Source organism: Ammodytes marinus (assembly GCF_949987685.1).
Source record: "Ammodytes marinus genome assembly, chromosome: 3".
Classification (NCBI taxonomy): Eukaryota; Metazoa; Chordata; class Actinopteri; order Uranoscopiformes; family Ammodytidae; genus Ammodytes; species Ammodytes marinus.
The window spans coordinates 5,482,263-5,626,441 of record NC_137232.1 but is presented as its reverse complement, the minus strand read 5'-3'; the positions used below and the strand labels follow the sequence as shown (position 1 = coordinate 5,626,441).

The window sequence follows — 144,179 nt, the reverse complement described above, 5'->3', positions numbered from 1 at the left end:
ACTCGCTGCCATGGTCTAGCAGGTAATGGCGTTGTCAGTAGTGGTTCTGGTGCATTGTGAACTTCTTTTGCACAGATTACACAGTTTTCCACTTTCTGTTTCATGTGTTTGGTCAGACCTGGCCACCATACAGACTGTTGTGCTCTGGCGATGCATTTTGTCATGCCCTGATGACCTTCATGAATTTTGTCGAGTATCTCCTCTTGCATAGTAACTGGGATGACGAGTCTTTCGCCCCTTCATTAGCAGTCCGTCTGCTACTAGCAGATCCTGGCGATACTGCCAGTACTGTTGAAGTTCTGGTGGGAGAGTCTTTCTGTTTGGCCATCCTGTCTGCACCATGTTTTTGAGTCTTTTGCAGACATCATCTGTGTCCAGTGTGGCTCTGATCTGAACCAGTCTCTCCTCTGATGCAGGTAAGTGTTCAACTATGTTGTTGATGTACAACCTGACATCTGTCTCCAGCTGCTTTTCCTCCTCTGTAGGCGCGGTTTGGATTGGAGCCCTGGAAAGTGCGTCTGCTGTGACAAGATTTTCCCCGGCACGTGTACAATTCTGTATGTGAAGCGGAGTAGTCGCAGTCTGAATCTCAGAACGCGTGGGGGCAAATCATCAAGGCCTCTGCTGCTCAGTAGGGAGATGAGGGGTTTGTGGTCTGTCTGTATGAGAAAGTTCATCCCCAATAGATAAGACTGAAAGCGCTCACACGCCCATGTCAACGCCAGCGCCTCTTTTTCAATCTGGGCATACCTACGCTCTGCCTCTGTCATGCTGCATGAGATGAAGGCAACTGGACGCCAGTCCCCTGACGGTTGCTTCTGAGACAGAACCCCTCCGAGCCCAAATGAGGGAGCATCTGCTGCAACTTTTGTGTCTCTGTTCGGGCAGTACTGTGCCAGGACAGCGGGTGAGCTCAGTTCTCGACGCAGCTCCTCGAATGCCCGCTGCTGCACGCTCCCCCAGGCCCAATCATTGTCTGCTTTCAGCAGGTCTCTTATTGGCTATGTGAGCTCAGCGATACGTGGTGAAAACTTCCCCACATAGTTAACCATGCCCAAAAATCTCCTGACATCAGCAACATCTTTAGGTGTGGGCATTTCTGTGATTGCCTTGATTTTACCTGGGTCTTCTTCTATGCTCTGTGCACTGATGACGTGACCCAGGAAAGTGACCCAATCCACAGCAAACTTGAATTTGTCGTTGTTGAGTGTCAACCCCTCCTTTTGGAGTCGCCTCAACACTTGGTGCAGCCTGCCCTGTGGTCGTGTTGTTCACGAGACGTCCCAAAGACAAGAATGTCATCTGCATGACAGACTGTCCCTTCCAATCCTGCCAGCATCTGTGTCAGCCGCTTTTGGGAGTGCTCCGGTGCCGATGAGATTCCAAATGGCAATCTGTGGAAACAGTACCTTCCAAAAGATGTGATGACTGTGGTCAGCGGAGCTGAGTCTGGGTGCAGGGGCACCTGCCAGAATCCTGCAGTAGCATCAACTTGTGAACACTGTTGCACCTGAAAGCTTCGCCAAGGTTTCATCAACAGCAGGCAGTGAGTCTCTCACGGCAGATATACTCATTTAGGTGGGTTAGATCAACACAGATTACGATTTTTTCGTTGGGCTTTGGTGCCACCACCATCCCTGTGCACCAATCTGTGGGCTCGTCGATGGGTGCAATTACTCCCATTTTCTCCATTCTTTGGAGTTCCTCTTTAACTTTGTCCACCAATTGTAGTGGTACCCGACGTGGCAGTGACAAAGCATAAGGCTTGGCGTCCTCCTTCAGCTTAATTTTGTACTCCCCTTGCAGGCATCCCAAGCCTGTTAAAATGTTGGGGACAGCTCCTGAACGCAGTCAACTGGTCGCAGTAACTGCAGTGCTTTGATTGCTGGAAGGCCAAGCAGAGGTGTGGCCAACCTGTCTATTACATAAACAGGTTGAGTTGTGGTCCGGTCTTTGAATGTTATTGTGCCATTAAACTGACCTCTCACTTTGAGTGGGTTGTTGCTAGGTCCACATAGTGGCATTGCCGCTCTTGTTAGTATGCCATGCTGTTTTTCTGAGTAGACTGTAGGTGAAATGGCTGTCACCTCCGCACCAGTGTCCAGCTTAAAGGTGGTTTGTTGCCCATTTAACATCAGCGTCTTTTTCCATGATTGCTGCTCAACTGCCGACACTGCTCCCAGGAAAACAGCTTCCACATCTGGCTCATGAATTGCATCCACTGTGCCTGATCTGCATAAAACTGCATATTGGCCTTTCTTATGGCATTTTCTGCACTCTGCCTCCCGTGCAGCACAGTTATTGAGGGAATGTGCAGGTGTTTTTCCACACCGGCCACAGCTCTTCTCTCCTTTTTGAAACTCCTTTTGAGTCTTGCTGTATGTGCTTTTTCCTGTCTGACTTTGTCTGTGAAACTTTGATTTGAATTTCACCATGTCAACGTTTGCTTCTCTCTGGTCATTGTTAGTTGTGTCACGTACAGTTGGTTGCTGTTTTTTTATTTCTTCATGTTGTCTGATTTTTAAGACAGTTTTTGCCAATGTTAGTTCACTGTCCATCTGCAGCTTCTCTGAAAGTCCATTGTGTCTCAAGCCTACCACTAATCTGTCCCAAATCATGTCTTCCTGTAGTGTGCCATATTGACAGTGTTCTGCTAGTTTATAAACTGCAGAGATTCAGCCATTTCCCCCGGCTCTTGGCATCGTTTGTTAAACCGAGCCCGTTCGTATATTACATTGTGTTTGCAAATGAGGTATTTTTCAAAAGCATTTCTTACCACAATGTATTTATTCTGGTCTGCTCCACTTAAACCCAGTGTGCACAAAATGTCATCTGCTTTCTCACCCATGGTGTAAACCTGTGAATTAACTTGATATTCTTCGTCCTTTTCATTCAGTTCTGCCGCGAACCGGAACCGTTCAAAACGGCGAATACAGTTGGGCCAATTACCGAAGTCCGAGAAGTCAAAGTTATCCGGTGGGCTTATTGAGAACAAGGACTCCATTTTTCTGTTTGCAGGCTCGCTCGACACTGTCTCTCACCGTCTCACTGGCTCTCTCCTCTCTGCTAGTTTCTAACTGCTAGTTTAGCCTAGCTTATCCCGACGGCATTTACACTGCACAGAAGTCCGTTTTTATTTTCCAAACCATCTTTCAGGAACTCCGACGTCGCTTGTGACGGGATTCAGCACTTCTGGCACCAAGTAACAGGATTAATGATATACTGTGCAGGTTTAATAGAAGGAGACACTTGTGTTGCCGGTGTAGCCTTGGGTACTTTATTACATGCTTGGCTGTGTTCGGAAAGCCATACTAACGTCCTACTCATACTCATTTTTACTTCAATATGAGTATGTGACGGTTGGGTATGCGAGACATTCCTGGATGAGAACTAACTTCCGGGAAGATTTTGTGTATGGATCGATTGGATACTTTTCCTACTCAACCGCCCCACAATGCACTGGGTCAATTCTACCCGCACAGGAAAATGTAATATTTTCGAGCAAGTTTCTAGGCAACAACATTGTTTGGGGTCCGCGATCTGACAACTGTAGGCTACGTGCAGTCATTCAAAGATTAGATAAGATATGAAGATAAATACCTAACAACATTAGAGTTACTAAGTGAAATGACTAAATGAGTGATGCCAGTCTGATAGTGGAGAGAGATCAGAACCATAGATAGTATATAAAATCAGATCAGAACTGAATGCTGTGTTCTACACATTGGGGCTCGTCCAGCTCAACTGACAGACAGCTGAGTGCTGTCGCCATGAAACGTGATTAGTGTTCTTAAAGATAGGCCTACTTAGATTATAAAACACAGATGATGAACACAGGACTGTAAAAATCTAGTTCAATATCTAACCTGTGGAGGGCGGTAATACGCTAAACAGCGTCTAATGGGCCTGAATCTTGTAAGAAGAAGAAGAAATTATTTATTGCTCGAGTATACTTCAAGTGAAAACGTTTCGACGCACCTCGCATACACAATCGATCTTTGAGTAGACATTATGTAGTATATAGATGGTGGTAGGATGTAGGACGCTAGTATGGCTTTCCGTACACAGCCGAGTTTACATTACAGGTGTTCACCCCTAAACCTTCCCCAACCTCCTTACAGGTTGCTACGCACAGTGGCGTCACTAGGCTGTTTTATTCGGGGCTAAAGCCCCGGATCTAATTTGATTAGCTCCGAATCTTTTTTGTTAAAAAAAAATATATATATACTATTATAATTTTCTTTCTTTTTCTTTTTTACTGCATGCAGAGCCTGTGCCATATCCGCACGTCGCACATGCTCCCTTTGTTAGGACTCTTGCGTAGCTTACTGCTGGGAATTTCTGAACTACTGCTCAAGATTTTAAGACATGAATTGATGAACTTGCATTGAAGAAAATATGTCAGTTTTCTGTGGGCTGTAAATAGGCCAATCTGTGAGGCTAAATAGCATTCCAATATTGATGACTGATTGTGTCAAGTGTCTAAGGATGAATACTAACATGATTTGTTTCCAACTTTTGCCTTATGTTACAATTTAGCTAACTAGCTAGCTGCCCACCCTTTTCAATTCCAATGGTGGCTGTCATTTCATTACCAATGTAAAGTGTCATAAATAGTTAACACTGGTGCTGAGTCATGATTCCTAAAAAAAGAAATACCCAAAACATGTGATATGTTTTACATTTTCAGAAAGTTGAGAGCCTTACTGCATTATATTCCATAATAGTTGTTTCTTTAGGCACCTGAATGTTGTCTTTTCCTTCACAGAGAAAAATAATATTTCCACTATAAAATTATGCAGAAAAGGCACAGATAGATGAATAAAAATTCACCAGAATGCAGGAAATTAAGTGTTTGACGCTCAAAAATGTCTGGGGGAGCACCCCCATTCCCCACCTATAATTTGTCCCCCAAAATGTTGAAATGAAACCTAGCCTATATGACCCTGTATGCAGGTTGTATCCTATATGTTCATAGATTTGTTGTTTTAACTTTTTGGATTAAAAAGAAGGCATGTCAGTAAACTCCATTTCGGCCCTTAGTGTGATTATCATTTCATCATAGAGAGTGGCCCTTTGTTAAAATGAGTTTGACACCCCTGATATGGGTAATGTAAGGTCTGTCTCACTTGTATTCATTTTACTCTGAAATAACTTGAATGGAACTTTAGATGTCTGGGGATAAGCAGCAGTCAGGTAGCTATTTAAAGCTATAATTACCTGCCTATTTTGCTTATTTAGGTAAAGCATTATGAAAAAAAATGTGCATGCGCAATAAAGTATACAACAAAAATTTGCCGCACGCTACGCACGCCAACTGTCCTAATTCCCTCTTGGGCTAAGCCCCGGATGTTTCAGAAACCAAAGGCCCCTGCCTACGCATATCACTACAAATAGCACAGCTTCTCTGCTCTGACATTTTTTACTCAAATACATTTTTACCTTACAGCTTCAGTGTTGTTGTGATTGAAATAGCCTAATACCAAGTCACTGTGATGCTTGGAATGCTAAATGTTCATTTCGCACATGTAGGCCTACCTTGTATTTCCTTGCTGACTTCTTGCTCCGCCGGCCAAAGTCATTGATTGTGGTATTTTCCTATGTTAATGTATACAAATATCACCCAGTGTTTTCGTAATATGTTTGCGGTGAGACCTTTTGTTTCTCTAGGTTCAAAAACACACCCAAAAAGTGCCCCCGTCTGTGTCTATTTAACCTGATTACAGTGATAGTTCTCATCACCAAGCACATGTGCTTGTCAACACCCAAACAACACCCAAAATAATATAAAAAAAAATATTCCAACATGAAACCAAAAACACCAAAACTGGCTCCTACATTTATGTTGACATCTAAGTCAAAAACTATGTTAAAAAAACATGGTCATAAATAAAGAGGGCTTTTATGAAGATATTGTATTTATGAGTTAGGGATGTATTACAGCAGGAGCATATCAATACTCATTGTTTACTATTCCTTTGGCTTTTCATTCTCATATTTTTCTTTCACTTTCATAAATCTTCTGTTGTTTTTCTAATAACAATGCTTCAAGGTGGATGAAACCATTTATCTCAGGGTTCTACTCGGATATAGCTCACTGGGAAGAGCAAATAATATCATATTTCTCCCGGAAAGTAAACCCTGGTGATTCACTGTGTTTATGGGCTGTGAATCTTGAAGGTCGGTCACAGGATTGTCTGACTTTAATATATCTTGGGATTAAAAGGGATACACAATTCTTCAATCTGACAGAGGTTGGCTACAGATCGTCTATTGTTTAAACAACAGTCAGGCTTTCCTATGTTCACTCACTGAAACATGCTTTCCTTCTTGATATACTGAACCTTAAGAGAGCTTACACCAATGCAATGTCAATGTCTACACTTGTGATGAAGGTCTTGAGAGCACCAGAAGCTCTGAATAGAAGCCGGATACCAGCAAAGAGCGTGAGTGAGTCAAGTAGGACCAAAATGAAACTAATATTATTGAACCTATCAGTGTCTGGCTGTGGAGAAAATATAATAAAAGAACCACAATGCTTGTCGACACACTTTCCATGTAGCCTTTCTTAGGGATAAAGATTAAATCAATATTCTGCATCCACATGGTTCCCATCTCATCTCTCGTCTTTTCACTGTGAAGAATAGATGGTTATAGCTGTCCACATTAGGGTGGGCATAGAGCAGCGAACTGTAACTCCTTGAACAGTGACAAGACAGTCCCTTTTGTACATCTCACCCCGCATGATACATCTGCCATTAGCTACTTCACGTGACAAGGAAGAAGCCTTCATTTTAAGAAAAATATAATTCAAATGATTAGTCAAGTCAAACTTTATTGTCAAATTCCGTTTATCTCTGACCCTCGAGTGAGTAGATTCTGAATACTACATAGTGCAAGGGTGCAAAATAAAATGGTCTATATAAAATGGAATAGAAAGTAATAAGCAATTCAATTCAATTCAAATATTGACATTACAACATTTGTTTAGCAATAGATGTATACGTATACAAGTGTCTGTGTATGAGTGTAGTGTTGTGTTGATTACAGAACTGTAAAGTTAACTTTGGAAACGGAATAGACATAGGGACAAAGAATCCAAAGGGTATTGTGGAGTCATGGTGTGCAGAAAGTCATACACACAACAACCTCTAGGTGGCAATACAACACCTTCAAATTCATTTACAGCATATACACTGTATATACCGTATATTTATTTATTGAAGAGACTCAATGTCACTATAAAAGACATACAAAAGCAATAGGCCTTTATATATGTGTACGTTGTAAACAGAGACTCAGGTGGAATGTCAATTTAACATCGAGTGACTTTATTTCTCCTCTTTGACAAGCACAAAGCAGCAGCAACGCAGCATACATATTCACTAACATACCTGCACATGTTATATATTACATACGCATATATATATTTCTGATAAAAAAAAGTAACATTAACCCATAAGGACCCACGTTGACATCCAGGTTATACACACTTTGAATGTCCCAAAATGTTCCTCATACAGGTTTATACTAGATTTTTACTCATTAAGTCCCTTAGTGATATATACTCAACATCCTGGTGTGGTTGTCATGTGACAGCCATGTGACTGTGTCAGGAAGTTACTTCCCAAAGATTGGAGTGTGACAGCTGCACACAATTGGAGAAATTAGCAAATTTCAAAAGCTTGGTTGCGTTCCGAATCGCATACTTTCTACTATATAGTATGTAGAAAAAAGATTTAGGATGTCCCGATTCTTATGGCCAGATTTAGGATGGTTAGAAGTACCCGGATGTCCTACTTCATGCGGCCAAGATTGTTAGTGTTGAAAAGTGCATCCTATTTGGGCGATTCTGACCCACAATCCAGTGCGCACGTGAAGTGACGTAACATCGACGAAGCCTCCATATGAAAACAAACGGGGATGCAACGGATATAAAAGCAAGAGGCAAGATCAAGGCGCAATGTTATGATGAAATAAGAGAGTAAAGTATGTCCCAATAGTATGCCTACTGCATCCTAACTAGATTATTTTTATCGTCGGATGTAGTATGTAGAATAGAAAAAAGAAAGAGTATGCGATTCGGAACACAACCCTTGTTTTTTGTTACTAAAGGTGAATTAAAACCCATTTAACACTTCTAATGCTTTAATAGGGTGTCATGTATTACATTTAACCTAGTCTGACCATATTTCATTAACAACTTTATATAGAACAAGTTAGGTAAATTTTGAGCCTCAAAATAGTAAAAAAAATTGGAGTGACATATTTGTTACAATAACAAAAATGGTAATAAGCTAATCAATTAATTTTAGTGTTTCATTTATTTTGAATTAATATATGTTCTTTTGCTAAATTCAAAGTGCATTTGAACAAATTTAATCAAAAATTAATGACAACACATTCTAATATATTAGGGTTCAAAAAAAAAAGTTTGGATAATATTTTGGATTAAATTTTTTTTTTTAATTTCCCAAAAAAAAAAAAAAAATAGAAACATCAGAAATGTGGTCTAGTTAGTCTGTGTTCCATCCCTCATATTTTTCCTATAAGTAGAACTGGGTCCGGGTTCTTATGGGTTAAAACAAGTCTATGCTTTGTAACTTGGCTGATCCTGGATGTATGAAGCAGCACATTGCAAATACGCTAAGGCACATGATATTATAAAGGTAAAGTGCAAAGAGTAAAATGAATGAATGAATGAAAAGGCAATGTTTATGTTGTAGTAGGATGGAGTGAATCTGCTTTTGTATAGCAACGCTGAAGAGAAGACACTTCAATGTAAAGCTCAGAGCTCCAGGGTGTCTTTCTGCACGTTGCAACCCAACAGTGCATTTCCAGCTTCAACACACTCTGTCACACATGCTGCTGAAAATAAAGCACACAAGAGAAAACAAAAATCTTCATCAGAGGAGGAGAGTGAATCTTAGCAAACAGAACACACAGTTAAAAACCATCAAATCAGCACGTGTCATGATAATTATACTACCATTCTGAGCACGGAGCCATGACACAGCCTTCATAGCCAGGAGCTCCCACTCTTCCCGAGCATCCATCTTCAAACCATGGAGCCAGATCAGAGCCAGAATGGTGGCCCACACTTCCTGCTTTGCCTAATTCAGCCAATCAGATCAGACAAAGGAGAATTCAAGGGGGGGGGGGGGGATGTGACTGCAGTGCACCCCCACTGGTCAAGTGAAGCTATTCACAGATAAAGTCTAAGCCTTTCATAAGCAGGTGGTTAAAATCACCACTGGTGGGCATCATTCACAGCTTCTAAGACCGGCGGTGCTTCCTTGAATATTACTACAGCTCATAAAGAATAAAACAGCTAAAAATTCCTACTGATAATTGCCGTTTTACCGTTGCTCCAAATCGTGATCTCCTCAAATTCTGCAGCAGCTTTCCATAGACGTTTGGTATTTTCTCTTGTCTTATGATTATGTAGAGCCCTTTTTGTCCCCTCTCTCTAACGGAGGATTCTATTCTTATTTCTTATGTTTCAAATTGGAGTGTTTCAATTAATAATTTATTTAAAATCATCATCATTCAAATCCATGTCATGGAATCTGTTTTAAAATAAATGACATGTATTGGTGACTTACCGCTGAAGGTTTAGGGTTGTCCACCTCCTCACTGGTCTTTCCCAGTGCAGCAGCCAGACCTGGATCCAGCAGCCAGCAGCCAGACGCCTTCTGGAGGGAGACCAACTCCAGCAGGGGGTCTCTGGGTAACTGTTTGACTTCCTCTCCAACTGAGGAGAAATCAAAGGGAGAGCAAAGATGACATGAACCCAGTAGATCAGGGCTATTAAATTAGTTTTGAATGGGGGCTGGTTGGTGGAAATTATCCACAATAGGTTAACTCTTCAACAGCTTATCAAAATACAGGTAGGCCTAGGTTTACTAAGAGTGCAACAGCTTATCAAAAAAAATAGAAATAAATGTAGGCTACTCAAAGTGCAACAGCTGACAGTGTTTCCCACAGAAAATGTCTTAGTCAAGGGGTCACTGTCCATGGTCATGGGAGGCGCGGCACTCATTCAACATTTTACTATTTGTTGCCCATTTGACACCAATGAGTAGTATAATGTATGGATGGGACCATTTGAGCAGCTAACTAGACTACAGCTAGTGTTATTTCAGGTTTTGAGCATACAGTATGCAGTGGTCTGCCATGGGTAGTCATTTCCCTTTGTTCACTTATTTCCATATGGGATGGGCTTTTTAAAAAGGGATTCCAATTTTCTGTTCTTTAGAAAGCACAATTGCCTACATAAAGAATCAATACATGATGGTGAGTCTATATAGTGTGTGTGACACAATAATAATACAAAATAATACCTTTATACTCATCTTCCAATTCTTCATCCATATCTCCCATGTCACATTCTGTTTAATTCAGGAGAGATGCAATGTTACAGTAGCAAGTATGGTTCTAATAATACAAAAAGAAAATCAACCATTTTCAATATTGCACATTACATTGGTCAATGAATGCACTAAATGCATGCATGATCGTGTTGACGTGAGCTGTTCTTTGTGTGACCCGGGTTAGCTTCACATGGGCAAATTGGGCGTTGCACTAAACTAATGCTAGATCTTTTTGCTGTGAGATCTTTTTGCTCTGTGTCTGAACCAGGTAAGCTTCCCCTTGCCGCCAAGCGGTAGCACTTAAACTGTCCTCCCTCCTATGAGTCTGAATAGACCCAACAGTCAACTCTCTATAACTGTACAGAAATCGGCTGAAATCCAATGAATTCCACAGACAAACATACATCTGTACTGAAACCTTCCGGTGTATAGAAGACATTTGTTTTTGCATAACAAATGTTTTGACATTTAAAGTACATGGGCAAAAAATAAATAATAATAATTACTTTCTGGTGCCATAAGGTTTTTGGTGCGCACAAGAAACTTTTTTTCTTTTTCTCACCATGTCATTTTAAGAAGTGAGGATAAGGATAAGACATGCCATGGAAAAAAAAGATAAGGGCATCCATAAACATGAATTCACCCATCTGATTACCACCTGCAAAGGACCCTCCAGAGCAAGGTGCAATCATTCTCCCCTTAAACGCTGAAGAGAGTACCACAGGTACAGCTCCGGAAGAAATAAAGAGAACAGTCTGGATTTTTCTTAAATCTTCATCTCTACATTACTCATTGAAAATGCTCTTGACAAAAAATGTATTGGAATTTGGTAGAAATGTTGTCAGTAGTTTATATTATAAAACTAAAATGTTCATTCTACTCAAACATATGCCTATAAACAGTCAAACACTGAACATTGAGAGTGGTCTCTTCATTTTTTCCAGAGCTGTATTTATGAAATTATGCACCTTGTAAAAAAAAAGGGTAAGACATGCCATGGGAAAAAAAAATATGGGCATCCATAAACATGAATTAACCATTTACTCACCCATCTGAATACCACCTGCAAAGGCTGAGATGAAAAGAGAGTACCACAGGTCATTAAATGAAGGTCATTAGCCAGGGCAAAAATACAGTATATCAAACATTAGACTGATAATACATGTATCGTTATAATAAGGGCAAAATTAGTTCAAGCACAATGCAGATCCTTCTATAGCTGAATAAATGGTTTGACGTTTCATAAATCTTCTTATTTTCAGCCAAAATAATAGGTAAATATGGAGCTGGTTAGCATAGGTAAGCACAACAACTACAAACAGTGGGGGTAAGCAATACCCAAATGCAGTCCCATTCAGTTTTATACTTACTGGGTGGACTCGAGCAGGCCATCGGACTATACGAAAAATTCGACATCGGCATAGAACAGCACATCATCACTTCAAGACAAAAAATAGTATGGAGGACAAGATGTAAACAAAAAATATCAACTACACAACTACTGTAGTTTCTGAGCACATTACAGTTGTACAAGGATTCACAAAATATTCAGGTCTGTCAAATATATAATATATACGAGGGAAACTTTTTACATACAAACAGACGTGAACATGTTTATTTATTTATTTATTTGTTTATTGAACAGGGAACAGCACATAAGCAGTACCAGATTTAGCTTTTAGCTAATTTGTGAACATGTGAACACACTGATAGCACAGAGGAAATTACAGCTCGTATCTACAAGTGAAAAGTGATATCTAGATAGTGAAAAGTGATAACTAGATTGTATTAATGATAAAGCAGTACGTCACATTGCTTGAGCACCATTGTTCATGGTCAGCTATAAAATCTCTGAAGTAGCAGATGCCTTTTTGATTACTCTTTCTTTCTATGAAACACTTACTTGCTGGTCCTGGAACATTTCTGCGCACCAGAGGTCCTTGAATGGCCTCTCCGTCCCCTTTGTTGACAGCAATGAAGGCAGTGAAGGAACTGCTCACTCCTGATTGGACGCTGAGCTCCACCACCTTCTTCTTCACAACGTCTTCTTGCTCTCCTCCGTCCTCTCTCTGTTCCATCTCCAGGGAGCGAATCACAGTCTGAGCAGCCAACCTGTGGACTGTTAATCTGCAGACAGGGGTATACACAGGTTGTATTACTTTACTCAGAGATAACAAATCATTATTAATGCAACCACAAGGCTAGTACTAGCCAGAGTAGTGTCTTCACCCTAATGGTAACGTCAGTATGCTAATCATGTTTTCTATGACAGGCTAATATGCAGATACTAAGGGTGTATAATGTTTAATTGGCTGATGGTCTTGTTTGCTGTTACGGGTCATTTATATTAATATGAGATTTTTGTTTTTGTTAATATACGTGTTAAATTACTCTATATTCATACACCAATCACTTAAACCGTATGCACAGTTCATAACACAGGTCTCCCAGTCATTCAGATTTGCGGCAATTGCCACATACATCTAATCAGGATACAGAGTGCTATAAAGAGGCGGGTCTTTGTGCCTGTGAACGATGACTCGCTGCTCTCCATCACGGCGCTATCTGACGAAGACGGCTGTGTGTTCATGTGGTGGTGACGTAGGGACGAGGGAGGGGACTGCTAACTGCAGTCACTGACAGGAAGTAAGCTATATTCCTCTAAAGAAGTTTAAGCAATGTTGTGAGAGTATCCACTCATGATGAGGAAGGCTGTCTGCTTTAAGAAAACACCTTTTCTATCGCCCATTTCTCTATTGAAAGTCGAACGTTTTGAAGTGTGAAATGGATAGAGGTGGTTGCAAATGTGTTCATGTGCTGCCAATGAATCCACTTAAAAAATAAATCTTGAGATGTACTACTCCCAAAATGAAGTAAGTATGTTATACAGGGATGCAAAGAGTTGAGGGGTCAACAAAGTGAGTAGATACCGTCGACTCGTTGGGCACACGCGTCGCCGCATGTTTAACGTAACGTCTAGTGTTTTCACCGTAAAGACTAGAGCAGGGTGTCAAACTCATTTTCACAAAGAACCGCTCTACGACATTAGAATCACACTAATGGCCAGACATGTCTACTGACATGCCTTCTTTTTAAAAACAATATATCTAGGTATATAACCTGCGTACATACAGGGCAGGGGCATAGGATAGTTTAGTTTCAAAATTCTGGGGAAGAAATTATAGATTATATTTTTCTGTGAAGGAAAAGACAACATTCGAGTTCCTGGTGCAAACATATCACATGTTACTGGTATTTTTTGTTTTATGCCTCATTTCCACCGAGTAGAGCGGGTCGGATCGGAGCGGCTCAGAGCGGGACAGCTCACTTTTAAGAATCTCGGTGTTGTTTCCACCGCCGACCCTACCCTTACTGGTAGGGCGGGGTTTAGGCTGGACTGCGATAGCCGCCGCCAGATTGTGGGTCAAACTATAGGGTTAGGAACAACTGTGGTCAAGCCAGCGGTCTGTTGTTTTTGCTTGGTCAAACCAGCCGCTTCTTTATTTATTCCCCCCTGTGTTGTGAGCACAGAGACGGCTCGATGCAACTGATAGGAGACGGTGAGCGAACAGCGCTGGCTGCGGCAGCTACGTGACATCGTAGCAGTGGGACACAGTGTAGCCAACTGATTCATTTAATGACGAGGAAAAACACCACACAATAAACAGTGCCGCGCTCACATTGTCGCCAAAACTCTCTTCACTCTAGCCGAGGTGACTACAAACGGCGGAAATTATTCAAACCAGCCGCTTCTTTATTTATTCCCCCCGTGTTGTTGTGAGCGTGTATTTACTACTATCTATGGCGTAAACACACAGAGACGGCTCGGCGCAACTCACAGAGACAGTGAGCGAACAGTACTGGCTGCGGCAGCTACGTGACTATGGGACACAGTGTAACCAACTGATTAATTTATTGACGAGGAAAAACACCACACAATAAACAGAGCTGTGCTCATATTTTCGCCAAAACACAAGACTATCTTCACTCTTGCCGAGATGACTACACATGGCGGAAATGATTCTTTCGACCAATCAAATGACGGCTCCGCCGTTTCGGCACCCTTTCAGGCGGATAGTACCCCTACGGAGGAGTACTGAGATTTGGAGCGGCTCAGAGCGGTTAGGTGCGCTTAAACCGTACCCTACCCAACTTTTGGCAAGTGAAAAGCCAAACTACCCGGACCGAACCACTCCGATCCAACCCGCTCTACTCGGTGGAAATGAGGCATTAGTCTCTGACCCCCCCCCCTCCTCCCCCTTCCAAAAACTAAAACTACTTGGATTTGCACGAATCACACAAGTGACCCATTTGGCCATCAAGAAAGTGAGTCTCACTTAAAAAGTGAGCTGTTTGCATCCCTGGTTATAGTCAGTATCTCATCTAAACTAATGTATGACCAAAATCAGTTTTACCCAGTGTCCTGTGCTGGTTTGAGACTGAAGTGGATCTGGTTCTGAGAGGGATGACCTGCCAGGCTGTACTTCACTGTCACACAGCCGTCTGCTGCCTTTGAACTCTGGAGAAAGCAATACAGTTTGGCAATCATTCAGTTTGTTGAGTAGTGAATCCAGCTTCAGATATAAAATAGGGGATTTTACTCTAAAATGGTGCTGCTCCTACCTGTCCAGTGAGCTGGGCGTAAATCAGTGACCTTTGACCCTGGAAAATTGCCATGAGTGTTGGAGAGAGAGCAGTTACAGACACTCCCTTTGGCAAATCCCATGTGACCGAGATGTCCTCCACAGCTGGCTGCAGAGCAAATCGCAGGGACTGCATCGCCTAATAATAAAACAATTCACACAAAACGTTGGAAGTAATTTAATGACTTGAACCATTATTTCTGTCCAAGTACAAATGTATTTAGATTCAATATATGATTTGACAGCTTTTTTGTGTTTAACATCTCTTACTTTGGGTTGCATCCTGTCAGTGCCTGTGATGAACTGAGCGTGACCTCCTCCTTCCTTGGCCAACCCATTGATGAGAGCAGTGCTGGCCCCTTCCCCAATCCCAAAGGAGAAACACCTGCAATACAGTAGTTTGGTCTTTAACACACAGCACTGGATCATGTGGAATGTTGTGGGAACTATGTGAGTGTTTGTTGTAATGTCTGTTTTTGTGCTTTCACCTGTGGGAACCTGAATTTTTCTTCACCAGATCAATAACTTCTTTGGTGTTCCCCACCTCTCCGTCACTAAAGACAAATAGCTAGGGAAGGGAGTTCACATGTCACAATAGGTTACACAACGTCACACCCAGAAACATACAGTACATCATGTGTAAAAATGCATACAAATCATTCTCTGAGGGCTGTGTTGGACTTCTTTTTTCATAAAACAAGTTATTTTCGACAGTTAAGTCTGCAGAAGGTGTGGTGAGTATGAGCGCTGACTTAACCGGTTCTTGCAAGATTGTATTTTTTAAAAGGTGTGACTACAAGAGTAGGAGATGTTGAGTAGCCCTAGGAGCTTTTGATAAACCCTAGTGGATTCTGGTTGGAGATTGTTGAATTAAAGATTTTTTATTTTAGCACTGATACAAATTTTTTCAACCCTTTAATGTTCACTTGTTGACCCTCAACAAATAACCAAGTAGTTGTGGAAACAGAAACAGGTGTGGATCTGAGACGTGTGTGTATTAGAAAAACTGCCTTCAGCCATAATGCACTATCTATTAAAGGTAGTACATTATGGAACACACTACCCCCAACTATAAGGGAACGTCCCACTCTGGACACCTTTAAGAGCCAAGTAAAGGTATGGCTAAGAACTAACCAAAGGTGCAACCACCTCTAAATGTATGCTGTACCTTATTAGTTGTGTATTAATTGCGTATTTGTTTAACCTACTAATCCTACTAATGAATGATCCTGTTTTACTTTTCTTTCGTTTTGTTTCTCTGTATTTGTATATAGCAAATGTTTCTATTGTATATCTTTGTCATTTGTATTGTAACATCAACCTGCCTAATGGACAACAGATGGAAATAAACCCCTGGGCTACAATGTGGTATTTTTAAGTGTACTTCTACATGTACATGTTCATTAATGTGCTTTTTCCTGAAACAAATAAATAAATAAAATATTACTTGTCTAGGTTGACTCTGAATGCAGGGCTGGCTGTAGATATGTTTGAGCGCCTCGAAAATCTCTGTTCCTCCCAGATCGGCATGCATCTCCTTAACTTTCTTCAGAGCCTCTTCCATGGTCTTCTCACTGTACTCCACACTCTTACTGCAATCACAAACACACACATACAGAAGGTAAGGTGGTGTAGTGCTACCAACGTTTACACCCCAATTTGACATAAATGACACATTTACAAACCCTGAAATCAAAGAATGAAGCACATTTGGTCACAGTCTCACAAGCGAGTGACTTACGGGAAGATATGTTCAAAGGTGGATCCAAAACTGTAGATGTTGAAGAAGCAGCCCATTGGTAAGCTCTTCAACAGGAGCAGCAGAGTATCCTGAAGAGGAGAGCAGAGATGGTGAAGGCCACTGTGTGAGAGCAATGCTATGAATGATTCCATGACAGATATGGCACATTATGAATACCCTGGCACTGCCAATGCGATCCTGAGCATTCTCGCTGTTATCCATACCACAATCCATACTTCCAGATCGATCCAGTAAGAACACAAACTCTCCACATGAGGCGAGTGAAGACATCACAGCCTGGGGGAACTCAGGGTACAGGCTCACCATCACTACTGGATCACCCATCAGAGAGCCTGAAACACACAGCAGAGACAGAAATGTGACTTCTACCATGTATCCAGACATGTGTGAGTCATCAGTGGGAGGATGAAGAACTCTGTATTTTTAAAGTAACAGCTTCCCTGGTTTGCACTCACCATGCTTGGCAGAGGGCTGTCCTGCCTCCACCACAGCAGTGGGCTGGTGGGCGTCTTTGTAGTAAATCAGCAGTTCAACATCTCGGTCAAACTTGTGTCCTGCAGCCAACTTGACCTGCAGTTCACAAAACACACATATATTATATACTGTATACTATATATCACGACGAATTAACATATATATGACAGGCAGCAGACACATTAGCACTCTACATACCGCGGCCTGGGTTTGGTCTGCATTGAGGTACTTGAGAGGATCCAGGGAACATTTGGACTCCACTTTAGTGACTGGACGAGGAGAGGACACTTGGGCAGAGAAAGACAGAGTGTAGGGCACCAGAGAGGCTGGAACAGAGGTCACCTGGACACTGCTTGCGTCACTACCTGTAAATAGGACATGACAGTTTAGGAATACTGTCATCTAAGAGACATTACAGATTGAGAACATTTGGTCCAGCACATCTCCTGGATAAACCTAAGAACGGGACACCCTTTCCCCTAGCTACATCTTTCCTAGGCCAGATGGGCTTTACAATGAACCTGATCTTGCGAGCTTCACATTTGTTTCTCTCCCATAGATCAGCCTGGACTTTCTCCAATCTCCATGAGGGGAAGCCTGGCTCCGTCAGTTTGTGGAAGGCAGCCCCTGAATGGTTCATGTAGTCATCAATCTAGCATCTAGTCAGACATGGTCCCTCCCCACTTTCCATCTGATAGTGGAAGGCAACCCCTGATTGGTTCTTGTGGTAGCTGACGTCAACATAGATAAGCTCATGAGATATGGCTGGTCGTCTCACAAGGCTATTTTGACCATTACATGAACCAATCAGGGGCCGCCTTCCACTATACGAGACAAACATTAGGTCTGATCACAGGTCCTGATGGGGCAGTCATTTTTTTAACCAGGCTCTTCCCCACAGGGACTGGATAAAGTCCAGACTGATCTGAACAAATGTGAAGCCTTCAAAACCAGGCTGGTCTCACCAGGCTAGTATATAATCCCTATTGCAGTGCCTCTCCTCCCAGTTGGGAGAATAGATGTGATTCAATAACAATAATTGTGCAGTGATTTTCAAATGACCTAAATAATGCGTATTGGTGAGAAGCACTGAATCCAAACCTTACTTTGGTTTGTTCCAAAAGAAAGTCCAATCAGCCAGTTCTCTAATAAAATGAAAGATTTCAGAACTTTGTTTGTTGTCTATTTGTCGGCACAATCAAAAAGACAAGATGTGTTTTCCAGCCTGAAGACTTAGTAATGAGATGATGTGTTGTGCCAGCTTGTTGCACAATGGTTTCTCTTTCCAAGCTGAAATATGTTGGCTGCATTCCCTACCCTGAGGTCGGTAGCGAGGGTTGAGCACAGCAGGCAGACAGAACCTCAGCCCGTCATCAGCCTGCACAGCCAGCTCAGTGACGTACTCCAGCCTGATGGAGGCGCTCTCTCCTGGAGGCAGACTGCCCACACTCAGAGAGAAGATGTCCGGACTCTCCTCACTCTCCTCCAATAGGAAGGCCTGCTGGCCGGAGCTCAGAGCATCATCGTACTCCTCACGAGCCTGGAGTACAGAAGACAACATGTGGGTAACTTTCACTGTGTTCATTGTTCACGAGACGATAAGCATCATCTTAAAGCAGCTACGAGTAACATTTAAATATCTTTAAACAGCCTCATGTTTCCTCTGAACAGCAAATGAGACCATCAGTGCAAAGAAATAGGTTTTTATATAGTTTTTATCACTCACACGCCCAGTACGAGCTAGAAAACAGCTTTACGACAGCGGGCGTCGTAAAAATACTACCGCTTTTGTCCAAAGGGGCCGCCAACGGACAAAGTTACTCGTAGTGGCTTTAACTGAAAATGGAAAATAACAGAGCTGAAATACAAGTTGCTGTGTACGGACGGTCTGGTTGCCTTAACATGTCACATTACATTATATTCATAATTCAGGGGACACATTGAGTCAAAACAATTTAATTAAAATCTTGAATTCAATTTTTAAATTCATTCGAGGCAACTGGACGTAGGGCCACATTTAGAGGAGCAGTATCTTAGTGATCTGATGATACAATGCAGATATCACGAAAACAAGTATCCCAATATATTGCTGAATCAATTTGTTTTTGTCAAGTCAGTGTTTACTGTCTGACTCACCTCCTGTTTCTCCTTCACCTCAGCTACAATCTGTTTCTGTCCAATCTTGGCGCTGAAATGACAGACGGCAGCCTCTCCAGGCAGAGGGAAGACAAACACAGCCTCTATAGGTTTGTCCTCTTTGTTCTCATAGTTGAGAGTGGAGACCACTGTGGCTACATGGTCCCTCACCTCCACCTCCACCTCCACACTCTGCAGAGGAACTGGTCCAGGAAACACAAGGAAACACAATGAACATGAAGTCCTACAGTGGAGCTTTACAGGGTTGTGTTTTGTGAGATTTGTTTTTTTCAAATGGTTGAGGGTACAACTTCTTCTGCAGTGAATACTTGCATTTTAGACACACTAGAAGTGAGTATGTGTTAAGTTGTCTAACATGCCTCTCTCTATAGTGTGCAGGATACTATTGTGTTCCAAAAGGTTATAACAGCCATCACAAGCATAACATTTGAAAATATGCAGCAATAAAAGTACAAGTGTAAAGGGTTTTGAAGGAAAGCAGATATATGTTGTGTCTTGTAAAAACTCTTTACCTGGTTCCTTCTCGGTAGTTATCAGACCGCAGCAGTTCTCCATCATACCTGTACAAGTATTAACAAAGAAATCTGAGGACATATTTATGGTCGCTATGATTTTTTCTCATTTGTCATACTCATCATGGTCACACGCTTCTTCTACTGCATTAAAACCTATCTTTTCAATATACAAACAAGACAATAAAAGTCATGGACCGGAAACCCATGAGATGACATCACTGGCATTCTAAAAAAACACAACCTTTTCACCTTTGATAACTTTATTAATTTGAGTAATCTTAAATTGTTTTTCAAGTGTGTAAATAACCATGCGTCTCCACTGTTGTCTGAATTGGCCATCAGACGTCAGAGCTCTCGTCGGGCAAATACACGAGCCTCCATCAATGGTGATTGTCTTGTTCCCATGCACAAGACATCTTTCGCCCAGTCTGTTTTCTCTGTAAAAGGGGCAAAACTATGGAACCTCTTGCCCACTAATCTAAAACTAGAAACTAACAGCAAAACTTTTAACAGAGAACTTAAACAATGGCTCAAATCAAATCAACAGTGCTCACACAAATAATTTACAACTGGTTTATTGTTTGATCATGCTGCCTTTGTTTTACTCTACGTAGCGTATATGACTCATTATATTGCTGCTCTGTACTCTATTGTATACTGCATTTTTACTCTTTTAATTATCAGTTTTTTATCAGTAGCCTATTTGATCTTGTTTCTGTCTTGTTTAGTTTATTTTGTTGTTTTTAAAAAGCCTCCTGTCCTGTGGACAGGTGTGGTAAACTAGCATTTATGCTAATACACTGTAAACAATGCATCTGGTTCGTCCAATGACATTGTCATGTCCATGTCCAAATAAAATCTACTATACTATACTATAAATATTTTTCACCATGTAAACCACACTTTACAATCATCCTCAAAAATATGACTGACAAAATCTCCTTTCTTTAGTGCACACAAATACCTTTGGAAACAAATCTATAGCCATTGCCACACAAACATAGAGTAGCCACAGTTTTAACACAATGTCTTTAAATACGCCAAACATTTGGGAGAGTTTGAATAACAAATACATTTTAATACCATGTCTGCCCTTTCAACCCTCATACTTCAAAGATAGTTAGTTCCCAATTTAGAAATGCAGCAAACCTCTCCCTCAAAGGAGACAACTTTTTTTTAAATCTAAAGGTGCGAACACACCAAACGCGTTGGGTGCGGTGGCGGCGTTGAAAAATCCTATTTTTGCATAGGGAACCATTGGTTTACGCGCGATGATGCGTTGGCTGCGGTAAAGCAGCGCTTTGGGCGCGGTAGCCGCGTTACCAAAGCGTCACCGCACCATCGCACCACCGCGCGAGTTCAAAAAATTTAACTTTTAATGCTCCAACGCGTGACGTTTAGCCGAGTTGGCCAATCAGCGGTGAGCTTGACCCGACGTCACGGACATCGGCACGGTGGGAGCATGGGTGGGAGGACAAGATGCGAGGCTGAGCATACTGTTAATGGACTCACATAATAAGGTTGATTGGTAAGTGAATCTGTTAGACCAGTTAACATGTTTGGTTTCACATATTGGTCTTTATGCAACCCAGTTATGGTTAATATTGTTATTCATTAATGCCCGGAATTCTGAGAATTCTTTCGCATTCCTTGAGATACTTTCATAAGTATCTCAAGGATACTCACCCAACGCGTTTGGTGTGTTCGCACCTTAACACGGAACTAGGGACATGACTCATGTTCCATGGAAGCGACTGAATAATTATTTCCCATAAAATGGACTGAACCTGGGTGGATTTCATTTCTGCATCAGAATGTTGCGCTATTATTCTTTTTCGTGTTCTCTTGAGGTTTCTCTCACATATCCTATTCCACAGTAACATGATGGGATAAGTAAACGACACCTTTAGTAATCCAATACAAATAGTAAATATGTAATTCTACTTCATTCAGGCAAAAATTAAATGTAATCAATATCACTGACAGAACTGCACTGTCACAGATACGAGGACTGCGACATAGTGATCAAGGGAGGACAGTTTATAAGCACGGATATCTCACTCTGATTAACTCACAGATCAAAACACAAACAAGCTGATGTCTGTTGGAAGCAACCGAACCTTTTCTGCTCTGTAGTACTTTTATGACTGTTTCACTATAGTTCGTAGCCTATGCAAATCGAAACCCTATGTGAAAACAACCGTGTCTATTAGTAAACAGAGTTTTGTCAAGCAGACTACGTCAAATAAACACGCAGCAGAATAAGAATGCAGGCTACTGTACCTCTGAGGATAGAAGTGTGTGAGTGTGTGTACGGGCAGATTTACTGCAGCTCTCTCTCTCTCTCTCTCTCTCTCTCTCCCTCTCTTGTAGATACAGTATATGAACACACCCAAAGCAGGAAATGTTCTTCTAGATACAATGTAACGCCACATAACTAGTTTCAAAATAAGAGAATAGTTTCAAAATAAAATAATATGTCTGGTACCAGAAGACAGTAAATAAAAGCAAACACTATCAAAGGAAATGTACGGACGTTATGATATGTACTTTCAAAATAAAAGCCCAACTAATTCACAAATGTAAGCCAAATGTTATGTCAATAGATTGTTTTATTGGAGATTTAAAAGGAAACGCCTTGTTATCACAGACTAATTCCAAATCAGGGTTATAGTACACGACCCCATAGTGTGACCCAGGTCCTTTCAAAATAAAAGCCCAACTAATTCACAAAGCTTAAGTCAATAGATTGTTTTATTGGAGAATTAAAAGGAAACGCCTTGTTATCACAGACTAATTCCAAATCAGGGTTATAGTTGGCTACACGACCCCATAGTGTGACCCAGTACGTTTCAAGACCTTCTGATGTGTAGTTTCAGAATAAAAGCCCACTAGAAATTGAAATATGAGACATTTAGATATGATTTTGGATTCAATTTAAAATTAAATGCCCAGTTATCTCAGACTCATTCCCCTTCAGGGTGATAGTTCACGACCCCATGAGGTCACACAAGAAGTTTCAGGACATTCTGATGTGCAGTTTCAAAATAAAAGCCCACTAGTTGTTGAAAATATGAGACAAATTAGATATGATTTTGGAATCAATTTAAAAGAAAATGCAGTCTGCAAATCTCCAGATGTAATGTTTGGGTTGGCTTTTACCTGAAAAATCCCTTTTCTTGTGGCGCTTGAGGATATTTTTGAAGGAAGTCCACTTCTAAGCAGATGTTAAGTCCCTTTTAAGGCTCTCCATTTGTAGATGATTTGCCTCACGGTGGACCGATGGAGCTCAAACTTTTTTTATATGAATTTATAGCTGTGCCCAGACCCATGTGCAACATCAAAACTCTATTCCTGAGATCTTCTGAGATTTTCTCCCCTTTGAGCATGTCTGACCTGTATGGGTTCAGTTTGGTGGGCCTAAACTGACCTGGTTTTATCTTTGTTTTATCTAGTGTTGTTTTAACAATTGATTTCTGGAAAAGAAAAATGTTGAATTGATAAACAAACATTTGTTATTTCATATAAAAATACTGGTATTGATAAAAATTCATTAATAATGGTTAAAATAAATAAAATTCCAAAAGGCTCAAGGGGTTCACAAACTTTCAAGCAGCACTGTATATGTGACTGATTTTGCTGACCAGACCCTATAATTTTATGTTTATAGCATTCACCCATTGCAGTGACGAGGGTGGCTGCATCCCCTTCCCCACCCGGCTCCCCTCCACAAACCAGATCTCCTTCTCCACCTGGCAGATCTCCACAACCCATCTCTTTCTCCCCGTACACCCTTCCTCCACCCCTTATCCACTCCTCCTCCACCCAGATCACCTCCCCTGCAAGGCATCCACGCCATCTTGAATGCACTCCGGGCCAATGTAACTTTTCAGGAGCTGACACCATACTCCAATTGCTTCAATGTAGTCAGGTGAACGGTACAGAGGAGGGCATTCAATCCAAGATTTAAAATAGATGTGGTCTTCATGGACAGCCCTGAAGGGGACGCAAGAAGGTTCTGTTGACACTGGGGGACCAACAAGGGAGTTCCTTACCCTACTTATGAGGGCAATTCAGGCACAGACATGTACAAGGTTATAACATATCAAAGTAATATTGTTTTTCAACATCGGGTACCAGTACAGTATAAAACTTTGTAACTTTCCTACAAAATTGAAAATGTCGTTTGTGCTTTCAGCACTTAACCGGGGGACATACAAATGCATTGGCCAGTTGATAGCCATTTGTGTTGTCCATGGAGGGGTGGGGCCCTATGTCTTCTCTTTGAGACTGCTCTTCCAGCTCACAGGGGAACCAGCTCCCCCTGTTGACGTGATGGAGGTGGATGACGCTGACCTGAAGACTCAGATTCTGGAGGCAAGTTACAAATGAATGAAAGAAATATTCCTCCTTTTGAAGACTATATAATATTTTGCTTGCACAGTTATGATCATTAATGGATCCACTTTTAAAAATATGTCAAGTAATTTTAACATACTAGTTGTCTAATACATTTTCATTCGCATTGGCAATCACACGGTGAGATTACGTTTTTTCTTATTGATACACCTCAGTTACCCCTCATTCTGGGACACCCATGGCTCAAGGAGCACAACCCTCAAATCAATTGGAGGGTTCAATAATACAATAAGTTTGAAAGGACTTCACTCCGGTGAAAATCAGTGTTCCAATCAGTGTTCAATCATCTTTTAAAAATGCCCCAGTGACCAGTGTTTTGAGAGATTTCAAGGGCGAGAGACAAATAATATCAAATTGGACAGAGGGTAAATCAAAACCACAAAGAAGCTGTCCTGTTTGTATTTGACTACATTTTTCAGCTTTATCTGTTGACCTACCTGGACATGTGGCCGGCTACTCCTACATCTTTCTCTTGCATTATTGTTCCAACTGAGCCTTTAATACTGCATTGCAATTACAATTATTTTAATTGTTAAATGAGCTGAATAAATTCGTATTTGGACATATTAATACCAGGGTGTATTCGGGCCACTGTGAGAAAAAAATAAAGAAGAGTGCTTGACTTTGCTTGTTCAGACTGGGAATCAAACCCCAGTCTCTCGCGTGATGGTCAATAACCTTAACCACAACACTGTCTGGACAATGACCAAAAAAATGAAATAAAAATTATGCCGATGGCGTGCGTATCCTCTCACCACGGCGATGGCGTACATATCTTCTCCACACGTGCATTTCAAACAAACTTATCCTTCTCCTGGTAATCCCTGGCACTATCCACCCACCATATTTCTCTATCAGTCTGAGGTTGTATGTGTGGCCCCTGTTGTGTGCTTACACAGTCGGTGAAAAAAAGTCAGACGCAGACGTGCAGTAGGGGTAGGATGTGTGTTTCAGGGGTTAGAGCAGTGGCGGCTGGTGAATTTTCTTTTAGGTGGGGCTGAAATTTTATAAACCAAAACCATGTAGGGGGGTCTGGGGGGATCCTCCCCCAGAAGATTTTTTGGTGATTTTCACATACAAATTAAGCATTCTGGTGCATTCTGACAAAATAATAAAGACAAAATAGAACATTTCCTTACAAAGACAAATGGGGCAGGGGAACTAGGTTTTAACTTAATTTATTTGCCTTGTAGAATTCAAAAAGATTAAAAGTGCAAATAACAATTGAGAATTATACACAAGTTAACATTCTCTCTCTCTCTCTCTCTGGCGTTAATCGGTATCACACCCAGAAGTACAAGCCTTCAAAGACTGAATAAGAGATAATAAAAGTTGAAATTTAAATCATCAGCAAGTGCTGGGAAACAAGTGATTATGATCACTGATACAATTAATACATAAACACAAATTGTGACCATATGTCTTGTGTGCGTCACACCACCATAGGTTTGCAGAGAATTATATATATACAATATGCACACTAAAAGCATGATGCAAACATAGGTTTGCAGAGAACTATATACAATATGCTGTAGTGCTTTTACATAATTCACCTATGGAACTGAAGTTCCGGGGTTCCGGGGGGACTGTTATGACTGGGGGAATTTCCTGTTTTGTTTTGTTGGCGTTTTGAGACTATCGGGAGTTTACTGTCTGCTCCGTTGTTGTTACTCAACAAGTGTATTAATGTCATTAAAGCAGTTAGCTCCGTCTTTTGACACTCCGCCTCCGACTCCCGTCTTTGCACGCCACATTGGTGACCCCGACGTCAGTACCGCTGAAGATTCCGAGACTGATTTGAATATCGATCGCAACAGCATGGCGCTTTCCATCGTTCTCAAATTGCCGGAGTTCTGGGAGACGTCCGCGGCAACGTGGTTCGCACAGGCAGAGGCTCAGTTCACCCTCCGTGGGATTACAGATGATGCCACACGCTATTACCACGTCGTCTCAGCACTGGGGAGCTCCACTGCAGCCAGGGCAGTAAGCTTTATTACATCTCCTCCTGCCCAAAATAAATATGCAGGGCTCAAGGCTTACCTCCTCAAAATCTTTGAACTGTCGAGATCGGAAAGAGCCCGGCGTCTTCTTGCCATTCAAGGCCTGGGGGACAGCAAACCCTCCGAACATATGGAAATTATGTTAAACCTGCTGGGCTCGGAGGTACCAAATTTCCTTTTCATCGAACTCTTCCTGCGACACATGCCACCACACGTCCAGACAGCGCTCGCGAATACATCCATCACGGAGCCACGGGCTCTGGCAGAGGAGGCAGACAGGTTCTTTCTGGCCACCCAGCATTTCGCCCCGGATGTGCTGGCCCCGACACGCAGTTACACTCGTCCGGGCAGCAGCGCTCCCCTTGGCGGAGGACACGCGTCCACCGACAGCCTTACCGCTGCGGGCCTATGCTGTTTCCATGCACGTTTCGGGGCCAAGGCAAAAAGGTGCCGCTCTCCGTGCACTTTCAACGCGGCGGGAAACGCCAAGGCCTGCGCTCAGTAGTGGCCGTGAGCGCAGGCACAAAGGGCCGGCTGCTGTTCATCGTGGACACCCTCTCCAGGCGTAAATTCCTTTGCGACACCGGTGCACAGAGGAGCGTAGTGCCGGCTACGGTGGACGACGCCGCCGGCGGGTTGCACGGCCCTCCCTTAACATCTGCCAACGACACCCCGATCCGAACGTATGGCACGAAGTCTGTGGATTTATGTTTTGGAGGTCAGCGGTTCACATGGGATTTTGTTACAGCCGACGTCTCCTTCCCCCTCCTCGGCGCAGATTTTCTGTGCGCACACGGGCTGCTGGTTGATGTCAAGAACGAGCGCCTGGAGGACGCATTGACCTTCTCCTCGTTCGCATGTGTCTGCGATGAGGGGACATACGACGGCCTTTCTAACTCGCTCTCTGAGGGTGACAAGTACCAGCGACTGCTCAGAGAGTTCTCTAGCCTGCTGCAACCAACCTTCTCGTCCACGTCGACGAAACACGGTGTGGAGCACCATATTGAGACGAAAGGGCCCCCCGTCCATGCCAGGGCCCGACGGCTCGCTCCGGAGAGACTGGTGGTTGCTAAGGCTGAATTCGCCAACATGGAGCGCCTGGGCATCATTCGCCGTTCCGACAGTCCGTGGTCCTCGCCACTCCACATGGTTCCGAAGCAGGATGGCGGCTGGCGCCCATGTGGAGACTACCGCCGCCTAAATGATGCCACCACGCCCGACCGCTATCCAGTGCCCCATATTCAGGACTTCTCCGTGCATCTGGCGGGGAAGCTCCTGTTTTCCAAAGTCGACCTTGTGCGGGGCTACCACCAGGTTCCGGTGCACCCTGCGGATGTCCCGAAGACAGCTGTGGTCACTCCGTTTGGGTTGTTTGAGTTCCTCAGGATGCCATTCGGCCTGAAAAACGCGGCCCAGTCCTTCCAGCGGCTGATGGACTCGGCACTGAGGGACATGCCTTTCATCTTCGTCTACTTGGACGATGTCCTGGTCGCCAGTTCCTCGGAGGAGGAGCACCTCACACACCTCCGGGCCCTCTTCACAAGGCTCGACCGCCATGGCTTGATCATTAACCCGGCGAAGTGTGTTTTTGGGGTGCCGTCCATCCAGTTCCTCGGGCACCTCATCAACAGGGATGGTGCCGTCCCCCTTCCGTCGAAGGTGGAGGCTGTTTCCAACTTTCCCCACCCACGTTCGGCCCGGGGGCTCCGGGAGTTCCTGGGGATGGTCACCTTCTATCACCGATTCATACACCGGGCGGCCCACACTATGCGCCCGCTGTATGAGGCCCTCAAGGACAAGACGCCCGGCCAAGACGTCGACTGGACTGCAGAGAGGGACAGAGCGTTCGAGGACACTAAGACTGCATTGAGCCGGGCCGCATTGTTGATCCACCCGTTGCCCGGAGCTCAGGTGGCCCTCACAACCGACGCGTCCGACTACGCGGTTGGCGCGGTGTTAGAGCAGTGGGTCGGTGGCGCCTAGCAACCGCTCGCCTTTTTCAGCCGCCAGCTGGTGCCCCGGGAGCGCAAATACAGTACTTTCGACAGGGAGCTGCTCGGCGTCTGGCTGGCAATCCGCCATTTCCGCTTCGCCCTGGAGGGCCATCAGTTTACGGTTTTTGTGGACCACAAACCCCTCACGTTCTCCATGTCCAAGGTAGCCAAGCCGTGGTCCGCCCGCCAACAGCGCCAGCTGTCATTCATCTCTGAGTATACCACGGACATCCGGCACATCGCTGGCAAAACCAACGTGGTCGCGGATTGCCTCTCCAGAGTGATCGTCGGCGCGGTGCAGCTGGGTCTCGACTACTCGCGTATGAGTGCGGAACAGGCCACGGACCACGGATTTCAGTCCCTCAAAGACTCGGACAAGGGGCTGCGCCTGGAAGAAGCGGCGATCGGCGACTCAGGGGTCAGGTTGTGGTGTGACCTCTCCACCGGCCAGCCCAGGCCACTGGTCCCTGCCGGCTGGCAGCGGGCTGTTTTCGAGGCAATACACGGCCTGTCCCATCCCGGCAGGAGGGCGTCCGTGAGGCTGGTCTCTCAGAAGTTCGTCTGGAAAGGGCTGAAGAAGGACGTACGGGCCTGGGTCGACTCGTGTGTGTCCTGTCAGCGTGCAAAAGTGCACCGCCACACCAAGGCCCCGTTGGAGCCATTCGTCGTCCCCGGTAGGAGGTTCGACCATGTCAACATCGACCTGGTGGGGCCACTCCCCCCTTCGCATGGTTTCACCCACCTCCTCACGATGGTGGACAGGACGACGCGTTGGCCTGAAGCTGTGCCACTCACCTCGACATCGTCTTCCGATGTGGCCCGTGCGTTTATCGGCAGGTGGGTCGCGCGCTTTGGGACACCTTCGGACCTCTCCTCCGACCGGGGTGCACAGTTTACCTCAGAGATCTGGAATGTGGTTGCCAGGGATCTGGGGGTTAAACTGCATCGCACCACCGCATACCATCCTCAGGCTAATTGTTTGTGCGAGCGGTTCCATCGCTCCATGAAGGCGGCCTTGCGTGCCAGTTTGACGGACGGCAACTGGTTGGACAAACTTCCCTGGGTGATGCTGGGGCTCCGGACGGCACCTAAGGAGGACCTGCAGTCCTCGTCTGCCGAGTTAGTCTACGGTCAGGTGCTGCGAGTTCCAGGGGATTTCATTCCGAACGCCACAACACCCTGGTCGGCGGCCGGGCAGCGGTCCTCTCTGCTGGAGGTCGCCAAGCAGTTCGCACCCGTCCCCACTTCGCAGCACTGCACCCCCGTTTCCCTGGTGCCACCCAATCTGCACACGGCGGAGTTTGTGTTCATCCGCCACGACGCCCACCGTGGACCGTTGCGCCCCCTCTATGACGGGCCGTTTAGGGTCTTGCGACACGGGGATAAGAGCCTGGTCGTGGACATCGGTGGTAGGCCCGAGACATTTCCAGACCGTTGGAGTTGGCCCAGGCTCCGCGCCGTGGACGCCCCCCGTTGCCACGCCCCGCTGGGCTCCCTGCCGCCTTGTCGGTGCCGTTGCCGCCCAGTCCTGGGCTTAGTCCTGCTGCGCCCACCACGCCCCTCCCCTCTTCGGCCCCTGCCACTCGTTCTAGTCGCGGCCGGGCCATCGTGCCTTTCCGGCGCGGGGACTTTGACTATGGGTGAATTCTGGGGGGGCTTGTGTAGTGCTTTTACATAATTCACCTATGGAACTGAAGTTCCGGGGTTCCGGGGGGACTGTTATGACTGGGGGAATTTCCTGTTTTGTTTTGTTGGCGTTTTGAGACTATCGGGAGTTTACTGTCTGCTCCGTTGTTGTTACTCGACAAGTGTATTAATGTCATTAAAGCAGTTAGCTCCGTCTTTTGACACTCCGCCTCCGACTCCCGTCTTTGCACGCCACAATGCACACTAAAAGCATGATGCAAACATAGGCAATAACGAGGTTCTACTGTGAACGTGACAATCGCATAAACAACGTGATAATGGTAAGTCTAGCAGTAATCATACATGCTCAAAGTTTAAAAAAGCACTGCATAACATTTTGAGTTGCACTACTCATAGACTGTAGAAGAGGGGGGGAAAGCTGCTACTACACCTGCTAATAGTGATGCTAACGGAACACGAGCAGAGAGGTGTGTGTCTCCTGCTCTGACTGGTGCGCAAGGACCGGGCCGGCTATCAGTGCTCTGTGACGGGGAGGGGCCGGGGAGTCTCCCGCTGCTCGTTGAGAACAGTTAAAAGTGATACTTGCCTTGGCGAAAAAGTCACCAATAACACCAGAATAAAAGCTAGATTTGTCGCTTGTCGCTGTTTTGAAAAAAAAGTCGCCTAAAAAGAAAAGTCACTAAATATAGCGACAAAATCGCTGAGTTGGCAACACTGCACGCGACTCCGCGAGCAACCGGTAGTAGATCCGAACGTTGTTGTCTTTGTTGCCAGGTAACCAGTTACTGGGCGCCAATGCCCAGCGCCCCAAACCCTCCGTTAAAACTGAATGGCGAAATTGATAGGGCCACTCTGAGTGAACGAGGATTTGGGGCGCCGTGAACTGGCGCCCGTAGAAGTCAAATTAGTCAGTTTAGAGCTTGAATTTCGCCATGAAATGTAAATACAGTGCCAGAAAATAAATTCAGTGTGCATTCTTAAGTAAAATTAAATAGTTAAGTTGCCTCAAATTAAAGGCACTACGAGTAAGATGGCACGTTGGCGTCCCCTTTGGACAAAAGCGGTAGTATTTTTACGACGCCCGCTGTCGCAAATGCTCGTGCCAGGCGCGTGAGCGTGGACTGAGAAGGGCGCAATATAGTGCATGTTCGTGTGTTGAAAGTGTGAGGACTCTTTTCGGCTCCGTGAGAGTGGTTTTGACACTGCATCAACTAATGCCAGTCAGTACACACACCTGCTTGCAATGAGTTGATTCAGCAGCGTCACCTAACTACTCTCTCTCTCACGGAGCTGTGTCCTCACAGAAAGCGAATGAATGAGAGACAGCAGTTAGTAGACTATGGATCACGATGAGGTAATGTGTTTGTGTTGTTGATGTAAATAATGACTATTTCAGATAATGGTTATCTGATGATGGTGAAGCAAAGCAAACTTTGTGTTAGTACCAACCGCTCATTCATTTAGCAGTCTAGTTTCGCTCTCGTGAAATTGTATACACGTTGCTTGGCAACGTCCTCCCGCCCGCCTATCACTCACTCTCCCTTTTCGCTTTTCTTCATTGCATTCTCTTTTTTTTCTTTGATGGTTCAGCCCCGTTATCAGTCATTTATGACGACAAATAACTGTCTCAAACAAGGCTCCCGCTCCCCTTCCCTCACCTGGAGGGATAGGCTTCTCAAATCGCGTTGCAGCGCCACACTGAAATCTGCAACCAATACGGATATGTGACCATAGAGCCTGCACGAGCGAACCGAAAATCGGACTGGGTGTGCGACCAGACCAAAAGCAGTAATAAAAACTATATAAAAACGTCTTTCTTTGCACTGATGGTCTCGTTTGCTGTTAAAGGTAATTTATGATTATCAGAGGAAACATGAGGTTGTTTAAAAGATATTTAAATGTTACTCGTATCCGCTTTAATAAAAAAATAAAATATTTTAATATTTCTTATTTTTTGGGTTGGAGGAGGGGGGCGGGGGGGCGGCGCCCCAGCGCCCTCTATGGGCCAGCCGCGCCTGGGTTAGAGTTGTGCATATGTATCTCCAATTGTGCCCACTGTGGTTTCGCAATTGAAAAAAAACTGTAAATATGTAGTACGAATTTTCCAGCAAACAAACAGCTGATACAGTACTGAAACTTGCCTTGCCTTTCCTGGGAGAACCATGATGAATGTCAGAAACATAATTCCATGGCAATCCATCCAATGAGTTTGGATTCAACTAGTTGCAAACTAGAGGGCTTATGTTGCCCATGTGCAAATAAAATAGGTTTGCTGAGATGTCAGTGAAAACCTTCTGTAAACACATACAAGCTTCTTTTTTCAATATTCCAAAATCACACTGATAGGGCATCAGACCAATCCGTGCTTCAAGTTAAGCTGCTTTTTACAACTGTGTGTGTGTGTGTGTGTGTGTGTGTGTGTGTGTGTGTGTGTGTGTGTGTGTGTGTGTGTGTGTGTGTGTGTGTGCAGGCCTGCCCAGACGAACGACTGGGCCCCTGAAAAGGTCCAGTCATTGGGCCCCCTTTACTCATACTGAACTTGTATCAATGTGCATGATGCGCTTATTCCTACATGAACACATACCTGTACACAGGGCCGGTTCTAGCCAGTTATATTAGGGTGGGCTAATAGAAATAATAGTGGGCAGAGATACTGACCATGCGAGCGTGCGCAGCGCGCGAGCCGAAATTTTTTGCCCTGCAAAATCTCTGCCCCTACTTTTTGGCACATTTACTGTAACATTTACTGTAATGTAAGCTTTTAAACACACCAATGCTGTAGGAGGGTTTACCATGATAGCACTGCTACCAGAAGCTTTCCTCATCAGTATGACAACCATCTGCCACCTTCGTTTAAAGGCTAAATAGGCTATGTTATTTTCAGATTTTCTTAGAAAATAATAGATGAAATAATATACAGAATAATTTGCAGAACACCCTCACAAAGACACCTCAACTTGATGAAATATCACAGTATCTAATCCACTTCTGCTGGCAGAAATACTGATATTAAAGGAATACTTCACCCATACGGAACCGGCGTTCTATCATTATAAAATCACTATTATAATATAATGAATGAGGTTTTTCTTCCCCCAGTCTTCCCTAAATCTTCCCTTGGCACAGCTGTGCTGTTAATCCTAACCCTTACTGTGATGTCACAAGAAGGAAAATGTAGGGTGAGACAGTGAGACCATAAAACACTCTTTTTGCCTTTTCTCAGGCTAGGATGATCAGATTTATTTTTTTCCCTCTTGTTATCCTTTCTTTTCTGGTACCCAGATATACAGTGTCGTGCGAAAGTTTGTGAACCCCTTGAGCCTTTTGGAATTTTATTTATGTTAACCATTATTAATTCATTTTTTTCAATACCAGTATTTTTTATATGAAATAACAGATGTTTGTTTATCAATTCAACATTTTTCTTTTCCAGAAATCAATTGTTAAAATAGATCAAACAAATTATTTGACAACTGTATGTGCAAAAGTTTGTGAACCCTGAGCTGCATTGCTTAAATCGAGCAAGGTAAACACAATCAGGTGGGCCAAATTGATTGATGAAATAGACCAATGTAATGAGGGATCTTTAGGGAAGAAATTGGGCGCCACTAGATAAAACACGGATAAAACCAGGTCAGTTTAGGCCCACCAAACTGAATCCATACAGGTCAGACATGCTAAAAGGGAAAAAAATCTCAGAAGATCTCAGCAATAGAGTTGTGATGCTGCACATTTGTCTGGGGACAGCTATAAATTAATTCAAAAAAAGTTTGAGCTCCATCGGTCCACCGCGAGGCAAATCATCTACAAATGGAGAGCTTTACGAGTGACTAAACATCTGCCTAGAAGTGGACTTCCTTCAAAAATATCTTCAAGCGCCACAAGAAAAGTATTTTTTTAGTTAAAAGGCAACCCACACATTACATCTAGTGATTTGCAGACCTCTCTTGCAGCATCTGGGACAGATGTGCATGGTTCCACAACAAGAAGAAAACTCAGTCAACATGGCTTTCAAGGGAGGGTTGCTGAAGAAGCCTCTGCTCTCAAAAAAGAACAAAACTGCTTGTCACAGCTTTGCCAGAGAGCACCTGGAGATACCTGAAGTCTTATTCTGTGGACAGATTAGTCCAAAATTGATCTGTTTGGTCATAACCAAAACCGCCATGTTTGGGCAAAAACGCAACTCTGCCTACCACCAACAGAACCTTCTCCCAAGTGAAGAATGGTGATGGCAAATGGTCTGCAAATCTCCAGATGTAATGTGTGGGTTGGCTTTTACCTGAAAAATCCCTTTTCTTGTGGTGCTTGAAGATATTTTTGAAGGAAGTCCACTTCTAGGTAGATGTTAAGTCACTCTTAAAGCTCTCCATTTGTAGATGATTTGCCTCACGGTGGGCCGATGGAGCTCAAACTTTTTTATACAAATGTATAGCTGTCCCCAGACAAATGTGCAACATCAAAACTCTATTCCTGAGATCCTCTGAGATTGTTTCCCCTTTGAGCATGTCGGACCTGTATGGGTTCAGTTTGGTGAGCCTAAACTGACCTGGTTTTATCTTTGTTTTATCTAGTGGTGCCCGATTTCTTCACTAAAGATCTCTCACTACATTGGTCTATTTCATCAATCAGTTTGGCCCATCTGATTGTGTTTACTTGCTCGATTTAAGCAATGCAGCGTAGGGTTCACAAACTTTTGCACATACAACATTTGTCAAATAATTTGTTTTATCTATTTTAACAATTGATTTCTGGAAAAGAAAAATGTTGAATTGATAAACAAACATCTGTTATTTCATATAAAAATACTGGTATTGAAATGTTTTTATTAATAATGGTTAAAATAAATAAAATTCCAAAAGGCTCAAGGGGTTCACAAACTTTCGCACGACACTGTATGTCCAGGTCCTGGCATCACTGAGCTTGCTAGGTTAGCTTGCTCATCATCAATACATAGCTAACGCTTGTTTGGTTGACCTGCTGCATGAAAAAACGACCCATGATACTTTTAGTTTTTCAATATAAAATGTGATATATGTTAAGTAACAATGAATAAAATGTTTTATTTTATAGAAAGTTCTCTTGCGAATATAGCGTTCATAATAGATGTTGGCTAAATTAGGTAATTGCAAAAAAAAAAATAATAATAAAAAATCTCTGGGCCGGGTGGCTGGGCCCTAGAAAGCTTTCCCACTTTCTACCCCTTATGGGCGCCCCTGTGTGTGTGTGTGTGTGTGTGTGTGTGTGTGTGTGTGTGTGTGTGTGTGTGTGTGTGTGTGTGTGTGTGTGTGTGTGTGTGTGTGTGTGTGTGTGTGTGTGTGTGTGTGTGTGTGTGTGTCCACCCTGTATCCAGTGGTCAGCTGACCTTTGAATGTGAACCAGCTCTGCAGGAGGAGGTTGAAGTGTCACAGACCGGAGGCAAAGGGCACTGTGTGTGGACAGTGGATCCTGTGGTTATTCATTTTCCTCTTTGCACATACATAGGAACATATTATTTCATATGAGGCATTAAAGCTATAGTGCGGCACTTTTTTATATAAATGAATGTTGGTTACATTCAAGCCATTGCCACATGAGTTGCCACAAAGTTAATTAAGCCTCAGCTCCACAAAACTCTCTCTGTGTTTCTCAGTATGTCAACATTTTCAAACTGGTTTTGCCCCCCGATACAAGCTCAGAAAGACTCAAGAAGCTCAAGAAAGGTTTTAATTGATTCTACTGGTAAGAAAAAACCTGGGCGTCCCGCATAAGTTATCAAATCCATACGCGATTGACAAAGGCTTACCTCATGTAGATGCGCAAACACTGTTGATGTAATTACTCAGAATTCCTGATGGGGGCAACAGAAGCTAAGCAAAAGAGCTTTCATTATTTCCGGTTTAACATGAGAGTCAGTAGTGGTAAATCTTTTTCTATTTACTTGTAGATAGGCGCTATGTATTACAGTTTTATTTGATCGCTTAAAGAATTACTCCCCCGGTGGAAACATGAAAGTGTATTGAACTCTTTACTCATATTTAGTATAAATGTGCAAATGTAGAAATCAGTTCATCCTAGCTTGAGAAAAGGCAAAAATAGTGTTTTTATGGTCTCTCTGGCTGTCTCTGGCTCTAAAGTCAGAAATCCTCCTACTACCACAATGCACTGCGCTCGCAGTGCTCCAAGGTCCTGCCCACATTTTCCTTGTAGTCTCGTCCATAGGTCTCGTCTGACTGATGAGAGTTGGTAAACAACAACTTCCAAATACAGTTTTGGGCGATACCTACAAGATTCCACAATTAATGATTTAACCCTATATTTCTCTTTCTGTGATGTCACGAGAAGGAGAAATATAGGGTTAAAAAAACACTCTTTCTGCCTTTTCTCAGGCTAGGATGAACCGATTTAATTTTTTTTTGCACATTTTTCCCACTCACATTGGATTAGAGACATTATGTCATGTATGAATCTGGAAAAAATTCGTTGCACTACCCAGGGATCTGAGACTAACTTTCATAAAATATGGTGCCCCTTCCTAGACTATTTTAAGAAACCGACCACATTAATTGAAGAGTAGCTACCCCCTCCCCTTTTTTATTTGATTCAATTTTATTTCTTTGTGTGTTTTTTTTTTTGGTGTTAAGGTGTTTGAACCAAAATAATGTAGACTGTCAGTCTGTGCCACAACTTATTACTTATTTTGTGTTCTTTCTTTTGCAGCTTGAAAAGTGAAATGTGTGGAGTCCGTAGGTCGTCGCTGATTCTGGACGTGTTTTTACAAGAGATAAGAGACAAGAGATCTTCTGTGTTTAACTCTGTCTTTGTTGATGTCTGTTGGTTATCCTGCCACAGTCTATTACAGCTGTCTAACTACTGCATGTCTGATATTCATGCATAATGGACAAATAAAGAAAAGAAAGATCTGACTGAACCGCTGTCTCGTGTTGAATTCTGTCTCTTCTTCTTTCATTTTATTACATCTACAGACTGGACATTGTGCAGGTCTGTTTGATATGGAAATTAAAAATAGGATTTTTAGAAGGCTCCTTTTTTTTAAATATTCTAAAACAGGGGAGACAATGAGATTTTGAAATCACAGAGTAGGGATTAAACAGGACGAGGCAAACAGGAAAGACAGTGAAACATGAAAAGACCAGACATACCAGAAAACGAGCTTATCAGATCCTGCCATCTCCAGAAGAGGGCGCACGCCAATTTCTACGCAAACATTGGGATTTATAAAAACCAAACTTGACGGGAAGATGTGCGGTCCTCCACGCAAACTCTGACACATGCGTACGCACAGAAAGTGGAGAAAGGAGAAACGGTGACTCCGTCGGCACATGTATGAAGTGCGAGAACGAATGTGTTTGTGTAAAATGAATCCAGATATAGGCCTATTATAAGCCATGTAGGTCTATCATATATTGGGAGTTCCTTTGCAAAACGGATGAAGCCATTCTTACAACTAATAAATAAATGCCTCCATTTTTCCATGGAGTGATACCAACAAAAACAAAAAGAATCAGGATCTTAAATAGCCTACAAACGGAGATATATGAGTGCAAAAAAAAACAGCAACGTTCGAATAAGCTCTGCAGTTATTAAAGAATAACCTATCAGCATGTTATTGAATTAATTCTGATAATATTGAGGTGGAATACTGTCTATTACTTTTACACTGACGCTGATCTCGATGCCTCAGGCAGGCAGACAGGAGTGCACAGTTTCATACACTAATGATAAGCCTACTGTACAATACATCACATAGGCTACTGTGATTTTTTTCACGGCTTTTAGTCCGTTTTATCTATGTGTTTTTCTTTGTGTATAAGCACGTCGCAACTGTGTTTTGAAAGGGACTGTGAAGTTTATTATTACCCTCCTCTGCCCGTCACTGCCCCGGGATGCATTCTCCGAATCTGTATCTCATGAGGGGTCTCAGTGCCCCCCGCTCGTTGCACAAACACTTCTGTGTGAGGATATGCACTTGTTTGCGTCCACTTTTATGTCGGATCACTTCTTTTTATTTCGGCCACAGCGTTCACAGAGATCGCCACAGGCTGCACTCTGACGCCTTTACATGTGAAACTCGAAAAATTTGAATATCGTGCAAAAGTTCATTTATTTCAGTAATTCAACCTAAATGGTGAAACTGATATATTATGTAGACTCATTACATTCAAAGTGAGATATTTCAAGCCTTTATTTGTTATAATTGTGATTATTATGGCTTACAGCTTATGAAAACCCCAAATTCAAAATCTCAGAAAATTAGAATATTACATCAAATCAATAAAAAAAAAGATTTTAAATACAGAAATGTCGGCCCTCTAGAAAGTATAGTCATGCATATGTACTAAGTACTTGGTTTGGGCCCCTTTTGCACAAATGTTTGCCTAAATACGGCGTGGCATGGATGCTATCAGTCTGTGGCACTGCTGAGGTGTTATGGAAGCCCATGTTGCTTTGATAGTGGCCTTCAGCTCGTCTGTATTGTTGGGTCTGGTGTGTCATCTTGCTCTTGACATTACTCCATAGTTTCTCTATTGGGTTCAGGTCAGGAGAGTTGGCTGGCCAATCAACACAGTAATACCATGGTCATTCAACCAGTTACTTGTGGTTTTGGCACTATGGACAGGTGTCAAGTCTTGCTGGAAAAAGTAATTCAGAAATCTCCATAAAGCTTGTCAACAGACGGAAGCATGAAGTGCACTAAAATCTTCTGGTAGACAGCTGTGGTGACTTTGGACTTGATAACACAGTGGACCAAAACAATCTGATGACATGGTGCCTCAAATCATCACTGACTGTTGAAACTTGACAGTTGTCTTCAAGCAACTTGGATTTTGTGCCTCTCCACTCTTCCTCTAGACTGTGGGACCTTGATTTCCAAATGAAACGCAACATTTCATTAGGATCAGTGATGATTTGGGGTGCCATGTCATCTGCTGCTGTTAGTCCACTGTGTTATCAAGTCCAAAGTCACCACAGCCATCTACCAGAAGATTTTAGAGCACTTCATGCTTCTGTATGTTGACAAGCTTTATGGTGATGACAATTTCCATTTCCAGCTAGACTTGGCACCTGCCCACAGTATCATAAACCACTGGTAACTGGTTGATTGACCATGGTATTACTGTGCATGAATGGCCAGACAACTCTCCTGACCTGAACTCCATAGAGAAACTATGGACTATTGTCAAGAGGAAGATGATACACACCAGACCCAACAATACAGAGGAGCTTAAGGCCACTATCAAAGCAAACTGGTCTTCCATAACAACTCAGCAGTGCCACAGACTGATAGCATCCATGCCACGCCGCATTGAGGCAAGAATTCATGCAAAAGGGGCCCAAACCAAGTACTTAGTAGATATGCATGATTATACTTTCTAGAGGGCCGACATTTCTGTATTTAAAAACCTTTTTTTTTATTGATTTTATGTAATATTCAAATTTTCTGAGATTTTGAATTTGGGTTTTTTAGAAACTGTAAGCCATATTAATCACAATTATAACAAATAAAGGCTTCACATATCTCACTTTGCATGTAATGAGTCTGTATACGATATTATTTTCACCTTTAAAGTTGAATTACTGAAATAAATGAACTTTTGCACGATATTCAAATTTTTCGAGTTTCACCTGTACGCTCACACTGCCACCAAACTATATTTTCCCTGTTCGCCACTTCTCCAACGGGTACTTCGGCGTGACCGCAGTGATCCACACCGTGTGGAGTCTATTTTTCCATTTCCCTTTCAGTCGGCGATTGCCACTACCGCCTTCATGCACTCAGTAAATTATATTTATTCGGGCGTGTCAATGACTATGAATGGGTAAATATGGGCGGTACGTGAAGCCCGCAAAGGCTGCGCCACATTTAGAGTTGATTGTGATTTATAAAGGGAAACAGGCGTAGGACGTGAGTTCGCACTGTTTTATAAATCCGAATATTTCTTTTTGCACGTACATCCTACATTTCTTCCGTGCGCCAGCTTCCACGTGAATCCCACGCAAAGCTTTATAAATGAAGCCCCTGGTATTTAAGGTGTTAAAAAAACAAGCATAGAGAATAATTTTACAGGTCCATTATTTGCATATAGGTAAAATAAAAAGGAGTCGCAAACAATCCTACACTAAGTAAATATTCCAAAAAAATAAAGACATTCTTTATTTTTTCCCATTTTACATAGTCAGCACATACTGTGTTGCAACCCATGAGCAGTGTTTGATTACTTTATCAGTCCACAGTGGTTTACCTATTTGCTACAAAATAGTTTACTTTGGCCCTAGTAATCAGGTACAGAGCTGTTTGCATGACAAAATCAAACATCCCACGCTGGGTAAAGTGCAGTTTTGCAGAACCTGACTTACTGTCACTGAAGCGCGCAATTGATTTACGTAATCAGTTAACTACAACCCTAACATACTGGTCTTGTCACCATGGAATGAATGCACAGGAAATAATCCTGAGCTGTAATATAAAGTACAACAATGTGAACAGTTTTACAATATAACTGAATAGCTTTAACACACAATGAAAGCTTATGTTCCATTTAGTTTGTTGACACAGAGATGTAACAGCTCCTGTTATTGTGAATTCAACCACTTGTAGTAGTGACATCATTGTTACTTTACAAGATGAGCAAAAGGTTTAATCTATATTATAACTTCTTTGATTTTACCAACATGTTGTGGGTATTTCATACCCTAAATCTGGAGAAAAACTTCATGTTCATATTTAAATGAAATATATCAAACAGTTGGTATGAAAAGCTTTTGAAAAGGCATTGTAGTCAGATTAATACAACACAATACTCAACCTATAACTTTTTAATTAATGTTTTACGGGATGAGATCAAAATAACGGGTTAAATGTGTGTGAGTCTTGACGTGTGTGTTTAGATGGGGAGGAGGGGGAGGGGGGATTTCTTTATCAGAGGCTATTTAACAGTTGCTGGCTCTGTGGCTCATCTCAGTCAGTCATGGGTCGCCCGGGGATTCAGATGTGGACATGGACACTGTGTGTCTTCTTGAGCTGGACGTGTGTGTCTGAAGCAGCTGCAGGACCGTAAGTCTACCTGTACTGTCTAATATAATAATCATAGCTAGGTTTTTCACAGGAATCTTGGATCATTATTTTTTAGCTGAATAATCTTAAGAGATTGTTTGTGTATGTTTCCATGTCTGTAGGCAATACATGGTAGCCATTCCTGCCATTCTTGAAGCTGGAACTGATGCCCAATTCTGTGCGAGTCTCCTGCAGCCAAACGAGCCTCTGGTCATGACGGTCACTTTGAGCTCCCCAGAGAAGAATACAACCCTTCTCACGAAGACATCCAACACAGAGTTTCATACCTGTATTAAGTTCCAGGTCAGTATTTGATTAATTTAAATAGTCTAAGAATGTGTTCATGAAAGTACAACCTTCCTTAGTTTGTATAGCTTTTTTTCATCTAGTATTTTTATTTATGTATATATATTTTTAAAGATCTTTTGGGGTGTTTTCATTATTGGATAGTTTAACCACAAAATTGAAATAGGGGGAGAGACATATGGGGATGATAGGCAGAATGCAGTTTGGATCTTAATTGAGTTTCATAGCAGAAACAGTAAAGACATATAAGTGAAAAGCAAACACCCAATCTAATTTAAGTCACAATTAGGTAAAATATGCAATTGTATCTGTGGCTTTAAAAGATCGGGTCCAAATATTAGTATCTTGTTGAATTTTGAGTTTTTTCAGTATGGGTTTAATGGTTCTCTAAATTGTATCTATGAAATATCTCCATGTCACAGGTTCCTTTAGGGCAGACTAACGTGGTGCAGAAGCTCGAGGTGGAGGTACAAGGCGCCACATTTTACTCAAAGGAAGTCAGGAAAGTCATGGTCAAAGTCTATCAACCAATGACATTCGTGCAAACAGATAAACCAATGTACCTCCCAGGACAAACAGGTAACCCTGAGCTCACTATCTATGTTTATAATATGGTACAGCATATAGACAAGTTCTCTCTTGACAAACAACTACCGATGTGTTTGCAGTGTGGGGTAGACAACTCATTGCAAGTAGGAACATAATGTCATAATATCTTATAGATGGACATTTTTCGGATTTCAAAATTAAGAAAAATTGTGGAATCCAATAAATGTACTGTTATGAGGTAAATTGTCTTTCAGCACTAATCATTGCCTTTGTGAAACTTCACAATAGCACATGTGAAACTCCTGCTATTTTATCAGGCAAAATAACGAAAGCCCCCATGTACGGGGTATCATATTAGTAAATATACAATACAAATACAATATGATTAGCCAGCCTCAAACTTTGGGAGATGTCTTCGCTTATGTTGGCTTAGTCAGTGGGGCCTCAGCATCACAAACATTTTCTTGAAATATGATGTGATATTCAAGCCTTTCAAGATAGAAGAAATCTTGAAATTAGCTGTGAAAACTCATTTTGAGCTATATTTTACTAGTATTAGGAAGTGTATCATAATAAGCCTGTAATGGTTAAAAGCATTATTCCTCCCCCGAAAAAACACGCTGTGACTTGTGGTCCGGTGGGTCTATTACACACTTTGGCGTGATACTGGGTTGCATTTCAAGTTTAATTTTACTTATTTCAAGTAATACATTAGTGGCACTGTTCGGGATTTATGATATTCACATACTTGAAATACAATTATTTAGTGATATTTTAGCATTTTAAGATCTTTTTTTTAAGTTAACTAGAAATACTCAAAGTAAAAGGAAGACCTTTTTGTCATAGTGAGTCAGCATTGTAATCCTCATTTTCAATGAAAGCCCTATATCTCACTGAAATGTTGCTTGTTAAGTGTTTGTGTCTGATATTAATTGTCATGATATATTTTGACTAGAAATTAGACCAATATACTTGGTAAGATTAAGAATCTTTGCATTGTAAGCCACTGAAAGGGCACTTTAGGGGGAACTATATTATGATATTATCATTGAAGGGACGCCAAAGATATAGCTTTAGCTGAGTCAGTGTTGACTTAAGACAAACAACAGTAGGGGTAAGGCAAAAGCCAAAGGTAAAGGACCTATACCTCAACCTCACGGCCCCCACACACATCCTACCTCTACTGTGCGTCTACCTCGCGTCTGCGTCTGACTTTTTGTCACTGACCGTGTAATCAACCTAGAGCGGGCACACATCCAACCTCAGACGCACTGCTGATGCGCGTCGGAGGCACGTCTGCAGCGACGCTCCCCTTTACCTCAGGAGGCTCGCCTATTTTTTTCTGAGAGCCGCGCGTCTCTCTCGGGTCTCTCTGCTTTAACTGATAGAGAAATACTCTGCTGAGAGTCATATTGACTTCATACCGGCAGCTTTCGCTGTAGTTTCACCATTTCCTGGTGTGTCCCTTTCAAAATAAAACTTCCAACAAGCGAAAATGTGGCAAAAAAAAAAAAAAAGGCAATGGGGCGCACGGATTACTGTCCAGACTCAATATTAGACTCAATATAAATCCTATGCATCATAAATAGCACGAAAGACCTTCATTTTTAATGGGAATTATCTATGAAAACTCTATGTAGAAAGATAGGGCTTTTAGAAGCAGCGCTGCAGCAGCAGCAGCAGTTGAGACGTTCCATGTGTGGCCGAGAAAAGTCCGAGAGACGCAGTAAGGTAAGGCGACGCGCTCCAGAGGTAGACGCAGGATGTTTGCAAAGGCCGTAATGTATCTTGTGAGTGTGATAGTTAAAGTGCCAATATTTCCGAGTTGACTGAAGATGTCACTCAGTAGTCTGTCAGGATGTTTAACACTGCAGTAGATGAGCTGTAAGAGTTTAATGTAATAATCTCTATGCATTTCTTTCAGTGCATTTCAGAGTCATCTCATTGGACACCAAGCTGAGACCTGCCAGTCAGATGGTGAGTGTGTTTGAACTGTCTGTCCTTTTTTTTAGATCTCATTTGGAGATGTCCTCCGCTGATCCTAGAGATCTGTATTGAGTTCGATCCAGCCGAAGCTGACACTAGTGAATGTTCATTGAATCAGTCACTTGATGGCTTTTTGATAATGGTGCATGTTTTAATTTGTGCCCTGGCAAGCAGGAATCAGCTTGTGGAGCTAGCATGAGGTATTGAAATATACTGTACATCTCTAATCAATGAGCTCAGGCTCCAGGCCAATAGTACAACAAAGCCCCTTTAGGTAAACTTTCCTGAGCTGATTCTGTGTTAAATCTATGTAACTCCTAACTGTAGATTCTCATTTTGCAGTATATTGTTGCATAAACAAAACATTTAAACAAATGTAACTTTTCATTCAAGGTACAATGTGTAAATTTCATTACCATTTTCCTGAACAGACTTAGTAGAAATTGAATGTAATATTCGTAAGTATGTTTTAATTAGTGTATTACGAGGGCTTGGAGCAAAAGGGGCGTAAGTGACATATTTTGCGAAAATGACTTTTATATATCATTTTAAAGGTCTTGATAAGTTCTATCAAATGGTAAAATAATAACGTCACTAAACATTTTACTTTTTGAAATAAAGGCTGAAAACATAAAGGAGTAAGTGAAAACCTTTGGTTGAGTTTGGAGCAAAAAAGGCATAAGTGCACTGAGCTTGGCGCACAAAAGGTGTAAGTGCATCATAAGTAGGCTAAAGAGCTGACAATATGGAGGAACTGCAGAAAAGACCAACACTTATACTACAGAAAAAGCGTTATTGAATATGTTTGGAGAATTTGATATACCCACATATGATGGAGACAATATTGACACTAAAATAAACACTTTATTATTTTTTATATATAATATATTTTTATTTTAATAAAACATTTACTTTTTATTTTATTTTTTTTCTAAAATATGAATTCCTTTAAGACTATTCTCTATTAAAGTAGAGATTGCTTCCCTATGCTATTTTTTGTTAAATATTTACGATCAATAAAATAAAAATAAAAACAGCAAAAGTAAAATTCTGAAAATGTCACTTACGCCCTTTGTGCGCCAAGCCCTCGATTATCGCTTTTGTGACTTTAGAATTAACCTTTTATATCCACATAGGGATGGGGCGCTGAGGCTTTGCAATCTGGATATTACACACTAAACATAGAAACAAAACTATTAATCATAATGACAGATTATATGTGTTACACAAACCTGAATACTGATTGTAAAACAGAAGTAAAAAGCTAAATATCTAACCAACACTGGACACTGTATGACGAGAACAAGATAAACCAACTTGTCCTTTCTCTCTTTTTTTCAGTACAATATCATAGAGATTGAGGTAAGTAAACATCCACACACTGTTTTTTTCTTGCCTTAATTCAAAGTGTTTAACACATCAAGAGCCTAAGCTCTCAGTGTGGTCAACGTATGAGTGTACGGCCATCTGACTGTTAGCCTATGTAATAACAATACATACCAGAAAGTCTACATTAAAGGTCAATGTAATTCCTTATTGACCTTGGAAACAAAAGATCTTAACTCAGAAATGTTTTAATGTCTGCATTTTCTTTATTTGTCCCTTATTCTTTGTTAAATTAATTTAATGTAGCTTAAAGAGCACCTATTGTTTTTTTCTGACCTATAAATGTTTTTCTAATGTTTTATAGTCATGTTAAACAATACCAAAGTGTCAAATAATGAGGTACATGCATTTAGACATATTATTTGCTTCCTGTCTGGGTTGGCTGTGCACAGCACACAAAACAAAGATGCCTTTCGTGGCACCCTAGTGCCTTATATCCTGGATATTGAACAAACCGGATTTTCCATGTATGGTAATGCTGCTACACCCTCTGGCCTGTCCCTGTCCCTGTCTCACCCTCCCCTGTCTGCTCACATCTGCTGAGCTCGTACTGCAGTCCTCTCAGTGTATCGGTGAAGATAGGAGGTGGTACCTGTTGCTATCCGTTTGCATTGAGGGAACCTGGCCAATCACTGAAGACCCGGTCTGCTGTGATTGGCTAGGTTCCAGTCAGAGGGCAGAAACGGACAGAGGGCAGACGGGGATCTTAAAGAGAGTTTAGTTTAGGCGCTAAACAGAATGTTTACGCAGAGAGGCTAGACTGCAATCTCAGTTCGAACCAGAAAAATAGCATAATAGGTGCTCTTTAACATAAAACAAATCTTGGCACAGATTCTTCACTGCACAAACCGCATTGTAAGACAGTGATATGTATTCCAATTACTAGCTAGTAGTTAGTAAGTGGATCTGTAGTTCAGTTTATTTCATTTTTCTCCATAAACAATTTTTATTGATTTTTTTATTTTATTTTCCAAACAAACATCGAACATGTATAACCCCCACCCACCCCACACCCCAAACAATCCTTGGACAATCCGAAGTGACATTAAAAAATAAAACATGGTAACACTTTACAATAAGGTACACAAAAAAAGAGTAGTTACCCTTTTAAAAAGGGTAGTTTACCTTTTAAAAAGGTAAGTTTACCTTTCAAAAAAGGTTAGTTTACCTTTCAAAAAAGATTAGTTTACCTTTTAAAAAGGTTAGTTTACCTTTTAAAAAGGTAAACTTACGATTTAAAAAGGTAAGTTTACCTTTTAAAAAAGGTTAGTTTACCTTTTAAAAAAGGTTAGTTTACCTTTTAAAAAGGGTAGTTTACCTTTTAAAAAAGGTTAGTTTACCTTTTAAAAAGGGTAGTTTACCTTTTAACCTTTTTAAAAGGTAAACTACTCTTTTTTGAAAGGTAAACTACTCTTTTTTGAAAGGTAAACTTACCTTTTTAAAGGGTAAACTACCCTTTCTAAAAGGTGAACTACTCTTTTTTGAAAGGTAAACTACCCTTTTGAAAAGGTAAACTAACCTTTTGAAAAGGTAAACTACCCTTTTTAAAAGGTAAACTAACCTTTTTAAAAGGTAAACTTACCTTTTTTGAAAGGTAAACTTACCTTTTAAAAAGGTAAACTACCCTTTTGAAAAGGTAAACTACTCTTTTTTGAAAGGTAAAATACCCTTTTGAAAAGGTAAACTAACCTTTTGAAAAGGTTAACTACCCTTTTGAAAAGGTAACCTACTCTTTTTTGAAAGGTAAACTTACCTTTTTAAAAGGTAAACTACCCTTTTAAAAAGGTAACCTACTCTTATTTGAAAGGTAAACTACCCTTTTGAAAAGGTAAACTACCCTTTTTAAAAGGTAAACTAACCTTTTTAAAAGGTAAACTTACCTTTTTAAAAGGTAAACTTACCTTTTTTGAAAGGTAAACTACCCTTTTAAAAAGGTAAACTAACCTTTTTAAAAGGTAAACTACCCTTTTGAAAAGGTAAACTAACCTTTTGAAAAGGTAAACTAACCTTTTTAAAAGGTTAACTAACCTTTTTTGAAAGGTAAACTAACCTTTTTTGAAAGGTAAACTTACCCTTTTAAAAGGTAAACTACCCTTTTGAAAAGGTAAACTAACCTTTTGAAAAGGTAAACTAACCTTTTTAAAAGGTTAACTAACCTTTTTTGAAAGGTAAACTAACCTTTTTTGAAAGGTAAACTTACCCTTTTAAAAGGTAAACTACCATTTTTAAAAGGGTTTTTTGTGTACCTTATTGTAAAGTGTTACCTAAAACATATTTTAAAAAAGTACAAGACAATGCAATAAAGTGTTATTAGTTAACAATTGGGGAGTGAACTTAACTTATTCAAATATGAAATAAAAGTGAGCCATCTACAATCAAATCTGTACAAACCTTTGAAAATCCTTTCAAAGAATATTTAATTTTCTGAAGTTTAACAAAAAACATAACATCGCTCAACCAAGAAGAAAATAGGGGAGGCTTTAAGGACTTCCACTCAAAAAGTATTATTCTCCGAGCCAGAAGAGTCGAAAAAGCAATAACATCTGCCTGCGGTCTAGAGTGGGCAGAAGGCACCAGGGGGACCCCAAAAATGGCTGTTAAAGGACATGGCCGAAGATCCAGCTGCAGGACTTCAGACAGTGTTTTGAAGACAGAACACCAAAAATTATTCAGTCTTGGACAGAGAAAAAACATTTGACTGTGGTCAGCCGGGGCAAAGCCACACCGGTTGCAGCTATCGTCTACGTCAGGGTAAATCTCTGCCAACTTGGCTTTAGAAAAGTGGGTTCTATGGAATACCTTAAACTTTATGAGCCCAAGGCGACCACAGGATGATGTTGAGCTCATTCTATCGAAAGTTAAGCCACCAGTCATCAGTGAAATCCACATTTAATTATTTCTCCCATGCAACCTTAGCTTTGAGCACAGGTTTGTTATTGAGCGACATAAGACCGCTATATACCCGAGATATAAGAGCTTTCTGATTGGGACTTAATTTAATTGATTCCTCCCAGGGCAAAGTGGGGGGTGGTGAGGGAAACAAATGATTCTGTGTGCAAATGAAGTGTTTTATTTGTAAGTAACGAAAGAAATGAGAACGTGGCAAACCAAAGTTCTTAATCAGATCTGTAAAACTGGAAAAAACTCTGTTTTCATATAAATCTAAGAAGCAATTAATGCCTTTTGCTTTCCACAGAGAAAAAGAGGCATCTAAAGCAGGGGGAAATAGGTGGTTACCAACTATGGGAGCAAGTATAGACGAGGATAAGAATTTGAAATGACGCCGGAACTGAAACCAGGGTTGCGTTCCGAATCGCATACTTTCTACTATATAGTATGTAGAAAAAAGATTTAGGATGTCCTGATTCTTATGGCCAGATTTAGGATGGTTAGAAGTACCCGGATGTCCTACTTCATGCGGCCAAGATTGTTAGTGTTGAAAAGTGCATCCTATTTGGGCGATTCTGACCCACAATCCAGTGCGCACGTGAAGTGACGTAACATCGACGAAGCCTCCATATGAAAACAAACGGGGATGCGACGGATATAAAAGCAAGAGGCAAGATCAAGGCGCAATGTTATGATGAAATAAGAGAGTAAAGTATGTCCCAATCTGGTCCCAATAGTATGCCTACTGCATCCTAACTAGATTATTTTTATCGTCGGATGTAGTATGTAGAATAGAAAAAAGAAAGAGTATGCGATTCGGAACGCAACCCAGATCTTAAGGGAAGCCAACACAATTGGATTTTTGGTGTGCTTAGACACGACAGTTGGAAGAGGGGAACACAGCAACGCTGAGAGAGATGTACCCTGACTAGACTTTGATTCAATGGACCCCCAAGAGGTGTTAACTGTATGAAACCAAAACAAAAGCTTTTGAATATTAGCTGACCAGTAGTAGTACATAAAGTTTGGCAGGGCAAGGCCCCCTCCAAATTTACTAATTTCTAGTACGTTCCTACTAATTCTTGGGTGTTTTCCTACTCAGATGAATGATGTAATAAGCTTGTTTGACAATTGAAAGAAGGATTTTGGTAAGAATATTGGAATGGATTGGAATAAGTAAAGAAATCAGGGTAAAATTGTCATCTTCACAGAGTTAATTCTGCCTGTCAGCGTCAGAGGGAGGCTACCCCATCTCTGAAAGTCAGATGTAAGTGATTGCAAGTGGATTACGAAACCTCCATGGGTCAGCGCATCCGTTTTGTAACATAAAGTCTGCAAATGCCCTTGACATGGAAGAGGGATGAGCTAGTCTGGGGGTGGAGCGATCTAATTTGGGGTTAATAACGCAGTTCAAATCACCACCAAAAATGAATCGATGTGTATTTAAAGCTGGGAGACTGCTAAGTAATCTGTTTGCAAAGCCAGCATCATCAAAATTAGGAGCATACACGTTAACCAGTAAAACAGGTGTCTGCTGTATGGTACCTGTTACAATCAAATACCTTCCATTAGGATCTGAGATTGAGCTAGTGGGAATGAATTGTGTTCTCTTATGGATCAATTTAGCCACACCCCTAGCCTTTGAGTTAAAGGTAGAATGGAAGACTTGGTTTACCCAAGATTTGCTCAATCTGACATGATCAGTATTGCGCATATGCGTCTCCTGTATGAAAGCTATATCCATTTTTAAATGTTTAACGTGTGACAAAACTCTGGATCTTTTAATCGGATGTCCCATGCCTTTGACATTCCATTACAGAAACCTAATAGAGTTTACCGAGTTATTAGACATCATTAGGGTAAGTGTGTAGACAGTGTCCTACAAGATAATACAATGATATGAAAAGACCAAGCATAGAGAGATGATAAAAACACACATTGCATACAGATGTAAAGAAAATAGAATAACACCAAGGATAACCCTCCTCCCCACCCCCCAAACCCAATGTCCTCATCCCCAAACGATGAAGACGGCAGGTTGAATGCTGGTTTAAACTTCTGTTGCATCTCGACAGAAAAAGAAAACGCTATCCTCTCTTCATGCAGAGAGGCTCCGAGCGTTCAAACAGAGCACCGTGGGTGCATATAAAACACAAATGAACACCACAATTGAGAAAAGTCACATCTTTAGGCACTGTTAGCCTAGCATATCCAGCCAATAAGAGAGCCCGATGAAAAAGAGAGGAAAAGAAAAAGAAAAAAAAAGAAAGAAAAAGATGAGGATCAGTGTTCGGCCACAGGGTAATGAGCAAAAATATCAGTAGCCTGCAAAAGATATCTTAATCTGGATGCATATTAATTTTAAAATAACTAGGCCTATATAGAAAATACTTTTATTTAAAAAAAATTAAACTCTGGGCGACTGGATGGGGCCGGAAAACAATGATCGACAAAGCGATGTGTAATAAACAAGAAAAAAAACACACGCAACTCAGCTGGGAAACCCTATTAACGTTCAACACTAAAACAGTGTGGTTTATAACAATATCCTAAAGCCCGTGTGGGGATGGAGTAGCCCGTATGGGGCAGCACTGGGCCCCATACGGCGAGGAATTTGCAAGAGTTGCCGGACAGCTCGTATCTCAGCCTCTCAACATGCAAAATGCCCACCAGTTCCCTCAGCCAAGTGTCAAACTGAGGGGCCAAGTCAGATTTCCACAGCTTCAGAATACATCGTTTAGCAATTATCATGCCTTAGATAGACCATGATTGTGCGAGCACTATGGTCCAGCTTTTCCAAGGCTGCGGAATGTCCAAACAGAGCGGTTTCAGGATTAAAGAAACATTTAAAACATTTGAATACCATTGAAATGCAAGACACCAAAAGTTGAAAAGATTTGGACATTCCCATAAGTGGTGAGCAAGTGTACCTGTTACATAGAGGTGAAAGATTTGGGAAAATGTTATGCAGTTTAACCTTAGAATAGTGCAATCTAAGTGTGACTGTGGTGGAACAATGTGTTGTTCCCGTGGCCGAGTGGTATGTAATTTGGACCACATAAGATACTACTAAAGGAGCAGGCATTCTTCAGGCAAAGGTAGACGCGGAGAGCAGGAAGTCAGGTCTAACAGGGATACTTTATTCAAAGGTTGACATCAGGTTACAGCGAGTAGACAGTCTCTCCTATCCAACACCAATGGTATTTACTCATTACAATAATTCAGATCTTTCCTCAATTATCCTATCCTAGCCTATCCTGGACTCGGGTAAAGGGGGAACCCCCACAGCAGCCGTCTCCTCGGGCGCAAAGGCGCCCCCCGCGGGCGCAAAGGCCCCGATCTAGTGAAAGCCCTTCGGCTTTATACTATCTGTGTGTCTGTGTGTGTGTATGTGTGTGTGTGTGTGTCTGTGTGTGGGTCTGTGTGTGTGTGTGTGTCTGTGTGTGGGTCTGTGCGTGTGTGTGTGTGGGTGTGGTGGGAGTGTGTGTGTGTGTGTGTGTGTGTATGCTTGTGGGTGTGTGTGAGTAAGAGTGTGTGTGTGTGTGTGTGTGTGTGTGTGTGTGTGTGTGTGTGTGTGTAAGAGTGTGTGTGTGTGTGTGTGTATGTTTGTGAGGGTTGGATAACATTTCTTAATGTCAAATGGCCTATTCGTAGGACAGATATTATTTATAAGACCGGTATTTCAACATGGGACCGGTGTCTGCTTACTACTCTGCTTGCAACTTTGTGAGCTGTGTTGCAGTTTGTGTGCTGTGTGTGTCAACAAGGTTAAACCTAAAGGTTGCCCTGTTCTGATCAACTCAAACCTTACTAACTTATTTTAATATAACATAAATGTGTTGGAATCCCACATATCCCCTCCTTGCAGCGCAAAATGCGGTGCACAAAAGAATTCCAACATTTAACCCTTGAAGCATGAAAAATGCACAACCTTTAAACTCTACAAAAATCACAAATCAAAAATGATAAACTTTGACAAAATAAAACTACAGTGGCCACTGTTAACTATATAGTATGAAACTTAATAAACCTATTAGACCCTCTTAAAATTCAACAACAATAACAATAATTGAACAGCATATAATGACTTTCACAATTGTCTTTCAGTCTTCGTTCTTCGGACCATTGTCCAGTCCCGCAAAACACCCGCGCCTTTGCGAGAAACGACACGAGCATATTTTTAGAATTGCTTAAACAGGCAATTCTTTCTGTGCGGAAGGCACAACACAACAGCCTCCCCCCATTTCGACTATGGGGAGGCTGTGGGGAAATCCCAGTGCACCCATGCATTGGTGCCTTAGCTGGGTATTGATGACTGGTGCATGACTCGATCATTTTGAAGGGGAGACGAGAGCGAACCCCTCTCGAATCTCCAGATGGCGACATTGACGACTGCATCTCGATTCTCTGTTGTTCGCGACGCTGGCGGTGGAAAGGACTTCTCGTCGACCGGTGTCGAGTTGCTCCTCCAAGCGACAGGTGGCACCCTCCTGCTGGCTGTGGAGTTGTCTGGACAAGCTGGATGGGACGAGTTGGATGGGACGAAAGACCCTCGGTTTCTGGCTGGGATTGGGTTGGGCTGTATAGAGGCGAAAACGACCCCCCTCGGTTTCGGCTGTCAGTTGTCCTGTGACATCACGACTTGGACACGGCAGTGACATCACGCTGATAGCACGAGTTGAGAGCGTAGCTTAGCATCAGATTTCAGCACGATATTTCTCCAATCTCCACAGCAGGATTCTGTACCTAGTTCTTTCATCGAGGCCATCAGAAAAGATAGATATAGACAGAGAAGAGAAAGATAGGGAAGGACCCTACCTGACACAAACTTCTAAATAACCTCCTAGTTATGGGGAGTTTGTGTTTGTCTTACTTAATTCTGTAACTTAGGTTTACTGTATCAATACACGTGTAATCCAATCACACTTGATGTCAACTGTGCAGTAATACTTTTTGGAACAGCTATGGATTATGACATTAACAACAACACTACAAGTATGTTTTGTTCTTACTTTTTTTAATAGAGTGTTGATCCTGAACCCTAAATAAATTACTTATAACTTACTTATTAACTTAAATGGATATTAAGTATTCTGATCATCCTCTCTTTCTAAACTTACTTTGCTTGTGTAGTGTTTTCTCTATGTGGCCTTATCATAATATTGTAATTATTACCTTTCTTTTTTAACCTGTACCTATATTATTTTAATTAACGTGCTTTCTTAAACTCTTTAACATGTACTTCTATTATTTTTAAATTAATGTGCTCTCTCAACCTCTCCCTCCTTCTTCAAATTCCTATTTGAAACACAAAAAGGAAGCATATTAAGTTAAAAATTCAGCTAAAATAAGATTCTCACTTTTTGTGTGAGCAATTGTATTCAAACAGGAACAAACAAACATGTGGCTTTCTCCCAGCCCTCTTATCAACAAAACCCCAAAACGGTTTATAAATTTAGAATGCTAACCCTTGTTTCAAAAAATCCAATTTCTTGAATCGGTAAAATGTACAGAGCAACCCTTAAAAAACTCAGGTATTCCTGAAAGTGTGAGAATGAGATTGGTTCAAAATCCTACTAAATCAACAATTATTTCATCAATATTTTTAATACCTCTTCACTTGGGAATATCTATTCTTTATTAACTTTATTAACTTTGTTATCTTTAAACTTCTTTACTTGGGAATATCTAAAAACACTAAATCTCTGTCTGAAAAATCATTAAAGTGATAATCCTCTGGTCATGCTTTCTTTCTTTTTGGCTGAGAAAGCAACAACACAATCTTTTATTGATTTGAAAACGGTAAACCCTAGTTGTAGTATTTTTTATTTGGAAATAACCCTAAACATGCTTTTCTTCAATGCATAAAAGAGGAAACCTATTAGTTATCAAAATAGTCCTTTAAACTTTTAATCTTACATACTTCTTTTTACAAAATCTTATGTTGTCTTAAAGGCATAACTAGATTAGTTTATGTCCAAAGCAGACCTATTTCATTTGCTTGCTTGCTTGCACAAATCTAAATTTAGGGGAAACACCATTAATCAGAAAATTGTCACAATTTAAGTACTTGCACTTTTTTCTTAAGTGGACAGTTGATTCCACCCTCCTTCTACAGATGGAATGTCCACTTTTTCAGTTCAGAAGCAAGGGAAACCCATCACATCGGCTCCTTCAATGTCTCTTTTTTTTTCCTATAACACAAGGCAGAAGTCAGCATGTCATTATGGCACATATTACTTGCCATCCGTATTTTCTCCCATCCTGTAGTCCCCACACAGGGCATTGAATGTCACTTTCGGCACGGTATTACTTAGCCACGTGCATACACGCCTCCATCTTTGTAGTTCACTCTGGCCATTGGCAGAGCAATCCCTGCCGGTATGCGTTGGCTCCAGTCAGACTGTTGGCTCCAGGACCAAAACTGAAACTGGAAACTGTCGGCCTTGGTAATGCCAGGCAACTTGTTTTTTCGTCTTTATACTTTCTTTCCTTCTTTCTTGATATTAAATACATTTTGTGTTCTTCTCTTCTTTTTTGGGCAGAGAAAAGGTACTGTGACTTCTGACAACCTTCGAATTTTAGTGCCCCAAACCCAATTGCAAGCATAATAATTTCTCTTAGAATAGACTTTAGATCATCTTTAGATAGTGAATATTTTCTAAAAAAGGGGATTTATTTGTTTATCTAACTCTTCAACCCAATGCTAAACCTTTACATTGCAGTGCACTGTAATCGTTTCTTCCAGTGCACTCTCAGTTAAACAGCTTCTGGAAGAGAAAAAAGAAAAATCACACATTTAAAATAGAACCAAGGGATTCTCAAACCTTCAAAACTGTTGCTCACAAAATCTCTTACTCTTAAATTAATCACGATGTTATTCAAAAGATTGTATTACTTACCCCAAAAACCACAAGGTTTACTGTTTTTTACTGCAATTTAGAGCATGCTTTTTAGCCTACTCAGATGTAAACCTTAATTAAAATCACTTAGTAACTTAATTTTCTTTTTAGTTAATTTCAACAGGTCCAACCCTTTTTTAACCATTCAATCTAGCTCTTTATTAGACCTACAAAATCAAAGATTCTGTTTTGGTTTCTTTTGGAAATAAAATATGGCAAATCACACTTCAATGATTCTTACTAGATTTAAGAGATCATTTTTACTTAAACACTGAACATTTTTCACAAACAAAACAGACATTTTCATCCTCTTTCAATCACATGAACGACGTACACTCACGTTTTCACACATGTTTCAGAGAACTATGTTTCAAATAACAGGTGACAATGCAATTTAACGCTTCTAACAGCTTTCAAATCCCAATTGAGAAACAAATGGTTACATATCAGTGGAAAGAACTTCACTGTCTCTATTTTCCGTATATCACTGAAACCCCTGTAAGGTATTTTCACAGTTCCGATAACACTTATGCAAACCTAGTTCACTTAACACCTGTTCTCACAGAGTTTAATAAACCCAAATCTCTTTCTTAGTTTAATTCTTACTAAACACATGTCACCTCTTCTTTTATTTTTTATTATCTCATATGTCTCTTCAGTGTCTTAAGGGCACAGGCAATTTAACTTAGATGTTTCATTTTATCATATCTCCAGTGTCTTAAAACACAGGCAATTTAACTTAGATGCTTTATTTTCAGTACAAACCCAATTCTTATGTTAAGCCAAATCAAAGAATGTACCATTAGATTTTATTTCCTAATCAATTTATTTACTTTAATGCTCTCTTACAGATTTTAAGATGAAAAATCAGAGCATTCAACTGTTCAGTCTCTCCCCCAGCTGCAGGCAGCTATTATTAGCCCAGCCTGCAAATTTGACACTCAGGCTTAGAGCAAAAGGGAGGGAGGGGGGAGCGGGGGGGATTTTTCTTACGAGGAGACTTCTGAGGCGGGCTCGGTCCCCACACAACAGCCTTGACGTAACCAACTTTTTTCACTGCTCTCTCCTTTAATCTGGCAACCATGCCACAGAAATTTTCAGGCCTGCACACAACTTCAGAAAACACTTCTTGCTCAATGATATGGCAACACAAACAGCTGTATCATAATACAAAATCAACGCAACAAACAGCATTACATTAGTTTTTCTTGTTCTCTCTTTTTTTTTTTTTTTTTTTTTTTTTTTTTAACCTTTACTTTCACACATCCCTTTAACCATTTTAAACACACATTTTTTAACAACAAGCAATTTTAATCTATAACCATTCCCTATTACTCTTTATATTTTTTCCCATAATCTTATCTCGTTTTCTATCTTTTTTCCTCAGGTTTTTATCATCTCTTTTTTACGTTTTTTAACCTCTTCTGTCGGGAAACTACGTCTATGACCCTGTGATTCTGTCGTACTTTATTAAGCATAGAAATGATCAGGTAAAATGCTATTTTCAGACAGAGCAGGTTTTCATGCTTATATGAAAAACAAACTCTCCCAGTGGAGCCCTTTTTCATATAACGCCGTCATTTTGAGCAATGAATGTCCGTCTCCGAATATTTTATTATTTCAGCCAGCTGTGAATAACAATTTGACGTATATGAACACCGTGGGAACATAATTGTTACCAGACAAATTTATGTGTGCGCATGTTCATGCCGGCCACATCGACAGGTAAACTCTTTTCTTTTTAACGCTGCAGCGAATTTCTTTACAATATGGAATGTTAAAACAGGAAAAACACCAAGAGGCCAACCAACTAAAACAACACAACCATTTTTTTTTCCCAACAAAACAAGTTTCTTAACAATTTACAGAAAACCAAGTTTCAGTTATGGCAACTGGCAGAAATTTTTTACATGCCAGCCTATGATCCCTGATTTACTTATACGAGGCACGCAAGTTTAACAGGCTTCAAGGAAAAACAACAGAAACAGGTTGACATTGGTTATGGGCAAAATATACATTACCCAGCCGCCGTCTTTCTGTCTGCTGCAACTTCTGAAGTCTTCCGTTACGACAACGCCATTTATGTGGTGGAACAATGTGTTGTTCCCGTGGCCGAGTGGTATGTATTTTGGACCACATAAGATACTACTAAAGGAGCAGGCATTCTTCAGGCAAAGGTAGACGCGGAGAGCAGGAAGTCAGGTCTAACAGGGATACTTTATTCAAAGGTTGACATCAGGTTACAGCGAGTAGACAGTCTCTCCTATCCAACACCAATGGTATTTACTCATTACAATAATTCAGATCTTTCCTCAATTATCCTATCCTAGCCTATCCTGGACTCGGGTAAAGGGGGAACCCCCACAGCAGCCGTCTCCTCGGGCGCAAAGGCGCCCCCCGCGGGCGCAAAGGCCCCGATCTAGTGAAAGCCCTTCGGCTTTATACTATCTGTGTGTCTGTGTGTGTGTATGTGTGTGTGTGTGTGTGTGTCTGTGTGTGGGTCTGTGTGTGTGTGTGTGTCTGTGTGTGGGTCTGTGCGTGTGTGTGTGTGGGTGTGGTGGGAGTGTGTGTGTGTGTGTGTGTGTGTGTGTGTGTGTGTGTGTATGCTTGTGGGTGTGTGTGAGTAAGAGTGTGTGTGTGTGTGTAAGAGTGTGTGTGTGTGTGTGTGTATGTTTGTGAGGGTTGGATAACATTTCTTAATGTCAAATGGCCTATTCGTAGGACAGATATTATTTATAAGACCGGTATTTCAACATGGGACCGGTGTCTGCTTACTACTCTGCTTGCAACTTTGTGAGCTGTGTTGCAGTTTGTGTGCTGTGTGTGTCAACAAGGTTAAACCTAAAGGTTGCCCTGTTCTGATCAACTCAAACCTTACTAACTTATTTTAATATAACATAAATGTGTTGGAATCCCACATGACCTTAAATTGAATTAACTGAAGCCTCGAGTTTATAGAGCAGGATTTTATGCTTTTTAGCGCTCCCTCCCAGACATCGTCAGCTATTCCAATGTTTAAGTATTTTTCCCAGGCTTGCTTTATTTGTAAAGTAGATTTGTCCTGCCGGTCTAAAAATATTCCCACAAAAGATGAAATCAGGTTTTTAGCTTCTGGTGAGCCCAGTAAAGTTTTGGACAATGAATCATCTGCGGGCAGGGATTCAAAGGATGGTATATTCTGTCTGACATAATTCCTCAACTGTAGATACCTGAAGAATTGAGCTTTCGACAGTGAGAACTTTGATACTAGCTGAACAAATGAAGCAAAGTGACCATTTATATAAAGGTCCTCAACTGTTACTATTCCCTTCCGACTCCAATCTCAGACAGGTAGGCCTACTTGTAGGCTACATAACCTTCAATATTTATTGCACATCAACAGACAGCAAGAGGTTTATCCTGCACTAGGCCTAGCCTATTTTGTTCTCAACAAAAGTAGTAGAGGAAACGGCTGAATGTACCGTGCTGATCTGCTATCACTGGATTCACTTCAGGGGTGTCGGCTAAAACACCACTTAAGGCCAAAAACGTCAGACTATGAAGCATGAGACGATGAGAGGAGGAGTAAGGATTTAGCCTATGTTTATTTCCTTCTTTAACATTCACAGCAGCATACAGATCCCTGGAAAATAACAGTAGCAATATTCGGCTCATGATGACACGCTAAACAGCTGTTGCAACCGGCGAATCGCAGCTGTTTAATAACGTGCATAAATTATAATTTATAGAGATCGGGAAACTCCATGCACTTACTCTCAAGGGCGATGCAAACAAACTCGGGGAGAGCACGTTTCAACCGTGGATTGATAGGTGGTTACTGCGGCAACGCGCACGCTCACACAACAGAGAGAGAAAGAAAAAGAAACTTCACTAAACAGGCGCTCCGGCTGACTGACGTGACGGCGCTAACTGACAGTTATAATGTCATCCACATTGAATAAAACACATCTTAAAACAGTATAAGAAATAACAATCCCTTATCTTGTTGTTAACCCACCGTTCTCCTTACTAGCAGTTTGTATAGTATGGCCAGGGGATTGCACAGTTTATTCAATCAATTCATAGTAACGCACCGCATTTAACATTCAGTAACGATAACGGCGTTGTAACGACGGAATAAGTAATTAGTTAGATTACGCCGTTACTGAAAAAAGAACGGCGTTACCTAACGCCGTTATTTTAAACGGCGTTATTCCCAACACTGGTTATACTCATATTTAAGGCTAAGAATATTTTGCAGAGTTTGGGGGTTATTTGTGTTTCTGTATAATGTCTCCAGCGAGGTGAGCTTCAAGTCAATATCCTTTAAACGTCTTTCTCTAGATTTCTTTAAAGACCCTTCATATGAAATGATATAACCTCTCATGACCACTTTAAAAGTTTCCCACAACGTGGAGTCAGAGACATCCGAGGTATCGTTGGTCTCTAAATATTCAGTGATTTTTCCCGACATGTATTTACAAAAATGTCTGTCGTTGAGCAGAGAAGGGGGTAGACGCCAATTAGCTCGCTGTTTGGATCTCCCAAAGTCAAGAATAATGGCCGCTGGGGAATGATCCGAGATCAGGATGCTGTGAGTCTTGAGTCTAATAAAAAATAATCAATACGAGAATACGAATTGTGCATTTTGGAAAAAAAGGAGTAGTCTCTGTCTGTGGGGTGCTGTATTCTCCAGATGTCAACTAAATTAGTAGTTGAAATCAAGTTTTTCAGAACTGTAGATGAGTTAGAAGGGTAGCTTGTTTTTTCTTTGATGACCTGTCCATATGCCAATCAAGGATTACATTGTGGTCCCCTGCAGCAATCACATTTGTGCCCAAAAGGTCGGGTAACATATCAAAGGTTTTACGGAAAAAGGCAGCGTCATCAATATTTGGACCGTAAATTATAAGAAGTGTTACATGAACAGAGCAAAGGTACCCAGTTACTATAAGGAAACGACCATTCGGGTCAGTTACTGTAGAGATATGTTTGAAATCTATGTTTTTCTTAATAATATATTGCCACACCGCGGGCTTTGCTTGAAAATGTGGATTGGAATATCTGGTCTGCCCATCTGCAGCGCAGCCGGTTCCGCTCTGATGGTCTAATGTACGTTCCAGCTCACCATGGTAACCCCCCTGCTTGTATCATCACCCCCGGGTATCATACAGAGTTATACGCCATAATACACACGCAGTGACACAGTAGTTTGCCCCACACAAAAGGACAGTTAGACCACTAGTACAAAAACACATACAGCCCTCGAACATGCCCTCCCACCCTCCCCACTTTCCCAAACAAAGCGAGGGAAAATACCCTAACATACTGTAAACGGGGGTTACTCCAGCCATCTAGCCTGTTCAGCCCAAAGGCCAGCTAAATGCTACGCTGTAAAACCGCTAGCTAACTAAAAGCTTAGCTGCCCCCCTCCGATATACAAATAAGAATATCGAACATATTAACGTTTCCCTTTGAAAAGTGAACAAGAACATATCTCGTATAAACAACCTGCTCCCGGAATATATCAAGGCACATTTAAAACCAAAAAAAAAAAAAGTAAGACGTATAGCCCAGTGCCGAACCTGTAAGCAAATATGTGTCCATGGCTTAGCTTTAGCCGTGCATGGCCTGGCTCACGTTAGCCGAAGCCCGCCGTCGACTCCGTGTCGGCGGGATGAACATAGATAAACATGAAAAAAGTCTGTGCAGCTGGGCAAAAAATACTGTCCTCTGGCTTAAAGCTTACCCCATAATAAAGTGACCATGGCTCCAAGTCGAAGTTGGTTGCGAGGGTTGGTCAGAAGACCCACTAGCCAAAGTTAGCCCGCTAGCCGATATAGTCAGCTAGCGGTCCTTAGCTCACTGGTGACACCGGGCTGCCCGGTATGTTGTCGGCAAATCTCGTGGCCTCCTCCAGGGTAGCGAGCATCAATGTGTCGGAGCCCCGGGTGACTCGCAGCCGAGCGGGATAAATGAATCCGGTACGAAAGCCCATATCTCTTAGCCTTCTCCTCGCGTCCTCGAAGAGCTGGCGACGCCTCATTATCTCCGCCGGGAGGTCTGGGAAGATATGGATCCGTTTCCCATTGTAGCTCAGCGGATATTTTTGTTGTGACAGCCGCATTATCTGTTCTTTCAGCCGGTAGCTGTGGATCTTGGCTATCATGACTCTGGGGCGTGCGGGGTCGTTAGCTGGATGTGATCCAAGTCTGTGAGCTCGGTCCACCTCTATTGGCTCCGGGAAGTTTTCTGCCCCCAGTAGATCCTTAATAAAGCTGGTGAAAAATTCCGTGGGGCGACCACCTTCAACTTTTTCTGGTAGCCCGACCACTTTTATGTTTTGGCGTCTAGAGCGCGCCTCGAGGTCGATTACTTTGTCCTGGAGAAGCTTGTTAGCATTCTCTAGCCTTAGCCCCTGTTGTTCCAGGAGGGTTAGCCGGGTGTCGTGGTCACTGCTAGCTTCTTCCACCGTAGCCATCCACTGACCATGTTCAGACAGAGTAGCCTGCGTGATTTGAAGAGACGCCTCCAGGGCTTGAAATCTATCGTCCATCTTCTTGCTCAAGTCGTCTATGGCTTTGAGAATGAAGGCCAAGCTAGGGGCACCATCCGCCATTGTTAGCTCTGATGCCTCGCCGTTAGCCCCCTCCTCAGCCGGCGGGGGTGATGGGCTTTCACCGTTAGTTTTCAGCTTTTTACGGGTCATTTTGTTTTGTTGCCGGTAGTAAAGTACAAAGCAGCACTCAAAGTGGGAATTGTGCAATAAATTGTCTTTTTAAAAGTAAAACATGTCTATTCCATCGCATGCGCTCTAGCGCCCCCTCAAACGAGTACATTTCTCCTCAAGGGCAGTGATCCGGTCACCCTGGTCAGACAGGGCTGTCTCCATGGCGGTTATCTTCAGGTTGAGCGAGTCGGTGGTCGACTTGATGGCATCTAAAGGCCAGGACACACCGGCCCGATAATCGGCCATCAGACATGGTCGGAGAGTCTGGAGGGGGTAGGGACACGAATCTGTTTGTTGTGTTCGGTGACGTCGGCCGTCGTAGATGTCGTCTGGCTTCTTTTCAGCCGATTTAACATGTTCAATCGGCGTCGGGCAGTCTTTCAGTCGGAGCCATTTGATTGGTGGAGGGCTAGCGAATCAGTGAAGCCCGGAAGTGTGGCGGGTAGCACAAACAGCATGCCTGAATCGGCAGACTCCATTTTCGGGCGACGGTCGGTAGTCGGACCGGTGTGTCTTGGCCTTAAGGCAGCGGAAATGGGCCTCAAGGCTTCACTCACTACCATTTGCATGGTTGTAGTAAGGGTTGTTTTAAGGTCGGAGAGCAGCACAGCGCAAAGCTTGTCGAGGTCCGGTGGCAGGGCATCGTCTCCGCCATGACAGTGCGACATCGTGGGTGCCTCTTTTTCCGGCGAATTCTGCCCTTTCTCTTTCTGCCTGCTGCGACCCATCAACGCCAAACAGTCAGTGGTCGCAATAACCAAGCAAAAAAACGTATTTTAAGTAGTGTGTGGTGCTAAAATATGTCAAATAATAGTGAACGCTTGGGAGCCCCCGTCCTGCACGTCCTTCTCCTTCACATGCTAACCCGTAAATTGTTCAGTTTATTGTTAAATTACATAAACTTAAAATAAAAAGGATGTGCAGCAGATCCCGGACGAGCCCCTAAATATGTTACGTCCCGATGTGGACCAAGGAGTAACAATGAATGTCTTGTAGATTGAAGGAAGGATGGGAGACAATTGTTTAAATAATTAATGTAATTTATTAACGATAGTCAGAATTGAAACCTAAATGAACTGCTAAAACACTAACCCAACCACCACCCCTTCCCTTAAGGACAAAAGGAGAAACCCACGACAACGGCACCACATAAACAAAACCCATACATAACAATATCTATACTAGATTTTAGCTTGTTTGTAACAGACATTCATACACTCATACCACTGATCTGTTTGAAAGTAGTTTCAAATAATTTGCAGTCAAAGTGTAGGCTTCAAGCTTTATTGAATGTAAACATGACGTTTTTAGTAGAAATATACACCAAATGTATGTGTCCTGCTATTGTCATGAATGCATATATACACCTTACCCTTTTTTCCTATTAAACAGGATAGTAACAGCAACAGGATTGGACAGTGGCTGAACCAAACGTCAAATGGTAAAATACTGCAGCTTTCATACTCCTTGAACTCTGAGGCCCGTGAAGGAACCTACCAAGTCATTGTGACGATTGGTGACGACAAACATTATCATCCATTCAAGGTGGAAAAATATGGTAAGCTATGGTTCATTTACATTTCATTGCATTCATGAGGCAAGAATGCTAACAAACATTTATTTCCCCAGTTCTGCCTAAATTTGAGGTAAAAATAGATGCATCTGATGAAATAAGCATTGACCAGGATGAAGTCAGAGTTGAAATATGTGCAAAGTAAGCAAAAGCCATTTCAATAGTTTCACTCTAATGAATTATTATCTCAAATATGGAGTTTGGTGAACATCAACACAATATTTCTCTCCTATGTGCATCCAATTAGGTATACATATGGACAGCCTGTGCCAGGCAGTGTTAAAATTGAGGCGTGCCGACCTCTTGAGCGCTATTTGGTGAGAGACGACCCGGATCGTCCAGACATGATACAGGAGATAACTGCCCCGTGCCACAAAGAGACAAAGCAGGTACAGTTGCCTTAGCGACAATCTCATCTCTCAGTTTAAACAATGTGCACATTGAGGTACACTTTAAATATGCATAGGGTATGTATGTATACTGTACATTTTTAACACTATGTTAGAAAATCTGAGTCATCTGTGTTGTAAAAAGTAATTTGACTGATCCATTTTAAATCAGGCTAACTAGCTATTTTTCGGAGCTTTCAAAGACATTGTTAGTTATTACCTAACCTCTTGCATGCAATTGAACAATTTTATTCCTCTTTCTGCATGAAAACAATTCACTTCATTGGTTTTAAACATACATTTTTCAAGGAGATTTACACCTGAAGTAATATGTGTATACAATGTATTAAATGGTGAAAAGAGGTTTAAAGGTGCTATGAGCAGTTTAAAGTTTAAATACTGAAAAGCTCATTTGTTTAAGAGTAATTTGGTTATGTAATTATATGCACTTTGGTAAGAAAGTTTGATATGCTTTCCATTCACTTTTTCATTGTATTTCATCTTACTGGATTGTACTCTTTAGACGGACAAGAAAGGCTGTGCCACTTTTCACATTAAGTCGTCCACTTTCAAAAAGCTTGACAAAAAGATTCTACAAGATTTCCTGGACATCAAGGCTGATGTACTAGAAGAGGGGACAGGCAAGTCTATATATATACAGGTCCTTCTCATATAATTAGCATATTGTGATAAAGTTATTTTCCATAATGTAATGATAATAATTGAACTTTCATATATTTTAGATTCATTGCACACCAACTGAAATATTTCAGGTCTTTTGTTGTTTTAATACTGATGATTTTGGCATACAGCTCATGAAAACCCCAAATCTCAAAAAATTAGCATATCATGAAAAGGTACTCTAAACGAGCTCTTAACCTAATCATCTGAATCAACTAATTAACTCTAAACACCTGCAAAAAGATGGTTCATCCATCCATTCGTCCAGCCTGGTTCATTACTCAAAACCGCAATCATGGGTAAGACTGCCGACCTGACTGCTGTCCAGAAGGCCATCATTGACACCCTCAAGCAAGAGGGTAAGACACAGAAAGAAATTTCTGAGCGAATAGGCTGTTCCCAGAGTGCTGTATCAAGGCACCTCAGTGGGAAGTCTGTGGGAAGGAAAAAGTGTGGCAGAAAACGCTGCACAACCTGAAGAGGTGACCAGACCCTGAGGAGGATTGTGGAGAAGGGCCGATTCCAGACCTTGGGGGACCTGCGGAAGCAGTGGACTGAGTCTGGAGTAGAAACATCCAGAGCCACCGTGCACAGGCGTGTGCAGGAAATGGGCTACAGGTGCCGCATTCCCCAGGTCAAGCCACTTTTGAACCAGAAACAGCGGCAGAAGCGCCTGACCTGGGCTACAGAGAAGCAGCACTGGACTGTTGCTCAGTGGTCCAAGGTACTTTTTTCGGAAGAAAGCAAATTTTGCATGTCATTCGGTGCCAGAGTCTGGAGGAAGACTGGGGAGAAGGAAATGCCAAAATGCCTGAAGTCCAGTGTCAAGTACCCACAGTCAGTGATGGTCTGGGGTGCCATGTCAGCTGCTGGTGTTGGTCCACTGTGTTTTATCAAAGGCAGGGTCAATGCAGCTAGCTATCAGGAGATTTTGGAGCACTTCATGCTTCCATCTGCTGAAAAGCTTTATGGAGATGAAGATTTAATTTTTCAACAAGACCTGGCACCTGCTCACAGTGCCAAAACCACTGGTAAATGGTTTACTGACCATGGTATTACTGTGCTCAATTGGCCTGCCAACTCTCCTGACCTGAACCCCATAGAGAATCTGTGGGATATTGTGAAGAGGAAGTTGAGACACCAGACCCAACACTGTGGATGAGCTTAAGGCCGCTATCGAAGCATCCTGGGCCTCCATAACACCTCAGCAGTGCCACAGGCTGATTGCCTCCATGCCACGCCGCATTGAAGCAGTCATTTCTGCGAAAGGATTCCCGACCAAGTATTGAGTGCATAACTGAACATAATTATTTGAAGGTTGACTTTGTTGTATTAAAAACACTTTTCTTTTATTGGTCGGATGAAATATGCAAATTTTTTGAGATAGGGATTTTTGGTTTTTCTTTACTTTTTTGCCAAAATCATCAATATTAAAACAATAAAAGGCTTGAACTACTTCAGTTGTGTGTAATGAATCTAAAATATATGAAAGTCTAATGTTTATCAGTACATTACAGAAAATATTGAACTTTATCACAATATGCTAATTATATGAGAAGTACCTGTATCTTTAAGAGAGAGTTATTTATTTAAAAAGTTACAATGACATGAATGCAAACAATATGTCTTACACATGATTGTAAAATGGATGCTTCTTCTACAGGTATTTCACATGCACAAGCGAAGAGAATAGGGATTTCTTATGTGATTGGAAGGCTCTCCTTTTTTGACACACCAAAAGTTTATGAGGAAGGAGCAAATGTGGAGGGAAAAGTAAGTGCACGTGGTCGTCACTTTTCAGTGGGTTTCTCTATACAGTGAAACTGAAGGACTGTTCATTCTCAGTGACTTATCTTTGTGCTTCCAAAAGGTTAAAGCAGTTCATTACAATGATACACCCATTGCTGACATGCCGCTGTTCCTGTTTGAGGGTGAAACGTGGTCCTCACGTCGGCTACAGAATCTCACAACTGACAGCAAAGGCTTTGCCTCTTTTTCAATTAGCACAGCTGACCTGAAAGGGGACATCAACCTGCATGTAAGTAAGAAGAATTATCTGCTATTAAAAGCTATTATCTGCCAAAAAGCTGAAACCTTAAATGGTTTCTCAACATGCTTCCAATGACCAACATGCTACAATAGACACTAGTGGCCATATTGTCTTTAATGCAAAGACTAAACTCACTCTTGCTTCTATCTCAACCACCATTAGCTCATATACAGTGTTTTCCTTCTGCATTCTAGGTTAGCAGCTTGCCAACCTTGACATACAGTGCTTATAGGACTGAGTTCCATGAGGCTGGAAATCACATGTTATCTTTGGTCCAAGTTTCTTCTCCGCACACTAAAACTGCCAGCTCCCTGGTAGTGAAGAGTAGAGAGGAAGCCCTTCCCTGTGACAAACAAGAGGACATCATCATCCAATACACTGTCGTTGGAGAGGCTCAGGGCTCTGTGGATGTCATGTATCTGGTAAGTGTCATTAGTTCTCAGTAAATTTCAACAATTTTAGAATTATATAAAGAGAGAGATTTATATATGCATACATGCGTATATATATATATGTATATATTAGAGGTGGGCATAGATTATTTTTTTTAATCTAGATTAATCTAGATTAATTTTGGAATTAATCTAGATTAATCTAGATTAAAATGGCTCATTTGAATTCATTCATAATATGTGTGTGCTCCTAAATAATGACTCAAAGTAAGTCTTTGAGAACGTGTTTCTCAAGCCAGGTGGCGCATCAGACCAGGGGCTCATCTCCTGTGCAGGTGCACACCTAATGCATCAAGTTAACGCGCGTGCAGAAAGAGGATGTCACGGAACTCATGTCCGTTAGCTTTTCAATATAAGACTGTCAAAATAAAAGTCCCGCAAAACAATCGTTATTTTGGGGATTAACTTCTCCGCGTGAGAAATTTGAGTTGTAGGCTAGCGTGTGAGAGTGTGAGCTGGTTGATATGAGTGTGTCTCACGGCCAAAAGGGTGAGACTTGGCAGCTCTGTCAGTTGTCAAACAAAGCGGACGGACGTGGTCTCTATAGCAACGAGATCAGCTGAGCTATCACTGATAAAAAAAAAATATTGTTTCCATAATGATTTCCATAGCCTTAAGCCATAGGCTAGCCTACATGTTGTGTAATTCAGTGATTTTCAACCTTTAATGAGTCGAGGCTATGCATTGGCTTTGGCGATTTCCCTTGCCTCTTTTTTTTCTCTCCACACAAAGCTCTCCCATTGCACACACGCATGCCCCGGCCGCTTCCGAGAGCACAGACTGTTAGAACTCCTACAGTAAACCAATTCCGCATTGCACAAGGTGCAAACAACCTTGGTCTTGTCGAGGTTTCCATTGGGAAGCTTCTTAAAAATACATTTTCCCTGAAGCAAACCCGGCGGCTTCCTAGCTGCATCCATGTCAGCACGTTACGTTTGATGTGGTACACAGGTGCGAAGTCGGACTCGTTCTGACTCGTGCACTACAGTGCAATTCGGCCAGGTATACATCCGCGCTAAAATAAGAGGAACAAGAGATTAACGGCGATATTTTTTTTATCGCCGATAAGAGTCTGGCGTTAACGCAGCACGTTAACGCCGTTATCGGCCCACCACTAGTATATATATATATATATATATATATATATATATATATATATATATATATATATATATATATATATATATATATATAAATGTTTTCTTTTTCATTTGTTTTTCCATCCTCTATTTTTAATCTAAATATTAGGAGTTTCAATAAATTATTGCAGAAAGAAGTCTTTAGTGGATGTTTAAGTCACATGCTTAGTATCATGAGGGTTAAGGTTATGTGCCCATTGTTTCCATTGTATTTCATACAATACATTTTTTTTTCCACTGAAAAAGGTGCATATAATCAAGGGAATAGAAATAACATTAATCTCTCAAAATATCAGTGACTCCAATATCAGGCCTAGTTTCTTTCTCAGTTTTCAACCCCATCTTCTACGGTGGCCCTGAGAGCTCACGGCACTGCAACATCAGAAAACACATGCAAGAAGACAAAACGCAAGCAAATTAAGAAAACATCTTCATCAATTTGACAACACATGCGCACCATTTAGAAAACACATGCAAGAAGAGAAAACGCAAGCACATTAAGAAAACACGACGGAAGTGCTGTAAGTGTTTCCAGAGGACACTTAAAAGTGATGCACATGTCCTACCGCAGATCACTTCAATAGGCTAATATCTGAATCATGCGATCACAATGTTAAAAAACACTTACTTTTTATGTAAGTTTCCAACACCACTGACTGAAATCCAAAATCCGGTGCTTGCAAAAAGCCTGTCTGGACGTGTGCATCACTTTTAAGTGTCCTCTGGAAACACTTACAGCACTTCCGTCGTGTTTTCTTAATTTGCTTGCGTTTTCTCTTCTTGCATGTGTTTTCTAAATGGTGCGCATGTGTTGTCAAATTGATGAAGATGTTTTCTTAATTTGCTTGCGTTTTGTGTTCTTGCATGTGTTTTCTGATGTTGCAGTGCCGTGAGCTCTCAGGGCCACCGTAATCTTCTTCCACTTTTACAAGATTTTGGTGAAACCAGAGGTGGAGTAAATGTTTTGTCATCCAAAACACTTTTTATCAAAATCTGAAAATATCTGTGTGTGCCGCGATTAGTTCAAATATCAACAAGCAGTCTCTGAAAACTGTTTACTTCACCTGTAACAGTTCCAGCTGGTAGCTGGTAACCAGCTTTGGGAGACTAATTATTCACCAATGTTTGTTTTAGTCAAGGCTCAAAATACCTCAAAGACAGCCGTAGTAAGGTGAACTTGCTTGGTGAGAAAGGCCTGATATATTTTCTTTTTGGCCAAGCAACCACTCATTGATGTCTTACACATTGAACATGTAGGGCAAACCTTTCGTATAAACATATTCATTTAATTGCAAGATAAAATGTGGGGAGAAACCAGAAAAGCAGACAGTGTTCTTATCTGCTGTCAAAGGAAAATAAGTATTGTTACAGTTCTCATTCTTTGTGTCATTTTCTCTCAAATTCCCCAGGTCTTATCCAGAGGAGCCATTGTCAAGCAAGGATCTAAACGGGTTGAAGTCCAAGATAAATCAGGTGGGAAAAGGGTGACGTCTTGAAATTACCCTTGAAGTTAGCAGGGCCAGTTGCTTTTGGAACTACAGTACATTTTGATTGATTCTGGTGGTATTTGAATGATGACTGTTGTACATAACAAGTGTGGTGTTGTCTCAGTGAATGAGGGTGAGGTGTCCTTTAAGTTGAGAGTGACTCCAGACATGGCACCAGACGTCCAGGTTGTGGCTTACGCAGTTCTCCCCAGTGACAACGTGGTCGCACACTCTGCTGATTTCTCCACCGAGAAATGCTTCAGCAACAAGGTCAGTATGACAAGAAGAATGTGACTCCCAAAGTATGAGCAAAAACAACCCTTTAGTATTTTCTCAACCTCCATCTTTCTGAAAACCTATGTTCAAAATCCTTGTTCAGATTTCTCTCCCCTCATGATGTCATAAGGGCCGAGCCACACACCCTCATTATCAACCTAATTTAAGCACTACCTCCAGTGATAATCATATCTATAACTGGCAGTTAGATGCAAACCAGCAGTTAGACTCAGGGCCAATCAGTGCAGACTGAACTTTCTGGAAGGCCGGGTTTAAAGAGAATCTAAAATGTTTCAGACTGAGGCAGGAAAGAGGAGATTCAGTGAAACAGTAAGAAATATACCTGAAAATGGACTGAAAATAGACAAAATGTGTGACCTTTAAATAACAAGATCTTAAAGGTTCAGTAAGCGGAATGGTCAGTTTAGCTAACTTCCTGTCAGTGACTGCGGTTAGCGGTCCCTTCCCTCGTCCCCACGTCACCACATTAATGCACTGCGGTCTTCAAGCAGTGAGTTATCTAGCATCATCTCGGATAAGTAAGTGTGATAAAACATGATAAAAACCATCATCGATCTGTTGCTCTGTGCGTACACCGGCAGTGAGACGGATGCTGGTTCATAGTGTTCTCTCTTCTGATTGGATATCAGTTTCGGGATCCCCAAAAATATTTGCCGATTTCATGCAGAGCGAGTGACTGACAGATCGGCTTTATGAAACGCGCACACTATGGATGTGATTACTGTATGAATAAAGAGCGATTTAACACTTAACCTAAATAAATTGCTTACTTCACCTTTAAGGGTATAATACATATTTGTGTTGAGTTGAAAAGATAATTGTTTGTCATCTTATACCACTGCTCTTCAATTCCAGATAGAACAGTGTGTGTTTTCTGTATGTGTCAGGTGTCTCTGGAGTTTTCTCCATCCTCAGCTGTCCCAGGAGAGCAAACCACCCTGCAGGTGAAGGCCCAGCCAGACTCCCTGTGTGGTGTGAGCGCTGTCGACCAGAGTGTCCTCATCAAGGAGCCAGGGAAGACTCTGGAGGCAGAAAAGGTGAATGCTGGAGTAAACCACCAATAGATGCATAAATCATTGTCATGCCCCTTAAATAATCTGTTGCACTGTTAACATCACCCAGAGGCTACAGGTTAATCTTCTAAACTATTTCCTTATCTTAATCTTTTTAGCTCTCTCTACAAGTTGTACATTGTTACCAACTTAGTTATACTGTTATAAAAACAGTAACAAACAGTTACTTTACTTCATGGCAGAGGGAAACCAGAGTGTTCTCTAATTGTCAGCTCTTCACAAACCAACATAAAAAACATTTTATAACCATACATTTCCTTTTTTAGATATTTGACTTGTTGCCTGTCAGAAAGTCATCCTATATTCCATACGAGGTTGAAGACTTTGTAGAATGCTTGCATGTGAGACCAAGAAGATACGTTTTGCCATACCCCGGTGATGGCAACAAAGACGACGCTCATACAGTGTTCCAGGTATCTCTTTCACAATAATTAATATACAATATAAAGACTTATTTTATTGTATTGTTAAATCCTCAAGGAACTTTTCAGTGATGCCCTTATATTGTTGGATTATCTAGAATGTTGGACTGAAGATGGCAACAAACCTGGCTATTCGAGTTCCGTCGTGCCTCAAGTACAAAGGAAGAGAATATCACCAGGGAGGCTTTGGTGAATATGATATGTTTTCTTTTCTCAAGTCAAGTTACAGGCCCATGTCGCTGCTCAATCCTGATTCTCAAACTATTTTGGGAATACTAGCATGTACGTCAAAAACTATAAGTATTGACATAATTGATACTGATCAGTGTGGATTTATCCCAATTCCCAAGAACAATTGATTTAATAGATTATGTGCAAAGCAAAATGAAGACTTTCTATTGATAACATTGGACGCAGAGATGGCATTTGACCTAAGCTGGTCGTTTGAAAAAATGGATACATTTGGGTTTGGTTATGAATTCAGTTTATGGCTAAAAGCGATTGTAAGTCAAGTCAAATAGCAGTCGGACAAAATGTAGATATAAAAGGAATAAAGTTAGGGAAAGACACACACAACAGACAATATTTTAGTGTATCTAACGCCATCAGAAAACTGTGTGAAAACATTGATTTAAAAATTGTATACCTAGGAATTAATATAAGCATAACTAAAAAATCATGATGAGTTGTATGAAAATGATAATCTCTCTTTATGTGTCTGTTCTGTGTCACTGCCAACCTCAATGTTGATGGAATATAATTACTTATTTATTTATGATTTATTTACAGCTATGGAAAGGCATTCTGTTGTGCATAGCTATGACAGTCCAAGTCTTGCCATGGCAATGCCAATGGGTGTCTCTATCGGTGGTGCTGCACCGATAGCGACAGTTCGCGCTTTCTTCCCTGAGACTTGGATATGGGACCTGGTGGAAGTAGGGTGAGCTTTTGACAGCATTGGTTAGGGGAAAATGTGTTTGAGTGTAATTCAGTGTTTTGTGGATTTTTTAAACTTTTTATTTAACCTGATGGCTAAACTTACACCAACTTATTATTTTTTTTCATTTTAGATTTACATTTGTTTCATGATGATTATGTATTGCAAAAAAAGATGTTTGGGGTTTAATGTGATGTTTTTGTGTATCTGCTGATCCAGAGGTTCTGGAACCAAGGACATGTCCCTCACAGTCCCAGACACCATCACCACCTGGGAGACAGAGGCTTTCTGTCTGTCTCCGCTGGGTTTTGGCTTGGCTCCTCGTAAAAAGATCAACGTCTTCCAGCCATTCTTCCTCGAGCTCAGCCTGCCCTACTCCATCATCCGAGGGGAGCACTTTGAACTGAAGGCAACTGTCTTCAACTACCTGTCCAGCTGTATCATGGTAATGAACGCATGCTAACATACTCAAAATGGTTATGCTAACAAACTGGTACATTTTCATATTGAGAGTGCATTTAACACAAAGTACAGCTGAGGCTCATGTCATTAGTTATGCAGGTACTTTAGTCAAGTACTGGGCAAATTAAATATTTGACCAGATGATGATACGACATTAAAAGTTAACCAAAGTTAATACTATCCATCTTTGATACAAATTAATTTGTGCGCCACATTCCATGAGAATTCATCTGATATACGTGAACTTTATGGATTATAACGACTGTGGGGATCATTTGCGATTAACTAATACTCCACTGGTTGGGAAGTCCTTTGAGTCTGAGATTTAACGTTTTGATCAAATTCCATTCAAGCAACAGGCGGTTTTAGTAGCGCAGTTACCACGTATGAAAGGCGTGTACTAAATATTGCGCAATCTTTCTATACTACCCTATCCGTCTCTCTGTCTCCCTCCCTCTCTCTCATCAGCACTTGTGAGCTTTAAATCATATTGAATTGATATTTAGTCCTATTATAGGGAAAATATACACAAAGTGGGTTGTACTTACAGTATATAGGAAAAACAGTTATGATGGAGCTCAGGTTTATTCAATAAGGGCTGCTTTATTAAAAACAATGTCACCGTATAAACCTTTGATCTATGGATGTGGCCCTATTGCTCTAGTTTTCACACCACCCTATAGCCATCCAGGCTGGCTACTTTTTGAAAGGATAAACATACTAAACATTATATACTCATAAATTGTCCCTATATGCAGATAATATTATTTTATATATTTCTGACCTGGATGAATCCAAACTATTAGATGTACAAATAAACTAAATTTGTTGGGTAATGAGCTGAACTAAAAGACTTGAGTATTATTTTTCTCAATGAAAAGAATGTCGTTAATAATCACTTTACCCAAAAGGTGGCATCAGAATGTTTCAAATGTTTTCAAAACATTGTTGAAACATGATATTGAACAAAACAAGATAATGTACGCCTGTTTACCCATCACCCCTGTTGGCCATGATTCTTGTAAATATTTAGAGAATAACTAAATAATAAATACAATTTCTTACATGATTGTTGGATATCTGTGTTTAGTGGCAACTGTCTTCTGCCGAGTTTTGCATTTGCCAATTAAACAGTAACATCCATTGTTATCTCTATTTTACAGGTTACTGTGACTCCAGCCCCCTCTGAAGATTACACTCTGACCCCCATCTCTGGTAACAAGTACACATCCTGTTTGTGTGGCAGTGAGCGCAAGACTCTCAGCTGGACCATGGCCCCCTCAGCCTTAGGTGAGGCTCAAACTTTTATCCAAACTAATATAACATGTTAAAGGTTGACCATTTAAATGTTAAAAGGGAACCATTTCAATCAATCGGTCAGATCTGGTGGGAATTCACAGGATCAGTAGATATTAAGTTTTAACACTGTGCTTGTTGACCTTTTTTAGGGGTTGTGAATGTGTCTGTGACTGCTGAGGCTGTGGCGTCCCACACTTCATGTGACAATGAGATTGTGAGCGTGCCAGAGAGAGGTCGTATTGATGTGGTCACACGCTCTCTCATAGTAAAGGTTGGTATCTTAAAAAAACGCTCCGACAAAGTCAAAGTTTATTGGTTGCATTAAACACAAGATGGAACCTCTGGAACTCACATTGTTTCCTTCCCTCCCAGGCTGAAGGAACTGAGATGACAAAGACCTACAACTGGCTGCTCTGTCCAAAGGGTTAGTATGGTTTATGATTATGACAATTGTAATTATTTTAACACATCTAATGACATTTAATTACCTAATTTAATTACCTAATGGAAGAATTGATCGTGTCCCAGGAAGCTTTTCTTGTTCATTTCTTATCTTATTTTCAGGTTCAATCAATCAATCAATCAAACTTTATTTATATAGCACTTTTCATACAATCAAATGTAACACAAAGTGCTTAATACAACCCCCCCCCAACCCCCACCCAGAGATATGCATACATGCAAAAACAATCCCCCCTCCCACCCCCGTCCATACCCAAAAATAAGAAATTCATTAAAAACAGGAAGGAAACTGCGCTGATCTGTTCTAAATCATGATCCACGAACCATCCATTACATCTAAATGACATCCATTGTTTTATTACTGATCTTTACTTGAGGTTTCTCTCTGTAACATGTTTGTTCTCCGTCTGTACACAGGGAAAGCTATGACGGATGCAATCGACATAGAGCTGCCTAAAAACATGATTGACGGATCTGCCCGTGCTTTAATATCCGTCCTGGGTAAACTAATGATTTCTTTTTTGAGTGTTGCATTAACAAAATAAATTCTTGGAATTCAACAGGCTTCTCTCCCTGAAGCTTTATTATCAAGGGGAATAATAAAGGAAATAGCTTCCTGTATGTATGGTGTATTTATCATTTAATGAACACTGCTGGAGTACTCTAGAAATAAGACCACTATACTTGGAACCATTTTAAATGTTTGCAGTGTAGTGAGTCAGTGTTCTTGTGCAGGTGATATTCTGGGCCGAGCCCTGAAGAACCTGGATGGGCTGTTGCAGATGCCGTATGGCTGTGGTGAGCAGAACATGGCGCTCCTTGCCCCCAACATCTACATCCTCGAGTACCTGCAAAACACACAGCAGCTAACCCCAGCCATCAAGGAAAAGGCTACCAACTTCCTTAAAAGTGGTGAGTGTCAGCTCACTTTGTATAACAAAGACATAAGCTGTTGAGACCCTTAAATTGCCAAATCTATGATTTGTATTAGTCTGGTGCATAAAATATACGCTTGAAGAAGATCTGTGGTGCATGAATCGCTCACACTGCAGTTTCCACATCTTAACCCCCAGGCCATTACTCTGAGCCAACAATCTCAACTTCTAAGGAATTAAGTTAAACTCAAACTTCCATAATCCTTCTTAGCACTATATTCAGACCTGTGCATAGTATGGTTTGATTTATAAAATGAAATAGAGATTGTAACTCTGGCTTTATCAAACATTTAGATTGTATCAGGTCCGACAATGTGTATCATCAATGCACTAATGATGCTGTTTCTATTGTTATACAGGCTACCAGAGACAGCTGAACTACAAACATTACAGCCATGGTTACAGTACGTTTGGAAGTGGAACGGAGAACACTTGGTGAGAACATTACTGATCAAAGAATAATTATACGAAGCTTTCTTGGCGAGCGACACTGACACATGACATACAGTTTATCTTAAAAGCCTTCATACTTCATCATCTACAGAGGGAAGATGATATAGAACGTGTGATTTAACTCTCTCAAATCCCTTTAGAACTCATACAATCTTACAGTAATAAAACTAAATTTTTCTGATAACAAGGGCATCTTTATAAGTATTTCTCAGTCCGTCAATTAGCTTAGCTTTGAACCTTAAATATGAAGTCTGACATTTCATGCACTTCCTGTTGTCTCATTTTATAAGTCAATTTCTAACTTTGTTTTGACCATATCCTCAGGCTTACAGCGTTTGTGCTGAGATCCTTTGCCAGGGCACAGTCTTTCATCTTCATTGACCCATCGAATATTGAAAACAGTAAGGATTGGCTGGAAAGCAAACAAAAACCAAATGGCTGTTTCCAACAATCAGGAAAACTCTTTAACAACAGAATGAAGGTGAGCTGAAAGTCCCCTTGGAGTTTGTATGAAAACGACTGACGCTAGATCAAACTTCATGTCAGATAGATCAGATCATCCTTTTCACCATCATCAGTTACAACATTAGTTTAATTCAAATGCAACATCAGCAGCCAACCCATACATGGTGACATGTACAAGGGACAATGGCAGCCTGGGTGTTTGTTGAGTCACAGTAATGGTAATGTCTGTTTGGTGCTTCCTCTGTACAGGGCGGTGTGTCTGATGAAGTGACTCTCAGTGCCTACATCACCGCTGCCTTCCTGGAGAGGAATTCATCCATAGCTGTAAGTAGACTCCTATTGAATATCTCCTGCTGTTTTGACCGTGAACTCTTTGTTGGAAAGAAATGTTTCCTGTGTTTGTTTATTTATTTGTGTTTCAAGTGTCTTATAAACTAGTTTAGTACTCCCCCTGGTTGTGTATATTACACGTATAAATATCACTAGCAAAGTACCACATGTAAACAAGTTGTAATATGCTTAGAACAGTTTGATCTCAGTTTGAAATTGGTTAGAGACAACTGTTTAGAATATAAGAGAGGCAGACATATTATTATGTTGTAACTTTTCAGACAGTGTAAAAAAAGATAATAGATAGATAGTAGATAGATAATTAGAACAAACATCTTATTAGTCTGTATGAATTTGAATGAATTGAGTTTGTTGTGTTGGCGGTGGTTTTCTTACCCCTTTATCATTCAGGTTATAGGTAGGTGTAAATACATTCCTAGTTTGTTTCCGGTATATCATAATATAGAATCTCTTCTAGGATCCCGTGGTGAAGAAGAGCCTGTCTTGCCTGAAGGAGTCCATCAGTGTTCTCAGCAACACCTACACTGCAGCTCTGCTGGCGTACGTCTTCACCCTGGCAGGAGACATGGAGACCCGTGCTCACCTTCTGAAGCACCTAGACACAGTCGCAATAAACCAAGGTGAGTCATCCTCTTGAAGGAACTCATTCTGGATTCATTGATGTGAGGGTAGCTTATGAATGAATGAAGGCTTTATTTTTTTTTAAATACAAAAATAGCTAAAAAATAATTACATTACATTTTATTTAGCTGACGGTTTTATCCAAATCGACTTCCATTAAGTGCATTCAACAATCAAGGTACAATGTTAATGGGGAGCTCGTTCCACCATTTAGCTAAGACAGCAGTCGTGATTTAGTCGTGTGACTAGGTGACCCTCGGAGTGAGGGAGCAGCCAGCAGGTTGGCAGATGCAGAGCGCAGTGGACGGGCTGGGGTGTAAAGTTTGACCATGTCCTGGATGTAGGCTGGGCCTGCTCCATTCCCTGCATGGTACGCAAGTACCAGTACCTTGAAGTGGATGCGGGCAGCTACTGGTAGCCAGTGAAGGGAGTGGTGTTCGTGTGAGAGAACCTTGGTAAGTTGAAGACTAGTCGAGCTGCTGCATTCTGGATGAGCTGCAGTGGACGAATAGCACATGCAAGCAGACCAGCCAGAAGGGAGTTGCAGTAGTCAAGGGGTGAGATGACGAGTGCCTGGACTAGAACCTGCACCGTCTTTTGGGTTAGAAGGGGACCGGATCCTTCTGATCCTTCAGGATCGGATAGTTGCAGCAATGTTAGCAGAGAGAGAGAGAGAGAGAGAGAGAGAGAGAGAGAGAGAGAGAGAGAGAGAGAGAGAGAGAGAGAGAGAGAGAGAGAGAGGGTTATCGATTGTCACACCCAGGCTCTTAGCAGTCATGGTAGGGTCTACCACAGAGTTGTCAATGGTGATAGTTAAGCAGAAGGAAAAGCAGTTCAGTCTTGTCAAGGTTGAGTTTCAAGTGGTGTGTGGACATCCACTGAGAGATGTCAGTCAGACAGGCAGAGATTAGTTCTGCTACCTGTGTTTCAGTCTTTGGAAAGGAGAGAGTGAGTTGGGTATCATCTGCATAGCTGTGGTAGGAAAAGCCATGTGAGTGAATAACGGAACCGAGAGAGTTGGTGTAAAGACAAAAGAGGAGGGGTCCCAGGACGGAACCTTGAGGGACCCCAGTTGTGAGTGGACAAGGTTCGGACACAGATCCTCGCCAAGGTACCCGGTAGTTGTGGCCATTGAGGTATGATGTGAGCAGGGAGAGTGCAGAGCCTGAGACGCCCAGGCCGTGAAGTGAGGATTTTATGATTTACCATATCAAAAGCAGCAGAAAGGTCCAGAAGGATGACCACAGTGGAGAGAGAGGACTAACTTCACAGAGTTAACTACAAGTTTAAGCAATGCAACAGTAAAGTCCTTGCTAAATCCAGACAGATAAACAAGGTAGTCAAACAAAGCAGTCAAAATAAATGTAAACCAACACAGCAGCAACAGTCAATACATGTTAACCAAGACAGCAGAAACAGTAACAACCCAGCAGATAAGAGAATTTAAATGTAGTACTCAACAAGTTTCAAGTAGTCTAGAAGTTAGAATCCTTCATAATGTAAATGCACACTAATATTTTCCAGTTGGGGCCTTACTTATAACCCTAACTCAGCTGTGGAGATCACGCCCCTGTTTGATTGGCCAACTATAGAAACCAAACTAACAGCCCAGCAACTAAGGCCAAAACCCTCAGCCAAAACCTGACAACATAACTATACTAACGTAACATAGAGGAATAGCTTATAAGCATAAGATTATTTTATCCTACCACATCACTACTCAGTAATTAATAATCATCAAATTGGCTTCATATTTGGTATATTATCTTAAAACATGCTGTTAACGAAACTTTGTTTCATTATATATTATAACATGTTGATAACTAAAACATTCATGTTTTTGCTGTAAACTTTGTTTGACCTCACAAGAGAGGTACTGTGAATGTCCTTGCAGAAAGGAGTAGAGAGACTCCCACATTCCGTTCTCAGATAAGAACATCTGCCTAATTAAAACTCATCTTGCAAGGAACTCAATGACCCTGGATACACAAACCTAGTTTGGTTCGCATACACCTTTTTCATGCATAAAATCCCTTTACATTGTTCATTTCGTTGTTTCAATCATGATTTCACACTTGTGACGTATGTTGATTCCCTTGTGGCTGTTTGCAAGTAAAAACCTCACCTGCTTTGAAGATGCCTGACTCAGATCTCTTTATTGAAAACACTTGGGTTTTTTGATAAAATAATTCCTTTAACACATGCTTTACAAATTGCTACATATACAGTATTTACTTTATGTAAGCTGTATTTCCACACACCAAAAAAATAAAACAGAAATGTTTACACAAATATACAGTATACCGTACTTTCCGTACTATAAGCCGCAATGGACTATAAGCCGCAGGTGTTATAATGTTTAATTACCATATGTAAGAGTTCGTGCACAGAGGGGATTGTCGGGAAAGAGATGGCTGCTTGAGGAAGCTCCCATATATTAACATTTCAACAAACAAGTTGCATATTTGCATAAAGTACATAAGTGTTACCATTTTGTGCAATAGTAGCTATTAGGGATGGGCACGAGTGTTTTCGCTACTCGTGTGATCGCTTGCATTCCTCGAGGATCAATCGATTCCTCGTTAAACTTTTTTCTATTTTTAGAACGCAACGCATCTGTCTACAGAACAACGGTTGACCGCAATAAAGCGCTCAATGCTTATGTCAAACACTCACAGTTGCCATATGATATTAAGGATTTATTTTCCGCAAGTTTAAAACACATTTTCCTAACTGAAAGTAATTAAATAAGCTGGCCACAATTTAAACCGATCGAGTAGGTCTGCGGTGGAGAGAGAAAAAAGAGAGAGAAAAAAAGCATGTGCTGTAGTTGGCTAACAATCAAAATAGACATTTAAAATAAGAAGGGCAGCAAATACAATAAAATGATTGTCCTACAATTTAAACACATAGATAGGCTAAATAACTCACCAAAGCAGTAGAAGTAATAGTATATCCAACCGCGTAATGCTCACTCCTGTCCGTGACTAATTATTACTGCGACTAATTCCTCGTTAACGGAACGTTACACCGGTCAGCTTTTGAATCTCAATCCTATATTCCATAATAAAGGCTTCTTAAATGTCGTTTGCTCGAATGTGCCCGAAGTCAGCCTGGCTTCTTTACGTGATTTTCCAAGTTTTCCAGCACCGCATTCAGCTCCGCGGTGCTGTGGAGACCACACACTGGTTGCGCTGCACGGAGGTGGCAGTTATTTGCGGTTTCTGTTTGACACAACGCTTAGTTTATTTAACTTGGATCAAAATATTTTATTTTGTTAAACTTTATATCCGTTTTGTGCCGTTTTGTACACGTATATAACATTTTAAAATAGGGGCGGCCGGCCTAAAGGCTACAAACACAAAAAAAAACAAAAAACGATTTTCCTCATCCACCAATCGAGATCATTTGAAACGAGGAGTAGGCCTACTCGAGTAGCCTACTCGATTACTAATGCCCATCCCTAGTAGCTACAGAATATATACTGTGCTGTGTAATAACAGGGTCGAAAAACGGGGAAAAAGTCGCGGCTTATAGGCCGAAAAGTACGGTATTCACAATGGAAAATAAATAATGTAAATAAATGAACTAATAAATAAATAATCTATGAGAACACCTGGTCAAAGCCCTTCTTCCTCTCTGTTACTGGTGAAAACCACATGTGTACCTTTTCTTGTCCCTGTCTGCTTTAGGAGGTTTCCTCCACTGGTCTCAGACAGCAACAGAAACGTCAGCCTCCCTGTCTGTGGAGATCAGTTCCTATGTGCTGCTGGCCAAACTCAGTGCCTCTCCTACTACTGAAGACCTGGGCTACACCAGCGGCATTGTCAGATGGCTGTCCAGTCAGCAGAACTACTATGGAGGCTTCTCCTCCACACAGGTAGAGCCCAAACTATACATACAGTGTTCTACATGAAAACATGTTAAATGTATTACATGATGTAGGATCACTTTCCTCAATCGTTGAAGTAATATTTAAAGGTGGAGTCAGGGGATTTTTGAGAACCCTTGTAGTCTAAATCACTTTTTCACATCGGTGAATAACTCCTCTAGAGCCTGGGCTGTGTATGAACAAGATGTATTGTTCATTATAACCCACACAAGTTACTGATTGTGAGAACATATTTATTGATTTTGACTAAGAAGTGATTTTGACTAAAAGTGACTCACAGCAAGCGTTCTCCAAATCACATAAATTAGACATACCTGTAGATTGTTTTTCAAAGGAAGACTGACATTATTAAATGTCTAAGTTAGGGGTGTCCAAACTTTTTTCAGGGCCACATACAGAAAAATCTACGAATGGCCGGGCCACTTTGCAAAAATAACACATTTATCAGGACATGTAGCTGCTGTGATGCTTAGTTTCGTAATGTCATCGTAAATTGTAATCCTTCTTCACGGCAACACTTTCCTTGCAAAAAAACAGACACATTTCCCCTCAGAGCCGGCCCAAGCCTTTATGTGGCCCTAAACAGAATTTGATTAGGGGGCCCCTCTCCAATGTTAGCGCTCCCCAAATCATTGACTATTGTTAAATGCCTTTCAGACACCCAGTGTTTTCTGCTATTGCTTCCAATGTCCAGCTGGGTGGAATTAGTAGCCAGCCAAGATCCGACCCTCCTAGGGAGATTTTTTTAACTTTTTAAAGTGAAATGCATGAATCTGGTGCACTTTGAGAGGAAAATTAAGAGGCTTAATCTGAAGAATTTTGTATGAAAAAATATTTTGGAGACACTGTGTCAGCTGAATTAGAAGCTATTAAAGAAGGACACATGGATTTAAAAAAAATAATAATAATAATTAAAAGGGCCATATTACATTATATTTTTTTAAATTGGCCGCAGGCCAATAAAAAGCGGGCCGTAGTTTGGACACCCCTGGTCTAAGTTTTTAAACAACACCAAGGAAAGCAGCAGTTTAATAGCCCATTCACTATAGACTCCATACACATTTTATTGTCAATTGATTTTTTTATGAATACTACCCCTTACAAAGCCATGGAATGTATAATAGTGAACTCCTACATAGGAAAACTAGGTGAATGTTTTTGATGCAGTTGCTATCTTGTATGTGTGTATTGTAGGACACAGTGGTGGCTCTTCAGGCACTGGCTCTCTACTCCACTCTAGTGTTCAGTCCAGGGGGTTCCAGCACTGTGTCGGTCCAGTCTCCCAGTGGTCAGCTGACATTTGATGTGAACCAGAACAACAAACTGCTCTACCAGGAGGAGGTGCTGAAGGAGCCCACAGGAAAGCACAGCCTGGAGGTGAAGGGCACTGCGTGTGCTTCAGTGCAGGTCAGTGGCCCACGCAGCTCCTCTTGTTTGCCCTTGATGAACATACACCATCACAAACACAACATCACGCTAACATAACTATGCCCCAATATTGATGTAAGTGCTTTAGAAGTTGAGATTTTCTGTTCAGAGTATTGAAAAAACTAATGTTGAGATAATGGCCGTAATAGGTTTAGTCAAATAACCATCTAAATGTACATTTTGGACCTTTTGACTTACACTTATATAAAAGAAGACAGACTCCACTACAAATAGTCTTGCAATATGGTATATAGAGTATGTTTAAAACTTCATGAAGATCATTATTGCTATGTGTGGTCCAGATGTGTAAGTATCAAAACAAATTGACCAGTCTTAAATTGTTCTAGAATAAAGTCCAGCCAGTTTTGCCAGTAAGGGTGAGATATAAATAACGAAATGTCGTCAGCATAAAAATATGTTCTGAAGTGCGATCACTTCAACACTTCTTTGTTTGCTTTTGATGAATATTTACTCTTCCTTGTTAACTTGTGTCCCAGATTTCTGTTGTCTACAACGTCCCCACTCCCAGTGAGGTCACCACTCTCAGTGTGGGTGTCACACCGGAAGCTGACTGCACCGACAAATCTCACCGACCCAAACTCACTCTGAAGCTAAAGTCCCTGTAAGTATTCATTGACAGCCAGACCCAAGACACAGCTTTGACCAACAATCCTTCGGGGGCGGCTGTGGCTCAGTTGGTAGAGCGGGTCAGCTGATGATCAAAGGGTTGGAGGTTCGATCCCCGCCCTGCCACCTGTGTCATGGTTGTTGTGTCCTTGGGCAAGACACTTCACCCACCTTGCCTCGTGTGAATGTCGATAGTTAGCCTGCTATCGGTGTATGAATGTGTGTGTGAATGGTAACGTGGGAAAGGAAAACAGGTCTCCCTTGTAAAAGAGTCTCCGGTCTCAATGGGATTTACCTGTATAAATAAAGGTTTAAAAAAAATAAAAAATAAAATAAAAAATCATCTGCACCTGCCTGATTTGAAATAAGTAACTATTGGTGGATGGACATGTAGGAAATGTTTACAGCTTGCTTGTTTATTCTCAGTTCAAGCATAAGCAATATTTGCATGGGGAGGGGCGTCCATATCACCAGATTTAAAGTGTCTCTGTTTTACAGATATAACGGAAAGGAGATAAGCACGAACATGGTGATCCTGGATATCAAAATGCTCTCTGGATTCGTCCCAGACCCACAGTCTTTGGAGAATGTGAGTTATGATGGTAACTTTAATATGTTGTTTGGTTTAGTCGTTGATGTCATGGTAACTCAGCTGAATCTTGTCTCCTCACAGCTCAAACATGCCTTGATGGTGGATCGCGTTGAACTAAAGGAAGATCGTGTCCTGGTGTACATAGAGGAGGTGAGAAGACTTCACAGTAGAGAACAATAGATCATGCTCTTCGCATGTTACTGATTGTTGTGTGTTTTTCCTCCCAACAGTTATTAAAAGACATAGCCATCAACCACTCGTTAGACCTCATACAAGCAGTCCCAGTGGAGAACCTGAAGCCTGCTGTGGTCAAGATCTACGACTACTACCAGCCAAGTAAATAAGAATCTCAGTCTTCTCTTAACCTGATATACGGAGACCAAACTCTGCTCCTCAGTAATGCTGTACAACAATCTGAGAAGTGATGAAAATAATAGGATTGTTGAACACATGAAGACACTTAATTGTTTCCAATAAATGATCTACTTCTTTGTTTCCCTCTCAGGTGACCAGGATGAGACAGAATACATCTACCCCTGTGCTGCAGGTAAGGTACAGTATTACTGCCATCTTTATGCAAGTAATGCCATCATGAAAAACAACCAATAATTCAAGAGATCAGGAATTATTACATTATTGTAAATGTTCCAATTCCGCAACTTTAAAGGGGTAGTTCAGTATTCATGAAGTAATGCGGTATGATCTACTTATGCATATTTAGTCTGTTACCTAATGGAGATGGCAGTCAGTGCAATCACGTCGCTGTAGTTGAAGCCATTGTACTGTTGCAGAGGGGGCCAGCTAATTTCTTTCACCATGAATATACTGTATATGTTGCCTGGTGCTACCAGACCATCATACTTCATTTCATTTGTACAGAAGGTCTGGAATCACTCAATTGACAGCTGAACAGTGTTATACTTTTCTCTCCTCAATGAGATGGTGATATTCACCATTCTTCCGTATTCAATTCAAGATTGTATGATGAACATAAAACAGCCTGTTTCTTTTGCTGCTTTGACATGAATCTAATGAGATGAAAGAGCTGGAGCATCGCTGTTCGCCCCGTTCCACCAAACACCAAAGTGAAACCTAGACCTAATCCACAAAGTAGACATTTAAACCAAACCAAACTGAATAACTAATCCACTTATTAACTAAACAAATGTTAACAATATGAGTAAATATTTAACAGCAGCGACACAGGGTTGTAAACAAAAGTTGTTTCCATGGTTACCGCACAGCGTTTCCTCGCGGAGCCTCCTATCTCCGCCGGTCCATGTCGAGTGCATTGAATGTCTCCTCCCGTCTGAAAACGCCTTTAGATGACTTAACTTTGAATGCCCTTAGTTCATTCTAGCTATCATCCAGTCTGCCCTGCGCATATGAGGCTATAACGTGCCCAATAAACCACTCGGCCGAGTACGTGGGTACAAAATAAAGTATTAAAAAGGCACTTCCGGTTTAATGGGAATTCCCGGGATCTCCCGGGAGGAGGCTCTTTTTTCCCGGGATTTGAAAAGGGTCAATTCCGGGAATTTTCAGCAACCTTCTGAACCACTCCCTCTGTTCGCTGATTGGACCGGCAAAAATCTGGCCGGAGAAAACTTAAGAATATACCGCATACCCAGACGGACTACTGAAGGGAAATTAAAATTGAGTGGAAGTATGTAGGAGGGCGGTGCCAGGCTACTGTATGTGCTTACCTAAAAAATAAATATCCATTCAATTGTACGCTAAATGTAGGATATTTTCACTGCTTTAGTGTACAGCCATACTGCTGTATTTACTATGCCAACTCGCGCTTGTACAGTGCAGCATATCAATCTGCTGATCAGCTGTACGACTCCCACAGCTTATTCAAAAGACACCAGAGGCCTGCTCCTTCTCCTCTCTCATCGGGACAAATAAAATACTAAACTGTCTCTTTAGACCAAACTAAGCGAACAACTATTGTAAATTGTTAGTCTGTGCCACAACTTATTAATTATTTTGTGTTCTTTCTTTTGCAGCTTGAAAAGTGAAGTGTGTGGAGTCCGTAGGTTGTCGCTGATTCTGGATCATCTCTGAGTAGCTGTGTTTTTACAAGAGATATATTTGATGTATCTTATGTGTTTAACTCTGTCTCTGTTGATGTGTGTTGGTATCCTGTCACTGTCCATTACAGCTGTCTAACTACTGCATGTGTGATATTCATGCCGAATGGACAAATAAAGAAAACAACGATCTTACTGAAAGGCTTTCTTGTGTTGAATTCTGTTTCTCCTTCTTTTGTTTTATGTATCCCATGCATTTCATCTTAAAACTGGACATTGTTCAGGTATGTTTGATGTGTAGGTTGAAATATGTTTTTTAGAAGACCCTTTTTTTTAAATATTCTAAGAAAGAGAGACAATGAGACATGGGTGAAGTACATAAGGGTGGGGCCAGTAATAACAGGATGTGGGATCAAACAGGACAATGCAAACAGGGAAACAAAAAAAAGACCAGAAATACCAGAAAACAAGGAGCTTATAAGTCCTGACAGCTCAGGTAATTTAGGTCTTAAAAACAAAAGCTTAAATAATCATTTTACAGGTCCATTATTTGCATAAAGGTAAAATAAAAAGGGTTTGCAAACAAATCTATATAACAAGGAAATATTCCAAAAATAAATAAATGTTTAATTTATTCACAATTTTACCTAGTCAGCACATGTTCTACTGTGTTGCAACCCATGAACTGTTTTTGAGGACTTTATCAGTCCACAGATGTTTACCTATTTGCTACAAAATGGTTTACTTTGGCCCTAGTAATCAGGTAAAGGGCTGTTTGGATGACAAAATCAAACATCCCACGCTGGGTAAAGTGCAGTTTTGCCGAAGCTGACTTACTGTCACTCTGACGCGCTCAATTGATTTAAGGAATCAGTTGACAACAACCCTAACATACTGGTCTTGTCACCATGGAAGGAATGCACACAACAAAATGCCTAGAAATTTGAAAATAATCCTGAGATCAAATATAAAGTACAACAATATGAACAGTTTTACAATATAACTGAATAGCTTTATCACACAATGAAAGCTTATGTTCCATTTAGTTTTTTGACACAGAGATGTAACAGCTCCTGTTTTTGTGAATTCAACCACTTGTAGTAGTGACATCATTGTTACTTTACAAGATGAGCAAAAGGTTTTATCTATATTATCACTTGATTTGATTTGTCCAACAGTTTTTTGGTATTTCATTACCTAAATTTGGTGAAAAATGTCATGTTCACATATAAATTATATATATTAAACAGTTGGTGTGATACTCTTTTTTAAACTTAGATCCTTGTCTGAATAAACTGTTTAAAAAAGGTTTTAATTGTAGTCAGATTAATACAACACAATCCACAACCTGGAACCTTTAAATGAATGCTTTACAGGATGAGATCAAATAAAGGGGTTATATGTGTGTGAGTGTGCTTTTAGGCGAGGAGGAGAGGGAGGAGGGATTTCTTTATCAGAGGCTATTTAACAGTTGCTGGCTCTGTGGCTCATTTCAGTCAGTCATGGGTCGCCCGGGGATTCAGATGTGGACATGGACACTGTGTGTCTTCTTGAGCTGGACGTGTGTGTCTGAAGCAGCTGCAGGACCGTAAGTCTACCTGCACTGTCTAATATAATAGTCATAGCTAGGTTTCACAGGAATCTTGGATCATTATTTTTAGCCCCATGATCTTGGAGATTCTGTGTGTATGTTTCCATGTCTGTAGGCAATACATGGTAGCCATTCCTGCCATTCTTGAAGCTGGAACTGATGCCCAATTCTGTGCGAGTCTCCTGCAGCCAAACGAGACTCTGGTCATGACGGTCACTTTGACCTCCCCAGAGAAGAATACAACCCTTCACAAGAAGACATCCAACACAGAGTTTCATACCTGTGTTAAGTTCCAGGTCAGCTTTTGATTCATTAACATTTTCTGAGAATGTGTTCATGAAAGTACAACATTCCTTATACGTTTTTATTCATGTATATTTTTTAAAGATATTTTGGGGTGTGTTTTCACCATTATTGTATAGTTTAAGCACATAATTTAAATGGGGGGAGGGAGAGATGGGGCTGACATGCAGAAAGCTGCTCGGGACATGTCAAGTATTCTACCTGTAAGCCACCTGAAGTTTAATTTTATTGAGTTTCATAACAGGAACAGTAAAGCCATATGAGTGCAAACCAAACACCCAATATAGTTGAAGCCACAATTGGGGAAAATATACAATTGCATTTGTGGTTTTAACAGATCAGGTCAAAATATTAGTATCTTGGTGAATTGTGCGTTTTTTCTGTATGGGTTTAATGGTTCTCTAAATTGTAGGCCTATCTATGAAATATCTCCATGTCACAGGTTCCTTTAGGGCAGACTAACGCGGTGCAGAAGCTCGAGGTGGAGGTACAAGGTGCCACATTTTACTCAAAGGAAGTCAGGAAAGTCATGGTCAAAGTCTATCAACCAATGACATTCGTCCAAACAGATAAACCAATGTACCTCCCAGGACAAACAGGTAACCCTGAGCTCATTATCTACGATGTGTAATATGTATTTCAACAAACAGCTACCAATGTGTATGCAGTGTGGGTTAGAAATCTCATTGCGAACAAGAACTTTCTGTAATAATATCCTATAGATGGACATTTTTCAGATTAATAAAAATAAAGAAAAATTGTGAAATCCAGTTAATTTACTGTTAAGAGGTAAATTGTCATTCAACACTAATCATTGCCTTTGTGAAACTTCAGCTTTAGCACATGTGAAATTCATGCTAATTTATCAGGTAAAATCACAAAAGCCCCCATGTACGGGGTATCATATTAGTAATGTGAAATATTCACAATATGATTAGCCAGCCTCAAACTTTGTGAGCTGTCCAAAGGTAACTGACCTATTCCTCAACATAATGTATCTCGTAAATGTTATAGTTATATTGCCATTTTTGAGTTGACTGAAGATGTCACTCAGTAGTCTGTCAGGATGTTTAACACTGCAGTAGATGAGCTGTAAGAGTTTAATGTAATAATCTCTATGCATTTCTCTCAGTGCATTTCAGAGTCATCTCATTAGACACCAAGCTGAGACCTGCCATTCAGATGGTGAGTGTGTTTGAAATGTCTTTTTTTTTAGATCTCATTTGGAAATGTCCTCCGCTGATCCTAGAGATCTGTATTGAGTTCGATCCAGCCAAAGCTGACACTAATGAATGTTCATTGAATCAGTCCCTTGATGTTTGATGGTGCAGGTTTTACATTGTGCCCTGGTGAACAGGAATCCTCTAGTGGAGCTAGAATGAACAGAATGTAGGTATTGACTTGAAGTATACTATACCTCTCTAATCAATAAGTTCACTCTCCAGGCCAATAGTACAACTAGGCCCCTTAAGGTAAACTTGCCTGAGCTGATGCTGTGTTAAATCTATGTAACCTCTAACTCTTCTCTTAACACTTCATAAGTATTTTTAAGTATTAATAAATAAGTGTATATTTGCTTGAAAATTAAAGCTTATGTTTATTTTGTGACCTCAGAATGAGCCTTTTATATCCAAATAGGAGTGGGGCGCTGAGGCCGCCATGTTGCACCGCCATGTTTCTACAGTAGCACAGAACGGACAAACCTAGCAGCCTTAGGCCTGGGACACACATCCAGCGTCTACTGCGTGTCTGTGTCTGACTTTTTTTTCCGGCGACTGTGTTAACACACTATAGCTGCCATACATCCAACCTCCGACACTAGTCGGAGGCACGTCTGCAGTGACGCTCCACTTCACCTCAGGAGGCTCGCCTATTCTTTTTGGAGAGATGCGCGTCCATCTTGAGTCTCTCTGCTTTAACTGATACAGAAATACTCCGTTGGCAGTCATATTGACTACCTACTAGCAGCTTTCACAGTATCTTCACCATTTCTTGGTTTGTCCCCTTTAAAATAAAACTTACCACAAGCAAAAATTAGGAGAAAAAAACAAGAAAAGAAAAAAGGCAATGAGGCACACGGAAAACTGTAGAAATTCAATATTAATGATATGCATCATAACATGACATGAAACAACTTCATATTAATGGGAATTATCTATGAGCACTCTGTGAAGAAAGACAGGGCTTTTAGAAGCAGCGCTGCAGCAGCAGCAGCAGATACGTCGCATGTGTGGCCGAAAACAGCCAGAGAGAAGCAGCAGTAACAGATGCAGACGCGCTCCAGAGGCACACAGGATGTGTGTCCCAGGCCTTAATTTATATACATTATAGTGGGTGTCCTGGGAAAATGCACCTGTTGGACGACCAAGGCAAGGTACTATAGAAAAAATAACTAAATACATCTTCACCTCATCCCTTGATGTTGTGGAAAGATTTGATGCAGTGCTGGATGAAGCCATCTTTAGAAAATAGCTTCTTTGCCTTGAAGGCACTGTAGCTTCTGTAATTTTTCAAAAAGGGAGGGGTTACCAAAGGAGCGTTTCAATCTGGATACTACACACGATAGGCTACCTCAACACTGATAGTAAAACAGAAGAAAAATGCAAAATGTCTAACCAACACTGGACACTCCGTGACGAGAAAAGGATAAACTAACTTGACCCTTTTCTCTCTTTTTTTCAGTACAATATCATAGAGATTGAGGTAAGTAAACATCCACACACTGTTTTTTCTTGCCTTAATTCAAAGTGTTCAACAAATCAAGAGCCTAAGCTCTCAGTGTGGTCAACGTATGAGTGTACGGCCAAACCACTGTGCCATTTATTACATAAAGTCTGATATAAATTTGATCTGACTGTTATGCCTCGTTTCCACCGAGTAGAGCGGGTCGGGTCGGAGCGGCTCAGAGCGGGACAGCTCACTTTTAAGAATCTCGGTGGTGTTTCCACCGCCGACCCTACCCTTACTGGTGGGGCGGGGTTTGTAGCCGCCGCCAGAATGTGGTTCAAACTATCGGGCTGTGGTCAAGCCAGCGGTGTCTCGTTTTTGCTTGGTCAAACCAACCGCTTCTTTATTTATTCCCTCTGTGTTGTTGTGAGCGTGTATGTAGGCCTACTACTATCTATGGCGTAAACACACAGAGACGGCTCGGTGCAACTCATAGAGACAGTGAGCGAACAGTGCTGGCTGCGGCAGCTATGTGACTAGCAGTGGGGACACAGTGTAACCAACTGATTAATTTATTGACGAGGAAAAACACCACACAATAAACAGTGCTGTGCTCACATTTTCGCCAAAACACAAGACTCTCTTCACTCTTGCCGAGATGACTACACATGGCGGAAATGATTCTTTCGACCAATCAAATGACAGCAGTGTGTAGCTTGGCCTTATCGGCACCCTTTTAGGCGGCTAGTACCCCTACGGAGGAGTACTGAGATTAGGAGCGGTTTAGAGCGGTTAGGTGCGCTTAAACCTTACCCTACCCAACTTTTGGCAAATGAAAAGCCAAACTACCCGGACCGAACCGCTCCGATCCGACCCGCTCTACTCGGTGGAAACGAGGCATTAGTCTATGTAATAACAATACATACCAGAAAGTCAAGATAAGGTAAATATAATTCCTTATTGACCTTGGAAACAAGAGATCTTAACTCAACAATGTTTTAATGGCTACATTTTCTTTATTTTTCCCTTACCCTTGTTAAATTAATTTAATGTAACTTAACATAAAAAAAAATCACTATACTTCATTGCACTAACTCCATTGTAAGAGAATGACATGTAGTCCACCTACTAGCTATTAGTAAGTGGATCTACAGTTCTGTTTATTGTTAAACTACATGCACTTAATTAAAAAGGATGTGGAGCAGATCCTGGACGAGCCCCCAAATATGTTACGTCCCACTGTGGACCAAGGAGTAACAATTAATGTCTTGTTGATTCAAGGAAAGATGTGTGACAATTGTTAATATAATGATTTGAATGTATTAATGATAGTCAGAATTGAAAGCTAAATGAACTGCTAAAACACAAACCCAACCACTACCCTAATTTTAAGGATGAAAGGAGAAACCCACGCACACCTGCTCACTCAGGGCGCATTCACACTAGGCAAATTTGCCTGTTCCGTGCTCCAGCATGATTGCCCCCCCTCCCCACTCCCCTGCTGGCCTGTGCTCACACTGCTCGTGGCCTGGACACGATTGCACCTTGCCTACGTCACCGTGCGCGTTTAGGATTTGGAGCGTAGTCTACTTGTAGGCTATACGACTGTTTGTGAATATTTTCATCCGGCCAAATTTCCATCAAATATTCCACTTCAACATTAGAGCAACGAAAATCCTTAAATGTAGCCTTGACGTAATAGGTTGCGGTGGACAGTCTCATATTTGTGCAGCACGCTGTTTATTATTAATATAACAGCCCGTCATCAGACCATACGTACCGGATGGTTTTATACACATCGATCGCTCCATCAAGTAATCCAAGTCAGAACTTTCTGCATGGGTAGAAAACCCATACATAAAAATATCTATACTTTTAGCAGTAAATTGTGTTTGTTTGTTTGTAACCGACATGCAGTATACACTGATACCACTGATATGTTTAAAAGTACTTTCAAATAACCTTCTGTCCAAAGTGTAACCTTGAATTTGTTTTAAAGTTGTTTAAAAATGACTCAACAAGAAGAAATATACCCCAAATGTATGTTTCCTGTTTTTGTCATGAATGCATATATACACCTCCCCTTTGCTCCTCTTTAAACAGGATAGTAACAGCAACAGGATTGGACAGTGGCTGAACCAAACGTCAAATGGTAAAATTCTGCAGCTTTCATACTCCTTGAACTCTGAGGCCCGTGAAGGAACCTACAGAGTCATTGTGGCGATTGGTGACGACAAACATTATCATCCATTCAAGGTGGAAAAATATGGTAAGCTATGGTTCATTTACCTTCCATTTCATTGCATGAGGCAAGAATGCTAACAAACATGTATTTCCCCAGTTCTGCCTAAATTTGAGGTAAAAATAGATGCATCTGATGAAATAAGCATTGACCAGGATGAAGTCAGAGTTGAAATATGTGCAAAGTAAGAAAAAGCCCATTCAATCATTACACTCCACATAATAATATAAAATAGGTACAGCAAATGAGTCCTTTTTAACAACACAAAAAATGTTTCTCCTATTTGCATCAAATTAGGTATACATATGGACAGCCTGTGCCAGGCAGTGTTCAAATTGAGGTGTGCCGACCTCTTGAGCGCTCCTTGTTGAGGGTCAATCCGGATCATCCAGACATGATCCAGGAGATAACTGCCCCATGCCACAAAGAGACAAAGCAGGTACAGTTGCCATAGCGACAGTCATCTCTCTGCTTAAACAATGTGTACATAGAGGTAAACCTTAATGATTAACTCTGCATATACAGTACGTATGTATACTGTACACCAGGGCTATTCAATTAGTTTTGAATGGGGGCCGGTTGGTGGAAATGATCCAAAATGAGGGGCCAGAAAAAAAGGCCTAAAATTGATGAGCATCACATCAATAGAGCTACATATATTGTAAAACACTACAACGACATAGGAGTGCATATATTGTTTTTATTTTATCAAATAGAGTTCAACAGCTTATTAAAAAAATCCCTATTTGATTAACATAGGCTGCCTGTTGTTTAAGTGTTTAACAATCTTGTCAGATCAGGAAAACACAATAGTTTAACTCTTCAACAGCCTATCAAAATACATAGTTATTGGTTTACTCAAGAGTGCAACAGTTTATCAAAATACATAGAAATAAATGTAGGCTACTCTAAGTGCAACATCTTACAGTGTTTCTCTCAGAAAATGTCTTAGTCAAGGGGTCACTGTCCAAGGTCATGGGAGGGTCATTGCTTGATTTCTTTTTAAATACAGAGGTTATTGGTCGTTTTGGAACATATATTTCCCAATTTAAAACATAACAATAAAGCAGCATTGAAAATTCATAAAATAAATCTTGTCGGCTTACACTAGCATGCTGTTTTAAAAATAACTCAATAGTTGAAATAATAAATACAATATGTTTTCCCCTTAATATGTTAAATGTCGGTTTGCTTCTGCTCGTTTAACTCTCCCGCGTACATGCCGTAGTCGCGCGCAGTGCGGTACAATCGTGCGCGCAAAGCCGCATACACAGAGCAGCTGATAGAGAAACGCTTGGAGACAAATGTGCACATTTATTTACTGCAGATCGCGGCCTTTCGTGCAGTTATGACCATGCACAAGCACACATCGCGCGTGCTAGTACATTAATTGTGCAGCACCGGGTCGGATGGTAGTCAAGGCGGGGACCAGTAAATATTCCTTCGCGGGCCGGATCCGGTCCGGGGCCCGCCTATTGAATAGCCCTGCTGTACACTTTTTATACCATGTTTTAAAATATATAGTCATCTGAGTTGGAAAAAGTACTTTGACAAATGTTAAATCACGCAAACTAGCTATTTTCGGAGCTTTCAAAAACATATTTATAACTTGCATAATTTTGAACAATTGTATTCCTCTTTCTGCATGAAAGAAAATCTGTTTTAAACAAAAACATGTTGTTTAGTTATACAGTGCTGCTTGAAAGTGTGTGAACCCCTTGAGCCGTTTGGAATTTTATTGAGTTTAACTGCAAATCACTAGATTTAATGTTTGGGTTGGCTTTTAACTGAAAAATCACTTTTCTTGCGGCGCTTGTGGATATTTTTGAAGGAAGTCCACTTCTAGGCAGATGTTCAGTCACTCTTAAAGCTCTCCATTTGTAGATGATTTGCCTCACGGTGGACCGATGGAGGTCAAACTTTTTTTTAACTGTATTTTTAGGTGTCCCCAGACAAAACTGCAACATCACAACTCTCTTCCTGAGATCCTCTGATATTTTCTTTTCTATTGAAAATATATAATATCAAATAAATAATATATAAAAGAAAATGTGGAATTGATAAACACACACCTGTTATCTAATATAAAAAATGCTGGTATTGATAAAATTAATTGATCATGGTTGAACTAGGTAAAACTAGGGGCTCACATACTTTCAAACAGAACTGTATGTCTAACAAACCGTTAAATAAAATTATATATCATGTTAAAAGTGAAAATAACAATGAAATGTATGAAAAGGTGAACGAATGTAAGAGGTGAAAAAGTGCTGTCAGCAGTTTAAAGTTTAAATGCATGTGTTGAGGAGTAATTTGGTTATGTCGTTGTATGCAATTTGGTTATAAAGTTTGATATGCTTTCCATTCACTTTTTCATTTTATTTCATCTTACTGGATTGTACTCTTTAGACGGACAAGAAAGGCTGTGCCACTTTTCACATCAAGTCGTCCACTTTCAAAAAGCTTGACAAAAAGATTCTACGAGATTCCCTGGACATCAAGGCTGATGTACTAGAAGAGGGGACAGGCAAGTCTAAATATATGTAGTAGTAGTAGTAGTAGTAGTAGTGGTAAAAATATTTATTTCGGTCCATCAAAGCACATCACATGCGATCAATAAAAAAATAAAAATAAATAAAAAAATTAAAAAATAATGGCCAAAAAGGTCTAGGCTGAAGCCGAGGCTTATTATGCCGACCCTTTTTACAATAATAGTAAGTTCATTATTAACACCTTCATTTACCATTATTAATTATATATATAAAAGAAAAATACATATACTGTATATATACTATATATATATATATATATATTTTTTTTTTAACGTTTACAAATATATAACTCTCTGCAAATACATAATAGAATATAATACAATACAACAAGATACAATATGACATAATTCAATATAACATAATATAATATAATACTATAAATATAATACACTAAAAATATAATATATATATTCATATTTTAACCTCTAAAATATATCATTTTCTACGCTTACACAACATAGCATAACATAACAGAACATAATATAATATAATAAGATACAATATAACATAATACAATCTAACATAAGATGACACAATATTATAAATATACCATAAATATGAATATAATATACTATAAACATTATTTACCATGAATACAACATAAGATAAGATAACATAATATAACACAACACATAATACAATATAATAATTCGAAAAAAAGAAAAACAACAAAAAAAACTAAAACAAAGCAAAAACAAAGTCATAATGACGCTTTATATCTTTCTATTACCTTGGTTTTGAAATTCCTTTTGAATTTTTTAATAGAGTTGCACGTTTTTAGTTCACAGTCCAATTGGATCCATAGGTTGATACCTTTAACGGAAATGCACCTACTCTTAGTGTCCGTTCTTGCCCCTGCACTTCTAAACATATGTGCGCCTCTTAATTGGTAGTGACCATCTCTAGCCCCAAACAGCTCCTGGATGCAGTGCGGAAGTGTTCTGTGATGTGCCTTGTACATTACAACTGCCGTTCTAAGGACAGCTAGATCTTCTAATTTCAAGGCGTGGAGTTTAATGAAAAGAGGATTTGTTGATGCATAATAGTTAGCATGATTTACAATTCTTATGGCTTTTTTTTGCAGTAAAAAAATTTGGTTGATGTTTGTTTTATATGCGTTACCCCATACCTCAACACAGTAAGTGATGTAAGGAAGAATGAGGGAGCAATACAATATATATAGTGAGTTCTGATTTAAAATATTTTTCATTTTATACAATATTGCAATGGTTTTTGATATTTTTGATTTTATATTATTTATCTGTGGTTTCCAGTTAAGTTTATTATCGATTATGGTTCCCAAAAAAATATTTTCATTTACACGCTCAATTTCAACATCATTAATCTTAAGTTTAGCCTGTTCATTAATTTTCTTATTGCCAAAGATGATAAATTTTGTTTTTTTTAGGTTCAAAGACAGCTTATTAATGTCAAACCACTTCTTTAGAATTGTTAATTCGTTTTCCACTGCATCCAGGAGCTGCTCAAGGTCTTTTCCAGAGCAGTGCAAACTGGTGTCATCCGCAAACAAAACACACTTTAGTAATTTCGAGACGTCACATAAATCATTAATGTACATAATAAAAAGTTTAGGACCCAGCACAGAGCCCTGTGGGACCCCATGCGTTACTTTTTGCAAGTCAGAGTCTACATTATACATATGCACATATTGGTCTCTATCATCAAGGTAACTTTTAAGCCAGTTATGAGCAATGCCTCTTACACCATATCTTTCCATTTTTTCCAAGAGTATACCATGGTCAATTGTGTCGAAAGCCTTCTTTAGGTCGATAAAAACCCCAACTGTATATTCCCTGTTGTCTATTGCAGTAGATATCCCTTCAACCCATAACCCCTCTTTAAGAGAGAGTTATTTATTTAAAAAGTTACAATGACATGAGTGTTAACAATATGTCTTACACATGATTGTAAAATGGATGCTTCTTGTACAGGTATTTCACACACACAAGCGAAGAGAATAGGGATTTCTTATGTGATTGGAAGGCTCTCCTTTTTTGACACGCCAAAAGTTTATGAGAAAGGAGCAAATGTGGAAGGAAAAGTAAGTGCACGTAATTGTCACTTTTTCAGTGGGTTTCTGTATACAGTGAAACTGAAGGACTTTGCATTCTCAGTGACTTCTCTTTGTGCTTCCAACAGGTTAAAGCAGTTCATTACAATAATACACCCATTGCTGACATGCCACTGTTCCTGTTTGAGGGTGAAAGATGGTCCTCACGTCGGCTACTGAATCTCACAACTGAAAGCAATGGCTTTGCGTCTTTTTCAATTAGCACAGCTGACCTGAAAGGGGACATCAACCTGCGTGTAAGTAAGAAGAAGCACAAACGCTATTATCTGCCAAAAAGTTTAAATCTTAAATGGTTTCTCAACATGCTTCCAATGACCAACATGCTACAATAGAGACTAGTGGCCATATTGGCTTTGATGCAAAGACTAAATTCACTCTTGTCAACTTTGCTTCTATCACATCCACTGTGAGCTCATATACAGTGTTTTTCTTCTGCATTCTAGGTTAGCAGCTTGCCAACATTGACATACGGTGCTTATAGGACTGAGTTCCTTGAGGTTGGAAATCACATGATATCTTTGGTCCAAGTTTCTTCTCCGCACACAAAAACTGCCAGCTCCCTGGTGGTGAAGAAGAAAGAGGAAGCCCTTCCCTGTGACAAACAAGAGGACATCATCATCCAATACACTGTCGTTGGAGAGGCTCAGGGCTCTGTGGATGTCATGTATCTGGTAAGTGTCATTAGTTGTCAGTAGAAGTTTTGAGGAATTCCATTGAGATTTAGGGGTGCCACCTAACACTAGCCTGGCTCCGCCCGCCTACCTACTTCCGCCCAAATGTAATTTTCCCTTCAGTCTGGGGTTGCGGTGAATTCATGTGTTCGAGCTCAGGAAAATTTCCGGCCGTCCAATCAGCGAACAGAGCGAGTGGCTGAGAACGATGACGTCGAAATCGCGCTCCAGTTTCAGTTGAATGCTGGGTTCCTTTATACTCGGAACTCGGAGATTTCCGACTTGGTAGTTCCTAGTTCCGACCTGTCTGTGTTCCAGTGCATCTGCTCGCAAAAGTATGGACGCCTACAACCTTTCTCATTCAAATAACTAAACGTTAGGCTCTAGCACGTTACCGTTGCCAGGTACCGGTAGATCCATAGACTACAATATGTAGTGAAGTCGGAAATTTCCGAGTTCCCAGTACAACTGGAACGCACCGTCAGAAGCCGGCTCTTGACATACGTCACAACCAAAAGTTATGCGATTGGTTGGCTGATCCAAAGTGGCACTGGGCAGATCCAATAGTTTTAAACTTCAACAGACACCCGCCTCCAAGTGAGAGGAGTGCTAATAGAGCAGTTGCTCATCTGACGGCTGTCAGATGAGCCGGGCAGAGAGCGTCGGAGGGATCCTCTGCCTCAAAATATGTAAACGTTTGGAAAAAATTAATTAATAATCAATTAGAGCTTACCTGAAAATAAGGGTGCTATGTTACCGTTTATTGTATATTGGATTTTAGCTCATTTGGACACTGTTTTGACCGTCTGTTTTCATTGGCGATATTATATCTACTTTCAGTTTCATTGCGAGTCGCCACGGTTTGAGAGGTCAGCTACGGCGGGCGAGTAGAATTTTTAGCATTCGAGAATGTATGTCATCACCTCCTATCGCCGTAGTCAGAGCGGGTCAGAGCCATATTCCGTCCGTTTACAACGGCGGAACTGGGTTCTTTAAATTGTGAGTAGCCTACACCAACTGCAGCAATAGCCACTGAGTTGCAAGGTGAGACCGGAGCCCTCCCTTAGACGTTGCTGTTTAAAGCCCTGTGTCAGTGACTGCTCTTGAGAAACAAGCCCAAAGTCGCTTATAAAAAGCGGACCTGGCAACGCTGACCACTGACCAGTGACCACTATAAGCGGGTGGGTTGTTGTCCAACTGCAGAAAGGATAGTATCACTACTACTGAGCAAGTCCTGGTAACTAAAGCTGAACAAGAACAAATTATGTTACCATAATTATGCAGACGACACACAAATGTACATAACCATATCACCAGGAGACTACAGTCCGATCCAAGCACTAAGTAAGTGCATTGAACAAATCAATGACTGGATGTGCCAAAACTTTCTTCAATTAAACAAAGACAAAACTGAAGTAATTGCCTTTGGTAACAGGGATGAACAATTAAAAGTCAGCGCACAGCTTAAATCTGTTATGTTAGAAAGCACACACCAAGCTAGAAATCTTGGAGTAGTCATAGATTCAGACTTGAATTTCAAAAAACACATTAAATCAATTACTAAGTCAGCCTACTACCACCTTAAAAATATATCAAGAATTAAAGGGCTACTGTCTCAGCAGGACTTAGAAAAACTTGTCCATGCATTTATTTTTAGTAGACTTGACTACTGTAATAGTGTCTTTGCAGGCCTTCCTAAAAAGTCAATCAGACAGCTTCAGCTAATTCAAAACGCTGCTGCTCGAGTCCTCACTAGGACCAAAAAAGTGGATCACATTACCCCAGTTCTTAGGTCTTTACACTGGCTTCCTGTCACTTTAAGAATTGATTTTAAAATATTGATGTTGGTCTATAAAGCCCTAAATGGTTTAGGCCCCAAATACATCGCTGACCTGCTGATCCCATACAAACCAGTCAGAGCTCTCAGATCGTCTGACACTGGGCTACTGACAGTCCCCAGAGTAAGGACTAGACAGGGAGAGTCAGCCTTCAGTTTTAATGCACCAAAGCTCTGGAATAAACTTCCAGGGGACTTGAGGTCCGCTTCAACACTCGGCTCTTTTAAATCAGGTCTGAAGACTTTACTGTTTCCGTTTTAACCTGTAATTTTAAATTTTTATTTATTTTTATTCTTTTAAAATGTTTTAATTATTTTATGTTTTATTTATATTCATGTTTCTCATTCGCTTTTTTATGTATTTTTTTTTAATGTGTGCTCTATTCTTGATGTGTTTTTGTTTTTGCATCTGTAAAGCACCTTGAATGGCCTTGTGTCCGAAATTTGCTTTATAAATAAACTTGCCTTGCCTTGCCTTGCCTTGCCTTGCCTTGCCTTGCCTTGCCTTGCCTTGCCTTGCCTTGCCTTGCCTTGCCTTGCCTTGCCTTGCCTTGCCTTGCCTTGCCTTGCCTAGCCTAGCCTAGCCTAGCCTAGCCTAGCCTAAAGCTGGTTAATTGGTCTCCTACCAGCTTTAGGAGACCAATTATTAACCAATGTTTGTTTTAGTAGAGGCAGGGATCTCAAAGACAGCTAGAGAAAGGTTGAACTTGCTTAGTGAGAAAGCCCTGAGATCTTTTCTTTTTGGCCAAGCAACCACTCATTGATGTCTTACACACTGAACTTGTACGGCAAACCCTTAATATAAACCTGAAGAGCAGACAGTGTTCTTATCTACTTTCAAAGAGAAATAAGTATTGTTACAGTTCTCATTCTTTGTGTCATTTTCTCTCAAATTCCCAAGGTCTTAACCAGAGGAACCATTGTCAAGCAAGGATCTAAACGGGTTGAAGTCCAAGATAAATCAGGTGGGAAAAGGGTGACGTCATAAAATGACCCTTGAAGTTAGCAGGGCCAGTTGCTTTTGGATCTTCAGTACATCTTGATTGATTCTGGTGGTATGTGAATGATGACTGTTGTACATAACAAGTGTGGTGTTGTCTCAGTGAATGAGGGTGAGGTGTCCTTTAAGTTGAGAGTGACTCCAGACATGGCACCAGACGTCCAGGTTGTGGCTTACGCAGTTCTCCCCAGTGACAACGTGGTCGCACACTCTGCTGACTTCTCCACCGAGAAATGCTTCAGCCACAAGGTCAGTATGACAAGAAGAATGTGACTCCCAAAGTATGAGCAAAAACAACCCTTTATTATTTTCTGAAAACCTTTTCTTAAACCTTTTCTGAAAACCTATGTTCAAAATCCTCAGTCAGATTTCTCTCCCCTTATGATGTCATAAGGGATGAGCCACACCTCCACCTGCGATAATCATATCTATAACTGGCAGTTAGATGCAAACAAGCAGTTAGACTTGGGGTCAATCAGTGCAGGCTGACATTTTTGGAAGGCAGGGCTTGAAGAGAATCTAAAATGTTTCAGACTGAGGCTTGTCGTGGAACTGAAATATCAGCTTCTAGTTAGGGTAAGAAGTTGGCAATCAAATACCAGTTGACACAATGGCTGTATCTTGATTCAGGGGTTGCGGTCTACGAAGGCTGCATTTGAAGACCGATTGCGTCATAGCGGCGCGCAAAGGTTGTTCCATTTGCAAGGCTCCTTGCAAGGCTCCTCATATGCAGCCGTGAAATGCAGCCTTCGTTTCACGGTTTTGAAGGCTGCATCAGATGTATCCTTCGCAGCCCAACATATCCCATGATTCGTTGCGTTTTTTTCAGAGATGGCATACAATAAAATAAAAAATAACAAAACAGCAACGTGTTGCTCCATCTTCTTAACTTTTATCTTCCTTTCTTTTTTTCTTGTACTTTTTTTTCTTTTCGTCTGGTAGGCAACTTCTTTTTCTTTTTTCCTCTGTTGACAAGGCTGTTTCCGTTGGCAGCTATCAGGGTTGCTAGGCAGCACAGGAGCGGCGAGTCCTCACGCAAGGTAACGGCTTGTTATGCAAACCGGAAATGCTCGTAAACGGAGACCTGCGGAGACCGTCCCGTTTAAAAACGCTCGTTCGGCCCTGGTTCGGCCTTCGAATCGGCCTTCATAGGCTATAGCCTTCATAGACCGCGAGACCGCCTCCTACCAAGGAGGCGGTCTCTGTAATGGGATACAGCCAAAGCTTGAATACAGATAAATTTGTCTTAAAATGTTTGCAAACATGAGTCGAGAGACAGTCGAGCATTGGTATTGTACAATTGACTGAAGCAAGGCAGTCTTGCTTCAGAAGATAAAGCAAAATCTATTAACGCACAAACCTCATCCTACTTAATATAGATATTATCAGGGTTAACATAGTGAGCCATAACAAACATACTTTGGCGTGATCTTAGTCTCCAGTACATACTATCTCAGATATAAAGAACCTGACTTTATCTATCATAAGACTAAGGTCAAAACATTTTGACAGTTAAATCACTTGTTGGAAGATGATGTACCATTTATAGAAATATATAAGATTCACTATTTATGGCAATATATATACTTACACACAGACCATAACAAGCTAAAAAGAGAACATTCAGCCAAACTGTAAGAAGTATACCTGAAAATGAACTGAAAATGGAGAAGAAAATGTGTGACCTTTAAATAAAAAGACCTTATCAATACTATACATATTTGTGTTGAGTTGAAAAGATCATTGGTTGTCATCTTATACTACTGCTCTTCGATCCAGATAGAACAGTGTGTGTTTTCTGTATGTGTCAGGTGTCTCTGGAGTTTTCTCCATCCTCAGCTGTCCCAGGAGAGCAAACCACCCTGCAGGTGAAGGCCCAGCCAGACTCCCTGTGTGGTGTGAGCGCTGTCGACCAGAGTGTCCTCATCAAGGAGCCAGGGAAGACTCTGGAGGCAGAAAAGGTAAATGCTGGAGTAAACCATAAATAGATGTATAAATCATTGACATGCCCCTTGAATAATATGTTGCACTGTTAACATCACCCAGAGGCTACAGGTTAAATCTTCTAAACTATATCCTAGTGTCATGGTTTATTTTATTTTTTGTTAGCTTTATCTACAAAGTAACCAACTCAGCTATACTGCAGTAAAATGGCCACGTTTTAGGACAAAAGTGTGAACCCCAATAACGATCTATTTGTCAGCTTTTCCCAAACCATTTTTGTTTTGTTGAACCACACATTTTTCTTTTTAGATATTTGACTTGTTGCCTGTCCGAAAGTCATCCAATATTCCACACGAGGTTCAAGACTCTGAAGAATGCTTGCATGTGAGACCAAGAAGATACGTTTTGCCATACCCCAGGGATGGCAACAAAGACGACGCTCATAAAGTGTTCCAGGTATGTCCTGCACAATCATTTGTATTCAATATAAAGAATATATGATCTTTATTTTTATTTTATTTTATATAGTTAAATCCTTTAATGATATAATATGTATAATATATGATACTTCTCAGCCTTTATGTTGTTGAATGATCTAGAATGTAGGACTGAAGATGGCAACAAACCTGGTTATTCGAGTTCCGTCATGCCTCAATTACAAAGGAAGAGAATACCACCATGGTCGCCGCCATGGTGACTATGATATTTTTCTTTGCTCAAGTGTCAAGTGTAGCTGCTGCATATTTACAGTACCAGCATTAAGCAAGCTGTGTATGTACTCTGTCAAGATAAATATTGAATTATGAATATTTTCTTTTCAGGTTTACATTATAGAATGCACAGTGCAAGATTAGGAGGTGTACCTGGTCCTTCTGGTGCTGCTGGTAGTGGTAGTGGAGGTGCTGGAGGGGGTGGTAGGGCTGGACCTGCGCCGATAGAGACAGTTCGCGCTTTCTTCCCTGAGACTTGGATATGGGACCTGGTGGAAGTAGGGTGAGCTTTCGCCGGCATTGGTTTTGATGGTCATGAAATAGGGGAAAATTTGTTATTGAGTGGTTTTTTGACATTTTTGAATTTGAGTGAAACTAAGCCACGTTTCATAAAGATTTTGAATTGCAAAAAAAGATGTTTGGGGCTAATGTGAATCATGTTCAAGGATATGCTATTTATTTTGCATAAGAAATCTCAGGAACATGAAAAATATTAGAGCTTTAAAAAAATCTCAAGATTCAACATTTTATCAAGAAATTTGAAGTTACAGTAACTATACTGCAGTAAATCGTACACTTCAATCACCTGCTCACATTGTTATACTTTGACTAATGTTGAGTTGTTTTAATACATTTTCCAGTCCACTGAATGTGTCTGTGTGTATCTGCTGATTCAGAGGTTCTGGAACCAAGGATGTGTCCCTCACAGTCCCAGACACCATCACCACCTGGGAGACAGAGGCTTTCTGTCTGTCTCCGCTGGGTTTTGGCTTGGCTCCTCGTAAAGAGATCAACGTCTTCCAGCCATTCTTCCTCGAGCTCAGCCTGCCCTACTCCATCATCCGAGGGGAGCACTTTGAACTGAAGGCAACTGTCTTCAACTACCTGTCCAGCTGTATCATGGTAATGAAAGCTTTTTACACAACTTGGATTCTAATGCCAGCATCCTACCATGCTAATAATGGCAATGCTAACAAGCTGATACATGTTCATATTTAGAGTGTATTAAAACAACATATTTTGTTGTCTCTCTTTAATAGGTCACTGTGACTCCAGCCTCCTCTGTAGATTTCACTCTGACCCCCATCTCTGGTAACGAGTACACATCCTGTTTGTGTGGCAGTGAGCGCAAGACTCTCAGCTGGACCATGGCCCCCTCAGCCTTAGGTGAGGCTCAAACTTTTATCTGAACTGATGTATAATGTTAAAGGGTGACAAAGGCTGTTTCCATTTCCACAGCACAACCTTTGTATTCTTTTTCATCCTCTAATTAAGATTTAATACCTGTTGACCTGTTTTAGGGGTTGTGAATGTGTCTGTGACTGCTGAGGCTGTGGCGTCCCACACTTCATGTGACAATGAGATTGTTAGCGTGCCAGAGAGAGGTCGTATTGATGTGGTCACACGCTCTCTCATAGTAAAGGTTGGTATGTTATAAACACAATGTGTGCTTGCATGAAGACATGCATAAGGATATATGTTTATGTGCAATGTACTGATATCGCTCACTTGCATCATCTAATTTAAGGTAGACTTTCCATTTTTATTTTATTTTATAAACACATGCTGATGTTGTGTTTTTATGCTGAGGTTTTTGTTACTTGGTAAACAAAAATGTAAAACTCTGCTGAATGATTTCTGATCGAGGAAACAATAAAAACCATAATTAAAAAAAAAGAATATCAAAAACAAAAACCCAAAGACGGGGGCGCCCTTAGCTCAGTTGGTAGGGCGTCCCCCCCATGGGCCTCGGCCAGCAGCGGACCCGGGTTTCGATTCCAGCCCGCGGTCGTTCTCTGCATGTCACTCCCCTCTCTGCCCCATTTCACCTCTGTCTCTACACTATCAATAAAGCATAAAAATGCCAAAAAAAATACATTAAAAAAATTTAAAAAACGCAAAGAGAAAGTTTATTGGTTGCACAAGTCTGAAACTCTGGAACTCAGATTATTTACTTCCCTCCCAGGCTGAAGGAACTGAGATGACAAAGACCTACAACTGGCTGCTCTGTCCAAAGGGTTAGTATGGTTTATGATTATTGATTGACAATTATTATTATAGAACTGATCATGCCCCAGGAAGCTTTTCTTGTTCATTTCTTATCTTATTTTCAGGTTGACCTGTTCTAATTCATGATCCACAAACCATCCATTAAATCTAAATGACATTGACATCCATTAGTTTTTTTGCTGATAACATGTTTGTTCTCCGTCTGTACACAGGGAATGCTATGACGGATGCAATCGACATAGAGCTGCCTAAAAACATGATTGACGGATCTGCCCGGGCTTCACTATCAGTCCTGGGTAATCTGAACTACAATTTTATTATCTGTGAATTTCAGGTCCATCAGGAAATTAAAGGGTCAGGTTGCATGTTCAGTCTTACACTAGGAACAATGCTTTTTGAAAAATGAGTTAAGAAACTGGGGCGCTTGTGGTGTAGTGGTTAGAGGCTCAGTCCTCGACGCAGCATACCAAGTTCAAATCTGTCTGATAAAAGCCAAAAAAAATAAAAAATTAGATAAGAAACAAACAAGCAATATAAGGTGTAAGAAAATTAACATCTGCCAATGTAACAGGTGAAAATTCAGTGTAATTTAAAGGAGAAGTAAGTGATATTTTACATGTTAAATGTCTCTAAATTCATATAGCAATCACTTAAACAATATGCGCAGTTCATAACACAGGTCTCCCAGTCGTTCAGCTTTGCAGTAATTGCTAGTTAAAATGTTCTTGTTTTTATCCAATCAGGAGACAGAGCGTTATAAAGAGGCGGGTCTCTGTGCACAACTGCACATGAACGATGACTCGCTGCTCTCCATCACGGCACTATCTGGTGAAGACGGCTGCGTATTCATGTGGTTGTGACGTAGGGACGAGGGAGGGGACTGCTAACTGCAGTCACTGAGAGGAAGTTAGCTTAAAGAATTATATCACCTACTTCTCCTTTAACTTGTTTCAAGTTATACATTAGTGGCACCGTTCTAGATTTAAAATACTCACCTTCTTGAAATAAGATTATTAAGTGATATTTTAGCATCTTAAAATGAGATTATCTTGAAGTTAGCTATAAACACTCATATTGAACGTTTGTAACTAGTAGTAGGAAGAACATGTGTGTCATAGTAAGCCAGCCTTGTAATCCTCATTTTTAACTCAAGCGTATTGAATTTACAAGTCCCTATGTCTCACTGAAATGTTCCTTGTTAGGTGATTGTGTCTTATGTTAAGTGTCATGAGATATTTTGACTAGAAATAAGACCACTATACTTGGAACCATTTTTGATGTTTGCAGTGTAGTGAGTCAGTGTTCTTGTGCAGGTGATATTCTGGGCCGAGCCCTGAAGAACCTGGATGGGCTGTTGCAGATGCCGTATGGCTGTGGTGAGCAGAACATGGCGCTCCTTGCCCCCAACATCTACATCCTCGAGTACCTGCAAAACACACAGCAGCTAACCCCAGCCATCAAGGAAAAGGCTACCAACTTCCTTAAAAGTGGTGAGTGTCAGCTCACTTTGTATAACAAAGACATAAGCTGTTGAGACCCTTAAATTGCCAAATCTATGATTTGTATTAGTCTGGTGCATAAAAAATACACTTGAAGAAGATCTGTGGTGCATTAATCGCTCACACTGCAGTTTCCACATCTTAAAGTGCGTATTGGAAGTTAAAAATATTCCTAGATGTATACATAATCTATTATGGATATCCCCATTGAAAAATAATATGCAGGATTTTTTTTGTTTTTCAAAACATAAGAATGTTGATTCCGAGATCAAAGTGGCTGTTTTGAGCTAAGCTCCTACAAAGTTCTTTTTTTTAACCCCCTACGTCAAACGCGTCATATTACGTAGCAAGGGGACGCTGACCTAACGGGAATGCATCTACGTGCAGGCAGTAGTAGGTCGTAGTGAATTGAAGATGTGTCACTTAGTGTGCTCGTATTTTTTCTGTAGTTTTACATTGCATTGTATTTTACATTACAGTAAAGGAGAAGTATAGTGTACTCCAGCCTTAGAATAAATGTAGTCCACGGTTTCTGTGACAGAAAATAAGCAGTGCTAGCTAGCTAGCTTTGAGCCTTGGTATGTTTACACGTGAAGAGACGGAACTACATCTCTGGCGCCGCCGCCTCCCTCACGAAACACACGGTGGTTTCCCGATCATTTTAGACAGGAGGCTTATGTGTGGGTGACACGGTAAAGTTCAGGATAACAACACCAGGGCCTGCGGTGGTTTAATAAACAGCTGAGCTGCTTCATCGTCCGGAGCTGCGGCCGACGCTGGACCGATGGTCACGGACACAGACCTACTAGGACACGGGGCCGTCACATATTTAAACCCACGGAAACTATGAACTGTAAGTCTTGTTAGCGAATGTTTTTAAACTCCCATGTAGTCGGCATAATAATTTCAATGATGAAAAGCAACGTGTGGTCATTTATTGTTAGGCAGCATACTAGCTAACCCACTAGCTAACAGGTCAAAACGGCTAAAGTTGGTTGGCATCCTTTTTTGTAAGATGGGCCATTTTATAAGGCATAATGCAATATTTTACATGATTATAATTAACTGTTAACCTCAAATACGAAGGCTGACCAATGACTCCTTCCGTTAATCAGTTTAAACAATACTGGCGCTAGCCGGGGACATTGAGTCAGCAAAATATATTGATATAGGCTACTCGTGATGCTAAAATAAAAATCAGACACGCTGTGGCTGTATGTCTACTTTGCTGGGACATTAGCACCTTCATATCATACTAGTTTTACATCAGGATGTAATGTTAGCATGTGTTGACCCTATAGAGCATTTGCTGCCTTTGTAGTGGCTAATCAAGATCCAAATAAATAAATGTGAGCACGTATTCCCCCTGCACGCAACATACATGTTGACATGTTTCTGAAGACAGACCCGTAGATAAGCTGCCCATGATGCAGATGAGAAAACTATGTTATAAACATGTGTTAAATTGTGCAGCAGCTCCATCATGTAGGCCTAATAATCATTTATATCTGCTCGTTGAGCCCGAAAAAACATCTACAAAGCGTTTTCAAATGACTAACAAGAGGATAACCCCCATGAAGAGAATTAAATACATGGCTGTTATAATACTGCATTCGTGTTTAACTTTGTGATCTGAATCAACCCAAACCTACATGTATTGTATGTTCATACTCTGGCATTTTATTAGCTAATGTTAATTTTCTTCCACATTATGGCAGCGTTGTCTCAGCACTTCACACAGTAAATTAGGGTTTAAAATGTTTACATGCTGTATGTACTTGTCTGGGATAACTTATATGTTCAACTTCTGATCTACACAATTTGCTTTTCCACAGACTCAACTTGGCTGTCCTGCATTTCAAACATTATGGCAGATGAGAGGAAGCTATAATGTGACAATGCCACCCTGTCAAGCCATCGCAGCTACAGTGAGCAGCTTCAGTCAGTCCCTAAATATTATCCATCATGTTTATACTATAATATCACTAAACGGATTCTTACATAATGTCCGTCCCCTAGCACCTTGGCCCTGGGGGACTCTCTGAGAGGGACAGACTCCACATAACTAAAGACTCTAGGAGAGAGCAGAGCTGGTTCTTCACTGCACCGTGCACCTGCTGCCTTTCCAGAACCTGTGAGAAGATCTCTGAAGATGGAGCAGCCTGGGACTCGCCTGGCAGTCACAGCTTCACACAACTCAAGCACACAATTTGGTTTCCCGTTTTCAGATAGTGATTATTATAAGTCTAGACAAAGTCAGATCAGTACTCAATTCATAATCTTGTTGATTACAGTCAAATAGGTGACGTACTCAGTCATGTTTGTTTGTTAGACATCTCAAAAAGCTAAGATAGATTTTGACTAAATTTGGTAAAGAATTGAGCCACAGACCAAGGATACGGTTACTTGTTTAGTTTTGTGTTTTGTAATAAAGTCTTGTTCTGGAAACACCTGAGGATTGGGGGTAGTTTTATCTAGAGCCAGATACAAAATTTAACATTTTCTCTTAATAAAATATGAGGATTAAACAGCTATACTGGGAGGTATGCTATTATGAGTGCATTCTCATTTTAAATTGGTTAATCTTCCATTTTGACCATATATACGTTAAACCAAACATATATTTTAAAAAGCTGTATACATTTGTGATTTATTGGTAAGCTCTTACTTTACATGTTTACTTATCGTGCTTTGATGTAATAACTGTAATTCATAAATATAAAATACATTAAACATTTGTATAGGTACATGACATTTATTAGTCTTGCTTTTGCAGCATGAAGACCCTTATAATTTATAAAGCATGTGTTCAAAATATATACGTTTTAAACTGCATAAAATGTTATGGTGTGACACTTTGTGGTTGTGATTAATTTATCAATGAAATGATTAATATGAAGCTTATACCCGGTTCTTCTGGACACAATATAAGGTAAGCTGTATAGCAGAAGTGCCTGGGGACAGGCACACAATATCCACTGATAATCTATATATCATTTACAAGTAGTGATCACATGGAAAATGGAAAAACAGAAGTATTCCAATTCAATTGTAATGTATCATTTCTGCTGTTCTGCATCTAGAAATATTGATTTTCAATCATACATATGTTGGTCTACTAAAATACTTGCTCACAAGTTTAAATTGATCAATCCAACCAACATAATATTTAGAAGACTCTTCTAAATGTTAAGTTGGTCGGATTTATCAATACTCTGCATCAAGATGTACTTCATTTACTTTACTTTGGCCCTCAGGCTTATATTCTAATTGTAGAAAAAAATCGGACAATTCCTGTGGACACATTAGCTGCAAGGTGTGGAATAATTAATTGGAGAAAGTAGTTTCTGTTGTGGGTTATACTGATTGAAATACTCGTGTATGCTGGCCTGCAGAGGGCCATGCTCCTGTCTGAAGCTCAGGTATGCTATCTGGAGCACTAAGGGGCTCAAAAGTAAACCTGATACTGAGTCAAGTATGTTATGTCTGGTCTAGGGTTTAGCGTCTCCACCAGAGCCCAGAAGGTATCCACGTCCCTGCAGCACACGCTCTGCTCAGCTGAGCTCATTGGCTTTCCCACACAGGCACCTATCGAACAAAAGGTGTATGAGGTAAATGTCGTAATTTCTGTTTTAGCTCGCTCGCTCTCTCTCGCTCGCTCGTTCCAGTAGTGATGCAAGAGGTAATGTGGAGTTACGTCATGCAGCTTCATAACCTTATACTTGTAAAGTGATTGACTGTTAATTAAGTGTTGAAATATGGACAGCATTCTGTCATAAGCTAACATTAACTCTAGCTAATGCCAGTCACTCTCCAGACCGAAACTCCACTGATTTTCCTCTCACCATAACTCAATCTCCCTCCTATTACCATTGTTTCGCACCAAGCTAGTCTATGGATTAGTATGTTCGTCGACCCCTTGCTACGTCACATTCGAAAACTGTTTTTGAGGTGCGGTAGTAAAATTGTATCACAAAAACGGCTCCAGAGGCCACTTCTAGTATAGATTTATAAAACCAAATATTAAAATAGTATACTAGAATGTTTGTCCTATATGATTCTTCACTGCAGCATCTAACTTCCAATACGCACTTTAACCCCCAGGCCATTAGCCGGGCTCCGCCGGCCTACCTAGTTCCGCCCAAATTTAATTTTCCCTTCAGTAGTCAGTCTGGGGCTGGAGTGTATTAGTGGGATCCTGCTCGAACAGATTTCTGAGTGTCCAATCAGCGAACAGAGCGAGTAGCTGAGAACGATGACGTCGAAGTCACGCTCCAGTTTCAGTTGAATGCTGCGTTCCTTTATACTCGGAATTCTGAAATGACCGATTTGGTAGTTCCGAGTTCCGACCTGTCTGTGTTCCAGTGCATCTGCTCGGGAAAGTATGGACGCCTACAACCTTTCTCATCCAAATAACTAACGTTAGGCTCTAGCAAGTTACCGTTGCCAGGTACCGGTAGATCCATAGACTACAATATGTAGTGAAGTCAGAAGCCGGCTCATGACATACATCAAGACCAAACGTTATGCGATTGGTTGGCTGATCCAGAGTGGGCAGATCGAATTTTTAAACTTCAACAGACACCCGCCTCCAAGTGAGTGAACGTTTGCCAAATAGAGCAGTTCCAGACCTTCTGTACAAATGAAATGAAGTACGATGGTCTGGTAGCTACCAGGCCATTACTCTGAGCCAACAATCTCAACTTCTAAGGAATTAAGTTAGACTCAACTCAAACTTCCATAATCCTTCTTAGCACTATATTCTGAAGAATACAGAAGGATTTGTTCATAGGGTTTTAATTGTCTGATATCTAATACATTTTGTTCTTAAAACATGCAGAAAATGCATTTTTCAGACCTGTGCATAGTATTTTTTGATTTATAAAATGAAATAAAAATATGAACTCCGGCTTTATCAAACACTTCGAAATGCAAATATACCCATCATTTGTTAAATAAAGCATTAATTGAATATGTATCCAAACATTTATTTAAAAAATTTAAATACACAAAATAATTGTTTTAATGTAAGTTATCAACTGGCAGAGTTTCATGGTGATATCTCTTAGTTAAAATGTTTTAACCTATTTACCTTCAGTGTCTTGCCTTAAAGAAAGCCTTGTCAATTCCAAAATGTTGTTTTTCTCTACATCTGGGCAGCAAGGGTAACAGAGCCGGCATCCACAGATTAACCTTATCATTAACCTCTTATAAAGTCCGACAATTTATCATCAATGCACTACTGATGCTGTTTCTATTGTTATACAGGCTACCAGAGACAGCTGAACTACAAACATTACAGCCATGGTTACAGTACGTTTGGGAGCGGAACGGAGAACACTTGGTGAGAACATTACTGATCAAAGAATAATTATACGAAGCTTTCTTGGCGAGCGACACTGACACATGACATACAGTTTATCTTAAAAGCCTTCATACTTCATCATCTACAGAGGGAAGATGATATAGAACGTGTGATTTAACTCTCTCAAATCCCTTTAGAACTCATACAATCTTACAGTAATAACACTACATTTTTCTGATAACAAGGGCATCTTTATAAGTATTTCTCAGTCCGTCAATTAGCTTAGCTTTGAACCTTAAATATGAAGTCTGACATTTCATGCACTTCCTGTTGTCTCATTTTATAAGTCAATTTCTAACTTTGTTTTGACCATATCCTCAGGCTTACAGCGTTTGTGCTGAGATCCTTTGCCAGGGCACAGTCTTTCATCTTCATTGACCCATTGAATATTGAAAACAGTAAGGATTGGCTGGAAAGCAAACAAAAACCAAATGGCTGTTTCCAACAATCAGGAAAACTCTTTAACAACAGAATGAAGGTGAGCTGAAAGTCCCCTTGGAGTTTGTATGAAAACGACTGACGCTAGATCAAACTTCATGTCAGATAGATCAGATCATCCTTTTCACCATCATCAGTTACAACATTAGTTTAATTCAAATGCAACATCAGCAGCCAACCCATTCATGGTGACATGTACAAGGGACAATGGCAGCCTGGGTGTTTGTTGAGTCACAGTAATGGTAATGTCGGTTTGGTGCTTCCTCTGTACAGGGCGGTGTGTCTGATGAAGTGACTCTCAGTGCCTACATCACCGCTGCCTTCCTGGAGAGGAATTCATCAGTAGCTGTAAGTAGACTCCTATTGAATATCTCCTGCTGTTTTGACCGTGAACTCTTTGTTGGAAAGAAATGTTTGTCCTCCCAGTCTGCATGTTATTACATTGTATTTGTGTTTCTTTATTTACTTGTGTTTGAAGTGTCTTATATACTCTTTTAGTACTCCCTGGCTATACAAACAGGTATAACATTTGTAAAATCCTAAAACAGTTTGATCTCTGTTTGAAAGTGGTTTTAGTAGAGAATCCTGTTTGGAAAACAAAAAAAAGAGGCAGAAATAGTATTGTAGCAACGTCTTATTTCCCACAATGCCTTGCGCTGGACTGAATGTTTTGTAATTTTCCTATGTTTCCTGTTTCCAACTGAAGGGCAAACATTAAGAGCAGCCTTTGCCTGTTAAATATTGCCGCTTGTTATAGTATTATGTTGTTTCTTTTTAGTCAGCGTTATTTCTTAAAAAAAAAAGATGAGGAAATTAGAACAAACCTCTTATTAGTCTTAATGAATTTGAATGCAACCAAAACCCAACTGATGTTGCTCCATTTGTTTGTGGTGCCTCTGCCTGTGTTGGCTTATTGGTAGGTGTAAATATTCCTAGTTTGTTTCCAATGTGTCCTCATTTTGTTCTGTTTTTAAGCATCACTGTGGCCATTTCCTGACTGCAGGAATTGTTTTTACACAGCGATCAAAGTTGAATATTATCATAATATAGAATCTCTTCTAGGATCCCGTGGTGAAGAAGAGCCTGTCTTGCCTGAAGGAGTCCATCAGTGTTCTCAGCAACACCTACACTGCAGCTCTGCTGGCGTACGTCTTCACCCTGGCAGGAGACATGGAGACCCGTGCTCACCTTCTGAAGCACCTAGACACAGTCGCAATAAACCAAGGTGAGTCATCCTCTTGAAGGAACTCATTCTGGATTCATTGATGGGAGGGTAGCTTATGAATGAATGAATGAAGGCTTTATTTCTGTATGTAAAAAATAAAGCTTAATAATAATCAGATTGGCTTCATATCAACACATTGTTTACAAATTGTTACATATATTTACTATATGTAAGCTATATTTCCACACACCAAAATAAGAAAATGTACATGTTTACACAAGTATATAGTATATCCAAAATAGAAAATAAATAATGTAAATAAACAAATAAATAGATAATCTATGAGAACACCTGGTCAAAGCCCTTCTTATGGTGAAAACCACATGTGTACCTTTTCTTGTCCCTGTGTGTCTGCTTTAGGAGGTTTCCTCCACTGGTCTCAGACAGCAACAGAAACGTCAGCCTCCCTGTCTGTGGAGATCAGTTCCTATGTGCTGCTGGCCAAACTCAGTGCCTCTCCTACTACTGAAGACCTGGGCTACACCAGCGGCATTGTCAGATGGCTGTCCAGTCAGCAGAACTACTATGGAGGCTTCTCCTCCACACAGGTAGAGCCCAAACTATACATACAGTGTTCTACATGAAAACATGTTAAATGTATTACATGATGTAGGATCACTTTCCTCAATTGTTGAAGTAATAGTTAAAGGTGGAGTCAGGTATTTTTGAGAACTTGTCAAAATCAGTGAATATCTCCTCTCGAGCCCTAACCCTAAAAAGTGATTTTCACAACAAGCGTTCTCCAAATCACATAAGCTAGACATACCTGTAGATGTTGTTTTCAAAAGGAAGACTGACATTATTAAATGTCTCTAAGTTATTTAACAACACCAAGGAAAGCAGCAGTTTGATGGCCCATTCACTACAGACTCCACACGTTTTACAACGTCAATGGATTTCTTTATGAATGAACTACCCCTTAGAAAGACCTGAAAGTTACATCAGTGAACTCCTACGTAGGAAAACGAAGTGAATGTTTACATTCATTTAAATGCAAGTATGTAAAGTGTGTGTGTGTGTGTGTGTGTGTGTGTGTGTGTGTGTGTGTGTGTGTGTGTGTGTGTGTGTGTGTGTGTGTGTGTGTGTGTGTGTGTGTGTGTGTGTGTGTGTGTGTGTGTGTGTGTGTGTGTGTGTGTGTGTGTGTGTGTGTGTGTGTGTGTGTGTGTGTGTGTGTGTGTTTGTTTGTTGTAGGACACAGTGGTGGCTCTTCAGGCTCTGGCTCTCTACTCCACTCTGGTGTTCAGTCCAGGGGGTTCCAGCACTGTGTCGGTCCAGTCTCCCAGTGGTCAGCTGACATTTGATGTGAACCAGAACAACAAACTGCTCTACCAAGAGGAGGTGCTGAAAGAACCCACAGGAAAGCACAGCCTGGAGGTGAAGGGCACTGCGTGTGCTTCAGTGCAGGTCAGTGGCCCACGCAGCTCCTCTTGTTTGCCCTTGATGAACATACACCATCACAAACACAACATCACGCTAGTATAACTATGCCCCAATATTGATGTGAGTGCTTTAGAAGTTGAGATTTTTTGTTCAGAGTATTGGAAAAAACTATTGTTGAGATAATGGCCATTAAAGGTTTAGTCAAATAATCATCTAAATGTACATTTTGGACGTTTGATTTATACTAAAATGCGCCCCTTGTAAACTTGTGTCCCAGATTTCTGTTGTCTACAACGTCCCCACTCCCACTGAGGTCACCACTCTCAGTGTGGGTGTCACACCGGAAGCTGACTGCACCGACAAATCTCAACAAACCAAACTCACTCTGAAGCTAAAGTCCTTGTAAGTAATCATCACAGACACACAAAGCAAAGAGTACGGAATACTGTGATCTTTGACCAACAATTATCTGCTGAAATAAGTGGTTGATGGACATGTAAGAAATGTTTACAGCTTGCTAGTTTATTCTAGGTTCAAGCATAAGCGATCTTTGCATGGGGAGGGGCGTCCAAATCACCAGACTAAAAGTGTCTCTCTTTTACAGATATAACGGAAAGGAGATAAGCACGAACATGGTGATCCTGGATATCAAAATGCTCTCTGGATTCGTCCCAGACCCAGAGTCTTTGAAGAATGTGAGTTATGACGGTAACTTTAATATGGTGTTTGGTTTAGCCGTTGATGTCATGATAACTCAGCTGAATCTTGTCTCCTCACAGCTCAAACGTGCCTTGTTGGTGGATCGCGTTGAACTAAAGGAAGATCGTGTCCTGGTCTACATAGAGGAGGTGAGAAGACTTCACAGTAGAGAACAATAGATCGATAGTTACGTATGTAACTACGGTTCTATGAGTTCCGGATGACCGCCAGAGGCGGTGCTTATAGCACTGGATGTTCCATCGCGCGCATGTGCAGGTCGAGATCTTTATACCAACAAAGTCACCTGTGACACCTGGGTGACCCCGGGAATGTCTATATATTCCGGAAGTCACCAGAGGTTCTGTTCCAACTGGATCTTCTCGCGGTGTCTGAGAAGTCTGAGTGACAGAGAACTCTGGCGGTCATCCGGAACTCATAGAACCGTAGTTACATACGTAACTATCGTTCTATTTCGTTCCTACTGACCGCCAGAGGCAGTGCTTACAGCACTGGATGACTTATACCAAAAAGGTCACGAAGAGTACTCATCAATTAAGGGCTTGCAGCCATCAACAAGACAGCTGTCATCCCACCGGATGAGGTGCAGCAACATTTACTCTGTAGAGCCGCGCAACGTACATGATGAAGACCATGTAGCCGTGGCGCAAATGTCCTGCCGTGAAATCCGCTTCAAGGCAGCCCATGATGTAGCCATACTCCTGGTAGAGTGGCACTCAACGGCCAAGGCATGGGGAGCCCCTGTGCTCTATATGCATTCAAGACCACATCCACAAGTCAGTGGGAGTGTCTCTGTTTGGACAGGGCAGCCCCCTTCCTGCAGCTCCCATAGCAGACAAAGAGGTATTTGTCTTACGCAAGCTGGTTGTTGCCACAACCTATGCCCTAAGCGCCCGCACCGGGCACAGTGGGTCTGACGTTCTTTCTGCACCCCCTGGTGAGCCCAGGGGATTGAAAACAGCCAACTCGATCGATTGGTTTACATGGTGGGGAGACAATCGTTTGGATAGGAAGGATGGATCTGGCGAGAGCACCACTCCTGACCCTTCTGTATGCCAGAGCAAGCACGCCTGGCTCACTGACGAGGCATGGAGTTCACCGACCGATTGCAGTCGCAATGGCAAGGAGGAATGCCGTCTTCATAGACAGCCGCGTCAGGTCTGCCTGACTCAGCGGCCCAAATGGGGGTAGACCTAAGGCCCTCAGGACTACTTGCAAGTCCCATGATGGTGCCCTCAGGGGTCATGGTGGCTGAATGAAGCCTCCGGCCTCCCTTCAGAAACTGCCTGACTAGGTAGTGGGACCCTACCGTCTGGTTATCCACCCCTGCATGTGCGGCCGATATCGCAGCCACATAGACACACAGGGTGGAAGCAGCTCTCCTGCTGCCCAACACAGACTGCAGAAGTGTAGTATCACTATAACTGAGCAAGTCCATGGGACTTCGCCATGTGCCATGCACCACTGTGAAAACAACTTCCACCTGTTTGCATAGCGCCATGTAGTGGAGAGTGCCCCTGAAGTAAAAGGGTATAGACCTCTGACTGGTCGCAATACGTCCCGGTGGGTCCTGGCTACCAGGAGCCCCACGCACAGCTGCAGGCGCCCCGAGTTCGGGTGCCACATGTGTCCGCCTACCTGAGAGAGGTCCTGTCTCCCTGGAAGGCACCAAGGCTCTCCTTGAGGAGTTTAGTAACGCTGGGATCCATGGCCTTCCTGGCCAATGTGGAGCCACCAACGTAGGCTGTAACTGCAATGCTGGACCCCATCCAGTGTTGTCAGTAACAAAAGAATTGTAGGAAATGCATAAAGCAGGCTGACTGGCCAAGCATTAGCCAGAGCATCCTGCCTTAGGGGACCGGTCCTCTCCATCTAGGAGAACCCAGGGGGACAGTGGGTCATCTCTTCGGAAGCAAAGAGATATGCCACTGCCCTGCCATACTTGTCCCAATCATGCCCACCACCTCCGGGGGTGGCCCTTCTCTATCGCTGTGTTCCGGACACCTGGAACTTGGACAGCTTAGATAATGACAATTAGATAATGCTGAGGTCAGCATATTTATCAGTCGAAGGAAGAGGCTGTACTCCAGCAGCCTCCATTGCATGAAGTGCTGTAGTAGCTGCTGAACGGTAGCTACGCGCTACGGAGAAAGGCAGGCTCGCATGGCCGCCGAGTCGAGCACCAGCTGAGCTGTAATGGTGGCAGGGATGCTGCCACACACTGTTTAATATACGCAGAGCCAGGGACGACCCAAACGGAGGAACCCTGAACTGGTACACCTTGCCCAGAAATGCAAAGGGGAGGACCACCTGTGACATTGGGCAGTAGGGACTTGAAAGTAGCATCTTTCAGGGCTATGACACAACCCAGTCCGTCTGAGCGATAGGCTGGAGGACCCCTGCACACGCAGCATGGGGAAAGGAAGAATCGTGAGGCACTGATTCCGCCGTCTTATTCCAGAACGGGGCGACCCCGCCCCACCTCCTGGTACCTGAACTTCGGTTGAGTAGAACCTACCGAACATCGAGTAGCACCCCCAAGGACTCTGGGGGAGGGCGGAGGCTGGACGCCGACCTCCTGACGCCTGAAATGCAGCTGTAGCGCAGTGTTACGGCGCTGTACAGAATGTGCTGAGAAGCACTGGCCCCTTGATTGTCCACCTGAACATGGTTGAAGCTATTGGCACGGGGTACCACAGAGGTTCCCGGCCTGGAATCAGGCAGAGGTGCACGTCGCAGCGTGCAACTACTGACTAGCCTGGTCAACCTGAACACTTCGCACCGGGCCTGAAGAGCAGCTGGCCAAACGTCTGGCCTGGGATCACTGGAAGAGAACGGAGGGTCTGTCGACACACCTCCAACTGGGACGACTGCGCCAGCCAACCTGGCGGCGCGCCACGTCACCGTTGACATCAACCTGCCTAGCTCCCTAAGTCATAATGCAAAGTCTGCAGTGAAGCATCACTGAGGGTCCATGCTGAGTGACCAGCACCTGACCCCTGTATGGTTTGCGACCGAGCCAGGACTGTGTGAGAAAGCAAATTCCCAGATGGCCCACACAGGTAGCAATGTCGTAACTCCTAGTAAGGAGGTTGCCTGAAATCCGGCACTGGGGCCGAGGCCAGCGCACATCAGCTCTCAGAGCCTCGTCTGGGGAGACAACCAGGGATGCTATAGCAGGCTCAATCGGAGCTAACCAGTCCAAGCCCTAACTATCAGCATTGTGCACGGCTGCCAGAGCTCTGCTGTCACTAGTGTGATGGGAGAGAGCCCTTAATCTGGCCAGCATCTACGGAGCTCTGCGAAGTAAGGCTCAGAGGGAGGCCCACAGAAACGGAGGATTGAGGGCCTGCCGAAAAGAAGGCATTCGTGGGTGCAGATGAAACAGAGCCTCATCTAACCCCATACTTGGCGAGTCACGGACGGACACTGACCCTCTAGCCGAGCTGCCCACCTCTAAGAGGTTACAGGACCTTGTAGTAGGAAGGGTGCCCAGCCGCTAGGTTACTCACTGCCACTGGTACCATGAGCTGGTTGGAGGCTAGTAGAGGAGCCTCTACCTAGCAACCTAAGTGCCTGACATGAAACCTACAGTTCATGCATGGGTTATCTGACAGCGCTTCCCTCAGGTGCTCAACCCTGAGACCTGCAGGGCACTTGTCATGGCCATTCCCCACTGTATGGAGGTCATGAAGGCGTAAGCTGGCCACCGTCGAGCCAACTAAATATTCATCTGACTAAGGTATGCAACCGGGCTTCAGGCGAGAGCAACCGAGCCACGGCGCGACACCGCCAGAATAATACAGCGGCGGTGCAAAACTATAGCGCCCACTGGCGAGCAAATCACAGTAGCCTGCACAGACACGACAACCGTCTGACAGCTAAAATAACACAGTGAAGGCGAATCTTGGAAACCCAAGACGCTCCCTGGCGAGCAACCAATGTATGCAACCGGGCTTAGGCGAGAACAACCGAGCCTCAGTGCGACACCCATGGACATATAAGAAGGGCGACACCGCTAGAATAATACAGTGGCGGAGTAAAACTACCCAAGCAAGTTACAATAAAACCTGCTAGAATTTAGCCAAAAGTCGAGCCAGCTAAAATATGCATCCGACTAAGGCATGCAACCGGGCCTCAGGCGAGAGCAACCGAGCCACGGTGCGACACCGCTAGAATAGTACATTGGCAGTGTAACCATGCCGCCCACTGGCGAGCAAGTTACAGTAGGCTAGGCAATCGAGCTTTAGGCGAGCACACCCAAGCAACAATGCGGCCTGCCGAGCCAATTAAAATATGTAATCCGAATAAGGTATGCAACCGGGCTTCAAGCGAGAGCACCCGAACCACGGTGCGACACCACTAGAATAATACAGTGGCGGTGTAAACTATGCTGCCCACTGGCGAGCAAGTTACAGTAGGCTAGGCAATCGAGCTTTAGGCGAGCACACCCAAGCAACAATGCGGCCTGTCGAGCCAATTAAAATATGCTTCACCACTAGAATACACAGTGGCGGTGTAAAGCAAGTTACAGTAGGTTAGGCAATTGAGCTTTAGGCGAGAGTGCACACAAGCAACAATGCAACCCCCTAAATAACACAGTTCAGTTTATTTAAGAAGGGGACAGTGCAATTAACAAAACACATGATCATACATGGGTTAATGCTAGAATTAGCCAAAATGCTATTCTCTATCTGTAGTCCCCTGGCGGTGTCAGCGGCTCCAGGTAACCCCGGCCGCCCACTGGAGAGCAAATCAACGAAGGCTAAGCAATCGAGCCTCAGGCGAGAGCACACCCAGGCAACAATGCGCCTTAAATAACACAGTGACGGCAAAACTTGGATCCCAAGACGTTCACTGGCGAGCAAATAAATTAGCCTATGCATCCAGGCTAAGGCGTGAGCTACCGTGCAATGGTGCGATATGGCTATAATAATACAGAGGTGTGAAACTGAGCTGCCAACACACTACAGCAGCCTGCACACGAGCAACAGTGTGACACGGCTAAAATAACACGGTGAAGGCGACATAGGAAACTAATTCGTCCACCGGCGAGCAATACAGCAGCATACAGTGTATACAACAGCATACTAGTGTGTGGCACAGCTCACCCACTAGCAAGCAATAAAGTAAGCTATGCAACGCAAGGCTTAGGTGAGAGCACACGATTGGTGCGACACAGCTCAAATACAACAGTGAAAGAGACTTCTGACGCGAAGCCGCCCACCTGACGAGCAAATTAAGTAGCCTATGCAGCCGCTCTAGGCTAACTCAGCAGCCGAGCAACAGTGCGACAATGCTACAAAGTAATGTGGCGGCGGCTTGGACCCGACCCCAAGCCGCTCGCTGCTCGATTAAATCAAAGTAAGCAACCGGTCTAGGCGAGTTAGCACCCGAGCAACAGTCGACAATGCTAGAAAACAATACATTCGAGTATACAATTAGCAACCGGGCTTAGCGAAAAACACACAAGCAACGGTGCGAACGAAAGATTAACACGGCGACTGTGAACCCAGCCGCCGCCTGATCTAATCAAAGCAAGGTGGAAAGGTGATATTAGCTTCCGCGGTAGCCGGGCTACGCGTAGCCTTCACACTTTACTCACCCCTTCCCGGCCGCAGCCAAGTCGAACGAATTGCAAGTCGCAGCCCTTGGTGGTCGAAGTCAAATCGAAGCACCAACCCTTAGGTACGAGCTACTTGTGACAAGCTAATGGTATATTAGCACACAACAATGTGTGCGACCTGCTAGTCCGCGAGAAGATAGAAGGAACAGAACCTCTGGTGACTTCCGGAATATATAGACATTCCCGGGGTCACCCAGGTGTCACAGGTGACTTTGTTGGTATAAAGATCTCGACCTGCGCATGCGCGCGATGGAACATCCAGTGCTGTAAGCACCGCCTCTGGCGGTCAGTAGGAACGAAATAGAACATGCTCTTCCCATGTTACTGATTGTGTTGTGTGTTTTTCCTCCCAACAGTTATTAAAAGACATAGCCATCAACCACTCGTTAGACCTCATACAAGCAGTCCCAGTGGAGAACCTGAAGCCTGCTGTGGTCAAGATCTACGACTACTACCAGCCAAGTAAATCAGACAAACTCTAACTCTCTAAAGCCGTACAACAAAGTGAACCGTACTGAAAAGAATATGACATGTTTTTAAAGTGAGTCTGTTAAACATATGACTAAATGTTTACTTTTTCTTTCATTCACTTTTCTTCTTTGTTTCCCTCTCAGGTGACCAGGATGAGACAGAATACATCTACCCCTGTGCTGCAGGTAACGTACAGAATTACAGAATTACTTCAACCTAGGGCTGCTCGATTATGGCAAAAATGATAATCACGATTATTTTGATTGATATTGTAATCACGGTTATTAAAGACGATTATTCATTGTAGGGATGCACCAAAATGAAAATTCTGCCAATTCTTTCAACATTACATAAACAAAACTCCCAATTGTGCTCCTCAAACATAGCCTACAACTAAAAAGCCACACAAAATAAATAATCAGTAAAACCTTCGAATCTAAGAGTAAAATGAATATTTTACTAGGGATGTGATTGTGAACCATTCATTGATTTGTAGTTCGACTTATAAGAGGAGGTAGGCTATAAATCTACAAAAAGATTGACTTATTGCCTTCTTTTTTTTTGCAGTGCAGGTTGAGTTGCTGTAAAAAAAAAACTACACCACAGCTGACACCGTAATGTTCAGACTTCAGAATTTGCATCAGAGCACTGATCATAAAAATTAGACGCTTTATTTAAACGAAGTCCATGCTTAGGTGCTGGTTGTAACTTTTCGTCTGTAGACTGAAACTAACGGAGGGGGTGCGTCTCACTGTATATTTGCTCTTGTCGCGCAGATAGTTTGCCGACATGGCACAATATATTCAGGCTCGAGAAATGCAATCAGAAAGCGGAAGCCTTTCCCCTCAACAACGTTAACGTGCAGGAATCCCCGACTATCATTTTACCCGTAAAGCCACAGAGCTTTTCTGCGCGGCGGCTCACACCGGCAAGTTCTCACAGTGAATGACACCGTTACCCACCGCCATCACAGTGTCTCACTCACACCATGTTTCACCGAGTGAAACGCTGCTTCAATCGCGCAAGGCTTTTTTGTTTCGGTGTAACATCCTGGACGAGCGTTTTAACTTTATGCTGAATAAACAATTGCACTGGAATCGCTGAAAGCGACAGTGTTCGGGCGGGGGCGGGGCGGAGCGCAGGTGGAGACAGAAGGCTGCCCATACTACACATGACCCGGCGTGCCGCACAATAACCGTTTTATTACGATTATCTTGTTTTCATGATCGAGGGAAGACAAAATTGTAACCGAAATCGAAATTCAATTAATCGCCCAGCCCTACTTCAACCTTATTTACAAAAGTAAATGAATGGCTGGAAAAGTAAAATTACTCTCACAAGTATCTGCAACATTATGGAAATAAACCAATAATTCAAGAGATGAGGAATTAATATGTTATTATAAATGTGCCAATTTTGCAACCTCACAACCAAATGGGCAAAACAACTGATGTAGAACAATTATTTTGTGTTTTTTTCCTTTGCAGCTTGAAGAGTGAAGTTTGCAGAGTCCTTAGGTTGTCGTTGATTTTGGATTATTCATAAATAGCTGTCTTTTATTAGAGATGCTTTTGATTATGTACCGTGTGTGTGTGTGTGTGTGTGTGTGTGTGTGTATACAATGCCTGACGCTTGTTAATATCCTGCCACAGCTGTCTAACTACTGCATGTGTTCAAGGTGGTATTCATGCATACTAAAATAAAACGATCTGACTGAACCACTGTGTCATGTTGAACTCTTGTTTCTTCTTCCTGCATCTTACTTATCGTATGTATTTCATCCACAGACTGGACATCATCAGCTTAATGTGGAATGTGGAAATGTGTTTTCTAGCAGACTCTTTTTAAAGTATGATTTTGATTAAAGTTGCTATGAGGGACTTTTAAATGATTATGAAACAGTCTAATTTTTCCACTGATGATCATAAATTACATTTAACAGCAAACAAGACCATCAGTGCAAAGAATGCTTTTTTTATATCGTTTTTCTTAATGCCTTTGTAATGGGTACGCTCACCCAGGAACAACAGCTGGGGTAGTAAAAACACTACCACTTTTGTCCAAAGGGGGTTCAAGAATAGACACAAACTGCAAGTTCTTTGAAGCACCTTTAAATAACTCAGTGGGCCAGTGACCTGTAGGCCTACAGTCTAAAATAGCATTAGTATTTTGTATTAATCTGCACAAAGTAGACATTTACAGTGATAAAAGCACATTTCAAAGAATATCAAACCCTCATTAACACAAGTTTCTCATGTTATTGCACAGAATCCAGTGGAACACCCTTAAAAGCTATAATCTAATCTAAACGTGTACTTAGATATGTTTTTATTTCAATGTTTGTTTAATAATGATGTTTAAATCATAAATATAAGAAAGGAGAGGAAAGATTAGGACAACAGCCTCAAGTGAACCCTATGGCTAGTTTGTGTTCCTACCCAATAAGCAAATATTACTCTTCCCAGAATGCAACACTGAACCGTGATAACCAAGCAAACCTGCATAACAACATCCCCCGAAGAGTGTCCACTTCCCTGTTTACCTGCGGATTCTTCTCCAAATGAGATGTGTAATGAAATGCGACCTTTGGGATTTGTTTAACGATGTTATGGGTGCAATGGCATGAGTGTGCTTCAGAAAGTAGATGGGCTGAAAAATGTGCACCTCATGGTTGGCGACCCTGCAGTATTTATTTACCAGGTGATATAATTTTTAAAAAAACACAGCCATTAGCAAAAAATAAAAAATTATTTTTGGTATTCTTTGTCTTGTTCACTTTGAATGTTAAAACGTGTTTCGCAGATTTGTCTTCTTCACCAACATCCCAACTCCTGATGTTAATCTGTGTGCATGTAATAAACAACTGGTAGTGGATGGGCCAGTTATATGTTGCGTCTTGTCACTACTTATATCACACAGTCAATGAACTTTAAAATCAAAACGGTCAAAGCCTCACACTAAGAAAAAAATAAGTCTCTATACAACTGATAAAGCTGTGAAACACGACCACCAGATGGCTCCAGTGCACAGGGATCAATTACTTTACTTCTAGCTGGGAGCCTGACAGATGTGGAGGCTACTGTACATAACATATTTACAATCAATGTAGTCAGATTTTCTGCAGGTGGCGCCATTGTCTTTTTATGATGTCCTCGCCCAAACAAATTTGTCAGCTCCAGTTTGAGCTGACACATTTCGTGTAAGTGGATGTGGAATTTTCCCATCAAAAGTATTGACTCTACACAATAAAATAACATTATTTTCCATCTAATTATTTTCAAAGCTTTCAGATGTGTGTTTCCTGTAATTGGACTGTTTGCCCAGGTTTCCTTCTTATAAAAGCTGAAAAACATCCATCCAAAATATGTTAGTATACATACAGGGATAAAACAGCCTACAGATTGCTTCTATTAAATAAAGTACAAGAATATTCTATATTAAGTCTGAAATGATCCCTATTGTCGTATTTGCTGGATATATTCAATGTACATTTTTAAAACAAACCTCTTTATTATTAAGTCACAATTTTTCTCCAACTATCCACATTGTCTGTCACTTAAATGTATCCATAAAGTATATAACGTTTGTGGGGGCAAAGTAGGATCTTGTAAGTAATTACTAATGTAGCCTACTTATTATTGTTTGAATAATTAAAAAATGTTGGTGATGTCAATCCCTCCAAGGAATATGCCACTACCAATCAATAGCTAGGACAAGACAAATATCACCATTATGAGCAAGAAAATCAAATCACTACAAACAAAGAGCGTGCCTTCATTTTTTTCGGTGGCTGAAGAGCACACCTGTTCATGGACCTATAAAGAGATATTAAAATAAAATAAAATAAACAAAAATGGCTCCAACAATCACAATGACGTCATAAGACGTTGTTATAAGGGGTAACTCTCATTTTTTTTTTTGTTCATTTAGGCTAGTATTATGAATATACAGTGTCATAGTATCTCATACCCATAGGTTTGGGGGGGATTACATTAAAATGATTTGTTCCCTAAAAAGGAAGTGTTGATAAATTAAAAGAAAAAGAAAAAAATTCAGATAACAAGCTACGTCACTTCCGGGATGTATGGGGGTGATGAGCATCGGGGGGTGGGGGTGAGGAAAATGACAGCTGGTTTGTTTTCATCATGGTTTTTATCCACTAGGAAAATTCAAAGGAGGCATTGAAGGTATGTAGCCTATAACGAAGACATTGTGTTTGGGCGGGTTTTGACACGTTCTCTCAGCATACTGTCAGTAGAGTGTTTGTTGAAAGTCTATTTATATCGTTGTCATTTGTAATGCATCCATCGAGTTACTGCTGGGGGTCAGACTCACTGATGCTGACAGTCTCCACTGCCCCCGGCTGTCAACAACAGAGAATTTAAGCTAGTTATTCATCAGATTAATATTGTTTCCTGTAGCTTGGGACATTGTGTGTAAAATGTGCTGCTATTGTCTGTACAGGGTTGGCTATACGCTTCGTAAACAAATAAATAAACCAAACTCCATTCAATAATCCGTCAATATTTGGTTGTCTGTCCCTTATCGGCCTATGTTAAACGTAATGACATCACTGCAAGACGTTGTATGAACCACAGAGAGTTCAACATTAACTCGGCATAAATCTCCCCTAACAAAAATATCTCAAAACAATACAATATCAAGTTTTATCGTCGGTCTGGATGTTGTTGCCAGGGCTACTTTCCATCAAATTGGTGTCGCAAGTAGAGGGGCTGTCGCTAGTAAAGGACATATAAAAATTGGAATGTTGTGTAAATAGCTATTGCTTTGTCAAAAGGATGTATGCCGAATTAACTATCATTCCGTGCTGAATCGCAGGTCACCCTATTTAATACACTATAAAGTGTGTACATTTACTTATAAGCAAAGAAGAATATCATTCTGTTTTATTATAGAAAATCTTGTGGGCAAATTCCTGTCTGGTTTGTATGCACTGTGAATACTGCTCACAGTAGTAGGCCTATATGTAATATGTTATATAAGACATCTACAGGTGAAACTCGAAAAATTAGAATATCGTGCAAAAGTTCACTTATTTCAGTAATTCAACTTTAAAGGTGAAATAATATATTATACAGACTCATTACATGCAAAGTGAGATATGTGAAGCCTTTATTTGTTATAATTGTGATTATTATTTGATTTTAACCCTGTGAAGCACCTTGAGTGGCCCTGTGCCTGAAATGTGCTCTATAAATAAAATTGCCTTGCCTTGCCTTGCCTATTATGGCTTACAGTTTATAAAAACCCCAAATTCAAAATCTCAGAAAATTAGAATATTACATAAAATCAATAAAAAAAGGTTTTTAAATACAGAAATGTTGGCCCTCTAGAAAGTATAATCATGCATATGTACTAAGTACTTGGTTTGGGCCCCTTTTGCATGAATTCTTGCCTCAATGCGGCGTGGCATGGATGCTATCAGTCTGTGGCACTGCTGAGGTGTTATGGAAGCCCAGGTTGCTTTGATAGTGGCCTTCAGCTCGTCTGTATTATTGGGTCTGGTGTGTATCATCTTCCTCTTGACATTACTCCATAGTTTCTCTATGGAGTTCAGGTCAGGAGAGTTGTCTGGCCATTCATGCACAGTAATACCATGGTCAGTCAACCAGTTACCCAGTGGTTTATGGTACTGTGGGCAGGTGCCAAGTCTAGCTGGAAATGGAAATTGGCATCACCATAAAGCTTGTCAACAGACAGAAGCATGAAGTGCTCTAAAATCTTCTGGTAGATGGCTGTGGTGACTTTGGACTTGATAACACAGTGGACTAACAGCAGCAGATGACATGATACCTCAAATCATCACTGATCCAAATTAAATGTTGCGTTTCATTTGGAAATCAAGGTTCCACAGTAGAGGAAGAGTGGAGGGGCACACAATCCAAGGGGCTTGAAGACCACTGTCAAGTTTCAACAGTCCGTGACGATTTGAGGCACCATGTCATCTGATGATGTTGGTCCACTGTGTTATCAAGTCCAAAGTCACCACAGCTGTCTACCAGGAGATTTTAGAGCACTTGATGCTCCTGTCTGTTGACGAGCTTTATGGAGATGCTGAATTACTTTTTCCAGCAAGACTTGACACCTGTCCACAGTGCCAAAACCACAAGTAACTGGTTGACTGACCATGGTGTTACTGTGTTGATTGGCCAGACAACTCTCTTGACCTGAACCCAATAGAGAAACTATGGAGTAATGTCAAGAGCAAGATGATACACACCAGACCCAACAATACAGACGAGCTGAAGGCCTCTATCAAAGCAACATGGGCTTCCATAACACCTCAGCAGTGCCACAGGCTGATAGCATCCATGCCACACCGCATTTAGGCAATAATTCATGCAAAAGGGGCCCAAACCAAGTACTTAGTACATATGCATGATCATACTTTCTAGAGGGCCGACATTTCTGTATTTAAGATCCTTTTTTTATTGATTTTATGTAATATTCTAATTTTCTGAGATTTTGAAGTTGGGGTTTTCATTAGCTGTAAGCCATAATAATCACAATTATAACGAAATAAAGGCTTGAAATATCTCACTTTGAATGTAATGAGTCTATATAATATATTAGTTTCACCTTTTAGGTTGAATTACTGAAATAAATGAACTTTTGCACGATATTATAATTTTTCGAGTTTCACCTGTAAATGTGCCTCCATATTGTTTTTCACTATATTGTTATTGCCTTGTGAATTACAAGGCAGAAACTGATCTTTGACCTTGTTTGTTTACCAGTGTCATGTGGTGAATATCCTCCACGTCCTCCCTCTTTTTCTGGCCTTGCCTGACAACTAATCAAAGAGGGCCCAGCATTTTCCTCTTGAGCCATGTCAGCCAGACCATCCACTCTGGGGTAAGACAACACTGACACTGCTAATGGGTCTCATCTTTTCTCTGCCAAATAGAGTTGTGTAAAAGTGAATGACTTTTAGCTTCATCTGCAATTAAATTGAATGATGAACACATACTTATCAGCATACTAATTGATTCTGGCTTCTCCTGAATTCTTTGATAGGCCTTCAGTCCGAAGACAGAGGAAGACAGTGAGCAGTGAAGGTGGTCAAACCAAAGGAAGCGTCTCATCAGGTTAGACGCCCTCTGCCATCTCTTTTGAATGATAACTGTATACAGTCGCATATGAGTTAAAAGTGACAAATAGTCTGCTAACTATAGGTGCTAACGTCTCTCAAACAGGACACTGGGTCAAACTCCTAACATGCGTGTAGTTTTGGATCTGTGCTTTATTTGTCTTATGTGTGTAAAAAGAACCATTATTCATGGCAAATAACTGAATTTATGCGCTGGGAGAGTAACACATTGCTTTTGTACTTTACCACAATTTACTGCTGCCCAATTTTTGTCAAATACCATACTGTAACAGGATCCCTTTATGTTTTTTTAATTCAGCTAAAACCGCTACATAATTAATGCTTCCCTGCAGCACATCCCACGGTGAGGCTCTCCTGAGCATTTTCAAACACACACAGAGACACATGTTATTTTAATTATAGAAACTACAGTGATAAGGCAGGTCAAAAGTTCATGTGTTTTATTTTTTTAAAGTTCACTTTTCTTGTTCTTCTCCTCTGGGCAAATTCTGGGAAATTTTAAAGGCTGTATCTCTGTGGTCTGCTGATAATGTAGCTGAGTGAGGACACCTCTTTTTTCTGTCCCTCCCTGCTCCCCCTATCAGTCTTCTCTCTCTTAAAAAGAAACACTGCCAGTTATCAGAACATTGCTATCCCTATGTTTCAGTAGTACAGTATGACTGATATGTACAGGCTGGAATCGAGAAACCTGAGCTGGGTATTTTTTTAACAAAATGTGCTTTTATGGCGAATGTGTTGTTAATGGTTACATGAAGGACTTAAGAGTTGTAGTAAAAAAAGTGAATTAGCGAAATAAATGGTCTGATCATTGTAATGATTTTAGACCAGCTGATAAACTGCAACATGCGACCAAACACTGGGGGCTGCAGTGCCCTGCTGCTCAGGAAATTTCTGTAATGTTTTGGAACTTAGTACGTCAGACAAAATGGAAAAATCAGATTATATCATATGGAGAGTTACACAAACAGTCAATCAATCAAACGTCAATCGGTTGGACTATGCAACTTTATTCACTCATAAGTCATTACAGTCCTTAAAGCAAAACACAATAAAAAACAAGATTCTCTGCCTAAATTAGTTTTTATCTATTTTGTCCTGTATTATATACAGTAATTTGGGGGGGAATTTACTTTTGGTTTGGACAACTACAACAAGCCTGAAGCATGTTACCTTGGTAAATCAATAATTGTGAAAGGTGTTTTTTTTTTACTATTTTCTATTTACTGACCAAATGAATACCTTACTATTCCAGAAAATAATCAGTAGATTTATCAGTAATAAAAATATCATACAAAGTTGCAGTCCGGCACTCACACTCATATGCACATAGTAGCAAATTTGCTTATATGGCACGGTAAGAACAGGGTCCAGGTACAGTCAGAGCCGACAGCTGATCACAGTGGTTGTCTTGTCTCTCTCCCCACACCGCTGTCCAGCTGAGGGGGAGGCTGTTCAGTGGGACGGAGCCATGGAGCCAGCCGAGGACATGGAGGGCCGCAGCTTTGTGGAGGTGATGAGTGAGAAGTACAGCCCAGAGAACTTCCCCTACCGCAGGGGGCCTGGTATGGGCGTGGTGGTGGTGCCCACCGCGTGTCCTCAGGGCTCCCCTATGAAAGGTGAGCTAGAGGTGAAGAATGACTGGCTTTGTTTAACAAACAGGATACGATGTATGGGCACGTCACTTTAGATTACTTAAAAGGAGAAGTAAGGGATATTTTTTTGTTAATATACATCTTTCTATCTTCAGCTTAAACAGTAAGTGCAAACATAACACAGGTCTCCAAGTCATTCAGCTCTGCGGTAGTTGCCGGTTAAAATTACGAGTATCCCGCTCGTTTCATCCAATCGGAAGAGTGCTATAAAGAGGCGGCTCTCTGTGCCCGTGAAACGATGACTCTCTGCTCTCCATCGCGGCACTATCTGATGAAGACGGCTGTGCGTTCATGTGGTGGTGACCTGAGACCATATCACTTACTTCTCCTCTAAAGTTTTACTGGTTTTTTTTCTGTGTGAATGGTCCCCTCTGTTAAAGTTTCCTCAATCCTTTCTCCTTCCATGCTTTCTCCACCTCGCCTCCAGACCGGCTGAACCTGCCCAGTATGATGGTGTTGCATAGCTGTGGGATCAGGAGAGCAGGAGAGCCGTCTGAGATCGCTGCCTTCTGTGCCCACGTCATGGAGCTGGACATATCTCATAACGACCTGCAGGACTGGCATGAGGTCGGTGCTTATGCATTATATGTATTAAAGTCTGATACATCTTCTTCCTCTGTGCTTAAGAGCTCCATTGTTGTCATGAAAAAAACAATTTGCAGGATACTTCATTAAAATGGACTCACATTGTAAAATGGTGCAAGCATTATTCCATAAGGGTTACTAGGTAAATACAGAAGGAAAAGGACCACCTGTGCAGGTTTATTTTGTGATGATGATATAAAAATTGTAATGACAAGTTAGGTCTGTGCTAAAAAATTGATAGAGCATTATACAGGTCTAGTGATTTTTTTTTTCATGTAATCTGTATCGTATCCTCATCTCTTGACATTTACTCCTGCAGATGTCGAATTATGGCTATTTGCTTAAAATTTCTGTGTCGAATTTGAATCAAAGTTTTGAAGGAAATTTTTGCGACTCAATATGTCCGCTAAAATATCAATATAATGTGATGTATTGAGACCCATATCTTACACAGCAACTTGTATTTCAGCTCTGTTTTTACATGTTCTGTGTACTACGAGTGGAATATTATACAATATCGCAATATATGCATCATATTGAAATGTATCGTGATGTATCATATTGTAACCCATGTGTCGTGATGCGTATTGTATCGTGAATTCCTTGCCAATACCCAGCCCTAATGACAAGTAAAGATCTGATTCTGTTTCAATGTTATCAACAAATTAAAAACCCATCATTGTCTTCTTTCCAGATCAGTAAAATAGTTTCCAGCATCCCAAACCTGGAGTTCCTGAACCTGAGCTCCAACCCCCTGGCAGGAGTGACCCTGGAGCCGCGCTGTGCCCAAGCCTTTTCCAGTGTCCGACGTCTGGTCCTCAACAACACACAAGTGTCCTGGGACACCGTGCTGCTGCTTGCTAGAGAGATGCCTGAGTAAGGACAAGAGTGCATTACTCCTCTCCTTCTCCACAGGCTTGCGATGGGATGTTGGGGCAAAGAAGTTGATGCGTGGGACCAGTTTCCAGCTGGTTCTTTTGAGGCTGAAGTAGGGTTGTGCCGATTGCAAAAGGCATTAGTGGTTGGATGACACAAAGGTCTGCCTATTCTTTCATGATACTGACACTTACTTTAGCAGCTTACTTATACCACGAAATGAAACCTACTTGTATCTGTGAAGACACGGAAGATTTCAGCCCTGTGAGGGCATGGAATCTTTCGCCTCCGTGAGAATGGTGACTGATTCCCTCACTGCAATCAGGTGTGTGTGGCACTGATTGGCTAATTGAGCCCAGGTGTGAAGAGATTATATATGCCCTGAGACCCCAGTGCTCTGTGCTGCTCATTGTCTCACTTTTCGAGGTAGTGAGAGGTTGTCTCTGAGTGCTCTCTGTGTTAAGTGTTGCAAAGTAAACTGTTTTTCTTGTGTAGGCTTTCAGCTGCTTGGCAGTGGTGGTTTAGTTTGGTGGTTTTGTTGTTGCTTTAGTTTGTTATATAGCCTGTGTGGCCCTTTACAGCCCTGTGCATTTTTGTTTTCTCTCCTTCCCTGTTATGTTTGTTATTTATGGTGTGTGTGTGTGTGTGTGTGTGTGTGTGTGTGTGTGTGTGTGTGTGTGTGTGTGTGTGTGTGTGTGTGTGTGTGTGTGTGTGTGTGTGTGTGTGTGTGTGTGTGTGTGTGTGTGTGTGTGTGTGTGTGTGTGTGTGTGTGTGTGTGTGTGTGTGTGTGTGTGTGTGTGTGTGTGTGTGTGTGTGTGTGTGTGTGTGTGTCACCGCGCTGAGATAATTCCCCAGAGACACTAAACAGGAAAAACCAATAACCACAACAGCAGAAGTGTTGCCACATGACTGTGGTAATGTAACAAATGTGTGGGCTTGAGGGCTGCTTATTTGTTTGTTTAAAGAGAGGAGGATATATTATATGCACATATGCTCTCTGGTTAAAAAATATAGTTTGGGTTTCAACCAGAAACTGTTTTCATGGTGTAGTGTCCAAAGAAAACCTTTATATTTCTCACAGTGCCATGGCTGAATTTCCTCTTTTCAGCCTCTGTCTGAAACGCTCTATTTTAGCAAAGCCCTTCCTTCCAAAAAGCCCAGTGTGCTATGATTGGCCAGGTCCTTGCATGGGTGCACATGTACCGCCTACCAGCTCAATATGGCAAACTGCCAGTTTGTGTTGGGCTTATCTGGGAATGTGGCTTATTATCACAGACGTAGGTAGTGCTAAGTTAGGGTTGGTAATGAGGGGGCGTGGCCTCCCCCTTTATGACGGCATACAGGGAGGTAAATCACAGGCTTTCACAAAGGTTGAGGTAGGGAAAAAAGAGCATTTTTGCCTAATAGGTGAAACCAGGGTTGAGAAGGGACAGAAGGACTGTCTGGTTTCCACAGCATATGTCTGTCCTCTGACCCTGCTCCCTGTGGTCCTGCAGGCTGAAGGAGCTGTTCCTGTGCCTTAACCAGTACAGCAGTGTGAGTGTGTCCAGTGCAGTCTGCCCCAGCCTGCGTCTGCTCCACATCACCGACAACAGCCTCAAAGACTGGGACGAGGTCCGCAAGATCGGCCCCATGTTCCCCGGCCTGGTCACCCTGGTCATGGCCAACAACAACCTGGCCTCCATTGAGGACAGCAAGGACATCCTGCCACGCCTCTTCCCCAGCCTCCGCAGCATCAACCTGCACAACTCAGGTCAGTGCATCTGAGTGGCGGCTTGTGGTTTAAGACATGCTTAACAATTTAAATGTGGTGTTTTTAGTGTCCAGTTATGGTTAAACACTGGAAATGCTTCTATTTATTGTACTAAGTCTGCCCAGAATGGCAGTATCTGCATCTGTATGCAATGACTTAATAACAGCTGCTAAAAATAGAAGCATGTCACTGTCTTCTTAAAGCATGGTGTTATGTGTTCTTCTCCACGTCAGCTATGATGTCAGGAATTGTATCTATTTTGGGCAGTATTAATGAATCTATTTTTACAGTTCTGTTGATAGGAGAAGGGAGAAAAACTATATCCAGGAATGAGTTGAAATGTGCTACGGTGAATCTCTTAATAATATCTTGCTCGCCAGAAGCAAAGAAAAACATCCTTCTTTCAAACTGTTTTTTTTATCTCAGATAAAGCCCTCAAGGATTATTTTTATTTCTACGCCAATGCATTTGGTTCAGTTACCAGTGCAAATTTTCCCTTTTTTCATGGATTTTTGACTATCATTGTCTTGTTACGTGTTGCATGTCCTCAATGGACTTGACTGGGAAAAACTCTAGGAATAAGTCAGTGGTGTTACCTACTGACTGTCCAGCTGCTTTTCTTGAAACATGTGATTATCATTGAGAATGACAGTCAAATAAAAACAGCATAGAATTAGGTTGTTGTCAAAAAAAGGCAGGTGTGAAGATTGCTGTGAACTAAGAATGCTTTTTTTCATAAATTAACTAAATGCAGTGAATGAACAGAACAAAAATCTAAATCCAGCAGTGCCATCAGCTCATAACTGTCAGAAACCAGTGGGACCCTGGTACATCCATCTACTGCTCTCAGCATTGAGGACACCATTAATCCAAGGTTAATCTTCACTGTTGCCTGCAGACACTCATTATCGTACCGCTCTCCAGCCCTATATTGAACAACCTGCCTTCTGCTACAGTCAAATATTTCAAGTCTTGACTCATCAGTCCAGAGCACCTGCTGCCATGTTTCTGAGCCCCAGTTCCTATGTTTTATAGTTGAGTTGCTTGATCTTGTTTTCATGTCGGAGGTATGGCTATTTGTCTGCAACCCTCCATGAAGACCACTTCTGGCCGGACTTGTCTGGACAGTAGATGGGTGTACCTTGGCCCAACTGGTTTCTGACAATTCTGAGCTGATGGCACTGTTGGACATCTTCCTATTTCAAAGGGAAACACGCTTGATGTGTTTTCCATCTGCTGCACTAAGTTTCCTTGGCCGATCAATGTTGTCCGATTCTTGTGCTTTGTCAAAAGAGCAGCACATCTTGAAACCCCAGCCTGCCTTGAAATCTTTGTCTGGGAGAGACATTGCTTACCCAGTATAACTACCTTGTTCGCTCACTTAGCATTTTTTTTTAAATTGATAAAAAATAAACAATTATTATTTATATTTTTTTAAAGCATCCTTAGTTTATAGCATTTTCTCACACCCGCGTAAAACTTTTGCACAGTACTGTATAGGCTTTAAATGAAATGTTCCCCTTTCTGCATAATGCTGTCCTGCTATGAATGAACACTGTACAGTAAAGAGGACAGCGTGGACAGAGGTGTCTACAGGAGACACCGTAAATCTCCATAAGATACTTGTCTACGCTCGCTGTTTCTTTGTCCTCATCATTTGAAAGGTGAATTGTTTGCGTGTGTTGCCAGGTCTTACCCAATGGGACGACATAGAGAAGCTGAACTTCTTCCCCAAGCTGGAGGAGGTGCGTCTGCAGGGCATTCCCTTACTGCAGAGCCACACCAACGCAGAGCGTCGCAGCCTCATGATAGCACAGTGAGTCCCATCTATGACACAGCTGGATAGAAAGCGTGTTTTGGTTTGCCTCTGAAGGGGTTCCTTCCCACACATTTTTACAGATGGATTTGCAAAACTTTCTTACTCACTTTCTGACACACATCAAGTTTTTGTATCACTAACTCCAGTTTTGGTGTGTAGACCACATTTATAAAGTTAATATTATATAAAAAAAAAAAGCCTGCACCATCACATAAACATAGCCTATTTAACCCTCATCCATGCAACAGGATTGGGCTCATTTTGACTTCAGTGAATTCTGCCTATGTAGTTTTTATTTAAAGCATCACACACCAACAGGGATAGTAGTATGTGAGCTCTCTGTCAGCTGAAGTTGACAGACAGCACAGTAACTCTAAAACACTGATAGTTCCCTAAAAGACAATAATAATATGTTGTTTCTATCTCAGATGACATTATTTACACAAATAATAACGTTTAAGGAAGACAAAAATGTATTGCATAAATGGGTCATTTTTGACCCATTTTAATTTTAATTTTTAATATAATGATATGTGGTGATCGAAAACAAGACGTCTAATGAATATATAGAATATTAAATGATAAAATACTTAAGTAATGTATAAAATACCACAGGAACCGAATATGCATGTTATGCATTAGAGGGGTAGTTAGACAAAAAAAAACAATAATTGAAAAAGTAAAAATATGATTTGTGATGATCAAAAACAAGGTAATTGAGGACTGAGGGAACCCTGGAATAGAAAACAATAATCTGGTGTCACACAGTGTCACAGATCACCTGCTAACACACCTGCATACTACAGTATGTATGTATGTGCCTCCCCTCAGGCTCCCTTCAATATCACAGCTCAATGGCAGTGTTGTGACCGAGAGTGAGAGAGAAGACGCAGAGAGGTTCTTCATCCGTTACCACTTTGACTGCCCCGAGGAGGAGCTGCCTTACAGGTACTCACCATCTATAGTCCAACCACAAGGAATGTTTGTGTTGTGCTGCATTCACATGGAATCCAGCAAACCAGATGTCATTAAAGTGGAGGAGATCAAGACGGTTACATTTTATTTGGCCAGCAGAGAATACTGTCATCATCAATTTAAGACGGCTCTGCCGTAGAAAACTGAAAATTGCCGGTCTCCGCAAAGGAATGTACAACCTGATGTTTTGCGTGGCTCCTCAAATGCATCATGGAATTCAACGGAGAGACACAATAGAGACAGTGCATGAAATAGGCCACGCCCATTGTGGGGGAAACCGTTGAACACCGTTCCATTCACTTTGTATTGAAGGAGACCTGTCTTCTGCAAACAAACTTAATTAAAACGTAATCAAATATCCATTTAACATAAAAACTTTACTTTCTTTAAAGCCACGACTCTTGTTTGTCTATACGAGCTGTTTTTGTGAAAAATTATTGAGTAATTTTCAATATTGAGGGTTTTTTTCCTGTCCGACCTGGCGAGAATGGAGTATACGTGAGGCTATAGCCTACAGCAGAGGGCTAACATTAGCCTAGCATACAGCATACATTAGTTAAGAGTTTTGTCTCGATATTGAAAATTACTCAATAATTTTTCACAAAAACAGCTCGTATAGACGGACAAGAGTCGTGGCTTTAAAGAGATCCTATTATACTACTTTTCTGGTCTTAATTTCTTGTTAAAAACTGCTATAGAGCAACCTGACACGAATCACATCACAAAAAACTATGTAGATTTTCGGGACACTCTTCCTCTTACCCTAGCGAGCACAGCAGTCTCTCTCTACACACTGCTTTGAGCTTCTCCGCCCCTCCCCCCCTGCTGCAAACCCCACTCCGTTGTGATTGGTTACCTTCCTTCCAGCAGCGGGAGATTTTCAGGAAGGTGGGGGCATGCAGCCGGAGCTTGCCTGAGCAGCATTACCATACATGGAAACATCCGGGGACGTGACTCAAACTACCCGGAAATTTGAACAAGTTATTTCTCGACCGGCTGCCATAGTGTTTAGTGCTCTGCATAGCCACCCCAGACGGTCAGCAGGGAATACGTCGAAATGCATGTACGTAATTATTTGATACTCTAGTATGGCTAAACATGACTATAAATCATTATAACAACGTTTAGAGGTCATAAAAGTCGAAAAGTATCTCTTTAAAGAAAGTAACGTGTATTTGTGAAAGAAAGGCATGTCTTATTACGTTTGTATTAAGTTTGTTTGCAGAATACTGTGTCATTCAATACAAAGTGAATGGAGCGCTGTGAATTGTTTTCCCCCACGATGGGCGTGGCCTCCGATTATGACGCGTTCCGCACTGTCTCTATGATGAACCAGGTACACATCAAGTGCAGTCTTTCACTGTCAATGTTTGAAATTAATGAATAAACGTATACTTTGGAGGTAATGTTATTTTTCTATTTTTTTTGGAGAGAATTTAACGTTTGTTAAATTGCAATAAATTAAGAGAAAGCCGCATTTTACACAAGCATTAGAACATATATAGACTCAATTATTTTATTAAATATGTTTCCTTGTAAACAATACAATATCACCATAGCAACATATCGTCTTGCGTGTTTTGCTTGGATTCTTTTTCCCCCGTGCCGGTCAGGATATGTCACCTGCTGCCACACGTGTACGGTCTGCCTGATTCCGTGAATGCAGCATTGTGTGTGTGTGTGTTTGTGTCTGTGTGTGTGTCTGTATGTATGTGTCTGTCTGTCTGTGTGTGTGAGTGTGTGCTGCTAAACCTGACAGCACAAACTGTTTGCGTCCTCTAGATACCATTCCCTGGTGACCAAGTATGGGAAGCTGGAGCCGCTGGCTGAGATTGACCTACGACCTCGCTTCCGTGCCCAGGTGGAGGTTCACTGTGAGGAGAAAGTAGAGCAGGTGTGTGCAGCATGCCTTGAGGTATTGCTCTGTATAGTTGTAAAATAATGTCAAATGTGGAGCAACTTGGGGCAGGCCTTCAAGTGTTATTATGGAACTTACCTTCTTCTGTCTCTCCTCCATTTGTTCTTGACCACGCAATCCCTGTTGAGTGACTCTTTAGTAAATGTAATTCATACTTCTGCATCAGTACTTTGTCCTGCACACTTAAAGGAAGAAAAGTCCTAGGCTACAAGCATTTAGTTACGGCACGATCAAACGATGAAAATGACATATGTGTCATAAGGACTCTCTTCTGTTGTTTGTGGCTTGTTTCAAACATTTGAACCCTATCAGTATAATTAAATATTTAGTGTCCTGTGTTCTTATCTACACGCCCAGTTGCTTACAATCCTTTATATACAGTCTACGCTCACAGTGAGTAGTACAACAGCTCATTGCAATGCCACCAAATGGCCTAAAGATCTATGCATTTAAACAAACATGTCTGAATTGTACTTAGCTTATATATTTTGTGAAATGTTGTCATTTGGTGTAGCTTGTGGCTGTTAAGCATGACTAGTTAGCATTGTAGCAATACCCAAAACAAACACGCTGTCCTTCTTAGTGTCAAACAGTTAAGGTGGTATGCCCCCTAATAGGCCCTGTGTACAATTCAAAGGCGTACTAGACAGTTAATGGAAATCTCATCTGAGATCAGTATTGTTTAACATTGGTATAAGCATAGCTAGCAAAAGCTCTCAAAGCCACTATGTGCAACATTCAAAACATCTAGACATGTGGTACTTTTGAATGTATTCTCAGCAAAATGAGTGTCCGCTATATGCCTAAAATGCTACTAAAACTGTTTGTCTTTGTGCCAGCTGAACATCCGTTTGGACCAGACAGTGGCTGAGCTGAAGAAGCAGCTGACCACAGTGGTGCAGCTGTCCACCAACAGAATGAGGCTGTACTACATCGACAAGTGCAGCCACTTTGGTCCGGAGGAGATGAGGTTCAACACTCGGGGTCTCCACTCCTACAGCATCCAGGACGGGGACGAGATACTGGTGGTGCCCAAGACCAAGTGAACAGCCCGTGTCCTTAACTGGATGATTAGAAGGACTCGTTAATTGATTCATTGGATTATTATGTTGATTGGTAAAGTGAGATGACAAAATAACTGGGAAAAAAGCATTATGGAACAGTATCGGCGGAATGAGAGAGACTTTGATGTGAATTGATGTGAAACCCCATCATGAAGACTGCAAAGTGGGCTGCTGCGAGGCTTTGGCTAGAAATGCAGCCAGTATGGAGAGAATTTTGTTGTTATTTATTTCAGCTTTATTTCAGGGCATCCACTAGAGTTAGTGGACAAATGTGTCACACTGGAGAACAGGCGGAGAGAGCACGGCGCAGTCGGCTAGCAGCTTAAAGCAGAGGGCAAGGGCACAAAGCAACTCTTATCTCTTAGTACACGGCATGCACCATATCACCCGTATAGGCAAGTAAAACCCACTACTGGCTTGCCCACTTGTCGCAAAAGCTTTACCCTGATTAGTGGTGAGGCAGTGCTGCCAATGGACAGGGACTGCTGCTCACATCCGCACTGCTAAAGTAGGCACAGTATCAAGGACAGCAGCAGTCCTTAAAGGAAAAACATTATTTACTGCAGAGGTTGGTGATAAGAGAACATTTCTGGGGTCCATTTCTTTGTTCAGTGGTGTTCTTTTCCTATTTCTATGGAGAACTGACATAGTTAGAAGATGCCACGTCACATTCAGATAGTTTGACGAAGGGATTTTCGGAAGGATTCGGGAAGCTTTCTAGAGATGTCATTTCAATCAACAATCATTGGGACATGTATCATAGCATAAGCAGATGTTACATCTGAAAAGATCCCTCAATATGTTTTAAAACAAGGGGGAAAAATACCCAGCTTGGAATAATGTGTATGATATGGTTTTTCCTGAAAAAAAGTCAGTTATCCATGAATACATTAAATACAAATGTTATTAAGTACATACGTTGAATAACTTGACACACGAAGTTCAGATCCTGCACAGTGAAGGTTAAACTTGTGAATTAACTATAAGAAAACATTTTTCACTGGATTTAAATAAGGTAGAAATACATTAGGCAAGTTAATGGAAAATTGGTCATACATTTCACTCACTGGGGGCGCTCTGCTGTCGGTTGTGAAGCGGTCAGAATGATAGGCCATGCTTCTTCATGGTTGAGAATAAGTTGTTTAAGAAGTCCTTCAAAGATCTTGGGGGGTTTTGTTTACTAGTGAGGGTAAAATGCAGCGTGTTTTTTCGACAGGCGGGTTTGGTGATTTTGGATTGGTGCAGCATCAGCAAGGATATGGTGTTTGTACCAGGGAGCTGAGCCGGAAAGGCAGAGCTTAGGATGTTCTTGTTGATCGACAAACAAAACCCTAACTATGGTTGTGAGCTTTGGGTAGTGAAGGTTAGAGTGTGATCGCAGATACAAGCAACCAAAATGAGTTTCCTCTGTAGGGTAGCTGAGCCCTGCTTTAGATCCAAAAATACACTGGAGGGAATATATATCTCATACCGCTCGTGAAAGCCTAGAAAAAGATGCTGGGTATAGAGGGACGTCTCTTGGACTATCTTGCTTAGCCTGCTGCCTGCAACGTGATCCTGCCCTGGATAGACAGATATATGAATGGATGGATCTATTGATGATTCCTTTGTCACTGACCCAAGATCAGTTGTTCTTTCTTTCTTCTTTTTTTTGACTTTGTACACACTATACACTCACAGCTGTTCTGTTGTGTGTTATGTGCTGCCCCCTAGAGGCTTCAGTGTGTCCTTCATAAGATACATCCACTGCATTACCCTCATTAGATAAGATTTTTTTTTTCATCTAAGGTAAGACGTCTCTCTCTCACACACACACGAGCACACACACACACACACACACACACACACACACACACACACACACACACACACACACAATATCCTAAAAGACAATCTCTCAGTGTACATTCTTCAAAGGAGCATTATGAAGGCATAACTTCTCTATTAACAAATTCAATATTATATTCCTCCATTCATGCATCTCTAAGCTATGCGTCCTTCGTCCAGATCATGTTAGCTCCCTTAGGCACATTCCATAGACTAATATAAGCTTGATCATTTATTTTTATTTTTGTGTTCATGGACATTTTAAAGGCACATGTGGTTTCATTATTTAAGAAATGTTTTCTTATATCATGCATAATTGATCTAATTATAATTATTTTTGGTATGATGTTTTATGAAGCTTTTAATTCTTGATCAATTGATTTATTTACAGTTTATTTATCATTTTAAAAACATATATATTATTGGTATTTCTCCTTGCACAGACACTGATCCCGGTTGAGTGCATTTGTGTGTACAGTGCCCAGTGAAAAATTCCTTTATTCCTCTACATCAGTGTTCTATCTGCCACACAGTGGTCTATTCTACATTTCAATCCATCCTGCACAGAAATACTTCCACTAAAGATAGCTCTTTAGGGGTATTATTATTATAATGTGGAATATATACAGCATATATTGATTTTATTATTACGGCCTCCGCCTTGTATAAGAGGAGCATTGATGTTTTGATGTTCGGCGCTATCGATTTTTCCTGTAGCAAGTGGCTAAGTAGAGTAGGGGATTCCTGGCAGTGCACGGTTTGAGGGCTATGGAAACGGCTCTGAAGCTAAATGAAATATTCACATTTAGTGGCTGTTTGGGAGACAATATCTTAGGGCATTTTCCTCCTACTATTTTAATTTATCAGTGTTTATTTTACAACATCACTGCTATACTTGAATGTATTGTATTATAGTGGAAAGGGGTGAAGGGCCTGTAAGACAAAGTAATCAGTATTAAGGTGTAGCCATGACACACAGAAAGCAGGTTATGTAAATGAGTTATAATACTGAGACCTGGTTCCTCATTTTATCTGCTGAAATGTTAGCGTAGCATGCACCGCAGCCATAGAAAGCAGCACAGAGAGGAGCAGTGCAGAGCTAGCACCACCTTTTTAAAGTACATGGTCATAGTGTCAGTGCTGATCAGTGTGTGATTTGCTTGCAGTGAGGTACGTGTGTGTGTGTGTGTGTGTGTCTGTGTGTGTGTGTGTGTGTGTGTGTTCTTTTTGTGTGTGTGTGTGTGTGTCTGTGTGTGTGTGTGTGTGTGTGTGTGCGTGTTCTTTTGGAATGCATGTTATTTGTGGATTTGTTTTGTTCGCGAGGAAAGTGCCATGATTGCTAAGATGTTAGCAACTAACACTGTTTTAATTTTAATCGGTTTGCCTGTTAATTTCCTCCAGATTTTTATTTTTTTAAGAACAGCGTGTTGTTATGTTGTTATTTATTGTGTATATCCCTTACTGTCCAACTGGCTGCAAGCAGCATATAATGGCTAACCTACAGCCCCTGAAAACTTGAGCTTTAAAGTATGTTTCTGTAACATTAATCTTCATGATTTTAAAAAAGCAACAGTCAAAGTTAGTTAGAAAAATGGTATCTAGTTGGCTTCATCAAACCTGTGTGGGTGGGGATTTGACCAGATTTGATTGACATTGACCTAGCAAAATAAATATACAACCAAACATCTCGTCGCATTTTGAATTCCCATTGGTTCATCTTTAGACATCACTTATTTTACACTGAGACCAGCTAACACAGACCAATGAGAAGGTCTCAGCGCAACTTAAAATACAGAAACTTTTCATGTTTAGGACCCCATCTGTCACAGTTTCTCAGGACCTTTCACAATAAGATTCCACCTATACTGGCTATGCACTGTGTGAGATTTCTGTGGTCGTTCTGTTGTCGGGAGCTGCATTTTCTTTTCTTTTTTGCATAACTCTGAAAGACTGCTCCATCAACTCTACACGTTCTGGCAGTTCCACATAATTGTACTAGAATCACCTTTTGGTTGTCATTCAAAGCTTTTACAAAGAGATATTAATTATATGAGAGCAGAAGATAAAAATGTGAAAATTAAAAGAATAGGACTCCCAGATAAGTGTATTTTGAAAAATACTTATTTGCTCTCTTTTTTTGAAAATGATGAGATGATCGATAGCACTATTGTATCTGATATGAAGCTGCAGGCCAAGGGATCGTTAGCTTACCTTAACATCAAGACTGAAAACAGCTTGGTTCCCTCTACGGGGTATACAGAATCTGCCTCTAACAGTGAATTATTTCTATATCGTTTGTTAATCTCTAAAAAATGAAGCTGAACTAGTAACCCTAACCCCCCAAATCCTTA

The 144,179-nt window shown here is 41.3% G+C and overlaps 4 protein-coding genes across 5 annotated transcripts; 3 read left to right on the top strand and 1 right to left on the bottom strand.

The window, feature by feature from the left end:
- Positions 1-7,310: 7,310 nt before the first annotated feature.
- Positions 7,311-22,314, bottom strand: LOC307271533 (von Willebrand factor A domain-containing protein 5A-like). Of its 2 annotated transcripts, none has more exons than XM_080054030.1 (20): positions 22,208-22,314; positions 19,922-19,969; positions 19,389-19,591; positions 18,570-18,792; positions 17,451-17,617; positions 17,234-17,348; positions 16,935-17,110; positions 16,758-16,846; positions 16,464-16,608; positions 15,505-15,584; positions 15,287-15,401; positions 14,997-15,155; positions 14,789-14,892; positions 12,277-12,500; positions 11,744-11,812; positions 11,422-11,445; positions 10,344-10,391; positions 9,606-9,754; positions 8,990-9,113; positions 7,311-8,865 (listed from the first exon to the last, which is right to left on the bottom strand). In XM_080054030.1, exons 2-20 carry the CDS (start codon positions 19,965-19,967, stop codon positions 8,789-8,791), a joined length of 2,337 nt encoding a protein of 778 aa, XP_079910156.1. In that variant the 5' UTR covers positions 19,968-19,969; positions 22,208-22,314; the 3' UTR covers positions 7,311-8,788. The 2 variants fall into 2 exon arrangements, with proteins under 2 accessions (XP_079910156.1, XP_079910155.1); XM_080054029.1 differs by having other exon boundaries at positions 7,311-8,868; positions 22,208-22,313.
- Positions 22,315-40,951: 18,637 nt separating this feature from the next.
- On the top strand, positions 40,952-85,868 carry LOC307271286 (alpha-2-macroglobulin-like; the record flags this gene model as incomplete). The annotated part of the gene is made up of 35 exons (XM_080053695.1): positions 40,952-41,037; positions 41,160-41,340; positions 41,766-41,922; positions 43,817-43,869; positions 45,220-45,240; positions 63,157-63,332; positions 63,585-63,726; positions 64,250-64,367; positions 66,071-66,180; positions 66,278-66,445; positions 66,652-66,879; positions 69,458-69,521; positions 69,660-69,805; positions 70,720-70,869; positions 71,172-71,318; positions 71,426-71,516; positions 72,117-72,267; positions 72,484-72,709; positions 73,890-74,016; positions 74,175-74,296; positions 74,398-74,449; positions 74,905-74,988; positions 75,223-75,399; positions 75,782-75,857; positions 76,200-76,356; positions 76,590-76,664; positions 77,149-77,311; positions 81,005-81,192; positions 82,399-82,611; positions 83,130-83,254; positions 83,758-83,848; positions 83,933-84,001; positions 84,082-84,187; positions 84,357-84,398; positions 85,864-85,868. 35 exons carry the CDS (start codon positions 40,952-40,954, stop codon positions 85,866-85,868), a joined length of 4,287 nt encoding a protein of 1,428 aa, XP_079909821.1.
- Positions 85,869-87,389: 1,521 nt separating this feature from the next.
- On the top strand, positions 87,390-123,719 carry LOC307271285 (alpha-2-macroglobulin-like; the record flags this gene model as incomplete). The annotated part of the gene is made up of 35 exons (XM_080053694.1): positions 87,390-87,475; positions 87,594-87,774; positions 88,224-88,380; positions 88,914-88,966; positions 90,464-90,484; positions 92,552-92,727; positions 92,988-93,129; positions 95,100-95,217; positions 96,136-96,197; positions 97,403-97,570; positions 97,778-98,005; positions 100,744-100,807; positions 100,946-101,091; positions 102,654-102,803; positions 103,096-103,242; positions 103,386-103,515; positions 103,608-103,779; positions 104,174-104,399; positions 104,537-104,663; positions 104,798-104,919; positions 105,463-105,514; positions 105,719-105,802; positions 106,820-106,996; positions 112,274-112,349; positions 112,692-112,848; positions 113,082-113,156; positions 113,871-114,033; positions 114,394-114,581; positions 115,225-115,437; positions 115,691-115,815; positions 116,018-116,108; positions 116,193-116,261; positions 122,113-122,218; positions 122,371-122,412; positions 123,715-123,719. The coding sequence occupies 35 exons, from the start codon at positions 87,390-87,392 to the stop codon at positions 123,717-123,719; spliced, it is 4,299 nt and encodes a 1,432-aa protein (XP_079909820.1).
- Positions 123,720-130,800: 7,081 nt separating this feature from the next.
- Positions 130,801-140,109, top strand: tbcela (tubulin folding cofactor E-like a). Its single transcript, XM_080025060.1, has 8 exons — positions 130,801-130,975; positions 131,439-131,578; positions 132,291-132,472; positions 133,969-134,225; positions 135,915-136,041; positions 136,876-136,992; positions 138,802-138,913; positions 139,777-140,109. Exons 1-8 carry the CDS (start codon positions 130,828-130,830, stop codon positions 139,981-139,983), a joined length of 1,290 nt encoding a protein of 429 aa, XP_079881186.1. The 5' UTR covers positions 130,801-130,827; the 3' UTR covers positions 139,984-140,109.
- The last annotated feature ends 4,070 nt before the right edge of the window (positions 140,110-144,179 follow it).

Excerpts from the sequence above, each read along its gene's own strand:
- LOC307271533 (XM_080054029.1), bottom strand. The coding sequence starts at position 19,967 with ATGATGGAGAACTGCTGCGGTCTGATAACTACCGAGAAGGAACCAG. Across the intron at positions 18,793-19,388 it reads AGGTGAAGGAGAAACAGGAG|GCTCGTGAGGAGTACGATGA; the intron begins GTGAGTCAGACA and ends TCTGTACTCCAG. Across the intron at positions 8,869-8,989 it reads ATGGCTCCGTGCTCAGAATG|CAGCATGTGTGACAGAGTGT; the intron begins GTAGTATAATTA and ends CTTTATTTTCAG.
- tbcela (XM_080025060.1), top strand. The coding sequence starts at position 130,828 with ATGGAGCCAGCCGAGGACATGGAGGGCCGCAGCTTTGTGGAGGTGATG. Across the intron at positions 130,976-131,438 it reads TCAGGGCTCCCCTATGAAAG|ACCGGCTGAACCTGCCCAGT; the intron begins GTGAGCTAGAGG and ends CCTCGCCTCCAG. Across the intron at positions 134,226-135,914 it reads CATCAACCTGCACAACTCAG|GTCTTACCCAATGGGACGAC; the intron begins GTCAGTGCATCT and ends GTGTGTTGCCAG.